Raw genomic sequence first — 144,179 nt, 5'->3', positions numbered from 1 at the left:
ACTCTTAGCAGTCACCTCCACTCCCTCACTTTTCTCATGGCAGATCTCAAGCAACCGGAAAAAAAAGACGAAGTCATGGGTTTGTTCATCTCAAAGACTGGGGAACATGGACATGGATTCGATCGGATTCATTCCATGTTTCTTCATATACTTTGCATAATATAATATCAATGTAAATTGGCAAGCATGATTCAAGGCACTGATGTGGTAGAATCGTATATGGATGTTTCCTTAACAAGTTTAAGGTTAAATCTTTGTCACAAAATATTAGTGTAGATATTCAACTTTCCACAAACATTTTGTAAGTTGTTGCAATAGATCTTAGACAAATGACTGCTAAAATTGTTGTTGGTAAACCAAGAAGCAATCTCAAACAAAAACTAGCTGATTTGAACAAACTTTCTTGATTAAAGTAGGATCAATGGGTATATAAACCCAACCAACAGATGCAACGTTTCAATTAAACTTCATAACTTTTAACAATAATAATAGTCTAACTTAGACATATACTTGGTAGATACCATTATACTTTTGAAAATTCATAAAACATACTAAGCGTAGTAGCATACCTTCTATTAATGATACATAGATGATTGACCCCTTACTAAGTTTAAATATAAATAATTTTGTCCGACAATGTCTAGGAAAACAGTGTACCAATAACATCACCAACGTCTCCAATAGATTGAACGACATCTCCAACAACATGGTTTGCATGGTCGTTGTGTGCATAATCATTCTCTGAATCTTGGTTATCTGCGTCATGGTTGTCATCAACGTTAGCTGCACCTGATCTTGACATCACTTCAACAATCACCGTAAGTGTGACCACGAATGCATAATCTACATATGGATTAATTTTCACCATAAATTTGTCCTTTACATTCTCTGGTGGATCCATCTTATGCATCTACAATTTAAGAGCATATGTACTCAATAGTTTTAGTTTGTGATAACATATTCATTGCGTATTTTATTAGCTTTATATATATGAGCTTCATTACAGGACTCTTAATTTATTAAAGAACTTTAAAAAACTCCTAGTAACTAAGATTTTTGTATGTTAACATTATCTGAGTGTACTTTTATCATTTATATATATATATATATGTTTACGATTACAGTTATAACAATTAGTTTTACACATATCTATGTTTTTACACATGTAAATTTATTATTAAATAAATTTTCACAGATGTGTGAACTTGTGATTTATATATGTAATAAATAATTTATTTGAAAAATGCGATAAACTACTCTCAAATAATGTTAATATATATAAAAAAATTAAAAAAATGTTTGTTGTTAAGAGTTCTCAAAGTTCTTAACGTTATTAAGGTTCTAAAATGAAACCGAGAGAGAGAGAGAGAGAGAGAGAGTCGCCCAAAATTACTTTAGAAAAGTATAAACTGAATTAAAAGTACTTGTGCTATTATTGTTGAATCTCCAGTAGATATAGTACAACTTCTGTTTGGCCAGCTTCCTGTGATCTTGAAATCGCACGAATCGGTGCTACTAGTTTTTTTTCCCAGGAACACGTTAACATTCGTCTTCGACTGTATGATTTTTGCTGTTTTTGTGACAAAAATCATCTCTGAATCAGCATGACTGTTACCCCTAAATGCTTTCCATCCACTATGTGCACTTAAGATCTATAGATCAATGTTAAATATATCATCTATGATTCAGACTGAACTATAAAGTTGTGAAATAAAGTGTCAAAACAAAGGAACAAATTTGTAATCACCTTTTCATGGAGCGTAACTATGGGTATGTTATCAGCATCAACTATAACACGCTGATCATGGAAGCTTGTGCTGTGTCGTTTTTAAACATGATTTTATGATTAATACCTGTGATCAAATGATGTCCACTTGAATTCCTAACAAATATAACTTCTAATGGATACGGTGCTATAAACTGTGATCCTATCACAGAAATTGGATTAGGTGAAGGCGGGTAACTTGGTTGTGCCATCATCAACACTTGCACTAATTGTCGTTCGACGTTTGGATAAGTTTATGGCAGATGAATTTGGAAGTTTGTTGATGTTGAAGTTGTTTGGACGATTTCCAGGATCGGGTCTGACTTAGTAAGGACGTCAACCTCTAGGATTTAAAAATATTTCTTGAAAGAGACTTTAATTTCTTTTATCATGTTGATTATATTAGAAAATGAATTACATTTTTGTCTTATAATATCTATTGCTTATTTGATGTCATAGTGGGGTACCTCATGTATTTTCAATGGGTGTATCTTTTGTTGCAAGATAACGTTTAGAAAACCACACTTTTATTTATGTATGTATTAATTTATTTGCGACATGGTTTATGCCTTGGCCTGCTCCCAAGTCCCATCTACAACCGGAGATCCTAGGCTTGTGGGAGGGCTTGGTAACGTTTTAGAATATGCTTAATAAGTTGGAATATTATTAATCTGGATGTAGGTACCTGGAATTGATCTAACAAGTTTTTGAATCAATCTTACTTGTAAGTTAGCGGAAATCACTCACAAGCACCGAAATCTCGGATCTTGTTTTCGGTTTGTTATTACCCAAAATGGAAAGGAAAATTGGGGTAGAAAGAGAGTTGGTATAAAGTATATAAGTGTTTTAACAAAAGGTTATCTCTAGCATGTGCATGCCTCACCTTATATAGGTGAAGGCATATCATGCTAGGCTTCTATTATTACTAGCCCAATGGGCTTTCTTTACAGGCCTCGGACCCAAATATACAAACGAAACTGGAAAGCTACTAAATTACAACGATAACAACATGAAATAATATAAAAAACTACAACACAAAACAGGCCCCTACAATTTCCCTCTAGTCTTTACTATTATTTCCTTAGCTTCCGCCTTCAATCGGTCTCGTAGTCAAAGGGAGAATCATAATCAGACAGTTGATTCTGAACAAGATAATGAACAAACTTGTTGAACTTCTCAAATATCATATTGGTGTCATCCCTTCGAACACCTTCAACTGTGGATAAAGGAGAATTGTATAGCTTCCACAAGTCCTCCTTGCTTAAAACGGCCAACTCGTGCTCATCAAAGAATCTAAACGAGTGCATGGTCTCACAGTAATAACCACTTCTCCCGTGTTGTTATCAAACTCCCAGTCAACAAAACATAAAGCATGCTGGGAGTGAACAGCTCACCATGGAATATCGGCTCCCCATGATCCTTGGCATCTTATATCTCCAAGCCTTTCTTCTTTTGTCAATATCAGGATCAACTTCAGTAGGGTGGAGATACGATCTACCCTTGTTGACTTTAAAATTGGGGTAGTCGTCCTTCCATTCCCTTCCCAAGAACCGCTTGAAATAACCTTGAAATTTCTTCTCACCAGCTCCATCACCTACAATTCTTCGAAAATAGTTCTTGTCTAGTTGAGACAATGAGTGCACGTCATTGTAGTGTAAGTAGGTGAGATCCCCGTTAGCATGCCTAGTAGCCCATCTTTTGCTATCATTGTGCCACTTGCTATAAAGGATGGGAGAATCACTATGGTATGGATAATTCTCCATTTGAGGCTAGCGGTCCGACCAATGCTGTAACACTTCCTTTTTCTCTTATTTGGCATTTTGGCCTTTGAGCCGGGAGAGTCACCACGACAACTGGATCTTGAACTGTTTCATCATCAGCACGAACCATAGTGTCCGGGTTCGGGGAGTAGTTTATTCCATCATCATCATCAACAACTTCTTCTACCGGAGACAAGGTACTTGCACATTGATCAACGTTAAAAAGAGACGAGTAGTCCTTTTCCAATGCCGCATCTGTGTCTCTTATTTTCTTTGCAGGATCGGTAGAGAATTGATCATCATGTGGAGCGGTTTTTTTTCCTTCTCCTCTTCCACCACCAACACCAGCACCAGCAATAACATCCCCCTTTCCACCATTATTACTGTCATCATCATCACGCGACTCATCAAAATTGTTATGAGGACAATCCGCATCTTCTTCCTATCATCCTCCTCATCTGATTCCTCTTCCTCCTCATCACTCTCCTATTCCTCCTCGTCACTAGTGGAGGTTTCCAACTGCCGGAGTAACTACTAGAATGGTTTCAGTCTAACACACTTTTACCAAAATTAGTTCCATATGTGGCTGCATCACCACCAGTAACGGCAACACCAGCACCACTACCACCAGCTCCAACATGGCTTGTACCAACACCAACACCAGCTTCAGCCATGACTGACTAAACTCTCTTCCTTCTTTTCTTGTCCTCGCCACTTACCCAACCTCCAACGACATTATCTAGTCAAGCCTTTAGATTATCAACATCATTATCTATTAGCTTCCAAATCTCATAGGCGGAGAGGTATTTGCAGGCTAGATCTTGGTTGATATTGATTTTCACTTCATTCAGGCGACTCTGCTCCTCCAATATTGCTCTCAAAGCATCCAAATATGACCTTATCTCAGCATTTTTGCCGATCAAGGCCCAAATGTTTCTGGAAGAGCCTAGCTCAGATTCTAAGAAGATAATCCAAGCCTCCAACCATTCATTATGAAGCATCAACCTATTAGCTTTAGTCTCCAAATAATTCCTCAAACGTGTTGCAAGATTTAAGGAGGACGGTAAGTCATTCTCATGGAAAGAAACCCTTGATTCTAACCTCTACACTTCATCATGATATTCAGCATCAGTCAACGACTGATTGTTCAATGAAGTTTGTTGACCATCTATCCATCTTTGGAGTGTCTCCATAATCTGACTTTCAATGAGCAATGAGAGCCTAATACATCTCTCTTTCATGCTCCTACTGAGCAACTCTTTCATCCAATGTCGCCTTTTCCTTCTCATCATTCACGGTCTTCTTTTTGTGACTCTCACAAACTCAATCTATCAACAATTCTAGTTTAGCCCGCTTTTTATTGGATTCTTAAAGAACCTGAATCCTATCGAGGATAGGATCCATGTACACTGGAGTCATCTTAAACTTTTCATTGGATAAGGGAGTGGCACCTATTAATGAAGATTTGGTGATTGTGGGATGTGTGATGGATAGGGTTGGTTGGGTTGATGTTTGTGTAGGCATTGTTATGGTATGGGTATGGAAGGATATGGTCATGACTAATGGCAGGCTTAGGGGTTCGGTTGAGACTTGGGTTGCAGGTTGGGTAGTGCTAAGGATGGTAACGGGTAAAGTAGTGGGTGAGGAAGTGAAGGTGGATGTTCCGAAAGATGCATCCCTAAGAGGTGAGGTGAAGGTAGGAGATGTAAAAGGATAGGTGTTTTGTGGTGGTGAAAGGGTTTGATGGATGGGTAAAGTATGGGTTTTGTGGTGGTGAAGGTAGGAGATGTAAAAGGATAGGTACGACATTATCTAGTCAAGCCTTTAAATTATCAACATCATTATCTATTAGCTTCCAAATCTCATAGGCGGAGAGGTATTTGCAGGCTAGATCTTGGTTGATATTGATTTTCACTTCATTCAGGCGACTCTGCTCCTCAAATATTGCTCTCAAAGCATCCAAATCTGACCTTATCTCAGCATTTTTGCCGATCAAGGCCCAAATGTTTCTGGAAGAGCCTAGCTCAGATTCTAAGAAGATAATCCAAGCCTCCAACCATTCATTATGAAGCATCAACCTATTAGCTTTAGTCTCCAAATAATTCCTCAAACGTGTTGCAAGATTTAAGGAGGACGGTAAGTCATTCTCATGGAAAGAAACCCTTGATTCTAACCTCTACACTTCATCATGATATTCAGCATTAGTCAACGACTGATTGTTCAATGAAGTTTGTTGACCATCTATCCATCTTTGGAGTGTCTCCATAATCTGACTTTCAATGAGCAATGAGAGCCTAATACATCTCTCTTTCATGCTCCTACTGAGCAACTCTTTCATCCAATGTCGCCTTTTCCTTCTCATCATTCACGGTCTTCTTTTTGTGACTCTCACAAACTCAATCTATCAACAATTCTAGTTTAGCCCGCTTTTTATTGGATTCTTAAAGAACCTGAATCCTATCGAGGATAGGATCCATGTACACTGGAGTCATCTTAAACTTTTCATTGGATAAGGGAGTGGCACCTATTAATGAAGATTTGGTGATTGTGGGATGTGTGATGGATAGGGTTGGTTGGGTTGATGTTTGTGTAGGCATTGTTATGGTATGGGTATGGAAGGATATGGTCATGACTAATGGCAGGCTTAGGGGTTCGGTTGAGATTTGGGTTGCAGGTTGGGTAGTGCTAAGGATGGTAACGGGTAAAGTAGTGGGTGAGGAAGTGAAGGTGGATGTTCCGAAAGATGCATCCCTAAGAGGTGAGGTGAAGGTAGGAGATGTAAAAGGATAGGTGTTTTGTGGTGGTGAAAGGGTTTGATGGATGGGTAAAGTATGGGTTTTGTGGTGGTGAAGGTAGGAGATGTAAAAGGATAGGTACGGCATTATCTAATCAAGCCTTTAAATTATCAACATCATTATCTATTAGCTTCCAAATCTCATAGGCGGAGAGGTATTTGCAGGCTAGATCTTGGTTGATATTGATTTTCACTTCATTCAGGCGACTCTGCTCCTCAAATATTGCTCTCAAAGCATCCAAATCTGACCTTATCTCAGCATTTTTGCCGATCAAGGCCCAAATGTTTCTGGAAGAGCCTAGCTCAGATTCTAAGAAGATAATCCAAGCCTCCAACCATTCATTATGAAGCATCAACCTATTAGCTTTAGTCTCCAAATAATTCCTCAAACGTGTTGCAAGATTTAAGGAGGACGGTAAGTCATTCTCATGGAAAGAAACCCTTGATTCTAACCTCTACACTTCATCATGATATTCAGCATCAGTCAACGACTGATTGTTCAATGAAGTTTGTTGACCATCTATCCATCTTTGGAGTGTCTCCATAATCTGACTTTCAATGAGCAATGAGAGCCTAATACATCTCTCTTTCATGCTCCTACTGAGCAACTCTTTCATCCAATGTCGCCTTTTCCTTCTCATCATTCACGGTCTTCTTTTTGTGACTCTCACAAACTCAATCTATCAACAATTCTAGTTTAGCCCGCTTTTTATTGGATTCTTAAAGAACCTGAATCCTATCGAGGATAGGATCCATGTACACTGGAGTCATCTTAAACTTTTCATTGGATAAGGGAGTGGCACCTATTAATGAAGATTTGGTGATTGTGGGATGTGTGATGGATAGGGTTGGTTGGGTTGATGTTTGTGTAGGCATTGTTATGGTATGGGTATGGAAGGATATGGTCATGACTAATGGCAGGCTTAGGGGTTCGGTTGAGCTTTGGGTTGCAGGTTGGGTAGTGCTAAGGATGGTAACGGGTAAAGTAGTGGGTGAGGAAGTGAAGGTGGATGTTCCGAAAGATGCATCCCTAAGAGGTGAGGTGAAGGTAGGAGATGTAAAAGGATAGGTGTTTTGTGGTGGTGAAAGGGTTTGATGGATGGGTAAAGTATGGGTTGGTTCGGCTTCGGGTTGGTCAAGTTGGGAGATATGTGAGTCTAGGTTTGGTAGGTATAGGCCTTGGATAGGTTGGTTACGTTGTGAGGAAGAGAGGTTATTGGTGAGTCGCGTAGTTTTCTAGGGGTATGTTTCCGTTTGGGTTTGTGCCTTGGAACATGTATTTGTGTTTCCTGTAAGGCGGCTACTGTACGAGATAGGGTAGTGGGTGAGGCTTGGTGTGGGTCTGGTTGTGTGGTTTGTGGTGGAGGTGTTTGTGTGGTGACTTGTGTCACAGATGGAAAGATTATCTTTACAATTGGTACCTTTGGCGAAGCGGGCTTCTTTGAGTCCCCAATATTCCTTAATCTCTTGAGCGGCTGCTCGGGTCTTCCTCCTCTTCCGTTTGTTGGGAAGAGCCACCAACAGAAGGCTTGCTAGGATCCTTCCTCTTATTGTTGTTCCTTTTCTTCACCTTCTTTCAGTCTCAACCTCGGAATCATTTTCAGTAGCCTCATCATTAGTCTCCTGCTCGTCCCCACTATCATCAGCATCATCACTGCCCCCTTCTTGAACATCTTCATCATCAAGTCCGATTTCAGCAAACAAACCGAACTTGGTACCAGGAACTTCTCCTTGATATTTATATCGTCCACAGTTTGGAGGATCCAACATGGCTTTGAACACCGTTTGCTTCACCATCTTAGCATGGTGAGGCTCGGTAGGAGGCAGCTCCTCCTCATCATCATCAAACCTGATCGGGTACATAGGCCTTGGAATATCAAGCATCAGATTAATTAGAAGCAATTGAAAAAATCGTGGATTCATCATCCATGGATTGTTGGTTAAGGCGTTGGCGTGAATGCATAAAAATAAGTGTCTTGAATAGTTGAACTTAATTTAAATTTGTGAGACAAGGCTTAATCCGACCCAATCTGTCCTCAATTTATCAAATCCACCTTTCTGCTTAGACAGACAATTGGTTGTAATATGTAATAGAAACTTCTAGTATGGTGGCAAATGCCTCTTCCAGTGTGGAAAACAAGTAGTAAATGTGTCGGTTTTAAGAAAAACCTAAATTTTATTATTGATTTTAGGATATTACATGATTAATATATAATCTAAATAATAATTAAACCTTTCTAAAAAAACTGAGATAAAAACGGGCTGGGAGTGGTTCAACCACGCGCCCTCAACAACCAAGCAGTCCACATACAAGCACAAACCAACTGAGCCAGATGGTCCTTTAATTTAACATCGATACAGAAACAATATAAACATAGACAGACTCAACCCTCATAAACCCTAGCAATGTCGATCGGCCGTATTGTTAATCAAGCAACCGATTAACCATAGGGGTTTTGCACGGCTCATGACTACGAACACAACGGTATATCATATTACCTTAATCGAAGATGATACGATGGTTAATTATGCCCGTACAGGTCGACGGTGATAGGTGACGAACATGGTATATAACAGCTACTATAAATTCAATTGAATTGAGGGTTAAGGACGACGAGGTGTACGTATCTGCAAGACTAATTGATTATATATATATATATATATATATATATATGTTTATATGCATTTTGATCTAGGGTTAAGGTCGGTTCAAGATAAAATAATTTACAGATTCGTTTTGATCTCATTAGCATAATTGTGAGGTCGGTTAAGTCGTAAATAGTAAGTATAACGCAGCATTGATTCAAATTCCAAGTTAATAACGAAATTTATGGTTCAAGGCATTCCAAATTATAATGGGTTTTGATAAACGGGTATGGATAATTTGGGTTAACGGGTTGAGTGTTAAGGAAAATGGGTTAAAGGGTTATAAGAACCTGAAATTGCTGTTTAGTCTCTAGACTAAGAGGTGGAAACACTATTGGGTAAAAGTTTAGTGTAGAGTTAATTTTTGGTAAAATATGAAAGTTTTTTAAATATGTTTTATATTATTAGTTAAATAACAAAGTGATAGTTTAATTAGCTCGATAAAACGATAAAATTTTCTGAACTTCGAAATGGGTTGAGTTTTTGATAACAGATATGGACTTTAAAAAGTTTGAGTTGTTACACTCTATATCAAAATGTTTCTCTCTCCCTTTTTGTTTTCATCTTCTCAAAGGTAACAATCAGTAAAACTTTTCGTCTATCAGCGAGTACATTGGGGGCTTCGATTTAATAGACGAACGATTCTTAGAGACAGAGAAACGAGGTTGTTGTTGTTGCCATGTTGTTGCCGGCAGCTTTATGGCCGTCTATGGCTGCGGCGGACGGCGACGGTGACAATCCATATAGAGAAAGTCTCTCTCTTCAAACCGTCCGGTAGTCACATTCGGTTTCGGATGTAAGACGGTGATGATTTTGGTGCCCTAATTGACGGCGGTAGTGGTCTATTGTGGTTTTGGACCTTCGCCTTTTCTATGTGGTTGTGTTGTGTTGTTTATGTGTTGCCGGTTTCATTTTGGAAACACTAGGCGGTGGCTATGGTGGTGGTACACGACACTCCTGTTGACTGTTATTCTGTGACGGTTGTGTATTTTCTACTCTCTATGTTTATTCTCCTGTATATTTAAGTCTTCTTTTGTGTTGACACGTGATGTTTATGTTCCAAAGGCCACATTAGTGTTTGCATTTTGTTTATTGCTTCTTGAACTTTAGTGCATGTCAACTGTTTGATAAAATGCTTGATTTCGAGCAATTTCCGGTGGTTTTGTTACACTTTGAATATGTACTAATCCACCTTTACAGAAAGCATATTTCTTTATTTCTTGCAAAAACAGTCTATGTTTGTTGGCTACACCAGCCAGGCAGCCACCAACTGAACGATACAAACAAGGTTGTTGTCTTGCTGTTGACATATATATATATGACGAATGAACTAGAAAAAACAATACTAATGATAACCCTCCCCCGGGCGACATAACATTTGCCCAAAACCCAAATTTCTGAACAACATGAAATTTGAAGAACAAGAACATATACGATTCACCACATGACGAATCAAATACAAAAAATAGACAAAAAAAACTCTACTCCAAGCCAATAATGGAACTCAACAACAAAAGCGAGTTGAATAACAACTAGATTTAGAACCTCTCTATGGCTCTTTATGGATCAAAACAAACAAGAGAAATGAAGAAAAGAACAAAAAACTAAAACAAACTAAACAATACTAACAAAAAAAATATTATCTCAAAATCAAACTTCTATTACTTTTGATCTTCAACTAATGGCAATCTTCGATTCAATATGACTCATAGATCATACAATAAATCACAACTAAAAGATCTGATACGAACACAGATTATTATCTTAATGAGCTAAACATTATCTCTCAACTAAAACACACCAACAATACAAACTGAAACCCAGATCAATGAACAAGATGTGAGAGAATCAAGAGAATTAAACCAGTATTAATATTATTTTGGATTATTTTTCCTTCTATTCTAAAGAAAACCTAGATTTCAAGAAACATTAACAAGAGAAGAAAAATTAAACATCTTTTCATATTAGAGCTTGCTTATCAAAAACATCACTATACATACTAATCTTCAATGAAACGAAATGACGGTTCATGAATTTCAAGAAAAAAGCTACCTGGTTGAGAGTTGGGAAGGATCGCAGATGAGAAAGGTTGTTGATTGAGTAGCAGCACCGTGGTAATTGATTGAGAAGGAGAGAGACGGTTGTTAGGTTGAGGGCTGAAGATGAGTAAGGAAGGAAGGAAGGAAGGTTAGGGTTATTTTGGTCCCAAATTCTCATTCAGATTCTTTTCTCATCTGACCGAATAAGAGGTGAAAGGAATCATTCAGAGGTTGTGTTTAAATCAAACAAACACGCTGAAGTCTGGGCGATTCAGATATCACCTCTGATTGAGACCATTCAGACTTAAAACAAACAGGGCTAAGGGGCTGTTTGGCAAACCACTTAATTGGGTCATTCAGATGTTATCATCTGATTCGCTCAGATTTAAAGGCTGTTCAGACTGTTTGGTTCGTTTTAAAAAAACATCTGAATGAAATTCTAAACCTCTTATTCAGTAAGTGATAAAATAGAGCTGAATGAGATCTGAATGACACAAGGACCATAACCCTACAGTTCCTTCTCCTTCTACCCTTCTAATCCAAACAACGCCTCCGTCTTTCTAACCACAAGGGTCGTGAATCTGCTACCCTGCTACCCAGAAAATCATCCTTCTTCAGCCCTTCAAACACATCTACCTTGGTACTCGGCTACTTTGATTTCCAATATTTATGAACCGTAAATCTGTACTCTGCTACTCTTCTACTTTGATTTCCAAAATTTATGAACTGTGAATCTGCTACTCTGCTACTTTGATTTCCAAAATTGATTAACCGTTTGGTTCATTCTTTGTTCTGCCATATGTTATGCTTGTATAATGTTTGTGTATTTTAGATTATATCAGATTAATATCCTTGTATATTGGTTTGTGTGTTTTTAGATTATAGAATGGATTAATCAGATTAATATTAATATGATATGTTAGAAATTAGGGGTTCAATTCTATTTTTCATCTCATGAAATAAAGTGGGATTAGCCATGTATATTGTGTTTGTGTTTATATTAATGGGTCGGTTTAGTTTCGCGATTTGTTTTTATAGATTTTTTGGTGGGTTGGTTTCAAGTTTTTAAACCGTGTACCCGAGTGTTACTCGGGTATGTGTCAAGAAATTTAGACCCACACTTTGGTTCCGGTTACTAACGGTTCTAACCGAACTGTTACTAACGGTTTGGTTTGGTTCGGTTCCAGTTTTTTCCGTCTATTCCAATAAAAAAATAATCCAAATTTCATAAAAGACCAATTTAAAAAATAGTGTTGCTGATAAGTTATTAAAAAATATGGTATTTGAATAAGTAAAGTTGTTAAAAAATTTGAGAATTTAACAAGTTGTTAAACACATGTTTTTAATGTCCAGATAAGTTGTTAAAAAGTAACAAAACAATCAAAATTCAAACTCTCAAATTTGTAGGAAAACAAACTGCAGTGCTAAATTGCTAATGTCATAATACTTTAAGAAATGCAGAAAGCAAAACTAAAGTGTTGTGCAATTGGGCTTAGCCAATTTTTTTATTCACTGGATGTATATATTTCATATGTGCATACAATTTTAAATTTAATTAGGTCTAACAATATATATATGTGTATATATAATAACAAACAAGAATATAATCAAATTTGTTCTTTTTTCTTTCTTTCTTTTCAATTGTTTAAAGAAATGACAGAAAAAAATATTAGGACTAATTGGAAGCAAGAGTGTGTTGTCAAAACATTTCTTGAAGCATGTCTTCATGAAATAACACTCAGTGGACTTTAAGGAACTAGCCTTAAGCCAAAATCATGGAAGAATGTAGCGGAGAAACTGAAAACGGAACACAATTTCATTGTGGATCAAAAACAAATGAAGAACCACTATGATTATTTAAAATCAAGATTCGTAGCTTGGTCAAAGCTAAAAAACAAAACCGGCAACGTCTATAATCCCGTAACAAACACTTTTAACTTGCCGGAAGAAGAATGGCAAATTGAGATAAAGGTATTTCTTTATCTAAAAAGCTATTATTAATATAATTCAATAATCTTATAGTATTTTATAATATTTTTTCACAGTTAAACAAAGTAGTAGGATCTTTGAGAAGTACGTCACTTCCCTTCCCCGAGATTTGTGTTCAATTGTTTGAGGGCTCTACTTCAAATGGGTTTGATAGTTGGGGGCCATCTTCTACACTTCCTCGTCCTTCCGAGGAAGTTTCTAACCATAATTTAAATGATCTTGAGGATTTCGAATGCACTCAAATGGACCCCCCAACTCAAGATTTTAGTGAGGAGTCATCCGGACGATCTAGGGGGAAACGCAAAGTTAAGGAAACATTTAATTCAAAGCTAATAGAAGTTGGGGACCATATTACCAAGATGGCAAAGATTTTGATTGAAAAACACAATCTTTCTAATGACATGGATGCATGTATGGAGAAGTTGGGGGCATTGGGATGGGGAGAACTTGATGCCAAATATCAAACGGCGCTTTTGCTTTTTGGTGAAAGTGGTGATTTGAGGAAAGTGTGGTTGCGACTTCCGCCACACGTTTGTGAGATATGGGTTAAGAACGCGGGGGCAAAGTATGGATTGTGTTGAGTTAATGTGCCATGGATAGGACTTTTGTGGATCTTATGTTATGTAGGGTGTCTTTATTTTTATATTATGTTATGTAGGATTTGAAATGGTTTATGTGGATGTTATGTTATGGATTTGAAATGGTTTATGTGGATGTTATGTTATGGATTATTTGAATATTATCTTATTGAACTTTTTTTTTTCAAATGTTGGTAATTTTTATGATAGGTACCTTATGGATTCGGATGATGAGATTATAGTGTTCATTTTTCTTTGTTGGCATTGGCTAGGGTTAGCCTCAAGAAGAATTGAAAGGATAAAAGACTTGAATTCGGCATTGACTGGTTATGAATACACGCAAGAATTGTTGCATGGATCTTCTACACAATGTTGTGAGATGATGCGTCTTTCACGTGATGCATTTGTACTATTGTGCAATCATTTTAAGCAAAGAAATTGGTTGCAAAGTAGTAGGTTGATAAGTTTAGAAGAAAAGGTGGCTATGTTTTTAATTGTTATAGGACACAATGAACGTTTTCGAGTGGTTAGACGAAGGTTTCAACACTCAACAGAAACGATTCATAGGTGTTTTCATGAGGTCCTAAAAGCAATGATGAAATTCGCAAGAGAAGTTATAATTCCAACATCTTCTAATACAATCGTAAATACCTCAGACCGACATAGAAAGTTAAAACAAATATTTCCTGGAGCGATAGGTGCGTTAGATGGAACCCTTATACATGCGGTCGTGCCTGTTGATCAACAAACTCGTTATAGGGGAAGAGGAAAAGGTGAATGTTTTCAAAATGTCTTAGCAATTTGTGATTTTGATATGATATTCACATTTGTATGGGCCGGATGGGAGGGCATTGCACATGATTCACGAGTTTTAAAAAAAGTTGCATTTAACCCAAATTCCGGCTTTCCTTTCCCCCCCCCCCACCAGGTTATTAATTTTAATTATTCTTCAACTTTTATTATTAAATACATTATATACTTTTTGTAATAGTTTTATATTAACGTTTACAGATAAATACTACCTTTGTGACGCTGCATACACCAACACTCGTGGATTTATGACTCCCTACCGTAATACGAGGTACTGGTTAGCCGATTTTCGACGACAACGAGCGTTAACTAAGGAAGAAAGATTCAATCATGCTCACGCACAACTCAGAAATGTTATCGAGCGCTCCTATGGTGTTTTGAAGGCTAGATTCCCAATCCTAAAGCAAATGGCTCCATTTTCTTTTCCAATACAAAGAGACATAGTGATTGCTTGTTTCGCTGTCCACAATTTTAAAGAAATGCAATATTCATGATCAATTATTTATGGACTACGATGAGAACACTATCTTTTCTGAAATACAAGGTGGGGAAGGTGATGGTCAGTTCGTTCACGACATAGAATGGGGTTCACCAAGCGTTGAGTATATGACTACTTTGCGTGATGAGATAGCTACTCAACTAATTTCTAATGAATAAAATTCACATTGCACGCAAAGCATTAATTTTTATTTGAATTTTAGTATGTTTTAATGGACTCTAATTTGGATTTTCTATGATGTTACGTATTTTTTTATGATTATTCATCAATCAGAGTTCTAACCAAACAAATATATTTCATTCAGCACGAAATAGATCATAGGGGTAAAATAGTCATTCTGCATAGTTATTCAGACATCCAACCAAACAACAGTTTGTTGGTTCAGCACTTGCTGATTCAGAGTCTCTTAATCATTCAGATATCTTAATGGTTCAGCACTTAATGGTTCAGCAGTTGCCAAACAGCCCCTAAATTGTTTACAATATGGAATTTATTATTTAAAAACTTTTACCCATTTCTTGGTCTTCCCAAATCATAAACCCTAGGTTTTGATACCCCTTTAATTAGTTTTTATTGATTGAATGAGTTAGGGGTTTGATTTAACAGAAGCAAATGACAAAAAAACATATAACAACTACCAAAAATTATGATGGATTAAGGGAGAACGATGTCTAGGCTCACGGCTTCAAACTTGAATTTGCTATGGGTGTTTGACGGCTTCGTAAGTAGCAATTGATTTAGGGTTTAAGGTCAAGATGTTGTGAAGAGTATGTGGTAAGGTTTAATTGTGTTATGGCTTGGTATTTATAGCCTACTAGGGACGAGGACAACTGTGGTTTCAATGGTTGTCAATTTGCTGTCAATTGATTAATATTTGCTACAATTAGAGTGTCGGTAGCGCGTGTTTAGGATCAAGAATGATTTGGTAATAATCAATTTTGTTGATTTAGGCTTGATTGTTGGATTAAAAATGGATATGGAAGGTGGGGATTGATGGTACGGTGGGGAAGAGGAGAAGAAGGGAAAGATTTTGGTCGAATTGCAACTTGGCCCTTGCACTTAGGTTAGAGGGTGTACAAGAGGGTTAAAGTTAGTTAAGGGGTATATTACGTAATATCCACATTGTTAATTACTAATTTAATATAAAAGCTCACATAAATTATGAGTTAAAAAAAATAGATGGACTGATTAAATGCCAGATTTATTAGACGAAATATCTGTTCACAAACCGGGTTAGGTAAAGATTAGAAAAATCAAAAATTCACAATGTTACATCATTAGACATCGTTGCTGCTAAAAACCTGGCTGATCGTAACGATCAACGATCACCAAGGCTCACATCCGTGGATCGCAACAACGAAACCGATGGTAGAGCCAAACCCATCAGCAATTACTATAGGTGGCAAATGGATTGGGTTGGGTCGAAACGGGTCATGGGTCGGAACGGGTTAGGGTTGAAACGGGTCACTTAAAAAAAGGGTTGTTTAGGGTCAACAGGTTAAGGTTAGAACGGGTCAAGGTTGGAACGGGTCAAAACGGGTTTCGAGTCAGTTTTTTAGGACCAACGAATCAGCGCGTTTCCAGCACGTTACAGCTCGTTTTAACAGCAAAAGCTCGTTTAAGTGATTTTTCAGTTCCTTTCAGCACGTAACAGCTCGTTTAAGCGATTTTTCAGTTCGTTTCAGCACGTAACAGCTCGTTTAAGCGATTTTTCAGTTCGTTTCAGCACGTAACAGCTCATTTAAGCTATTTTTCAGTTCGTTTCAACGCGTAACAGCTCGTGTAAGCGATTTTTCAGTTCGTTTCAGCGCGTAACAGCTCGTTTAAGCGATTTTTCAGTTCGTTTCGGCGCGTAACAGCTCGTTTAAGCAATTTTTCAGTTCATTTCAGCGCGTTACAGCTCGTTTAAGCGATTTTCAGTTCGTTTCAGCGCGTAACAGCTCGTTTAAGCGATTTTTCAGTTCGTTTCAGCGTGTAACAGCTCGTTTAAGCGATTTTTCAGTTTATTTCAGCGCGTAACAGCTCGTTTAAGCAATTTTTTCAGATCGTTTCAGCACGTAACAGAATGTTTAAGCGATTTTTTAGTTCGTTTCAGCACGTAACAGCTCGTTTAAGCGGTTTTTCAGTTCGTTTCAGCATGTAACATCTCGTTTAAGCGATTTTTCAGTTCGTTTCAGCACTTAACAGCTCGTTAAGCGATTTTTCAGTTCGTTTCAGCACCTAACAGCTTGTTTATGCGATTTTTCAGTTAGTTTAAACACTTAACAGCTTGCTTAAGCGATTTTTCAGTTTGTTTAAGCACTTAACAGCTTGTTTCAACATGTTTTTGTTTCGTTTTCGTCGACTTTTCAGTTTCGGTTAATTTGTCAATTTTTTTCTTGAACGAGGACAATGGACGAAACGTTTTAGTTTTTTTACATTTTTCGTTTTTGTTATATTTTTTGAGTTATGATTTTTTTATTAATTTTTTTGAACTTTTTTTTGAGGGTTTTTATTAAGATCAAAATCCCTCAAAAAAAAATTAAAAAAAAACAATAAAAAAATCATAACTCAAAATATAAATGAATAACGAAAAAAGTAAAAAAACTAAAATATTTTCGGCGTTATCCTCTTTCGTCAAAAAAAAAAAACTGACAAATTAACCGAAACCGAAATGTCGACGAAAACGAATCAAAAACCAAAATCGAACCGTCCAGTGCGAAAACTCGCAAGAAACCGAAACCCAACCCGTCCAATGATAAAACTCGTGTCGGCACGAAACTTGATCCGAGCCGAAACCTAAACTGATACCGTTCCAATCTAAAACCCGTTTCATCCCAAACATGTCACTTTTCCTTAAGACACTAACCCATATCGACCCATATAGTTAAATTTGTCAACCCAATTTGACCCGAAAATAAGAATGTTAAATTTCAAGTGACCCATTTTGACTCATTTAATTAAAACCTATGACCCAAATCAACCCATTTGAATTTTAAAACAACCCAAATTGACCCATTTGGAATGGTTTGAGTCAAGATTGCCACCCCTAGCAATTACAATCAAAATCGAAGGGTTCAAACCAGAAAACCTACAAATCAGCCGAGGTATGATAAAGAACCAACAACAAGAGTTGTTCCGTTTGCGATGGGTTACATGACACACGAGATTGCCCAAAGAAGTCCAAGTTAACAACACTAATAAAAACCAAATAAGAACCCGACGAAACTGAAGAAGTTAGTTTAAGGGCAATGAAACTACAATTGTTAAACACCTTAATCGCTCAGCAAGACATGCCATAAAACTCGACACTAGTCAAGGGCAAACGAAAGGACTTCGCTTCGTCAACATAGAAATCAAAGGGCAGAAAATAAAGGTGCTAGTTGACACTGGGAAAAGTCATAATTTCGTAACTCCTGACATGGCCATGAGGCTCGGCTTAAGAATACCTCACAAGAAGCATGGATTAAGCCCGCATCCGGTGATGCCCAACCGATCGAAGGAATAGCTTGGGGCGTAAGGACCAAGATCGGTGCGTGCACCGGCAAAATACACCTCTCGGTGACACCAATAGACGATTATGATATCATACTTGGGATGGAGTTCTTTAGACAAACAGGGGCTGCCATTGCACCAAGCATGAATATTCTCTGCATAATCAATAGAGATGAAGTATACATGGCAACCATGGAATCCGGAAAAACAAAACAAGAAAAGACTATATCCGCTATAAGACTTAGGACAAAGACTTGCAACGAGGACGTTGCAAAATCAGAGGGAGAATGTCACACACCGCCAAATTTACAGCTCGTTTCACGAACTTTTCGGGTCATTCCCTAAGGGTTCAGGGCTGTCCAAATTATAGACAATCTGCTAGAACTTTTGGGGTTGTTCAGAAGTCCCTAAAACAGCCCGTAAACACCTCGGGACAGCCTAGAAGGGTTGCAAATTTCAGCTACAAAAGCTGCTGCCAAATCTGCCAAGAAGAAACTTCTAGGTTGCAAGCTGCCAAAAGCTGATCAAGGGCAGCATATGTTGCTGCTGCTAAGAACTCTCTAGATCAGCCTACAAAGTGACTGGGTATTGATAGATATTTTGCTAGACTTCTCTAGATAATTAGTATGATATTTTGTATGGAAGTTACTAGATAAAGATTAGTCTAGAACATGATCAAAGTAGCATAAATAGAGGTGATGGGCATTTATTTGCAATCACCCAAGCTCTTGTACTCAAAGCACTTGTAACCTACCTTTCTAGCAATATAAACTCTTTTCTTGTATACTTGTGTTCAAGTATTATGAGGGCCGGCTCAATGTTTTTGGAGACCTAAAGCCTAATAAATTGTTGGGGCCTTTTTCAAAAGTGACTTGAGATAAACCCTCCTCCTTTACCCGGGCTTGAGACCGGCAATAATAAAATAAAAAACTTATAGTCGGTGGGGTTAAAGAAAAATTAGTTATTATTATTATTATTATTGTGTATAAATAAATTTAAACAAAACTTACTTTTCTTGCTTTACTTGATGCAAATTGTTTAATCAAATATTCATAATCAAGTTCTTCAAAAAAAAATCTTTTTCAATGGACAAAATAGCTAAATCGTTTAATCTTTCTTGCGACATCGTAGATCTAAGTAATTCTTAATTAGTTTTAATTTCGAAAAGCTACGTTCGGCTGAAGCAACAGATGAAGAATATAATACAAGTAATTACTTATTACCTAAATACTAAAATATAATTTAATCCTTAAAGGCACAAAGCAATTAAAGCAAGCAAAGAATGACGCAGAGTACTAACCTAATACTTAGAAAAATGCCAGAATTGGCACTCACCGGCCAAAGATCAACCACAAAGTCACCTGACTTGCCAATTGTGACCAGATACTTGAACAACACAAGCAAGATGAAGCAGCCATGTTGAAAAAAACAACAAAGCAATTGAAAACACGATCGGCGATCAAAATTGAAAAGGATTGAAGAACTGAATACGGTAGCAATTGAAGAATGAAGATTACCATAATATATGAAGCCCCATCTGATTGGAGCGTTTGATCTTGGAAAGATGCAATCGACGATTCAGTTTCTGAATTAAAGACGTAGCCGACGTTGTTAATGATTCCTCTTATTTTGTTAACCCTAGATAAAATAATAATATCATTATTTATTTAACATAAACGAAGATGCAGGAATAAAAAAAACATAACTAATATAAGTTTTTTTTAAAAAATGGGGGCCCAAAAATAGTGGAGGCTTCAAGCTAGGGCTTGGGCTCCATTAACTGTCCAGCCGGCTCTGGCTCTGGCTCTGGCTCTGAGTACTACAAGCATCACCCACTTGTTCAAACACAATCACCATTATTTTGACAAAGTTCTAAGGCCGCACGCGAGTCAAAAAGATAACTCCATGACAAAAGGCTAGCTTTAACCTATGTGATTAACCGTAAAATTTTCAAACAAGTTCGTTTTACCTGTTCAGAAAATTGCTTCGAAATAATCGAATTAAAAGTCACACTTATAGGTACCTTGAACTAGCGGAACCAGTGGGGAGCAACTGAACTTTCACTCGCCTGCAGCGATGGTGCAACTCTGACAACGTTGCCTCTGCTGCAAGTATTAACGGCGGTGGCGGGTGGTCGTTTCACGGCAGAGGTTGAACCCAGTCGAGTTCTTGGTGGCGGCATAGCAGCAAGACGGTGCTGGTGGTCTTCGAACGGAGACGACACGAGTGGTTTCCGGCAAGGGCAGGGGGTGATTATAAACGATAGGAAGAAATAGAGACTTAAAAATGATGTAAAATAAATCCAATGGATTAATTTTAGTATTATTATTATTAGATTTACGGGTGAAAGACAATTTTGCCCTTTGTTTTAACGGTCAAACTTACGGAAAACCAAAAGTGAAAAAAAAGATCACTACATGGCCTATATATGCGAAAATGACACCACGGGATTGCAATTTGTGTTTTGGGTTTCATCATCGGGACCATAATTGCAATTAACTTAATAAAAACAGTAACAAGGGGGTCATTAAAAGCTAGTTATTACATATATAAGAGATTCATCTAGGATCACGAACCTAGGCATGTAAAGCTCACACTTGAGCTTATATTTTTGGTAGCCTCTTAACAGTCATTAAGAGGCTACCTCTTAATAGTTCATAACCCCTTAATAGTTAAGAGGTAAAATTAAGTTTGAATGGTTAAGAGGCTACCTCTTAATGGTTACCTCTTAACCATTCAAACTTAAGGCTATCTCTTAATCATTTATGAGGTTATGAACCATTAAGAGGTAGCCTCTTAATGATTGATTGATTGTTAAAAGGTTACCAAACAATCCCTAAATGATGAACAGGTCTAAAATAGAGTCAGCTCGTTTACACACTCGTGGATGCTGGGTTTTTCATTAAACATTGTAGCAAAGTGATGAAAACCCAAGGGTAAAATTTGTGTTTGTGTAAAAATAGAAGCCCCAAACTAAAGTTACACACTTACTTAGGGTGTGTTTGGGATTTCTTATTTTCCTCTCCTTATAACTTATGATGTTTGAATAAGTACTTTTTGTGTTAACAAAGTGTTTAGGAACACATAAGGCTTTTTTTATTTCTCCTTATCAACTAAGCCAAAATAAGGGTTTTCAATAAGTTGGAGTTTGCTAACTTATCTCCTTATAGGATTAGAATACCCATTACACCCTTCCAAGTTCCATTCCCCCATTGCTAAATTATATCCCTTTTGGTCATTTAAATCAATAAGTTAAACCAAACTAAAAAAATAACTTATTGTCTTATGTTAATCCAAACATTTTTTTTTTTTTGAAAACTCTTTATTAAAAAGCCGTAAGAACTTTTTAACTTATCACAAAAAAGGCATTTTTAGCTTAAATAAATTTAAGGAATCCCAAACACCCCCTTAGAGCATTCTCATTCCATACACCATCTCTATCCCTATAATTTAACTAAAAACACACTTTTCTCTAATATTTGATTATCTTCTAAAAACCTTCCACATCCAATTCTCTATATTTATCCCTATATTATTTTTTTATTAATTCTTTCTCTTTCTTCTACATACAATCACAACTACTACCTATTTTATCTTATTATATTAACAATAAACAACCCAAATTGAAATATTCATTTGCATAATGTAAGATAAAATAATTATAAATGTGACCCATAAGGACTCAAATTAATAATAAACAAGGTTTTATACCCCGCACGTTGCGACGCACGGGCATGTTTGGTTATCTAGCTTCGATTAGAATGGATAACAATATTACATACAACAAAGCAAGTAAATCATTTTTCAACACTGCTTTAATTTCTTTGCTTAATTTCATCCACCCATTTGCCTTTTTCCTATACTCGTTTTCTATATGCTCCTTTTCCAACCAATGCAGCCTCGAACACTTGCTTCACTCTATGCATTTTGCTTCTTAAATCTAGCTTCTGACTCATTATTGACCCAAACCTATGTTTAAATGTTTCAACCCGGTTTTGGATGGTTACCACCACAACTAACTCTTTTTCAAAATAGAAAGTTTACCTTCTTCCAGTTTCAATATGCAAAAATTGAGATAAAAGAGGCACACATTCCTTTCTTCACCTGCCAATAAAAAGAAAAAGTGAAACACAAAGGAAATCTAAGTAAAATGGATAAATTGGTACTTTGATTTCACATAATTTAAACAGAATAGTATATGTATTTCCAGGGAACTCAATATCATACATTTGAATGTCAAGAACTAATTGATAAGACCATAAAACAAACACTGATTGAAACTTGTGAGCGAATATTTATGAACATCCGCTTATGACCTGCAAAACAAACGACAAATAAAAAAAAGTTGAAATGCAACAAACACATAAGGTGGTGGATGAAGAAATTATTACTAAAACAACATTTGACATCTCCAATTCCGATCCCATCATTCACATATCAATTAATATAATCAATAATTGTGTAAGACTAATACAAATTCAACTTGCACCACATATTCATTAAGAGGATAGTGCAAGCAGGGGAACACTCTAATCCATTGAATACGTTAATGTTATTCGGTTAGAATGGGTTACCGTACCGAATGTCACATGTTCATGAGTCATGACCTGCAACCCCTTTGTGTTCCTACCAAATAACACAGGTCATAATAATTAAACATGTGTATGTGCTCGTCTGATCCCAGTCAAAGTCATTCAAAAACTAGTGCAGGAGAGGGCAAACAACAACCAAAAAAACCACATGAACACAACTTTAACTACACCATAAAAAAAACCAACTACATAATTTATACATCTAATCACAATTTTAAAGAAACTAAGATAATAAAATAACAATGCAAACACAATGACAAAACATGACTATTTCAGCTTCTAAGCAAGTACCCAACATGAACTCGCATACAATATCATACCTTTCCATCCTTGTAATATCCATTTCCCATCTTTATCAAACACGAAACCTTTATGCTACCTGGCCCGTTTAGAAATCTTTATAAACAAGGCACCACAATAAATGACCCATAACCCAAAATAAAAAAATATGCAGATCCAAGAAAAATTTGATGTTGTGCATATTTTGTAGACTCTTACATAGATCTTAAGATACCTTTTAAAACATAACGAAATTGAGAGATAAAGAGAGAAAAGTACCTTTTGCAGGTTGTATCGATGAACACAATTGCTTCGATTTGAACAATAACTCTTTGATTTTGGTGCTTCAAAGGGAATGAAGACAGTAGAGAGGGCCGGTGATTTTCTTCAAAGGGAATCAATTGCCTTCTATTTGCTTCGATTTCTTCTATTTGCTTAAAGATGGTAGATGAACCCTAGAAATATGAGCGGGAAAGAAATGAGAGGGCGGGTGAAAGTACTGACTTTGTTGAGATGGGGTGCTACAGTAGCTTTTTATATATGAAGAGTTACTGTAGCATATTTCCATATTTTAGAGTTGGGGTATAAAGATAGGGAAGGGGATGAAGAGAATTATTGGCTGATTTTTCTAAATTTTAAGGATAGGGGGCATTTTAATGGAGGGAATGAGAATGCTCTTACTCGTTACTAGATGCTGTTGATTCATTTTGTGGTCACCGGCGACGGAAGCAAATACTGAACTGACTCCAGGTATCATCGGTTTTCATTTCAGCTTATTATATTAGTTTAAGAAACACTTGGATTTGTGTAGCTTGTTAATTAATGTCCGTTTGACTCTGTTGATGCTGAATTCGTTTAATTTTGTATAATTAATTACAATTATTACTCGAACATTGAATCTAAAAGTGTTTCTTATCAGATGTCATACAGGGGAATTGAAAGTCACAATATGTATGCTACACTAGACATTCCTACAAATTCAAGACACAAGCTTTTCATCTCAATGATCAAGGGCTTGGACTATCTCTGCCAATTCACCCATCTATTCCTCTTGGGTTAATGAGTTCTGGGAAAACTCTAAAACCGACGTTGATCAAGAGGGTAGTCCTATAATCACTTCACATGTCGCTGGAAAGGATGTCAACATTACCGAAGAGGATATAAAAAGAGTGTTACGGATTAAAGACAGCCCTACTTCATTGACCTACAAGTTTAGGAAAGAGACGCTCGGTCCCCTGGTTACAAACATGGGATATGAAACACGACTCACGTCATTTGATAAGAAATTCATGCCACCGTATTGGAAGTACCTCTTCCACATTATCGCTCAAGGCTTGTCTAATTTGAAAGGTGGTTTCGACAGTCTAAGACTTGACATGGTGGACTAAAATTTTTCACGTTTCTTTTTCAACATCATGCATACTCATGCATTGTCTATCGACAACAAGTGGGCGTTATATCCGAGATTTGTTCAACTGTTGCTTGATAAGTTGTTTGATGTTGCCAAGCCCGTTCAAGAACCTAATGATGATAAAGATGTGCCCAAAGAACCACACCATGCCGGGTTAATCAAAAGGTCTGTGTTTGACTAATTACTGAATCCTGTTGGCAGAAGTTACAGGTATCAAAACAAAGGTGCCGTGGATAAAACTTGGGAGATTTGCTGAAAATGAACCTCCAAGTGACGAAGATGAGCCCGTAAATATTGTTGAACCGGTAGATGCTACTGAGACTGAAGCAGAAGTTCCTTTGCTTGAAACTGCTTCATCTGCCGGTGTCCCTGCCACTACAAGTTCTAAGAGGAAAACACCTCCTCCTGTCAGTGCTACCTCTACATTGGCAGGTGACGAGCCAATGCAACAACCGAAGAGAATAAGAAAAGTTGAGAGTCAACATGGTCTCCCTAATATAAAGTATAACACCAGGACACAGAAAATAACTCAAGTCACTCAAACGACCGATGATCTTCAACTGCTTCTCCCACCGATACCTCTTTACCCATCACCTGTCCTACCAAACCTCAGCCACCTCCACGTCCACCTCCTGCCTCCTCAAAATCTATGAAGCAACATGTTGTTGAGACGGAAGAAACGCAGGAGGGATATCCCTACCGACACCAGGAGCAAACAGTTTCCCACCAAACAAACTAAATCTCCACCACCACCTCCATTACCTACATTAGAATCCTCTAGCCTACACATCATCCCCACCACTCAACTTGTTCTATACCCTAATCCACTATCTGTTAGCATGCCTGTAAGATCCCCTGTCACTACAGATCCTCTGTTGAAAAGAATTGTCGCATTGGAAAAGGCTAACAGAAAAAGAATTGATAGAGATGCAAAGTTGGTTGAATTCATCAAGACTCATAAACAAAGAGTTGCAGAACTTGAAGCTGATGCAAAAACACAAAGACAAAAGGTTGCAGAACTTGAAGCTGAAGTCAAAATTTTACAACAACAGATAGTTGATCAGCAAATGAAAGCCATAAGTCTTGATAAGAAATCCATTAAGCAACATTCAGTTATTGAGACTCAACAAATGACTATCAGCAATCAACAGTTGACCATTGACATTCAGAAGACTGTGATTGATGATTTGAAGACAAATATTGAAAAACTTGAAAAGGCTAAACAAATTCAATACAAACTGATATCTGAAAGAAAATCTCAAGACTATAATGAATTCTTCTAGTAGTGAGGTGAGGGAAGGGAGTAAAGTGGTGTTTAATGTTGCTTATGTTGATAGGTTTTGAACTTTAATTATATAGATACTATTTACTAGGCCTATAAACGAATCGAACCAGTCTCCCTCCCTATTGATTCGAATTTTAGCTCACCGGTGATTGACGGACGGAAGCAAATAGTGAACGGAACTTCTTGATTCGAGGTATCGGTTTTCATTTCAGCTTAGTATAATTCGATTTGTATACTTTTGTTTAGGTTGTTAATTGTTACATCAGATCTAGGATTAAGAGCTATGTATATTTAGTTATACAATTACTCTTACTCGTCAAGTTCAAAGCTTTTCTTCAAATTACTTTACCTGAGAATCTGAGATTTAGGATTATAATCTTGAGTACCGTATAATTACAAATTTGACTACTGAGAGCAAATCTAGGGTTTAAGTTTGACTTTTCAGTCATATTTAGGGGCGGCAATTGTTTACACAAGCCGAACCTGACACGAAAAAAGACGGGTTTTGAGTCGACTAACATGACCCGTTTTAAAAAATGGATCGGGTTCGGGTTGACTACACAACCCGTTTTAAAAACGGACCGGGTTCGGGTTGACTAACATGACCCGTTTAAAAAACGGGTCATGTTCAGGTTGACACCTATAAAAACGGGTTGATTCGTTAACCTGTTTAACTATTTAAAAAAAACTTTTATAATTATATTTTTATTTGTTTTTTTTTCAATTTTTCTAAAGACACTTTTAATTTTCAATTCATTTTCAAGATGTTTAATAATTTTCGAAAATAAAATATTAATATCACTCATTTACTCTACCGACTCTAAATTATATCAATTTATTTATTTACTTTTTCCAAAACGGGTTAAACAGGTCGTGTTCGGGTCGACCCGTATTCATGTGTGTGCGGGTTACAATTGAAGTGTTTGACACGAATAATAATATGGGTCGGGTTCGGGTTGCACATTTCAACTTGTTAACCCGCCAACCAGCAACCCGTTAACCCGGCACGATTGACACCCCTAGTCTTATTTAGCCTAGAAATCAGAGTTCACTTCACATGGATAGATAGGTTAGACCAAATTATTTTAAAAAATAGTCACTTTTTAGCCTCTTAATTTTAAACAAATATCAAGTACAATTAGCCGGCACTTTTAGCACTTAAACCCATGAAAAGTGCAGTGTGTCTCACCTTGAGAGAGTGACACGTGTTCACTCGTAGACTAATTTAACCTACCAATCCACTTCATTAGCCCACACCAATGCACCACAGTTGTCAATAGTGAATAGCGGTCAATAGCAACAACTTACCTATATGCTACGTATCAATAGCGATGAAATAGTGGGCACTATTTGATGTTTAACGATAAGGTATTAGAAAAGGGGCTTTCATTCACAAAATTGAGTTTTTACGGTGGAACTGGTTGAGTTTGGTGCTGTTTAATTGATTTAATGCCTAAAAGTTTGGTTTTGATATTTCCAAAAAAACAAAAAAAAACTGGTTATCGCTATATCACACTATTGAGGTGCTATACATCAGATAGCAAGAATGTACCACTTCCCTATGAAGCACGCTATAGCAAGCGTTGTTCTTGCTATTAACAACTATGGCCCACACCGCCACGTAGGTTAGTATGAAAAATTAGCCTACCAAATAACACGTTGCCACATAGATTAAACAAAAAAATTCTTTCTTGCAGGGATTTTAGTCTTAGTTATGTCATGAATTGGAGTAACCAGGTTCCCTCTAAATGCAATATTAACGCTTGGAGATCGGAGATTGACAAAATCCCCACTAAGATGGCCCTAAAAAGGAGAAATACTGATATTCTTAGTCCCTTGTGCGTGTTCTGCAACGCAACAGATGAACTTTCTTATCATATTTACACCGGTTGTCCGGTGACCTTGAAGGTTTGGGACACTTTGATTTCTTGGTGCAAGACCACGTCCTCTTTGCTTTTTCGGTTAGAGACCTGCTTGAAAGTTACGACCATGTGGGGCTTAAGAACAAAGAGCTTGAAGCTTTCCAAGGTATTATTATCATTGCTTGTTGGTGAATTTGGAAGGCTCGGAACGTTATGATTTTTGAGGGGAAGGAGACGAAGATTGAAGATATTATTTGCGGCATTAGGTCTTTAACTTATGTGGAGGAATATGAAAGCCATGATTCAACTTATGAGCCGGGTAACATAAGTTATTACAGCGATGATAACAGACTTCACCTACGTGGAGGAGTCAGCTACCCACGACCAGTTGTTCGCAATGCGGAGTATCACAGCAATGCTGAGGTAGACTTCTCGAAGCCTTACCACCCAGCTGCATTTGCTGAAAAATCGAAATTCATTGCATGAATTGCAACAGCTCCGTTTTTGGTCAATGCGAAGATCCCAACATCTACTGGAAAATATGATGGGATGACTGATCCCAGTGACCATCTAATGAATTTTGTGGCTGTGGGAGGAGTCAGCGGTTGGACTCTTCCTTATTGGTGTCACATGTTCGCTTTAACATTCACTGGTGCAGCTCGTGAATGGTTTGAAAAGTTACCGGATGGACAAATAAAGTTGGGACGATTTTGTTGCTAAATTCTCCTAGCATTTCAGTCAATAGCGGAAGCATACCCGAGATCCGTCTGAAATATTAGACGTGGTTTGGTGGAACAATGAATCCATTGAGGACTTTATTACCCGCTTTAACAATGAAAGTCTCAATATCGGTGGCGTAAGCGAAGACATGTTGTGGAGAGCTTTCCGCAAGAATGTGAAAAGTGATGATTTAATTTGGACTTTGACTGGTAGAGACGGAATGCCGACGTCTTGGAATGATATCATGACCACGGCAAAATTGTTCGCAAGGACTCAGAAAACCTTGGCAAACAATGGTCAGAAACAAAACCTTAAGGTTGAGTTCCAGACCCCGTGACCGAACAAACAAGCGAAAGGGACGATTTGGTCAAGACTCCAACCGTCAACAGAACCACCAAAGCAATTCACTGCCAAATCTTTGATTGGTAACAAAAATAAACAGAATTCTTCAGCACGGTCCTCCAACAGTTGGACTCCATTATAAAAAACACCTTCAGAAATCCTCACTACTGAGAATGTGAATTTCAGGAAGCCCCAAATGCTTACAAGAAGATCTTTCCTTGATGCCAAGAAACACTGCTCATTCCACAATGACATAGGGCATAACACAAACGAGTGTGTGGCCTTGAAAAATGAAATCGAAGCAGCTGTGAAGTCTGGAAAACTGGAACATTTGGTCAAAGGTGCAAAACCAGGGACTGGTAAGGCTCCCACGCGAGATAACCAGGGCCCGTCCAAAAAGCAAGTCAAAGATTTGAACGTCCACATGATTCAGAGCGGACATAGGGTTGGAGGAAAGAGGAGAGAGCCCCTGGATAAGGAGTGGAAAAATGAACCGGTAATTTTTCCACGAGTTAAAGGCGGACCGTGCAATAAGAATCCTTTGATAATCATTGCCCTCTTTGGTCATTACCGATCACAGTATGTTTTCTTTGACACTGGTAGTACATCTGACAATATGTAAGGACAATGCTTTGAACAACTTGATAACAAAGATAAGGAGAGATTAAAACCTATTCATGCTCTTGTATCCAGATTTGGGGGTGAGGTGATGCACCCGCGAGGGGTTATATCTTTTCCAGTCACTCTTAGTGATGGAATTCATTCAAGAACCGAGGAAGTTGAGTTTTTGGTCCTACCAGCAATTTCCAAATATGAAATCTTTATGGGGAGAGAAGTAATTGGTGACTTTAACGCTCACCCGTCCACAGCTCACGGTGCGGTTGGAGTCCCAACCCGCACCAGTGTAGCATTTATTCATGTTAATCGACACTGCTTTGCAACAGAAAGTTCAAAGCCTAGCAAAGTTCCAAAGCAAACTCAGAGGACTGAACCAGAGAAGTGGGTATTGAACAAGAATTTCCCTGATCAGACAGTCGTGATCGGACCTGCTGTCTCAGAAATAGTGAGAACTTTCTTAAAGCAGTTGTTGACAAAGAACATGGATATCTTCGCTAGGCAACCCATGGACATGACTGGTGTCCCGTGGAGTATTGCGGAACACAAGTTGAGGGTAAACCCAATGTTTACACCAATTGTTAAGAAAAAACGGAAGATGGGCCCAGAACAGACGAAAGCTATGAATGAGCAAGTACAAGATCTTCTTCATGCTGGAATTATTTGAGAAATCAAATATCAAACTTGGGTAGCTAATCCGGTCATCGTTCTGTAAAGTAATGGAACGTGGGGGATGTGTATAGACTTCAAAGATTTGAACAAGGCATGTCCGAACGACTGTTACCCATTGCCGGAAATTGATCTCAAAGTAGACGTTGTAGCTCCGTTCAAGTTTAAATGCTTCCTCGACGCTTATAAAGGCTATCACCAAATCCGCATGGCGGAGGGTGATGAGGATAAGACCGCGTTTCGCACTGACCAGGGGACATTTTGCTATAAAATGATGCCCTTTGGATTGAAAAACGTGGGTGTCACCTATCAGCGGCTAATGGATCAAGCTTTCAAGAATTAGATAAGTCGAAACCTTGAAGTCTACATGGATGACTTGGTGAAAGAATTGAAGAAGATCAGATGTTGAGAGACATCGAAGAAACATTTGCCACTTTGAGAACTATAAACATGAAACTAAATCCAGCCAAATGTTCTTTTGGGATGGAAAAAGGAAAATTTCTCGCAGTAATTGTTACCGGTGCGGGTTTCAAGGCTAACCCGGATAAAATCCAAGCAGTAGCCCGCATGCCTTCTCCTTCTTTCCTCAAAGACGTTTAGACACTTAACGGTCGATTGGTTGCACTAAATCGATTTTTAGCAAATCATGCAGCCAAGTCTTATCCGTTCATCTCGACTTTAAGGAACTGTCTCAAAAAGGCACAATTCAGCTGGACCGCGGAAGCTGAACAAGCATTCCTGGAGGTCAAAAAGTGTTTAATGGAGCTACCTACTCTGATAGCACCTTATGCGGGAGAACTGCTGACCTTATACCTATCCGCGTCTGGGGCCGTACTACTGACGGATAGAAAAAACGTTCAAACTCCAATCTTCTATGTCAGTAGGACGTTGTCAGACCCGGAGACCAGATATTCAATGCTTGAAAAGCTAGTCTTAGCACTGGTTTATGCTGCTCGACGTCTCCGCATGTATTTTCAAGGTCATCCCATCAATGTGTTAACAGGATACAAGCTCAAGAACATACTGAGTAAACCAGAATTGTCTGGACGATTGGCAAAGTGGGCCATCGAGCTGGGTGAGCATGCGATCGAATATAAACCCAGACCAGCAATTAAGGGCCAAGTCTTAGCGAACTTTGTCACTGAAGTTCCGCAACACAAAGAAAAAGAATGTTTTGTGGAACAGCAACCCCAAACACCTCCTGAACAAGGGCAAATCTGGTCATTGTTTATGGATGGTGCTTCAAGTAGTAAAGGATCTGGTGCGGGCCTAAGGCTAGTTAACCCCGAGGGTCACGAATTTACTTGCGCTATCAAGTTAGACTTCAAAAGTACTAACAATGAAGTGGAGTATGAAGCCTTCCTGGAAGGACTAAGAATCGCTAAGAAACTTGGAGTGAAACACCTAGAAGCAAGGGTGAATTCCATGTTAATCGCGGGACAAAATAAATGGAACGTACAAAGCAAAGAACGACATGATGGCTTCATATTTATCGCAGATGAAAGATTTGATTCTTCAATTCTCTTCATGCAAAGTTATTCATATAAAGTGAAGCGAGAACAAATCAGCGGATGCCCTTAGCAAGTTGGCTTCCACTAATTTCGAGCACTTTGCTAAGGACATTCGCGTTAAGGTCCCGGATTGTCCATCTGTCCCACAGAATCAGGTTTGGTAATTCAAACAGGCGTTGAGTCTTGGATGACACCGGTCAAAGCTTATTTATCATCTGGAGCCCTCCCGACAGAGAAAGCCACGACCCGTAAAATAAAACATAAAGCCTTGAATTACCAAATGAATGATGGCGTTTTATACCGTCGATCCTTCCTGGGTCCACTTTTACGTTGTGTTGACGCGGAAGATGCGAACTACCTGATAAGGGAAGTCCACGAAGTCATTTGTGGCCTACCTGAAGGCCCATGGATGGTAGTCGCAAAGCTTATGAATGCTGGTTATTATTGGTCAGGGATGCATCTAGACGCCGTACAAGAGATCAGGAAATGTGATTCTTGCCAGCGTCATGCTGCCAACATATTGAGACCAAAGAACGAACTCGTACCAGTAACGTCCGCTTGGCCATTCTAGAAATGGGCCATTGACATTATGGGACCTTTCCCAGAAGCTCCTGGGCGAGTAAAGTTTTTAATTGTAGCCATTGATTACTTCACAAATGGGTGATGTGGTCTAAAATATACATATTATTATATAAATATTCCTCTCCTTGGTGGTTGTTCGTCATCATATGTTTAAGTCTAGGTTAAGTCGTCTTAAGTTTTATTAATTAGTTTTAATTGGTTAAATATAGTTATTAGTAAAATCCCCCTTAACAATAATAAATAAATAGTCGTGTCAATAGTTAAGTCTAAAGCTAGTTAACGTAATTTAAAGAGTATTGTGGGTTCGATATCCGGACTTAGTTGTACTAGAGTGGACCGGTTCACTTGCCGGTTAGTAGTTTTAGTTAAGTTAAGGGTCTAGAATTATTACTTAGTGTCTAGATTAGCTTATTTTTAGTTAATAATAATTAGACTACTTTTAGCACATCAAGTTTTTGGCGCCGTTGCCGGGGAGTCTTAACGATAGCGTTATTAGCTTTACTTGGACTTATTTGCTACATACGTGCTATTTGTTTTATTTTCGTTTGAGTCGTAGGAGTCTAAGTAGTTTTTATTTTTATTTTTATTTTTTTATAGTTTGTTTTGAGTCGTAGGAGTTAGGTTAATATAATTTAGTTTAATATCTTTTAATTAGTTTATTTTCTTTAATATATTTTTTTTATCTTACTACTATTTGGTGCTCGTGATCCTTTTCTGTTTAAGTTTATCTTTGCAGCGATTTTCATGGATTGTTACTACGGGGCCAGAGTTGAAGAAAATCCTTATAAATATCAAAGAGGTTTAAGCATATGGGAGTCAGAAATACAGGCAATTATGGACCACCTAGATAAAAACAGCTATCAGCCTAAATTCTGTGTGGTGTATGATAAGATGGGGAATATTATCGGTTGTAAAGACTCATCTGGTGCAATGATGGATCATATACCACATCCAGAAGAGATATTATACGATATTTTACGTGTCACCCATAGCGTTAATCCAAAAGCACCACTTTCAGATATCAAGGATGATTTTCGGTCGGGTCTAAAGTATTAATACAATTTTATGAGCCGACGATCAAGTTTGAGGATGTTGGGTTGCAGGATAAGACAGAGGAGCGTATTCCTGCTTAGGAAGACGAGTTTAGGGATGAATTTGGTGAAGATTTTGTGGGTTCAGCCGATGTGGATGAGAGTGATTTTAACCCCGAAAGAGATCTTGAGGAGCTTGAAGTTTTGTTATTCGGGGAGCTAGTTAAGAAACAACATGTCAAAGAGGAATCACAAGAGATATTTGAAGAATTGAAAAGTAAAGAATTGCATCTCGTTGTGAAAGAACATCCACGTTTACATGGTAAAGCAGATATGTTTTTAGAAATAGTTGTTCGTGGATCGCTAAGTAAATCAAGAGCCTCAAGAAGGAAGATATCTGGGATCAGGAATCAAAGTGTGTCGAATTGGTCATATTCTCAGAATTTTAATAATGGGTGGATCGAGCTGAATGCGTATTTTTGGGCCTACATGTGTTTGGAAATTAGTTTCTTCCCAACTAATTTTAAGAGGAGAGTGTTGAGGAGCACCGATGGGAAGAGGATCAAGGAGAAGCCTCCTGATTGAGGTTTTGGGACTAAGTCTGGCTGAAGACTTTTTGTAAACTTAGCGCTTCCCGGGAGGCAACCCCGGTACTATCTTTTTCTTTTAATTTTATTTTTATTTTGGTTTTACTTCTTTGCTCTGCCGGGTGTTTTTTTTCTCTTACTTACAGGTTGTTCCAAGGTTGCTTATGAGATAGTTGATGAGTTGTGGGTTTAAACAAGTGTGGGATGCCACTTGCTTCAGGATTGCTGCTTTTGTTCGTGAAAGATGACGTTATTTGAAGATAGTTTGTTGATCGCCTTGGAATTGGAGGGCGGGGAACACGACTCACGAGGCATATCATCAATTTACCAGGGGAGTCTGTTCCAATTCATTAATCTATTTTTATTTATTGCATAATTTTATTTGTAATTTCCTTTTTCTCACATTGAGGACAATGTGAAATTTAAGTGTGGAGATGGGGAATTAATCTTTTCGGCAAAAATAAAAATTTTTGAAAAAAAAACTAAAAAAAGAAAGGGTTAAAAAAAAGAGCATAAAAATTGAAAAACGTCCCAAAATTTAAATTTATTTTTTGCAAAAAAAAAAATGGAAGATGATAGTAGAATCGGAAATTGGTTTTTCAAACTATTAATAATATGAGATAATATAAATGAAAACGTACTAATCTTGGGACGCGCCGGTAGGCCCAACTAGTCTTGAAAGGTTTCCCACTGCATATTCTTAATAAACCTAATTAATTTGAGATATTTCGGGTTCTCATCCTGGGGGGGGACAGTGAAACTGAAATTCGATAGGCATAAGGAGTATTACCATAAGCTGATTACCCTAAGGTGGTGAGAATTGAATGCACTTTAAAATTAGCACGCCACTCGGTTTTATGAAAATAAATAATGAGTGGTGGCACCCAGTAATGTCCAATTTTATACGAGCTTTAGTCTTTAGTTATATATTTATAGGTTAAAGATGCCTAAGTGCACATAAAAAACTAAAAAAAGAAAAGAAAAAAAAGTTATGTTTTGAAAGTACAAAGTATTCCAAAAAGTTGGTCTGAAAAGCAAAAAAGTGAGAAAAGTTATGTATCGAAAAATGCCAAAGAAGCATTCTCAAAAATAGAAAAAGAGGCCAAAGTGCACATGCTAGACGAGACTGAGAGTTTACGTGTTACCAAGGGGATGGTGACTCTGAGGATACACTATTGGGGCTCGAAAGTTTTTAGTCGATAAATATTTTTTTTAGGGAATACATAGGACAAATTCCTGCTCGTACGACCTATTTGACTTATCATCCATAATTCCATCTAAGTGTATTTTCTTCTTACCATTAGGGGGTTTTTATCTTACGGTCATAGGTTGAACCAGTTTGCTTCAACCCAATTTTTAATTGTCTTTATTATGCTTGAGATGGGGTAGGTGGATCTTAACTCTAAAGGTGCGAGACCCATATGTTTTTAATATCATATGAACTTAAATGCTTAATTTGCGTGGGGCTTGATAGGCTGGTAGCTGGGCTTAAGTGGACAACAATATCGACAATCACGGTTTTTACGTTTAACTGACCTTTAAGATAATCTATATGTTTTTAACATCAGTTTTCCCTATTATGATTCCATTGCAAAATATATTTTTGAGGACGAAAAAGGTTTAAGTGTAGGGATATTTGATATGGTCTAAAATATACATATTATTATATAAATATTCCTTGCACTTTTGATTTGTTTTGAATTGGTTTTTATGGAATAATATTTCTTATTGGTTCAGAGTTGGATTTAAATAGTTTTAAGAGATAACAAGCTAAATGATGAATTTTTACTATTTTTGAGACTAACAAGTAACTCATGAAATGGAATTTATATATTATTGTTATTCATCTTATTAAGTTGAGGTGTTTAATTTAATAATGTTATTAATAAATAAGAACGAATATATGACAGAATGCAATTAAATGAGAATTAAATTGTTATTAAATGTTTGTGTATTTGGATGTTATATGTAGGAAACAACTTTGAATGCTACTTTGAAAAAATTGGACTTCAATGAATATTCTAAAAGACTTATGGTGAAAAAAAACTTGAACCGTGAACAACAAAAAGAAAATAATAAAATGACATGGGCCAAGTTTATTATCTTATTGGGTGGAAGCCCACGTGAAGTGAAGGGCCGGGAACGAATGACGGTTAAGTTGGACTATTAAGGCAAAGGTTTAATAATAAAAGAGTGGACACAGGCAGAAGTCAGAGTGGGGGTGATTGGAGCTGGGCAGCCGGGAACATAAGGGGATGAACGAAAAGAGGGCTGCCCTTTTTAACTTGGAGAAAAGACAAGAGGCCGTTGGTTCGAGCAGAGATCGTTTGGGTTCAACACCTACTCATCCAAATATCATTATTATTGGTTTGAATTTATTATTATCTTTATGAATTCATTATTTGAACCAATTTATTTTCTTTTGTTCTTGAGTATGGTTGTTGGCTAAACCCTTAGACCGCCCAGGCTTATGATGAACTTTTGTTGATTTTGGATTTTGGTTTGGATTTATTTTTCGTGTATGGATTTATGATTAAGTAAGAGGTTTATTGTTATTTAATTGATGCATATGTGTGCCTGGTTTTTGTTTGATGAATTTTATTATTCCACATTATCCTTGGTGATTGTATGTTATATAATAGGATATTGTTAGGCCATTTACTGTGTGTTCTTGACTAGTTTATGATTGATTTGCAATAAGATCATAGGAATAATATTATTAGTCAATCAAATAAAAGTATGCCACTAACCTTAAAAGCTGTAAGGTGATAGGTTATTGTTAGATCTTTGTTGATTAAGATTGCTAGATTTAGTTCTTCGTAAGGAGTCCGTCTAAGTTTGATTAATTAACGTTGTCTAGCGAGTCAAGTGAATTCTTTAAACTACCTTTGATTTCCACGCTGTAAGGTAGGATTTCTTATAGAGGTACTTGTCATAAAATAAATTAGCGACCGTAAGGGAGTCTAATTAATACCTGTAATTTAAATAGCTTATTAGGATTCCATATGTGTCTTCTTGAGAATGATCAAGGGTCCTGGTTAGTTTCCCATTAAGTGAATAGTTTAAGATCCTGGTTCCATAACTTAGCATTTTCTAACCATTTGATAATTGATGCATTAGGGATTCTAGCCTAGGTGGTTGTTCGTCATCATCTGTTTAAGTCTAGGTTAAGTCGTCTTAAGTTTTATTAATTAGTTTTAATTAGTTAAATATAGTTATTAGTAAAATCTCCCTTAATAATAATAAATAAATAGTCGTGTCAATAGTTAAGTCTAAGTTAGCTAGTTAACGTAATTTAAAGAGTCTTGTGGGTTCGATATCCGGACTTACTTAGCTGTACTAGAGTCGACCGGTTCACTTGCCGGTTAGTAGTTTTAGTTAAGTTAAGGGTCTAGAATTATTACTTAGTGTCTAGATTAGCTTATTTTTAGTTAATAATAATTAGACTACTTTTAGCACATCAATGGGTGGAAGCCAAACCAGTCGCATCTATTACGGCATCAAGTGTCAAGAAATTCCTTTGGGAATTCATTATCTGTAGGTTTGGGCTTCCGCAAGAACTAGTGAGTGACAATGGGACCCAGTTTGCGGACAGCGGACTACAAGAATGGTTGAAAGAACTTCAGATCATTCAAAATTTTACGTCTGTAGCCCATCCGTAAGCAAATGGTCAGGTTGAACGGACCAATAGAACAATCAAGGAAGGGATCAAAGCAAGTTTGGGAACTAAACGAATAGGCTGGGTTGACGAATTACCCCATGTACTTTGGGTCTTCCGCACCCAAAAGAATTCCAGTAATTCTGAGACTCCTTTCAGTTTAACCTACGGCACTGAGGCCATGATCCCGGCAGAAATCGGTATTCCATCCGCAATAGTTTTGATGATCGATGACAATGATCATGAGCTCCGGATGAATCTAAATCTCCTTGAGGTAAGGAGAGAATTGGCATCGATCCGCGAGCATACTTATTAACGTCAATTGCAGAAATATTATAACTCACGGGGTCCAAAAGTGTACATTTGATGCGGGAGACTTTGTCTTCCGCAATAACGAAGCTTTTGGCCAAGAACCTTTGGGCAAGTTGGCCCCAACATGGGAAGGTCCTTACAAAGTAAAACAAGTTTTATCAAAGGGAGCTTACAAGTTGGAAAAGTTGGACGGGACTGAGGTCACTAGAACTTGGAATGTGGCACAGTTAAAGAAATGCTACATATAACAAGTATTTTACTTTTCATTTTGGCATGCGCGCCTAATAGACTAGTAGAAGTCATGTAGTGTCCTCTTTTGTAATTTCATTCGGCTTATGCCTGATTTATAAAAGTTCTGTTGTTTCCACAATTTCAGCTTCGTGTAGTATGTATTTTCATTAGTATGTAACCCTTTATTGACAACAAAGAAGATCCTATAACCACTTATATTATGAAGCATAAGACAAAGTGTACCGTAAAAAACTTCTTATATATGTGCAAATGGGATTACAAAAAGATTACAAGGAAGATGAATCTACAAGGATCACAAGAAATATAAAATTACGTTGCTTCATCTTCTGCGTCTTCATCTTCCATATCCTCTTGATCATCGTTAGCAGTTGCAAGAAGATTCTCAGCTGCTCGACTCCGTCTTCCTTGTCCGAAAGTTCGACGATTTGGCTTTCAATAGAAAACTTCAAATTGTCAAACATCTTCGTCTTCTCGTTAATAATTGTGGTAGTGTCCTGGCCATGCAAGACGAAGTCTTCAGGAAGCCTACCTTCCTCAGCAAATTTATAGCCTTCCTGAAAACCCGTTTGACGGCCGGCTCGAGAAGACGCGTTCAAAAGTATGGCAAGGCAATTCCCAAGCTCATCGCCTTCCCGAATATGGGCAATAACCCGTCAAAACAATAAATATGAGCATTTGTTGTATTTATCTTAGAACCAATTCATGGAGTAAGAATTACCTGGGGAACACCTTCTGCCAGTAACCATTTTTTATCCGCCTTGGCTCGGACGAGTTCCATCTTGTGCCCAACACATTCCATGGCTTGATCCCTGTTTTTGGCACCAAGGGTGGCAAGGCGTTCTTCCTTGGCTTCGATTCAGCCTTCAGAGATTTTATCAGCTCGTCGCATTCATTCAGTTGTTGTTGTAACGCAATATTGGCTTCCCCAGTAACAAACCGACGAGCTTTCTCAGCCTCTAGCACTGTCTTGGCATCCGCCAATTGTAGCTCTGCAGTCTCAGTAGCCAGGCGACAGTCCCGGGCTTCATTAGTTGCCTCTAAGGCTTCTTTCTTCGCCTCTGACACCTTAATTTCTAAATCCTCACATTCCTCATTCATACCTAGCCAATCTCGACATAATTCTTGAGTGGTGGAGACAGTGTTGGGTAGGATGTAGGTATAGGAGTTTAATAATTCTTCGCGCGGACGCTTGCGCTGACGTTCCCTTTCCGTAGGAGGAAGACTTCCATGCAGATATTCCATACAGACATCCGCATCAGAAAAAGTTGAATCCTGACGTAAGGACCAACGCGGACGATGCATTGACGAGTCTTCCTCATGCAGAGGCGAAAACGCTTGTGGCCCGCGGCCAAAAACACTAACCCCTCCTTGTTCCCTAAAACGATGGAAAACTGGAAAGGTGAAGAAGTGGTGGGGTCCTCAGAGTTACCGTCCTTCTTACCTCCAGAAGGAGGAGTATCCACAATAGTGATGGGTCCTGAAACTGGTAGGTGGAGACGTTGGCGGTGTAACAGGAGGTGTCGACCCTGCGGACCGGTAGGGTCCTAAGAAGACTTCTCTAGAAATTCTGTAAAAAAGATACTTCTTGTTTAATAAGAGAATGGGAAACAATAATTACACCTACGAATGATGAAAATACCAGAAGAAGCATCCGCATATGCAAATTGTTGAAGGCGAGATGCCAGCTTCACCCTCTTGGGCTTCTTGGTAACGACAGGTTTGGTAAAGGACACCTTCCGCTTACCAGATGCCTTAGAGGCACCGGCTTCAATGGCTGCACGATCACCTTCATCAACAACATCGTCAGTGGAGTGATGTTCGTCTCCAGTGGTGACGTCAGTACATTCATCACCGGCCACCTGGCTGGTGGTTGTCTTTGGGTCTTGCTTACGGATCAGACCTACAGTCAAACATAGGGTATTAGTAGAATCAACTGATAACACTCCTTTACAGATTGATGACTCTTCGCTAGACGAAAGAAGTACAATCACCCCACTAGAAGTGGCAATAGTAATTGGTCGAGGTTGTAAAATGCCCTCACCTTTCAAAACAAATTCCTCACCTTTAGCATACATCGCCTCGGAAACCACAGGTTCCGGGTGGAGGGTGCGTCAACTGCACGACGCACCATCAGACCCTCCTCATGGTCTAGAAGCATACTAAAGACGAAGCCTTCACCTGTATCAACGACAGTAGAAGTCAGAACCTAGGAGGAATATTACAAACAAAAAATAGCAACAGACTTACTCTTGTTTGGTTTCTCATAGTATGGCTCCAAGTCAGGGAATGGCCATAGACGGCTCATCCTAGCACTCAACATCGCCCCCTCATGTATCAGGCGCATGTGAGTTGGCGTATTGGTCAACGTCGTGAACCACGAAAGGTCCACATGTGCGGCGACCGGGACCACCGGCATCTTGTCATCCGATTTACGATGGGTCATCGTAAATGGAATGACATCTTCCCGGATCCAGAAAAATTTTGGCTTCCACTCATGGAGGCTGCAGATCCATTCAGTACCAATAACCGCCTTCCCGGTTGTAGCCCAGCTATACCACCCGCCGCGGTAGGTCATCTTGTGAAAGACGACGAACATACCGACGGACGGTTCAAGATCGCAGGCTTGACCGCAAAATTCAAAATGTCGAATCCTCAACATCCCAAAGGGATGGATCTATGATAAGTGAACTCCATACGACGTCAAGATCGACTGAACGAATCTTGTCACCGGAGTCGGAAATTCCCTGAGGTGTAGTGATCCACGTACATGGCCATCTTTTTGGCCGGTGGGTTAGTTGCAACTGACCCAGCCACCGGATACTCAGGTTCCCACTCTGGTGCTAACCCATAAATGTTCTTTATATCTTCATAATCTTTCTACTTGAAGTTGAAGACGACCTCGTGAATAGAAGGAGCACTCTTTTTATTTCCTGCCATTTGAAAGAAACAAAACTGGGAAAACTAGAAAATAAGCTTTAGCAATTTTAAATCTCAAAGATCAGAGAGGAAAAGAAGAAGAATTGGAAGGAGATAATATTGAATCGAAACGGGAATATATATACACATCGCAATTAATGTGATTGTTTAAATGCCAGTGGAGAGAGGAAAATGACCCAATTGAAGACTGACACGTCGGGGGGGAAGACGAAAAAACAAAAGTAGACTGTCCAAAGGACGTTATATACGTCCTGTCAGTTGCACTGCGACGTTTCTCTTTCCGTCACGTCACTGCCTTCATTCCACTTGCAAATATTCCAAATTGGATAACTCGAAAATATCCCACAAGATATTATTTTAGGCAATAAGTGATCCATAGGAAGACAAATTTTTTTTTTCATTAATGACAAATATATTTACAAGATGAGGAAAGAAACTACAAGTTAAAATCTATTCTATGGGTCTGGTGCGGGCACATCTTTAGGAGGTGTAGGCGGAGTATCTTCTGCCCCTTCCCCAGGCATTCCTTCAATTTCTCCACGCCATCACTGGCTGCCGCAAATTCTGGGAGCATATTTTCCAAGGAGAATGATAAGTTGTCATACTCATTATGGCGCGCATTATACTCCTGGGCAACATTCCGCCCATGTAGCGGATGTTATTCAAATGGACGGTCGACTTGGGCATAACTCATTCCTTCATTAAAACCCAACACGCGGCCGGAATTAGAGGAAGCAGCAAGCAGGAAGGCAAGGCTATCCGTCAGTTGAGACCCTTCCTTGATATGTTTAATAACCTATCATAAAAGAAAAACGTATTAAACAATGGACAGAGAAAAACACAGTGACTAGCGGAAGACTGGGATAACGTACCGCATTAAGACCATGATCCAATAGCCATCGCCATTCCCCTTCCGCCCACTCCGCTCTTCCTTGAATTTCTGAAACCCGTCAGCTATCTTTTGTTTATCGTTAAAGTATTCAGCTGAACGGGCTTCCGCTTCATCACGGGCTTGCAGCAAAGAGCCATAAGCAGTCTGCATCTCAGCAGCATTTTTATCTTTAAGCTCAAACCACTCTTTCTACAGCTTTAATTATGCTTAAAGCTCTTCGATCTTGTCGCCTTGGCGGGTCACCTGGCTCTCTAACGCTGAATTGGCCTTGAGTGCCTTAACCAGGTCTTCTTTTTTCATTGAGTATCATCACGAGTAGCCTGAAGAAGAGTGTTTTGCCTCTTACATGCTTCCTCCCATTGACGAGCGGCAGCTGTGTGATGATCTTTCTCATTTCTGAGAGCGATCTCAGCATCGGATAGTTTCCATTTTGTGGTATTGGCTGCTGATCGATGCTCATCTGCTTCCTTTTTAGCCTTCGCGACGGATCGACTCGCTTCTCCCAACTTCCCACCCATCGTCCACTATTGATGCAAAATTTCCTGTCCACAAGCCAAAGTATTGGCTAAGGACGAGGAGTAGTCCATATGAATGTCGTGACGGGAGCGTCCGCACTGATGGATTCGCTCCGCGGGCGGCACACACTGATTGATGAATGATGCATAAATGCCTGGATCAGTGAAGTGAGAACCATTCACGATATCCCAGTTAGGAATAAACAAGTGAAATTCCTCCCCTGGGTTCGCCTCCCTGTAATAATATGAGCTGGATGCTTGAAGGCAAATGGGGATAGAGGAAGACTGTTGGGGAGCACCATGGGTCGACGTCCTGTCGACGTTCTTCGGAGGGCGTTGAAATTGAGAGCCCTCCCCTTCACCCATAGAGAAGGGTGAAGATGAGAAAGAAAACTGCGGAGGAGGTCGCGGCGGAGACTCATGTGTTTCGTTGACTCCCTCGTCCACAACTGGAACCAGTAGCTTCCCAATCCCGAAAAGGTAATCCAAGCAACTTTCATTTCCGGGCTTGAGTACTGGATCTTCTTGATTGAGCTCAGCAGGAGGAGTAGGTGGCCTATCCTCCTTCTCCTTCTCTGGAGGAGGAGATGGTTGTTTCTCAACTTCAGGTGTTGGGGATGGTAATTTGTCCGATACAGTATTTTCGACAACAAACTCAGACGATTCTACACAATAAAAATCACACATGAAAAACAATCAAAAAAAGTTAAAGTGCAAAGAAAGGTGTTAGTATTTACCAGCCATCTCCTTCATATGTCAGCAAGACTGACTAGTTTCTTCGAACGATGTGTCCGTTGCTTCTTGGTTGCTGGACCTCCCTCAGTATACGCTGAACTAGCACCCGCATCACTTGCCCGCAGGGCTTCAAAATTTCTCTTCCGCTCCAATTCTGCCAACAGATGCGAGACAGATGAAATTTCAGAAGCATCATCAGAGCTTTCTTCTTCTTGGGTTGCAGAATCGTCACTCGAGGACAGAATGACAATTATCCCATCAGAAGTAAGGGCATTATGCGGATGAGGGTTTAAGGTGTACGCACCTGTCTGGAATATCGCTTCCGAGGTGGCGGGCTTAGTAGGTACCTGGGTAGCAAAGAGAAATCGATTCCGCATCCTTTCCAGGACGGGCGTCTCATTCACTTCACGAATACGTTTCCCCGTGCAACCCCTATTTTCAAAAAGGGCGTTCAACATAGGCCCTTCACCTAAATAACACACAAGAAAGTTAGTTGAAATAACTTATAGAGAAAAACAGATGAAGAAAAAGGGAAACGTGACTTATGTTCGTTCACTCCCATGATCACAGGCTCTAAGTCAGGTTATGGCCATAGACGGCTCATTCCCGCCCATACCAGGAAGAACCCGCATCGGAGATGGTTCCGAAACTAGAACGCGGAACCATTCCTGCTTCTCATGAGAAGCTGTAACAACTTTCGAAAGCGCCTCATAAGTTGGACGACGGATCATGGTGTTCGGAACCATGTCCTCTGAAATCCAAAAGAACTTGTGGTGCCAGTCTTTAGAACCTCCCTCAGGCACGATGCCAATGGTCGTGTCCTCTATAGGATAGCACTTAAACCATCCGCCACGGTTGGCAATCCGGTAAAACACCATGAATCGGTCAATCCGGGGCAACATCCCCTTCGCCATACATAAAAATTCGAAGTGTCGAATTTGCATTAGATCAAGAGGATGCAATTAGGATAAATGGATCCCATAAGCACTTAAAATCTTCATCAGAAACTTCGTTATAGGGAATCGAAGGATCGCATAGATAAAGTAGTCGAAGTATACAACCATCTAACCGGCAGGAGGCATACTCGCCACAGATCTAGTAATAGGGAACTCCGGACCCCATTCCGATGGGATACCATAAATACGAAGTAACGTTTCATATTCAGAGATATCCCATTTAATTTCTGCAGTATCAATGGTCAAAGCCACAGAACCTGCAATTCCAGCCATCGAATCGGCGTTGAATGGAAAACAACGAGCAATTGTGACGAAAATCGAGAAATCGACTATAAAAGTTAAAGGAAAACAGAGAAAATCGAAATATCGAAGATGAATAAACTTCAAAAGAATGATAAACCCCGCTATTTATACCCATCGCAATTAATGTGATGGGATACGAATAGTGGAAAGAGAAAATCGTCGCCCACTCAGCAGACGCCACGTCACGAGGGAAATTTGAAAAAGAGAAAAAGGTGCACAGTCGGGTACAGTGACAGCCGGCATAAACGTCCCATCACTTGCTCACGTGCCTGCGAGTGGTCAACTTGTACTTTTTCATGATTATCCACAGTTCCAACAGAAGATATTTCTACTAACTTGCAAAATTGAAAAACCCCCAAATGTCTTAAGTCCAAAATTTCACCTGCATAAAAACTTCACGCGATAGAAACACTGGAATTGGGGGGGGGGGGCTTATAGAGATAGGGTACCAAAAAGACCCAAATACCCTTAAGTACCACCCGCGGGTCAACGGGAAGCTCCCTTCAAGTCACCCGCGGGACATATGGATTAACTTGCATAAACCTTTAAAGAAAGATCATTCCCATATCATGCGGAAGCATACAGGCACCCTCATACGTCATCCGCGTAATAGCACATCTACCCGCCAAAGTGACCGGGAGGCAATGCCAACAGGACAGCTGTAATTAACTAATTACCTTCTAGAAGAACTACCACGAATGTTACTTGGTGAATACGTGACACATTAACCAATTAAGGGAGGACACCTGGCCAGGTTGTTATAACCGTGCACATGGCCAGGGATTGATTCGTCCTATCATATACTAACACGTGTCCAGGTTGTTATATCCATGCACATGCAATGTATAGCTCAACCTATCATATGGATACACGCGTCCAGACGGTTACGGGAGCATCTTTTAGAAAGGGGCTGCTGGCCCAATCATATTCCCACATCCTCCAGCTATAAATACCCTCTCGATCCTCATGAGGTATCCATTCACTCCCCACTATCTACTATAAATATTCAAGTACTTTCTCTACATCAGAACTGTACTTATTCTCACGCCAGAGGGTGGTTATGCAAAGACCCCCCTCCTGTCCTTCCCGTAACGAGCTCACGGTGTCTGTTTTGCAGGTTCCGGTCACTGGACTTTGGGAAGTTGTGCTCATATCGTAGTTGGTTGTTATCCGTATCCTACCATGTAGACTCATTGGATCTAGGACCCGTCAAGGGGATCCATGTTTCTTCAGTTACCTTTGGTTTAAACATAGATCTATATGCAAATCGATTAGTTGGACTGATTGGTGTGAATTTTCTTTGATGTAATTGTTTCCCCTTGTTTTTTCTTGGCTGTCACAGTTCGGAAAAGAAAAAAAAAACAAATAACACGCTACTTAGCCTACGCTTTTGGAAAAGCGTGGGCTAAATATCTAAATTAGCCTACGCATTTTTTCAATAAATGGTCTAATATGTTCGGTCAGTTGAAAACTCAGGACATAAATTTGAAAGGTTTATAATTCATTTTAGTTATTCTTTGTTTTAGTTTATCTGTTTTGACTTAATGGAAGCAATGTAGGTGAGTGATGCTCCCAGAAAACCTAGAATTCTACTTGCTGCAAGCGGAAGTTTGGCTGCCATAAAATTTGGGAACCTGTGCAAGTGTTTTACAGATTGGGCAGATATCAAAGCGGTTGTAACACAAGCGGCTCTACATTTTATTTATAGAGAAACATTACCAAAAGATGTGATTCTTTATACAGATAAGCATGAATGGTCAGCTTGCTCAAACATCGGAGATATTGTTCTTCAAGCTTCGCCAATGGGCCGATATAATGGTTATTGCACCGTTGTCAGAAAATACACTCCGCAAGGTAATATATAGTTTGAGTTGCAACTTTTATCCTTTTTTCTAAAGGTAGCATGTTCGTGTTCGTTCGTTTAAGGTTAAGTAAACAGACAATCGAACACAAACATTTAAACGAATGAGATTTTTTTGTGTGTGTCCGTGTTTGTTTATGTTTGGTCGTTAGCAGTAGAAAACTATAAACAAATGGTTCATGAACGTAAACGAACAAACCTGAACATAGATGAATGATTATAACTAAGCTAAAGCTATTTAAAAGTAATGTAATAACAATGTGTTGGGCCTATAAAATTATTAAAACTAGACCAAATTGTGATGGGCCAATAAATTTGGAAAGAATATATTAAGGAACGTAAATGAACGAACTTAAACAAACGTAAACTAACGAACATAAACGACTTAAATGAACGAACGTACGCGAAAGCTCATGGACATAGATGAAATGAGCTAGACATGTATTCATGCTCATTCATTGAAGAAGATAAACATATTTATTTATTTTTTGTTCATGTTTATTCGTTTACTGAAATTTACGAACTTTTCACTGAAAGGTTCACAAACTGGAATGTTTGGTTCGTAGACAGGCCAGGCAGGTTGGGTAACAGGTTGTTTTTGTTACGGGTTGGGTTAAACAGTATATCTGTTTATGTTAGTTTATTTACGTTTTTTTAAGTTCGTTCTTTTATGTTCTTTAATATATTCAATATTTTCATTTAATTTGGCTCATTACAACATAGTCTAGTTTTAATAACTTTAGGCCCATGAAGAAACACGGATCTAATCCCTTAAGGGCCTAGATCCAATGAGTCCATAGGGTACGGGTCGAATAATTACCAAATAACGATATAAGCCCAATCTCCCAAGTCCAATGACACAAACCTGCAAAACAACCACCGTGAGCTCGTTACGAGAAGGGCAAGAGGGGGGGTCTTCCCGTAAACACCCTCCGACGTGAGAATAAGTACAATTCCAGCAAAGAGAAAGTATTTAAAGTAGATAGTTAGGAGTGAATATGTATACCTCATGGAGATCATGGAGTATTTATAGCCGAATGATGTGGGAATATAATTGGCCCAGCTGTCCATTTCTAGAAGATGCTCTCGTAACCGTCTAGACACGTGTCCTCATGTGATAGGTTGAGCTATATGGCCCATGTTCATGGTTGTAATAACCTGGTTACGTGTACATACGTGATAGGACGAGATTAACCTGGTCTTGTGCATGGTTATAACAACCTGGCTAGTTGTCTTTCTTCTATTGGCTGAAGGGTCGCGTGCTTTCAAAGAAAGGATCTTGGTAAATCTCTAGAAGAAAATTTGTTAATTACAGCTGCCCTATGACATTGCCATCTGGCCATCCCTGCGGGTGCAACCTGCGAATGACTTCTGAGGGTGTCTAGATCCTCTCGCATATAGTCTCTAGGATATATTATTGTTCTTTCTTTGTCTTGAGTTATGCGGGTGATTTATATGTCCCGCGGGTGACATTTGACGGGGTCCCCTCTTACCCGCGGGTGGTACTTAAGGGTATTTGCGTCTTTTTGGTACCTTACCTCTATAAGTCCCCCCCGAGTCCATTGTTTCTTCCGTGTGAAATTTTTATGCGGGTGAAATATTGGACTTAAGATATTTTTGGGGATTTTTGAATTGTTGAAGTTTGGTGGAGATATTTTTGGGTGCTGAAGTGGGTAACCACGAAAGAAGGATGATTTGACAGCTTGCAGACGCGGGAACAGACGACGTGACATTTATGCCGGCTATTACTGTACCCGACTATTCACCTTTTTCGCTTTTTCGGTTTTCCCGCGTGACATGGCGTTTTCTGAGTGGACCATCTCTTTCTCTCTCCACTGTTTGCATCCCATCGCATTTATTGCGATGAGTATAAATAGGAGTAGTTATCCCTCCTTTGAAGTTTTATTGCCTTTGATTTCTTGTTTCCTTCTGAATTTCCTTTCGATTAAGATTCCTTACTTTCACAATTGCTCGTTGTTTTCCTTTCTCATTACCAATAATGGATGGTGAAAAGAAGACGTCGTCATCTTCTCCCAAAATTGATACCGTTGTGGTTAGTTGGAAGATGTTAGACTACGAGAAAGTTATCCATACTTACGGAATTCCGGCAGAATGGGGATCGAAATTCCCTGCCTCTAGGTCTATTGCGAGTAAACCTCCTACCGGTAAGATGGTCATCTACGCCGACTTCTTTTCTCACAAGAATCTTAGGTGTTCGATAACCAAGATTCTGGGAAATCTACTTACAGGCTATGGGATTCATCTCTCCCAGGTGCATCCCTTTGGGCTCATGCGGATTCGTCATTTCGAATTTGTATGTAAGGCGAACGGTTTGGTGCCCAAAATTGGCCGATTTGCGGTCTTCTACCGGATGCACTACCGCGGAGGATGGTTTAATTGTTCCTCCATTGCCAAGAGGATTTTTGGCACCGAGCCTCCGCGTAGCGTATACGAATGGAGAACGAAGTTTTTCTTGATCAAGGAGGATGTGGTGCCAATAACGATGGTTCGTCGTGCAGTGAAAGAGAAGGCCACTGAGTTGCCTGTTGCATCTCATGAGGATCGGGATTGGTTCAAGACTTTGATGAAGACGCCCAAACCGATGCGGGCCATTCTGGAAGAAGCCTTAGTGTGGGCGATTATGAGCCGTTTGTGGCCATACCCGAAACTAGAACCTTTTTCCCAGAATGTCGACGAGAGTAAGTCTTCTGATCCTCCGAGTTTCTTACACACATTTATTTATAATGCTTGTTTTAATCGTTGTAATGTATGTTTTAGGTGAAGGGTCAGTGCTTCATGCTCTTTTCGACGATATGGGTTGTCCTCAAAAGCGCATCCGCGATGCAAAGGACTTACCTATTTTGGACAAAACTCGGGATCACTTTCTCTTTCCCACCAAAACTCGTGCGGAACCCGAGGTTTCAGAGGCAATCTTCCATATAGGTGCGTACCATCTACACCCTCGTCCTCTAAATGCTATAACCTCCGATGGGGTGATTGTAATTCTATCTTTGAGTGACGAATCATCATCCTTCGAGGAACAATCATCTCTCGGGGAACAATATTCTGATGATACCTCTGATGTTTCATCTGTCGCGCATGCACCGGCAGAGCTGGAGCGGAAGATGAAGCAACGGTCCTCCAAGGCAGGTGACGCGAGATCAAGCCACGCGGATGTTGAGGAGGGACCAGCCAAAAAGAAGCACCGGGTTCACCGCCCATAGAAATCAAAGATCAGTCTCGCTGATCGTGTGAAGGAGCTCTCCAGTAAGTTCCCGTGGAAACTTTATACTTAGTTTTATATGTTTTTTTTTAAACTGAACTTTCTCCTTTGGTTTTTTGTAGAGCCAAGTGGAGCTTCTGGTGAAGGTATATCTTCACAGAAACCACCATCTCCACCACCGGAGACCGAGAAGCCGCCATCTCCACCACCAGAGACCGAGAAGCCACCATCTCCACCACCAGAGACCGAGAAAGCACCATCTCCTCCGCCAGATATGGAGAAACCACCATTACCTCCACCAACAATCGTCATATCCGATGACGTGTCCGGTTCCAAAGGGGAGGAGCCCGTTCAAGGCACCGATAAACTGGTGGCGCACGGTGCGTCACATCAATCTCTGCTTCCGCTGCCACCACCTTCTTTCCACTTCTCCTTCTCTTCCTCATCGCCCCCGGTCGGTGGTGGGGAAGCTTCCCACTCCCGATCTTCAAGCTTCGATTATTACGGAGTGGTGAATCCGGGGGAGGATGATCATTTGTACATCTCGCGATGGACTCTTTTGCAGGGATCTCTTCACGGATCCAGACACTTTTGCTGATTTCATCAGCCAATTTGTTCTGCCGACGTAACAAGCTTATCAACATGGTTGCTCTCGCCACGATCTCCATGTGGACTTCAATATCGTCCTGGCCACATTGTGGCCAGTGGACAAGAGATCTTGCGAGAGTGGCACTCATTGGGAGAGAAGTGGGGGGAGATGTCCCAGACCACTGATAAGGCCAAAAAAGCCGTCGAAGACCAGCGTTTAAGAGCTAACACCACTGAGTGGAAGCTCAAAGGCGCTGGGATTGCCCTCCAGGCGGAGAAGGGTAGGCACACTGCTGCTGCCCGCCAATGGGAAGAGGAGTGCAAAAACAAAATGATGTCCTCAAGTGTGCCCGGGATGAGGCGCAGAAAATAGGAGAAGATTTGGCCAAGGCACTTGAGGCCAACACCGCTTTAGAAGCCCAAGTGACACGCCAAGGTGTCATCATCCAGTGCCATGAGAAAGAGTCGAAGCTGCGGAAAGAGCAGGTGGAGGTTATGGGGCAAGGGGCCGTGGATCTGAGGACTGCGTATGATGCCCTCCTGAAAGCTCATTGATAAAATAGAATCCTGGGTTGCATACAGTGATTCGATTGATGATGAAAAAAGAGAATTATTTGTTCAGTTCTCCACCTTAACGACAGAAAAAAGGATTGATCAAATTTTATTGAGTCTGACTCATAGTGATCATTTATCAAAGAATGACTCTGGTTATCAAATGATTGAACAACCGCGTAACAATAATGACATTTGTCGATATGCCACCGCCTGCTTACTCAGATCATCATAGATTATTAATGCGTGCATTCCATTATCGCGGAAATATTCCCCTATGGCACAGCCAGAATATGGAGCCAGAAATTCAGAAGCTCATGCGGCCAAATACTTAGAAGATGATTTGATGATGGCCGACGGGTACCGCGAGCTTCAGGAGAAAACCAAGCGGACAGAGGAAGAGCGACAATGGCTCTTGTATGAGGGCCTTGCCTTGGTAATTATTTCTTGTTTTCATGTTTCGTCTTTTTGGTTTTACCCATTAACCCTTTTACTGACGCGCACAATTGTCTTCGTCGTTACAGGTTATCAAGCACATCAAGGAAGGGCCCTAGCTTACGGATAGCCTGGCTATCTTACTCAACACTTCATCCCAATCCGGTCATTTGGTTGGCTTAAGGGAGGGAATGGAGTATGCGCAAGCTAACCGCTCTATGGAGGAGCACCCGCTGCATGGGCTTGACGTCGCTAAGGAGTATGAAATATGCCTGAACGAGTATGACAATATGTCATTTCATCTTCAGGCCATGCTTCCTGAATTTGCGGCAGTGGGGGATGGTGTCCACGGTTTAAAGGAGTATATGAAGGTAACATCCAAAGAGACGCCATCCACTCCTCCTTCCTCTCCTAAGCCAAATACTCCATCCTCCAAGACTCAAGATCCCGAGTACACATTTGCCCCCGCTTCATAGACTAGTTGAAAATATTTTGTAACTTGTTTTGATTTTGTAATTTCCTTTGATATTAATATAAGAAGTTTCATCCTTTACACTTTGTCTTATGCATAATATAAGTGTTAGATTCTTAGGATCTTTTTAATTGTCAATAAAGGATTACGTGAAATTTACTCTAAGGCCATGCGGGTCCCTTCTTGCACACAGTTCAGAAACTTTTTTCTTTAAGGACACGTGGGTCCCTTCTGGCACGCAGGCCGGGAAATTTTATTTCCTTAAGGACACACAGGTCCTTCCTGACACGTAAGCTAGGGACTTTTTATACAAGAAGTACACATATGTTTTATCAAGTATTTTAATAAGAAAGGCACACAGACCAGTTTATAATACAAGTAATGACATAAGATGTTTTTACTAACTATCAGGCCATGCAGGCCAAACAGAAAAGTAATTAATAAAAGTCTTGTTCAATGTAGCTTCTCTTTAGTTGTGCAATGTTCCATGTTCTAGGGATTTTTGTCCCGTCTAGTTTCTCCAACTTGTATCCGCCCTTTGATAATACTTGTTTTATCTAGTAAGGACCTTCTCAAGTTGGGGCTAATTTACCCGGAAGTTACTGACTAGATTCTTTGTTGTTGCGGAATACAAAGTCTCCCGCATCAAAAGTGCATTTTTGAACCCGCGAGTCATAATATTTTTGCAACTGACGTTTATGATTATGCTCGCGGATAAGGGCTAACTCTCTCCTTTCTTCGAGAAGATCTAAGTTCATCTGCAGCTCTTTTTCATTATCATTGTTCATCAATATTCATGCGGATGGAACTCCAATTTCAGCTGGGATCATGGCCTCGGTACCATAAGTCAGACTAAACGGCGTCTAGGAATAGCTTGACTTTTTCTGAGGGCGAAAAGCCCAAAGTACATGGGGCAATTAATCTACCCATTCTGTTCGTTTAGTTCCTAACCGTGCTTTGATCCCATATTTAATTGATCTATTAGCTCTTTCAACTTGACCGTTGGCTTGCGGGTGGGCTACGTAAGTAAATACTTGAGTAACCTGAAGTTCTTTCAGCCACGCGTGTAGCCCACTATCCGCGAACTGAGTTCCATTATCACTGATTAGCTCTTGCGGAAGGCCAAGACGGCAGATTTTGAACTCCCACAAAAATTTCTTAATGCTTGATGCAGTGATGGAAGCAACCGGCTTGGATTCTACCCAATTAGTAAAATAATCAATTTCCATGATAAAAAATTTGACACGTCCCCGGGGCTTCTGGGAATGGGCTCATGACATCAATTTCCAACTTCTGGAACGGCCATGCGGATGTTACCGACACTAACTCGTATTTTGGGCGTAGGGTATTGGGGCATGGCGCTGGCATGAATCACATTTCCTGATTTCTTGCACTGCATCCATGTGCATCCCTGGCCAGTAATATATACCCCGCGTTCATGATTTTGGCCGCAACCATTCTTGGACACGCATGAAAACCACAGATACCCTCATGTATTTCCCTAATAAGATAGTTTGCATCCTTGGCGTCCACACATCTCAAAAGTGGGCCGAGGAAGGATCTGCGGTACAGGAATCCATCCTATACTTGGTAATTTAAGGCTTTGTGTCTGATTTTACGGGCCGCAAATTTTTCTTCCGGGAGAACTCCTGATGTTAGATAAGCCATAATCGGTGTCATCCAGGATTCAACACCGGTTTGTATGACTAATACTTGATGCTGCAGAACAGACGGGTGATCGAGTACTTCTATACAGATGTCTTTTGCAAAAATGTTCGAAGTTTGTCAAATCTAGTTTGCTAAGAGCATCTGCTGACTTGTTTCACTTCGTTTGATGTGGATAACTTTGCAAGATGAAAATTGAAGAATCAGGTCCTTTGCTTGCGAGAGGTATGAAGCCATCACATCATTTTTTGCCTCGTAAGTCCCATTAATCTGTCATGCGATCAACATTGAGTCTACCCATGCTTCCAAGTGTCTCACCCCATGTTTTTTGGCTATCCGCAGGCCTGCTAAGAAAGCCTCATATTCTGCCTCGTTGTTGGTATTTTTAAAGTCCAATTTTATGGAATACGTAAATTCTTGACCTTCGGGTTAACCAACCTGAGGCCTGCGCTTGATCCTTCATTCCTTGAAGCTCCGTCCGTGAACAGTGACCAAACATGGTCTCGCTCAGGAGGTGTCGAAGGTGGCTGTTCAATCAAGCATTCTTCTTCTTTGCTCTGCGGGACTTCTGTAACAAAGTCCGCCGGCACTTGTGTCACACCCCGAACTACGACGCGAATGTCGGGGCGTGAACTGATTGTCACAGCTCTCAAGGTTACTATCATGCACATTATAAGTCTCAATATCTATTTAATAATTTCAAATTAAACAAATACTCATTACAATATCCCAAAAATAAATAAGACATCAAACAAATATACATCAAACAAATATAAAATTATAATTAATATTGTCTCGTTAATATTTTCTTCTAGAATACATCCTTAAGTGATCTTCTAATTACTTCACATCACACGAATACATGCATATGCGTTGAAAATAAAGTAGTTTTGTCAACAAAAGGTTGCGTGAGCAACACACCAGTTTAAATGTACATATAGTGTATATAAAAAAATAAGGAATTGCAACAAGTCATGTGGGAATAACAAATTAGCCAAATGAGAAAGTATAACCGAGATGTCGAGAAGCACAAAGGCTATAACGACTGATGTATGATCATACTAGACTGAGACTATGTAGGACCTCTTCGAATGCGGAAGCATATAAGCAAATAAGCACATAAACAAGTAAGGTATAAGTTGTTAACACATAAGACAATAGTTGCAGTTTTGAGTATAAGTATATATATAAGAAATATAATTTACGCATATGTCCCCAAAACGTGGAAAACGAGTAAAAAAAGAGGGAATGTGGTACTAATAATATTAATACATGATCGGATGAACGAAATATAAATGAGGATGATGAGAGCAAAGTAAACCCCTTCGAGATATACCGTCATGGATTCCTAATAATATTAATATGAATTAACTAATAATATGACAACACGTTTAATGAATTGAGATTTTGATGCGAATTGAATTATGTTGTAATTAGAATATTATTGACTCGAACGATTGATTTTCATAGTGATTATTATCGTAAAGATTAATATTATAAATTCTCATTTATTTATTTATATCATTATTTTTAATATTTATAAAATCACCCTTGTCTACTTGATATGATTTATATATATAATACAATTTATAAATTAATAATTAAATAACTACTTTTAAAATTATATAAACTCATAATTATCCGAATAAATAAAATACATATACATAAGTTTTAAATAAATAATTATATTATGTTTTAATACACATAATAATATTAAATAAATATTTATCTTAAATCTTTAACTAAATTTAATGGTAAAGATATAGTTAACACGTTTATCACGTTTACTATGCTATTGATTAAAACAAATATTACCTATATAATAATGATAAAGTTTGTAAAAACACTCAACGACAAGAAAATGTGAATTTAAAGTGTCGAATTTTAATAAGGTTTATTTAAAACAATATATACTTACAATACATATATATATATATATATATATATATATATATATATATGTATGTATACATATATATATATATAACACTTAACGAGATTAATTGACAAAAACATGAATTAACAATAGCCGGTTAGTACCATTTATTTTATATCAAATATTAACAATATAATAATATAAATCATCAAAACCAAATAAAACCAAAAAGAGCAAAAAGATGGAGCTGGCCAGACTCGAACCCGAGTCTAGTGGCAGGCTCCCATGAACAAACACACGCACCAAACAATCCAACTGCGCTGGGGTTGGGTGATGTTTAAAGAATGAAAACAAAATTTTAAAACCATCTGCAGATCCAACTCAACTCAAATCAAAACCCTAGATTCCTCAAACGCTTAATATGTGATGTATTAGCTTAATTAAAGTTAGGGTTAATGACAGTGGATCAAAAACGAAGTAGTTATATGTATTAATTACCAGTTGAGATTATCAATTGATGATGAACACAGAAGCATCCCAGCCACGGCAAACGCGACGGAGAACGGCGGCAGTAGACAATGGCAACGCGATTTGACCTAGGGGTTTTACTGGCGCTAGAATGAAGATTGTATCTGTAGATTTAATTAAATTATAGTGTTGGTTATGATACTTAATTGTAAATGAGTTGAGACGGCCCAAATAAAGGATCAATACGTAACATATATTAATCTCCTTTCCAAATTCATTATGTCGGCAGGTTCGATTAACGCAAGAAGATAAAAATTCATTATTTAATTCCTAATATACGACGATAATTGTGGTGCAAACAAGCTAAACGGGTCTTGGGTTAGGGTTTGGATATGGGTTGGAAGATGGGTAAATACACATAAATTGCAGATCCTGCCTTGAGGTTATTAAGTGGATACATATAGAGGTTAAAGCTTAGTTTGGAGTGGAAAATGTACAAAGTTCAAAATTAAAGAATATAGATAATATATCTATTTACATAATATAATATTTTAATGATTAATTTACCGAAAAAGACAACTGTCCGAGTATTAGACATTAATAATTTAAAAGAAAGGATCTTAGTTGTTACAGTCTCCCCTAATTTAGGGAATTTCGTATCGAAATTAAAGGATACTATAACAAAACCAGTAAATTTTGAGGAAAGAAATAATTAAAATAAAAGTTAAAAATTTATCATAACACAGAACTTTGAATAGTTAGAACAACGCTCCAACTGAAAATCCGATAAGGACACTTATATATAGGATGTACCATCAGCGTATCCACCATGTCCTTATCATCTCTACATTTGTACCGTTACCCCCAACTACTTTCTATTTTATATTATGACACACAATTTGCACGCATTATGATTTCCATGCGAGGACTTCGATAATTATGTAGGCCTCCATAAGTTAGATCGCCGGATGGTCCACATAACTCGTGCCATCGTGTGGGTTACAAAACATTTGAAAGTATGATTTTTTTTCAGAGAAAACAAGAATCTTAATATGTTTTGACTATAAACAGGAGATAGTCACTGTGTAAAATAATTCCAGAAAAATGAATTGAAGTTTTGAGCTATTTTAAATAAAATATTAAAATTTCTAAAACATCTTTTGATAAAATTTGTAAATCTTGGAAGTTTGAAAAGGAAATGATTCCTTAGAGTTGAGAGTGAAACGAGTTGGGATAAATGAGGACAAGAGATAAACCAGGAGTACAATATTATAGGAAGTTGTCTTTTGAGAAGATAGATTTTATTTCATGATTATAATCACTTAAAATTGATAAGCTATTAATATTAAAATTGTTTAAATCCAAAAATCGAATAAAGATTTGTTATAATGAACGATTGGGAAAAATAAAATGTGTGTAGATAAAAATGACAAAAACATCTTCTTTGATAAACTTAGTTATGATTGATTTGATTTTTTATTTGAAACAACTTGATTAATTGGGTCCATAAAAATTTAGATAATTGAAGTTGATTGAATTGAGATATTTCGATTAGGTTGCAAAGTAGGGTTTAATAAAATGAGTTTGGGAATTTTGAGTTCGATGAGCATGATTGAATTGAGAACACACATGGCGTAGGTGATTAGGTTTTCCATAGTTGTAGCAAATAAGGTAGCAGGGTTTAAAATTTGAGCAAATGTCGTAGCATAGGTTTTTGAATTAGACGGCATAAACCGTTGCGGAACGTCTTGTGGTACGAGGCAAGTTATTACATTGGGTATAAAGCGATATGACGATTGAATTGAATAGTGATAGTGGCAAGTGAAGCATAATGGGTGAATTTTGACGTAAAGTTTCTTGTTTGAGACGCTATGATTTGTTGGGATTAATTGTTAACTTGATTGACAACATATAGTTGATGTTTTAGGGTTGCGTTCTGTTGTCGTTACAAGAATGAGTAGGGGGTAAATGAATTGAATTTATTAGCGAAGAAGTTAATGAACAAGATTGAATTGATTGTATTTATGCTTTGGAAATTGAGTTTATATTTAGAGTAGATAGTTGGGAGTGAATATGTATACCTCATGGAGTATTTATAGCCGAAGGATGTGGGAATATATTTGGCCAATAGTCCCTTTCTAGAAGATGCTCTCGTAACCGCCTAGACACGTGTCCTGATGTGATAGGTTGAGCTATACGGCCCATGTGCATGGTTGTAACAGCCTGGATACGTGTCCATACGTGATAGGACGAGATAAACCTGTCCATGTGCATGGTTATAACAACCTGGCCAGTTGTCCTTCTATTGTTTTAAGGGTCACGTGCTTTCCAAAAAAGGATATTGGTAAATCTTTTAGAAGAAAATTGGTTAATTACAGCCGCCCTATGACATTGCCATCTGGCCATCCCTGCGGGTGCAAACAGTACCCTGCGGATGACTTCTGAGGGTGTCTAGATCCCCCCACATATAGTTTCTAGGATATATTGTTGTTCTTTCTTTGTCTTGAGTTATACGGGTGATTTATATGTCCCGCGGGTGATACTTAAGGGTATTTGGGTCTTTTTGGTACCCTACCTCTATAGCCCAAAACATTGTTCTTCACATTACTTTTAACTGGTTTTACACAGATATGCTTGTTCGGGTAAAGTTAATCAACCAAACATGAACATGCTTTGTTCAGGTTTGTTCACTTCGTTTGCAAGCCTAATCAAAATGGGCTGACCTGTAAATACGTTTATATTCTGTATTGATTGTTAAAAAGTTTTTATGCATTCTAACACATTTTTGGATTTTAGCCCATTTGGGCCCATTTAACAGCATGAACTAAATAAGCTCATTTGATATGGTGATCCATATTGCAGGTGGACTATGTGACAACTTGTTGACAAGTATACTTCGAGCATCGGATTATGAAAAACCGATGTTTGTGGCCCCTGCTATGAACACCTATATGTGGACCAATCCTTTTTACTGAAAGGCATCTTATGACCGTTGATGAACTTGGAATTACTCTTATACCCCCGGTGGCGAAAAGGCTTGCTTGTGTGACTAAGGGAATGGTGCAATGGCTGAGCCTTAACTTATTCACTCTACTGTAAGACTCTTCATGGAACCTTCACTTGTAAATTAGTGAATTATGTGAGTTGATAGTTGATATGGAATCAATAAATAGTGAATTTTCTTTACTTATTAATGTTTTACCTGAGATAAAAACTAAAATGCATTATTTTATATGTTAAATTAAAGTTTCTCTACATAGAAAATCAGATTTAAAAAGAAATAAATGTAAAATATTCGGATTCTCATGTTTTCTCATCAACATTTCTGGTTTTAATAATCTGTTTGCGCCGTTGTCATCTAGTGGCGAATATGTGGGTGAAAGTGGGCTTGAATTTGCCGGTTGTTTTTAACAAAAAAAAAAAAAAAAAGTTATGGGCTTTAAACCCTTAAAATATGGGCCCATTTTGTGCTTCTACCTTGGCCTACTTTTTTATAAATAAGGTTTCAGACGAGAGAAAATTAGAGGCAATCAGTTTCCTTTTTGTAAGCCGCCATTGGTCCTTCTTTCTTCCTTATATCCTTTTCAAATTCAACTCCATCACCAGATAGAAGACCGCTAATTATGCGGGCAGGCTAGTTGATTGGTTCCAACTCTCAAATCGGTTCGTATTACCTTATTTCTAAGACTTGGATTACAATAACTCCTAAATTGATATTGTTTTATGTAGTTTTCAAACCCTAGTCTAGAAAGTGAAAAATATTTCGGCCATTTCACATGAATTATGATCAATCTATGCTATTTTATGATATTAAGGTTATGTGTCATTTCCGGTAGCGAAGGTGGTAGAAAATTTTAGTATGAAATCATAACTCATAAAAGAAACAAATTATTTAATATTGTGTGCAATAAAGTTTCATCCATTTCAGGAAGATGATCTGTGCTTGTTTCTTCTGGTACTTAAAATGGAAAACAATAAAATATATTTAAACTTTAACTTGTAAAATCATCATCAATCATGGGTTGATAATAATTTGGACGGATTCATTGTTGAGACGGAGGGCGTAGGCACCCCCGTCAAATATGTTGTTTCTTTTACAAATTTTTAATATATGCTCAAAGACCAAGTGCCCAATCCATAATTTTTTTAATGCACCCAACCCAACTTTTTGAGCCCAAGTTTAATTTTGATTTGAAAAAATAGCAATTAAGTTGTTATTGAATTAAGTGTTGAAAAAGAAGCACTTGCAAGTGTTATGAATGCACCTGTTTGGGGTATGCAAGAAACTGAAAAACCGATCTGAAACCGAAAAATTTGAAATATCCAAATCGAAAGAACATAACTGAAACAAAAACCGATGGTTTGGTTTTATATTTTTGTAAAAACCGAATATACAAATATACGTAGTTTATTTAATGTAACCTTTATGGCCAACCCATTTTGATTTGACCCAACTCGTTTTGGTTTGTCGCGTTTTTAGTTTGACTTGGCCCATTCTTGGTTTAATAAATAAGCGGATTATTTCCAAATGAGCTATGGGTGCAAAAACTCATCAAAATCGACCCCGTGTATTTGTTAAAAACTTAATTTGTGTACGTGTATGTATGTGTGTATATGTATATGTATGTATGTAATATGTTGTGTTTATTTGTTCTAATATGAGTTCTAATATGACAGGTGGTGGTGTGGACTAACCCTTAAACTTCATCTGTGGGCCATGGCCTTTGATTTCTTTATAAACTTCGAATCCACAACACTGATGACGTTTTTCTAGGCTTTAAATTGCTGGTAAATGTTTTAAGTTTACCTGATAGCTGGTCTTGTTTGATTACACTAACACCTTAATCTTTTGTTGTAGCCAAATTTGTGAATGTGAGCTTAACCTTAGACAGTTCAGCATCATTGCTTCGATGAGATGGCACGTGCTTCACAAATTTCGAAAACAATGACTGTCACGAACACATTTCAAAGAACGTGTGTTCTTTGCTTTATGCATGCTCTTGAGGTTGAGCAACACCTCTGATCTGTTGGTGGAGTTTGTATGCTCTTCTATATCAAGGTATAATTTTATTATTGCCAACAGGTCGGTTAGACCCATAAAATGCTTTCTCCAAAATTTTAATTTTTACACGTTTAATTAGCATGTTGAATATGATTTGGTAGGATTTATACACTCAATTTACATTTCGTGTTACTTTAAAAAAAATTATTATTTAGTATATTAACTATTATTAGTAATATATATATATATATATATATGTAGGGTTCGGATCAAATACAAATGAAATTAACGTACTAAACGTGAGAATCAAGTAGAGTAATTACTCTACTTGATTCTCACGTTTAGTACGTTAATTTCATTTGTACATTAATCTTCCTTTATATATGTATGGTTATACTTTTTATCTTTTCTAAAAATAATTTTTTAAGCCAAGAGTCTTAGAGGGAACAACATGTTTTTCTCCTAGGATAAGTGAAAAGTTTGCCCTTATCCCATACCCTCCAAACCCTACCAATTCGTAGGGATTTTACCAGATACATTTACTTGTTTACACATTAATTAGAGGTTAAAACATAACCAGATTCAATCGATAACTAGATCAAACTTTATCCTTTAGTCAAGCATATGTCTTAATTGTCATATTTCTTGAATTAGCACATAAATGTACACTATTTGCAGATTATCCTGAGATTAATGATGCAGCAAGAGCAATGGGGAAAGAATTTGAAACTTGTAATGATATGTGGACTAGTCTTGAATATAGAGATTACTAAACAAGATAATAGGATGATACAATGGGATTTGGATGACGAAGAATAACCAAGATTTGGCGGCTCAGTATAATCTGGCATGAATTCCTTAAATATATTAATCTAGATGTAGGATATTTGTATTATTATTGTTATTATATTGTATATTAGGTTTATGATAAGTAGAATAATAAGAGCGATTATCTACACCGACTCAAACAACACTTGTATATAGGGGTGTGTGGTGCAGTTAAGTGCGGTTTTTGACTGAAACCGAACAAAAAACCAAACTTTCGGTTTTATGATTTTTTAAAACCATTCTGTTTCGGTTTTTTCGGTTTTTGGGTTCGGTTCGGTTTGAATGCGGTTTTTTCGGTTTTACTAGTAGAGCCAAAACTTTTTGGGCAAAAAACACTTGACCCAAGAAACATGCCATTTTTTTTCTTTAAACTAATGATTAGTAGAAAATTGAATATTTGGACCTAAAGTATTAAAAGATAATAAAAGACATATTTAAAATTAAAATTAAAAATCAAAACTGAAAGTACCTATTATTGGTTTTTAATCATACTTGAAAACCAAAAATATTTGTATTAACAATATGTTAAAATTAAACAAATATTCATCTGTAGATTTTGTTTTAATGATTATGGTTAAGATGTTATGGTTATTTCGGTTCGGTTAGGTTTTTTCGGTTCTTAAAAAAATACAAAACCGAACCAAAACCAATATTTCGGTTTTTGCTAAAGTTGAAAACTAGAAGTTGAGGCTGTATTAAAATAAGAAAAGAATCATAATCCAATCCAACCTAGGACACCTACCTTTTAAAGTGCTTATGGAAAGGGTGTAAAATGACGTTTAACTAATTTGGGCTCAAGTTGAACTTATTATGGTGTGCACATTTAGGAACGACCTTATGTATGTGCTGAGGATGAGTGTGGTCAAAAGTTCAGGTTTGCGTCCAAGTTTAACTGTCGCAGTCGCAAGAGCGGCATGTTAAGAAATTGTTTTGTAAAAGGATGTAAAAAAGAGGGACTTTTAGTCTTTTAGTTTGAACGATGGTTATCATGACAAGGTTGTATGGTACGCTTTTTTCCAATGTTTTCATAACCGGACCGGATAGCGAACCGGTCGGGCAACCGATTCACCGGTTCAACCAGTCGAACCGGTTAGACCGGTCCGAACGAATTTGGCTTAAGAAATGATAGAAAAACAAATTTTTCAAAAAAAAATATTTTTTTTAATAGGAAAACCGGTTCAGCCGGTCCGGTTTTCTGTTCGGACCGGCCGGTTTTTTGGATATCGAGCGAGCAGCATAGAACCGGACCGGTTGGTGGACCGATTCCCGGTCGGACTGGTACGACCGGCCGGTCCGGTTCGGTTTTAACAACATTGCTTTTCTCTGGTAGCGAAGTGAGGAAGGGGAACAAAGTGTTGTTTAATGTTTCTTTTAGTCTTTTAATGTTTATTGTGGCTTTAATTACATAGATACTATTTACAGATCATCCGTAGATTAATGTGCAGCAAGAGTTATAGGGAAACAACTGAGAATTTCTGATGATATGTGGACAATATATTACTAAACAAATTAATATGAAGATACAATGGTGTACAGGTAGGGTCTCAAACCCACCTATTAATAAAGTATATGCTTCCGCAAGCGAAACAGACAAGTGTTGGGTACATATCGCGGTGCTGAAATACATACCATCAGGCGCCAAACATTCCTGGTGTCATGGGAAGTAGCGTGCCAAAGATCTCCCGAGGTATGGTGCAAAAATGAGATATCCTCATAGAAAAGGACACCTATCCAGTTTGAAATTGACAACACACAATCAATAGTACTACATAGTACGAGACGTCAACGTCGGTCGGCCATATTGCCCTCCAACTCCGTTGACACACGTGCAAGCCTCCTGATTGGTGGATTCTCTGGCATGGCAGGTGGCCACGCCTTCTCTCCCCCATCCGACTATAAATATCCCACTACCTCCAACGATAAAAAGATCTGGACTCTTGCATAAGAATACTCTCTAGTATTGCGCGGAGCTTATTATTTACATACCCCCTCCATCTCCTTCACGTAACGAGCTCACGATGTTCTATTTTGTAGGTGTAACTACTCTTTTACGCCAGATAATACCAAACCTCTCGTGTGAGTCACTTAATCATAACCCCATGGACTAAGTCATTAGGCCTACCGGTGATTTGGTGTTTCTCATTAGCACAATCCGTGCATTTTGCTAGAACTAGCCATTTCTAAATACCCCTTTCATTTTCTTGGCTAAAATGAGTGGAAAAACACCTATTAACCCTCAAGCATCAATCGCCCAACAAAGGGGGATCCTGGCCCATATACAGTGATGATGAACACGGAGAACATCATTAATGCGTCCAACCCTCTATCGCACTTCATGATAACAGCTAGCACCAGATTCCGACAGAACTAGCAATCTCAAACCCCACTACCACCCAATGTTATGGCATGGTGGGAAGCGGAGCAAGAGAAACTCATGGCGAAAATGTAAGAAAATATTCAACCACCGTTCCACCCAGAAACCTATTCGGCAGAGCGTCAAGCAGAAACATGGCGGACGAAGAAGACGAATACGAGTCAGCTCCTCATAGGCGCAGAGCGGGGGAATCGCCTTACGTCAAAACTCAACAATGTGGCCATACCAGAAGCCAAGTGGGGATCAGCACAAAGTGCAGCGCTCGCGACACATGGTCTTCTCATAGAGGAATGATCATGATTATGAGGAAATCCGAGAAGGCAAGACCCCCAAGGTGCACCAAACAAAAAACTTATCAAGTATCACCCCGACGCGATGGATTTTTCCAAGCCTTACAGGGTGGCGGCCTCAGCAGGAAAATACAAGTTCGTCAAACGGATCACGGAAGCCGGACTTCCAGAGAATCTAAAAATAATGCCGACAATAGGAAAGTACGATGGTTTATTTGACCCAAATACCACTTACAAACCTACATCGTTGCGGGTATGGTCTCGAGATGGACAATGCCACTATGGTGTGAGATGTTCACTATGACGTTCGTAGGCGCAGCCAGAGCGTGGTTCGAGCGCCTACCAAAAGGGCAAATCACCAATTGGGATAACTTGGCTAGCAAGTTCATGCAACACTTTAGTCAACAACGATGTCACATCAGCGACTCGACAAACATTCTTAATGTAACTTGTCGTGACAATGAAACATTGGAAGATTTCATCACCCGCTTCAACAAATAAGCACTTAACATAAGCGGACTGGGGGGAGGAACTTATGCGTGCAGCCTTCCGACATAATGTGCGGTGAGATGACCTCATTCGTACCCTGATGTGCGAAAATATATATATAAATATTAAACACAAGTCGCAACTAAGCTTTAAAAACCAAATAATCTATCCTAGTTCACACAAACGGCAAGTGTACCGATCGCGTATATCACGGATAAGGAAAGTCCGGATATCGAACTCGAAGACACGTGAAAACGTTTTTAATTACTAAACTCTAACCAAGACTCCCCAAAATATTATTTAAATGATTTTTTAATATTTAAAATTGATTAAACTACTTAACTTAATTAAATGAAAACTTTTAACAAAACTTTGAAAACTTTGACTGCAGTGATAAAAACGTCTACCTAGGAATGAATCATGTTGATAGAAATAACAAGACAATGGATTGAAAATATTCACGACACCGGTTATAAAAGATGACACAACTAAAACTTGTTTAAGAAAGTCAAATTACCTCTCAGTCTCTCTAACAAACTCTAACTTATTTTAGTTGATTTTAAAGAACAAACCGGAAAAACAATTATTAACGTGTTCAAATGCCAACTCTCCTCTCGGTCTCACTGACACACTAACCTAATGGAAACGAATACTACGCAACCAAGGATAGAGGAACAATTTAACCTAACCCAAATTAAACCAACTAATTGCACATAAACACTAAAACTTGACAAGACAAAAACCCGCTCTCGCGCGGTCTTACTTCTAACAAGTAAAAGCTACGAGACAATATTACTTCTTATCATCTCTCGGTCTCAAAGAAGGTGTATTTTAACTGATTTTCGATGATTATATTACCCACTTATCCCTACGGTTGTACTTCCCGCAAATAAACCCGAAACACCAAGTTAAGAGTTTAACAAGCAATCAATTAATCAAAACCAATTCAATTAACTAATGCAAGAGGATTAAGTAATAACAAATAAAACACAGCCATCACACACAATCTAATTTATGGTTTAGTTAAACTTTACATCAATAATTTAAGTCTTGAACATTAACAATCCATTAAACAAGTTAAAACCACTCAACAATCATCTATCCTAGGTAGAACAAACAAGTTTAGCTACTCATTAATTTTGGACAGCCATGCATACTTAAGAAAAACACCATAAACATCATCATAAACATAATTAAATTCATTCAAGATCCAAACAATATCAATCACAAGACAAACTATCAATCAATTGCAAAACAATTCAAAACAAAAGATCAAATCAACAAAGTTAGGGTTCTTGAAAAGTAAATAAAGTTTATGAATGTTTTACTAAGTATTATGGCTGAGATCTTTGCTTGTTTAAGTTCCCTAGTAGCTGCCCCGATGTTCCTCTTTGATTTCCAGCCGCCAACACCTCAGCCGCCACCTTCTTTCTTTTTTTTTTCTTTCTTTCTTGCCGGCGGCAGATTCCGATCGGAATCCTTAAGGTTTTAGGGTTCTTTTGTGTATTTCTGGATTATGGACTAGATAATGGCTGGAAACTTTGATAATTAACTTCAAATAATATTATACAAGGCCTCTAAGATGTGGGCTTGGGTTGGGCCTTGACTTGTAAGTTTAAAAGTTGACCAATTAAGCCCCTAGAATCTTCCAAATTGCCTCTTTTTTCACCATCTTTTATAAGCCTATAAATAAATATTCAATTTTGTAAAATCAAGCATAAACAAACCAATAAACTTAATAACTAAACTAAAAACAATTAAAACATGATAAAAATGATACGGAAAGTCAATGTGTTTTACAACACATCAAACATCCCCACACTTAAGTCTTTTTCGTCCCTGAAAAAGTCTAATGCAGTTGGATCAGAATCGAAAAATCAAAGTTAAATCAAACATATAGGTTATATTTTTAAGCTCAGAAAAACGCAAAAACCGTGATCATTGATATTGTTGTCCACCTAAACCCATGTCTTAATCTTTACCGGGACAAATAAGATCCGACAATAATATTACTTAGTGGTTTACACAATTAAGACCCGCTTATTTTCTGCTTTTACCGGACCAGACCATCCCAACTTGACTTAAACCTCAAAGTTAGCAGAATTAAAACTTTGTTGCTCAATATTTATGAATAGTTAAGACGATCAAGGGTATTGTTTATCCACCTAAGCTTAAGCATCAAAGTCTACCAAGCAGCCATTAGATATGATTAAGGTTCAATTATTTATAGCCAGTGCTCCCCACAACATGACATACCCCCGTTATCAAGCAATACCCCAAATCCATAACCATAGGTGAGTATGCAAAATTTTATCTGTCGGGCTTACATGTAGCATGTCCCTTGTGGTCCGTTTCTTAATGGTAATGAGACGCGAGCAAGGGGACCCCACATGACTAACAGCGTGGATGATCAAGTCTGTAGTGTATTTGCACTTTCGTACTTTTTGTGATCATGTTTATAGACTTATAAGGGTTTTGCTCTTTGGCTTTATTTTAAATATCCACAACCCCACTTAGGAATTGTGAATACCCAGCTAAATAGATTGCATACAGACCCATGGTCTCCGGACCCGAAGTATCCCATCAATACAGGATTTAAGGTTATAAAACCATACGCCGATAAGGTGTAAAACACTAAACTAGCATTTTAAGATTTATATCACAGGCTACACGGCATAGTCTAACGTTAAACCTACCCAAGCATCATATGATAACGTATTCAGATTTTTAAAAACTCATGATATTTCCACTTTTTCATACCAAAATTTGAGGCTGGAGTATGGCCCGACCTTTCATTGCTTATTTTCCACGGACAAAACGCTTTACCCACAAAAGATTTCCGTTTAACCGTTTTATCAAATTTGCCCTTTCATTTTCAAGGCTGAGCCTACCGACACATCCCAAGTTAAGTGCTTTTTCTTTAATTTATCTCATATTATTAGTAGTTTGAAAAACCGATTTCCGAATAAAATCATCATATCCGACTTTAACGCAAAAGAAACTAAAAACAAGGGACATTTTTATTATTATTATTTTTTTCTTTTTTTTAACAAGTCAACGTACGAAAACGAAAAACAAGTGAAAACCTTTTATTTTTTTTAAAAATTTTTTAAATTTTTTTTAATTTTTTTTTCTACAACTAAGTAAAATAAATTCCCATCCCCACACTTAGAACGAAATCGTCCTCGATGAGAACAAGGAAAAGAAATAAAACAAAAATAAAACGTAAAGCATAAACTTAAAACTTGAAAGAACAGAAATTAAAATAGAGAACGGGTTACTCCCCTGGTTTAGATGCAAATTCTTCATCAGCTGTATATGACTCAAACGAACGACCGTATAGCATTTCACTCGCGGCCGCAACCTCGGGTGAACCAGTTCCAAAACGCCATCAGAGCTACCATGCGCTTAATAATACCTGTAACAACTCAAACTCGCTCGCATGTAGCGGCGTACAAAACAGAAAACAAAAACATAAGAAATAAACATATTTTTGTGTTTTTGAATTTTTTAATTTTTTTTAATTTTTATTAAATATTTATTTTTTTATTTATTTTTTTTGTATTTTTAATTTTTAAATAACAAAAATAAAAGAAACGAAACTCTAAATCTCGGGCTGCCTCCAGAGAGCGCTTAGTTTAACGGGTCCTTAGCCTGACCCCATATCTCAATTTCAATCAGGTGGCTTCTCCTTTATCCGTTTCCCACTCGACCCGTTTCGTTTTATTTGTCTACTATTAGTTGGGAAAAACTTACCAGAAAAATTTAAAGAAATTTTGAAAAACTGAAACGGGTCAGACCACCAAGACTTATACTTACCCGGATCAAACTTTATACGAGTCGTGTAATGAAGGAGGATGTCATCTTTGCTGTGTGTCAACTTTTTATTTTGTTTCGTATGTCGTATCCTCACTTTCAAGTTCGTTTGATCCAAGTATACACGTTCCCTCTTCTGTGATGTCTCCCTGAAAATTAATCTTCCTATTCCTTCAATGTCACCTCTCGGGTCAAATTGCGTATCATCTACTTCTATAGAGGTATCCTCCACAAGCTCTTCATGACAACCCTCGATATCCAAGATAACCACATTCGCCTTCTTGACCTTCGTCAAAGTAGATGCAATGATAGCCGGCAGCTTCCTCTCTTCATCTAAAAACGCATGCTCAAGGTGGGCAGGCAAATCCTTAATCTATAAAGAAGAAGGAGGAATCTCGACCGAAGGTCGGTCCATCGGATCGTCTCGTACGATCTTAGCAGACACGCCAGATTCAGGGGTATGCGACTCGGTGTCGTCATCTAAGGACTGATTAGTTATGGCAACCATCTCAGTCTCTCTTAGGGGTTCGATAAGTGTTTGACTCAGAGGTGGAACATATACCGAGTCATTCACAATAGCATGCAATACATCGTCCATTATCGCCTCCAATTCCGGGGTGGGCTCTAATATATTTCCCAATGAATCCCTATACCCTAAGAAGTTCCCCATCAGATCATATGCGAAACGGTATGGAGGTTCTACCCAAAGTGATTCGAAGTTAGCCTTTTGTGCCTCGGTTTCTATCCTCCTTCGCTCATAAGCATCATGTACCCAGTGATCTCCGCCACACACTTTGCACCATGGCGTTCCAACGTGTCGTCCGAACATATTTCCTTTAAAGAACACTCGAAAGTAAAAGGATCACGGGCACCAGATAAAAATAGAACTAAATACTTAAAATAAAATTAAACTAAAACTTAACTAATTAAAATAACTAATCTAATCTAAATATACGAAAATACAATAGGCAAATCCTAACTAGGGTCGTTCTCAATACGCCTCTAACCGTGTCCCCGGCAACGGCGCCAAAAACTTGATGTGCGAAAAAATATATATAAATATTAAACACAAGTTGCAACTAAGCTTTAAAAACCAAACAATCTATCCTAGTTCACACAAACGGCAAGTGTACCGATCGCGTATCGCACAGATAAGGAAAGTCCGGATATCGAAATCGAAGACACGTGAAAACATTTTTAATTACTAAACTCTAACCAAGACTCACCAAAATATTATTTAAATGATTTTTTAATATTTAAAATTGATTAAACTACTTAACTTAATTAAATGAAAACTTTTAACAAAACTTTGAAAACTTTGACTGCAGTGATAAAAACGTCTACCTAGGAATGAATCATGTTGATAGAAATAACAAGACAATGGATTGAAAATATTCACGACACCGGTTATAAAAGATGACACAACTAAAACTTGTTTAAGAAAGTCAAATTACCTCTCAGTCTCTCTAACAAACTCTAACTTATTTTAGTTGATTTTAAAGAACAAACCGGAAAAACAATTATTAACGTGTTCAAATGCCGACTCTCCTCTCGGTCTCACCGACACACTAACCTAATGGAAACGAACACTACGCAACCAAGGATAGAGGAACAATTTAACCTAACCCAAATTAAACCAACTAATTGCACATAAACACTCAAACTTGACAAGACAAAAACCCGCTCTCGCGCGGTCTTACTTCTAACAAGTAAAAGCTACGAGACAATATTACTTCTTATCACCTCTCGGTCTCAAAGAAGGTGTATTTTAACTGATTTTAGATGATTATATTACCCACTTATCCCTACGGTTGTACTTCCCGCAAATAAACCCGAAACACCAAGTTAAGAGTTTAACAAGCAATCAATTAATCAAAACCAATTCAATTAACTAATGCAAGAGGATTATAAGTAATAACAAATAAAACACAGCCATCACACACAATCTAATTTATGGTTTAGTTAAACTTTAAATCAATAATTTAAGTCTTGAACATTAACAATCCATTAAACAAGTTAAAACCACTCAACAATCATCTATCCTAGGTAGAACAAACAAGTTTAGCTACTCATTAATTTTGGACAGCCATGCATACTTAAGAAAAACACCATAAACATCATCATAAACATAATTAAATTCATTCAAGATCCAAACAATATCAATCACAAGACAAACTATCAATCAATTGCAAAACAATTCAAAACAAAAGATCAAATCAACAAAGTTAGGGTTCTTGAAAAGTAAATAAAGTTTATGAATGTTTTACTAAGTATTATGGCTGAGATCTTTGCTTATTTAAGGTCCCTAGTAGCTGCCCCGATGTTCCTCTTTGATTTCCAGCCGCCAACACCTCAGCCACCACCTTCTTTCTTTTTTTTTTCTTTCTTTCTTGCCGGCGGCAGATTCCGATCGGAATCCTTAGGGTTTTAGGGTTCTTTTGTGTATTTCGGGATTATGGACTAGATAATGGCTGGAAACTTTGATAATTAACTTCAAATAATATTATACAAGGCCTCTAAGATGTGGGCTTGGGTTGGGCCTTGACTTGTAAGTTTAAAAGTTGACCAATTAAGCCCCTTGAATATTCCAAATTGCCTCTTTTTTCACCATCTTTTATAAGCCTACAAATAAATATTCAATTTTGTAAAATCAAGCATAAACAAACCAATAAACTTAATAACTAAACTAAAATCAATTAAAACATGATAAAAATGATACGGAAAGTCAATGTGTTTTACAACACATCATACCCTCACTTGACATATTGGTATGTCGCAACGACGCGCAAAACGACATTAATCGGGCCCGCCAGGGCAAGAAGGTCGGATCTGTTTGGTCAAGAATTAACCAAGACTCTACTCCCCAGACTCCCATCCGCTGGTGGGACAGAAAGGTAAGAAAAAGGCGTAACCACAACAGTACCAAAGATTGACATCACTTACCAAAAGTCCTTTGGAAATCATGCTCTCGAAAGGCATTGAGTTTAGAAAACCACAACCTATCAAGCAAAGAGCGAACACGGACATGACCAGGTACTGCGATTACAACAACCAGCATGGCCATACAATCGATCAGTGTTCCAACCTTAAGGACGCTATCGAGGGGTATGTCAAGAATGGGAAACTCGAGCACCTGGTCAAAAACATCTATGGTGGAGGAAAAGAAACACCGGACATGAAAACGGGAGATCAGGGAAGAAGATCAAATATCTCCACGTTAACATGATCCAAGGAGGCCCTAGAGGCAAGAAGTGGCAAGAGGCAGAACACGCTACATGGTAAGAAGAGCAAATCATCTTTCCAAAGGTTAAAGTTGGCGCCAACAAAAGGGCACCACTAGTCATCATCGTCGTCTTTGGCCACTATAGAACCTCACGTTGCTTTGTTGATGTTGGCGCAACATTCAACGTCATGTATTGACAATGCTTCGATATGTTGGAAGACGAGGATAAGCGTCGCCTCGTACCAGTGAACGTATCACAGGATTCAACCGAATTATTGGACATCGCTAGGCCAGCTCACTTTTACTGTCACACTTAGCGAAGGTAAACATTAAAGAACGAGGAATGTAGACTTTCTCGTTAAGGATGGTGAAACAGTTCCACGGGCGGAGCTGGAAAAGTGGGTACTCAACGGGAAATTCCCAAAGCAAACTCTCACAATTGGACTTACACTTTCCGGTCCCACCCGCATGGCACTGAAAATGATCATCATCAATCATAATGATGTGTTAGCTTCGACACCCACTGACATGAAGGGAGTATCAAGGTCCAAAGCGGAGCACCAGCTGAAGGCCAACGTGGCATTCACGATGTTTATACAAAAGCGGAGAAAGACGGGACCTGTTCAGGCGAAGGCTTGCAACGAGCAAGTCCATGAAATGTTGGATGCGGAAATTATCCATGTCATCCTCAATCAGACATGGGTTGCCAACCATTTCATGGTACCAAAGGCAAATGGTCATTGATGCATGTGCATAGACTTCAAAGATCTAAACAAGACATGCTCAAAAGACTGTTACCACCTCCCGGAAATAGGCTTGAAAGTGGATGCACTGGTACCATTCCGCTACAAGTGTTTCCAAGATGCATAAAAGGGGTATCACCATATCCACATGGCCACCGCGAACCAAGATAAGACAGCATTCTGCACCAAAACCGGCACATTTTGTTACAAAATGTCGTCGTTCGGCCTGAAAAACGCAGGATATACTTACCAACGCTTGATGGATGTTTGTTCCTCTTAATTAACACTTAACTATAAACATATCACAGATCTGATGTATACGGTTAATGCTAAACTCGGATCCAGCTCATTATCATGATTGATTATATGTTGTATGTGTATATATTATCAGTATTATATATAAAGTTAATATTATAGGTATGAAGATTGAGAGAGAGATCGGACAAGGGTTTCGTTAATTAACTCTCAAAAACTTAACTTAATTGTGAACAGGGTTCAGATATAAATAGAAGATGGACCTGGTTCGTTAACATCCCCTAACGAACTAGATCCACTTCGTCACATACATTAAACAAAATAAACTTTAACGAATCACCCCCTGATTCGTTAAACATCCTTAACGAATCAGGAGGGACTTAACTTAGATCTAGTTCGCTAAACATCCTTAGCGAACTAGACTCATACATTAACAAACTATAAGATAAATTAATTTTTTATTACATTAAACAAAACGACAAATACGTTAACGATAAATACAAAGACTTAAGACGCAAAATCGTGCACTAACAGACACCCCCTCGTCTTGAGCTCTTTGTCTTTGACCTTCACTTGAAATGCTTGGACTGCCAGTCTCTGTAGCTATGAATCCCGTTTTCATAACAAACACACACAACGCGTTGGAATTGCATAGCCAGATCATAGTCTTCATCACGCTCAATCAGAATCTTGTTCTTGTGCAGCACGTCATTGTCGGTCTCAATTAGATTAACCAACCACATCGGATCGATAATCTTGATAAGCTCAGTCTTCTGTCCTTTACCCAGCACAATGACGGCCACGCCAGTACGATTGTTATAGTACCAGCGGTCGAACGAAAGATGCATATGTTGGTGCATCGTATTCACCGGCACCCGCTTCATCATCTTCGGCGACTTTACCTTAAGAACAAGCTTTCTACAGCCAGTCCTTGGATCAATTTCATCAATATGTTTACGTGTAGGGACCTGGGGCTTGAAGAACTTGAAACCATGATTGACCTCGAACAGTAAGTGTTGATGAAACCACTCACCTGTCCGGTCACCACCACGATTGATAAACGGATGACATGCAAGGGTACGAACATCCCAACGCGGTAGGGTAAGAACGTCCATTATCTTCTCGTAATACTGGATTCCCTTCTCATATTTAACGATACATACCTTAAGATCAGAATCATATAGCCAGGAGACAATATCACCATGAACCTTTGATACGGTCTTGAAAGAAGTCACTTGGTTTACTTTGACCCAGGCTGCAACTTCATCTTTTCGTTCTTGATCGACATACCGATATGCCTTGATAATCTTATTCACCTTTTTATAGCTGAACCACTTAGCAATATCGACATAGGTTATGACTTCAAGTGATTTACATACTACATCAGCTGCCTTTTTACCCTTAGAAGCCTTTACCAAATCATCCTCAGCAGCTTTAAACGTTTGCTCATCGAATACTGGAGCACCTTGATCAACATTTGTGTGTTGAAACAGGTTAGGATACTCTTCAGCAGTGACGTCTTCTACCTCAATTTCCCCATCTTCATAAATAAAATTCGTACTCATTTGAATAGACAAATCATTTATTATGCCTTCCTCATTCACCACCTCAACGTCAGGCTCTGTCTCTAACACGGTTAACTGTTCATCATTCAACCCTAGCAGTATGGAAATCTGCTCTCGTGTTAGAGACCTTTCATTGAACTCACCAACCTCAATCTCATCCCTGTTCACCACACTCCTAACCATTCCCGATCCATCCACAAATATGACGGTATTGGCTTCAATCATTTCAATCGGTTTGGCAGCTGTATAGTCATGATAAACAATAATCTGTTTACCCGAGTCATCACCACCACTTGTACCTGCACCAGAAGATGAGACGTGCGCTTGTTTAGGCTCACCTCCTGCACCAGACTCGTCAGGATCTTGGTCATCATTCTTGAGTTTCTTCAATGCATCATCTTTACACGTTAATTGCAAAATTAGATCCTCCTGTTCTTTGAGTTTCACCCCCTGAGACTCAACAATCGCACAAAGCTCCTTAGTTTCTTTCTGACAGAATGAAACATAATTCATCAGCCTTCTTTGATTCTCCATTAGGCGTTCCTGATTCAGGCGGTCAGCAGACATCTGATTCTCATACAAGTGTAGTAAATTCAATAGCATGTCTGTCTGACGATTTTGTGGCATGTTGTACAAGGATGGATGAACAGGTTGGATTGGTCCCTGAAAGCCTTGTAATTCTCATGAATGAGACATCACTAGGTGGAGGAGGCCTCATGGACGGTGTTAGAGGAACAGTGGACAGTGTAGCAGAAGGCATTGGTATTTCAGCTAGTGCCATCTGTGGAATCATACCAAGCTGCTCCTGAGGGACCATCGTAGTTGTCAATGTAAGCGCCGTAGTGCTAGTAGTAGGCGGCACAACCAGGTGATGAGACATGGTTTGACGAGGCGGTGGAACACCAATAATCACACCAGCTCCAGCAGATACACGTCTTTTGGCTGGAACTTCAGAAGCTGGTGCTTTCCCTTTTCTTTTTCTTTCACGTTGAGCTGTGATTGTAGCAGCTAACGCGTCATCAACTGCAGCTTGTTGCTCTTGAAGAGCTGCATCACCTGCACCACCATTACCACCATCTCCATCATCATTACCATCATCATCGTTCTCACCTTCTCCTCCCTCACGCTCGGAATCCGAGTCATCGTGGCTCCAGCGTTCATTGGGAGGACATACATAATTAGGGTTAATGATATGACCAATCATACGTTTGTCCCGTGGCCTCTCCTTACGATAGATCGTCATTCTACGCACAGTGTCAGCCTTCATGTGTTCTAGATCAAGAACATTGTCCACTACCGTTCGATCAATCACCAAGTTTGGTATAAGGTCTTGAATTATCAATTGTAGGAATCCGGGATACATCAAGAACTTCTTCTTCTGAGCTGTTTGCTGAACTTGTTCTTTCAAATGATCGAAAACCATTTCTGAGTAGTTGAATGGTTTATTTATAATAAGAGCCACAAAATCCGATTTCAAGCTTATACGGCATTCATCAAATCCACCTTTACGACCACCCATGAAATGAATCATTATGTGTAAAAGATACTTATAAGGTGGGCACAGGCCGTTCTTGTTAAGCATAGACTCTTAGACATCTCTACCATAACGTAAACGTGTAAATAAACTCCTTATCAAACTCACTTGGGTTATTATAATTGTCCCCAAACCGAAGCACCCTCCTAATCACTTCAACATCCACAGTTATAGGAGTTTGATTTATTGTGGCTCGAATGTGATTCTCGGCGTCAACAAACTTAGCAGTATTCCAGAACTGCCTAATAATACTCAGAAAAACAGTTGGTCGAGCAGTTATAGCATAATGGATCACTGAACGTCGTAAAAATGCCAATATATCCCCAAACATAGCTACGTCAGCAACATCTGAATCAACATAAGCACATATGTTGTGCTTTGTATCATAGGATAGTAACTGTACTTCAGCCTGTTCTTGAGGTTGCTCTTGTGGTGGCTGTTCTTGTTCTTGGAGAGCAACAGGTGGGTCTTGATCCATCTGATCGGCCATTTCACTAAATAAATATAAACGAGTATAAGTAATGTGAAGGTTTAATATACAGTTAGTACTTATATATATTTTATATGTCATGTGTAATCGATGTATCGACGCGTTTAGACCTTTTGAAATAATTTATTAATTACAATATTTGGTGAACTTAATTAAATAAGTAATTGTAAAATGTCATTCGTTATTAAAAACAATATGATTCGTTATAGAAATGTAACGAATTGACTGATTCGCTATCAAGTAAATAATTTAACGAAGAAGACACAACGAATTATCTATTAATAATAACGAACTAAATTCTAATTCGTTCCAAATTGACGAATCCACAATTAATTCGTTGAGAGAGTGAGTCGCTGATCTAATTCGTGTGCTTCCTTAACGAATTGGACACGAATCAGTTCCAATTCGCTAAGTTAAACGAGTGGTCAAATTTAAACTTAGTCTTTGACTCTCATAGTCAAAGTCGAAATTATATTAAGAACAATGAAAGTCAACAATATGAATCCAGTATCAATTAATCCATAATCATCGTTGAATAACCGAATCAACAGGCGTATCGATCTCGGAAACACAATACGAAGCATACGGTGTTGAAATTGAGGTTCAACACCATGAAATAAGTTAGGTTAATCGGAGTTTTAACCGAGCATAAACACCCGAAACCATAAACACTCAATTAACTTGGCAAACAATAATCAAACACCGATTAAAGTCCACCAGGGGTCTCGGAATTACATTCCGATCACAATGATGTCAAAATAGATTAAATTAACACAATATAACATAGGTTAAGCAGAGTTTTAAAACCCGTAAAACCCTTATTACAAAATTACATAAATAATCTATCAGTACAGTGTCATTTTTTTGACGAAAATCACAAAGAAGTGATAATTTATACCTTAGCAAACACAATGGTATATTCAAAAGTTCGAATTTTGAAGGTCGAAAAATCAGAGAAAGTTTGAACAGGGTGTCTTTAGGTATAAGGAAGATGAATGAATAGTGAAGGACGGTTCGTTTCATACATGTCCTTTATACCCTGTCTTGACACGCTTCCCAATGTACGAATTGGCCTAATTTGTGTGAGATTTGAAATAACGAATTGGCTGATTCGTTATCTAAACTGAGCACATGGGATAGCGAATTAGCCATGATTAGTGGCTTGATTCGTTAAATATGTATAACGAACTAGAATTGTTTCGTTACAGAGTGCGAAAGCAAATTAGATGAGCGAACTAGACTGTAGTTCGTTAGAGAACAATCTAATTTGTTATCCATAATTAACGAATTATAGTTTATTTAATTTTAACTTGAATAATTAAATAAATAAATGAATTAAATAAATTAATAAAATAAAATAAATGTTTAACCAATTAACTTACACGAGTTACCGAGGTCGTTTATCTCGATAAACAAATAATTTAGAAGATTTTACGTTTATTTAACATATCCCTTAAATAATATGTAAAAAAGAAAAAAAAATGAAAAGGTAAAATATTTTTGGTATTTTGTAAAAAAAAATTAAAGAATGTATTTACAGAAATATCCGAAATAGAAAATAAACAATCTTTTTGTGTTTTTCTATGATTTTTCAAAAGCAGTACATATTTTTTTGTTTTTGTTGAGTTTGAGCAGAGAATCATATTGACCAAAATGCCCTTCCATCACATTTTTATATTTCAGCTATATTATGACATGCGTTAAGTCGGTCATTGATATTGTTGTCCACTTAAATCTTATAACAAACCTTCGAGCATTTTTTGTGATATGATTTTAAGGTTCAATTAGCGCACATAATATCAGAAACTATCAGCCCCTAATCTCGGTTCAAGCTTAATTTGATTTTTACCAAAGCACCCCAACTTGACTTAAACCATTATAGTGTTTATCAAAATTTTGAATACCAATTGAGAATTTTATAAATTTTGAGCAATGCATCAAGTTTCCTTTACTGTGAGTGAGTATGCACGAGTCCATCTGTCGGCTTACATACATTGTATCCCCTTGGGTTCGTTTTTTATTGGTATTGAGACGCGCGCAAGGGAGAAACAATTGTATGACTAACATCGGAGTTTGATCAAGTCAGTAATTTGGATTGTATGAAGTACAACGGTGGTCATGTTTAATGACTTTGGGTTTGCTCTAAAAGCGAGTGAAATATTCATGCATATGAATACCCAGATGATTAAGCCGCATAAAGACTCACAGTTTCCAGAATCCTAACGCTTGTTATTTGTTTTATTATACTTTTGGGAGATCAACAACTATAAGGCTTGAGTATGACCGGTTATTACATTTATGCCATCCTCACCGAAACTTTTGCTAGAGACTAACACCTCTTTCAATTTGGCTTTTCTTTAAGTTTATATCACATATTTTACTCTAACAGCTTGTTTAATACCTATCAATGCACCAATGATTAAGCACTCAGTCTTTTAAGCTTATTTCTTTCTGGATTTGGGGTCAAATCATCAATGTACTATCATATTCTCTTTTTGCTTCAAAAACTCAAAATTTTGAGCATAAACAAAAATTTAATTGCCCCAGTTAATTTAAGTTCATAAATTAATGGCTATCCTATCCATCTACAAGTAGATAACAGGACCAATACATGCACGCATGCTTCACAAACTTAAATAACTGACATAATTTTCAGCTAAAAATAAAATAGATAGCTTAACGAACACCCCAAATACGTTCCATTATCAAGTAAATGGCTATCCCGAAGATTTACAAGAAATTATCAGGACCATACATATACAAGTATATGTCTTTCAAATAGAAGTAAATGATATAATTTTCAGCGAACGTAAGCAAAAATCTTTTTGGTTTTTCTCTTTACAAAACTAAAATCACAATCTTTTTGTCTTTTCGGATTTTTCTTCATATACAGAAAATTCACATTCTTTTTGACTTTTTCAAAAATTTTCTGTACAAACTGAAAACACAATCTTTTTGATTTTTCAAATTTTAAGATGTTTTTGGTTTTTCAAATTAAGTTCAAGAAATTAAGAAAGATCATAGTATTACTTTTTTTTTGATTTTTCAAAATTTTTCTAATGTTTTTGGGTTTTATCTATACAAACGAAACGCATAATATTTTTGTATTTTCTAAGATTCGCCCCCTTAAAACCTAAAAACAAAAATAAAATGATAAACCAAAATTAACATAAAAGACAGATAGTCATCATTGTTTCAGGATATCAGCAAGGGTCTTCAATCCTGTTTGATCCCGTGTCAATAACAATTAAAACTAACAGATCTCAGATATGTGAATATACTATTAATACGTTTTCGGATCTAGCTCATAATTAACGTTGATTCAGTGTTATAAATATGTGTATATATTATCAATAGGTTAGTAGTATTGTATGTATAATATTAAGGTGAAGATTGAGAAAATCTGGACAGCAAAACTTCCCAAAACTTTTCTTAAAAGTGAACAGTAGTTCACTATATATAGAAGGTGATCTGGTTCGCTAACATCCCCTAGCGAACCAGCTTCCCATTCGTTACATAAATAACCTTAGCGAAACACCCCCTGATTCGTTAACATCCCCTAACGAATCAGGAGGGAATACATTACTTGGCTAGTTCGCTAACATCCCCTAGCGAACTAGCCTTTAACTTAGCGAACTAGATAATAATAAACATTAATTAATAAACAAAAACGTTAACGATAAATACAAAGACTCTAGACGCAAAACCGTGCACTAACAAATCCATTTAAACCAAGCAAAAATTTAAAACGTGTTTTATCAAAGGATTTGGTAAATAGATCGGCTTTATGAAAATCGGTATGTACTTTCTCAAGATCAATTAATTTCTTTTCATAACAATCCCATATAAAATGATATCGAATTTCGATATGTTTTGTTTTTGAATGTTGTATGGGATTTTTGGTGATACTAATTGCAGCAGAATTATCAATCAAGATGGGAGTAGTAAGAAAATTCAAACCGTAGTCTCGAAGATGTTGTTGTATCCACAAAACCTGGGAACAGCAACTCGAGGCTGCAACATACTCAGCTTCGGCGGTTGAAGTGGAGACCGTTGTCTGCTTCTTACACTGCCAGGAAACAAGCCGGCTTCCTAAGAATTGGCATCCTGCTGTGGTAGACTTGAAATTGATCTTGCATCCCCCATAGTCTGAGTCTGAATAAGTGGTAAGATCAAAATTATCATCCTTGGGGTACCATAACCCGATGTCAGGATTTCCCCATAGATATTGCAGAATACGCTTGACCGCTGCCAGGGGTGTCACTCGGGGACTAGCTTGGTACCTAGCACATAAACAAACAGTAAATATTATGTCGGGTCGAGAAGCAGTTAGATACATTAAAGAACCAATCATAGCTCGATAGAGGGTTGGATCAACGATATCCTCCAATTCATCCGGTGATAAATTGTGACCCACGGGAAGAGATTTTTCCGGCAGTAATCTTGAATCGGCTCAAGACGTCGTTCACATATTTTGTCTGATGAATGAAGATTCCTTTCGCAGACTGATGAAACTGCAACCCTAAAAAGAAATTCATCTCTCCCATTGAACTCATCTCGAACTTGGTTTGCATTGATTTCTCGAACTCCTTACACAACGTGTCGTTTGTTGACCCAAAGATTATGTCATCAACATAAATATGAATGAGGAGAAGATCATCACCAATAATCTTATAAAACAAAGTGCAGTCGACAGTTCCATGTTTAAAACCATTATCCGTCAGATGGTCGGCGAGCGTGCCATACCAAGCTCTCGGGGCTTGATGTAGACCATATAATGCCTTGTTTAATCGGTAAACACGGTCAGGATAATCAGGATTTTCAAAATATGGAGGCTGTAAGACGAACACTTTCTCATGAAGTTCAGCATTGAGAAAAGCACTCTTGACATCCATTTGATATACTTTAATGTTCTTGTAAGCGGCATATGCCAGAAAGATTCGAATCGACTCTAATATTGCAACTGGAGCATATACTTCAGTGTAATCAATACCCTCTTGCTGATGAAAACCTTGCACTACTAATCGTGCCTTGTTTCTCACAATTACCCCATGATCGTCTTTCTTACATTTGTATACCCACTTAGTCGGAATCTCCTTCTTGACTCTAGCAGGTTTGTCGATAAGATCCCAAACACCTAAACGTGCAAATTGTTGTAATTATTCTTGCATAGCTTCTACCCAAGAAGGATCTTGAAGTGCCACACGAGGAGTCGTTGGCTCAACTTGAGATAGAAAACAAGTGAATTTAGAAAGATTTACAATTCCAGGCGAGTGTAAATCAGCATAAGCACTTAAGACATTATTTTCACTTGAGGAAGCAACTTGACGACGTGTTTGAACTCCCGCGTCAAGTTCTCCAATAATGTTTTCTTGTGGATGGTAATTGTGAATCCTGAGAGTAGGATTCTCAGAAACAACAACATTTTCAAATAAATTAGTGTAATGTTCACCCAATTCATGAAATGAAACATCACTATCAAGTTCAATAACTTGATCTTCAACTGCATTATCATCTGATGAAGTAGAAGCATTATCACAATGAACAGGAAACACATTATCAGGTTCTTCAGTTGGAGCATCAATTGGAACTTCAACATCATTAGAACTTGCAAACCTTGGAATTTCCAAGTGTTCTTCAAAATAAGCACGAACTAAATCTTCATCTGGATAATCAGTCGTTGGAGTAAATGAATTAAATAAGCCATTATAGTCTAACATCCAGTCAGGACCTTTTCCTTGAGGAGGAGTAGTGTACTTTTGACAGTCCACATGGTACCATTCTTCAACACAACCAGACGTGAAATTAAACACTCGTTTCTTAGGTGACGCATACCCCAAGAAATAACCTTCAATGGCTTTTTCATCAAACTTTCCCACATCCCTTTTTAACATCGTACATGGACACCCAAATGGTTCCAGATACTTTAAATTAGGTTTCTGATTATTCAACAAATCATAACTGGTCTTCTTGAATCTCTTAACAGTCAGAACACTATTGAGTGTATAACTAGCAGTATTCACCGCCTCATTCCAATACTAGACTGGAAGCTTTGAATCAGCAAGCATCGTTCTAGCAGCTTCAATCAACGTTTTATTCTTTCTTTCAACTACACCGTTCTGTTGTGGTACATATGGGGCACTGTATTCTAGATGAATTCCCTTTTGTAACAAAAGAAATCCAATACAGTATTTTTAAATTCAGTACCATTGTCACTTTGAATTCTTCTCACTTTCTGTTTGTATAGTGATTCGATCTTAGTGATTAAATTTTGAACAAGAACTGGTGTTTGATCTTTTGAACTCATAAACAAGACCCATGAGTATCGTGAATAATCATCAGTAACTACCAGGCAATACCAATCTCCAGAAATACTCGCACGATTCACTGGACCGAATAAATACATATTAAGTCGTTCAAGAGGAGTATCAATGGAATTTAATAGCTTAGATGGATGTGACTTCTTATTCTGTTTGCCCTTCTTGCAAGCAACAAAGTGATCAGATATCTTAAAATTCTTCAACGAGACGCACTCAACTAAGTCATTAGCCATGAGATAGTTCATCTTTCGAACAAGTATGTGACCCATTCTATGATGCCATAGAATATAATCTTTCTCAGTTGCTTTCAAGACAAAACACGTTTCGATCGATGTTGATACTTTAGAACTAATATTCAAGAGATAAATATCATTTGATCGAGGTGATCGCATGACAACCATGTCCTCGGGAATCACATAACCCGGTTTTAAAATCAGACATTCTTTATCTGTAAATACTGTAGTGTATTGCTTATTGCAGATTTGCGACACACTCAATAAATTATGATCCACTTTATCACAATAGTTAACCTTCTCAAAAGTAATATGCCCATTCGAAACATCACCTTCTTGTGTAATCGTATCCCCCAGAATTCCCAGCAAACGCCACATAACCCCCTTGAATATTTCTTACATTTGTTAAGAGGTCGAGATTTCCAGTAAAATGACGAGAACATCCACTATCCATAATCCAGTTTTCACCAGAAATGGTCTTGGATGTACCCTACACACAAATGAAAATGATTGGTTCAAAAAGGCAGCCCAGGCCTCAGTCTTGGGAACCTTTTGGTTTTCTTGAGAAAAGTTAAACTTAGTTGCATTCAAAGGTTGTTCAGCAACTTGAGAGTAAGTTACAGGTTTCTTAGACTTTCATCTTAAATACGCAGCTTGAACTACATTTGAATTAACATTTTTGCATAACGGTTCAGTTGGAATAAACTTAGGTTTAACAGAAACAAGAGTTTCATTCATATGAACAACTTTTCGAGGATGCACGTTAGAGAACATAATATGAGTATCATCAGCATACGACACAGGTCGTTTCAGTATTTCTTTTACCAAAGAAACCGGCTTGGAATGGTCCTTGATAAAAGGATGAAGATTCTGATAGTTCTTCTGGCCACAATTTCTTACTACATGACCTTATTGACCGCAAAGGAAACAACTTCGCATGTCAAAATGATGATGTTGAGAATTTGTCAGAACATGTGACACAGATGATGAATGGTGACTCACATTTTTAGTCATGCTCTTAGCAAAATCATCAGATAATTCAGATTTCTTTTTCAAGTAAAAATCCAAGTTAGAACAGTTTGAAAAACTTTTCAACGTATCTGTCTCAGTTGACTTCACAAATTGAACTTTCTTAGCTTGTTTTAAAACTTTCTTTGATTTAGTCAATGGATCAGATGGGGCTGATGTTTTTGCTTGAGCATATCGACGTTCAAGATCTTGAATTTTGGAAGTTTCATTTTGAAAAACACTTTCAATAAGTTCTGGTTTAATGATACTTATTGGAATGTCTTTTTCTGTGAACATCGTGTCTATCCCCTTTAACTTAAATACTCTACCTGTAGATGGCTTGGAAACTGTTGGATTTATGAAACGCAACAAATCCTCATCAGAAATTTTGGGTTTTTCTGGTTTCTTAGCCCTTACTGGTTTGACATTAACATGAGCATCTTGTTTTATCTTGGTTGTGTGCGAACCATACACAGCCTCCTCAAATTCATGAGGTTCACAAAGTATGTGATTAGAACTTGGAATGTTCTTATTCTTGTGTATGATTTCAGGTTCGAACACATCTTCAATGATAACTTTGTCAACATTTTCAACAAAGACTTTGTTACTTTGAACATGAGGTTTCTGAATTGAAGGTTGGGTTTTAACATTTTTAGTAGTAACTGGTTTTGCTTTTTCTAAAATCACAGGTTCTTTAACGATAACATCTTCCTCAGTAGGAGCAAAAGGATTAATTTTATAATCATTGTGAAACGGTGGAGGAATTTCAACAAAACCTATACCTTTCTTTGAATCTTTTTGTTTTCCAGAAACTTCAATAATTTCATTCAACAGAAATGAAGAATTTCAAAATTTACCCAATTTGTTCTTCAACTCAAGAACCTCATTCTCAAGTTCGGTTATTTTTTAACGATGTTTCAAGATTTCTTGAAACTTTTGGTCATTAATAGTCATCTTCACAGATAACTCAGCTTTGAGATCATGGTTACTTGTTGTCAATGCTTCAATCTTTTCACGAGATCTCATTTGAGATTCGAGAGATTGTCGATAAGTATCTTTTAGTGAAGCAATTTCTCTGACTAAATTATCATTGTGATTCTTTAAAGATTCTAACTTAGGTTTGTTAGATTCACAATCAACACAAATTACTTTAACCGATGTAGCAGAAATAGAATGACTAACCTCATTGATCTTAGCCATGCACGCAAAGACAGTTGTAGGCTTGTCACAAGAGTCATCATAATCAGATCCAGAATCATTATCAGAAGACACCTCACTTCCACTAGCATCATGAAAATCTTGAGTCAGCCCAAACAAAGCCAAATTAGCTTGATTATCATTACACAGTAGTCGTTGTGACCAATCATTTCCATCAGCTAACATTGCTTGTGACCCAGAACTTTATGGTTTCTTCTCAGCATCATTACCTCGTGGTGTTGAAGAATTTTGATTTTGACCACGAGGACCAGTATACTCCTTTTTCGGTTTGTCACATTCTTTTGCAAAATGCCCGAATTCTTGACAATTGTAACATTTCACCTTTAACTTGTCAAATCCCAATTCTTGTTTAAGGCAGGAAGATCTTTTCCAGTCCTTTGCATAAATCTTTTCACCTTACGAACAATCATTGCCATGTTCCACTTTAAATCCATGATTTCTAAGTCGTCTGGATCAATCTGATCATAATCTTCATCAGTCAGATCACTAGTGGCAATCTTGCTACTTACCAATTTTCATAAGAAGTCATGAAAGCTGATAAAAAGGCAAAGTTTTGTTCAGCTTCTTTCATGTTGACATTCGGAGGTGATGAGTATTGATTTGTAGTGGATGAACTTCCTGAACCAACAGAAATGTTTGGTGATCCAGAGTTACCAACAGTATAAAAACATGCTCTTGGATCACTATAGATGGTTGTTTCATTTTCTTTTGCATTTTGAGTAAGAAATGCAGTAATCGGTGAAATGGTTGAGCTTAGAGGCATACTACCACCATAGAAAGCAGGATCTTAACTTTCCTTGGATGATTTTTGACACTTGAGATCATATTCACGAGCATCAATCTTTTGTAAAAACTCACTTGCAGTCAAGTCTTCATTGAAATAACTGTTTTCTTTTAATACCATTAGAAAAGTAGAGTACGAACTTGGTAGTGCACTTTTAATAGTATCAATCTTATCAACCTCATAAACCTCCAATTTCAATTTATCCATCTCTGCAATCAAGTGATTAAATCTTGTCGTTATTTCTTCAACCGTCTCACCTTTGCGTAAGTTAAAGTTTCTGAATTGAAACTTAAGCATAACCTTTTTGCTTTCAGCAGTGTTTCCCATACTTCTCTTTTGGATATGTTGAAACAAAGAGGCACAAATTTTTATACTACCCACATGGTGAAAGATATTCTCAGTTAAAGCCATAGTTAAAGTAGAATAAGCTTTTGTTTCTATCTCTAATGCTTTCTTCTCTTCCTGTGAGTATTGAGATATAGCTTTAGGTCTGAAGCCTATGGTTTCATCCCCAATCATAGGAACGGTATAAACTTCATCTAAACAAAATGAGCAGTCGAGATGAACTGATCCTAGATGAGCACGAAACCGTGGTTCCCACTTGGTAAAATCACTGAACTTCATCAAACGTGGACATTTCGAATGTGAACCTATCTCGGTATCAAGTTGCAACATTTGTTGCATTAACATATTCTGTGAGGCTAGTGCATACATACCAGCCATTTTTGACAAGTTTCAAAAATTTAAGGGTTAAATGTAACGAACTGTGAACAGTTGTAGCGAACTGTGAACAGTAAATTAACGAATCAAATCTTAACGAAGTTAAGATTGATCAGGAAGCGAATTGGAATTGATGTTTACCAAATTAAGAAACGAATCAGATTGTTAACGAACAAGTCCAACTAACGAATTGACTAAACGAATCACTAATGATGAGCTTAGCGAATTAGAAAGTTTTCTGTAACGAATCTCTAAGATAAACTTAGCGAATAAGATAACGAATCAGCTACAGTTGATAGCGAATCAACCTATAGAGAATCAGGTTGTTACAACCGTTTGTAACAAACTCTGACACCTAATGCCACGTGGCAAAGGTTGTTATAACACAGATTCCAAGATAGACACGTGTCACACGAACCAGTTGATACGAATCAAAAGATGAAACTAACTAGTTGACGAATCACTAGGAATTTATAACGAATTGACTAGATCAGTTAACGAATCAATGTGAATCAGATGACGAATCAACATAAATTTGATAACGAATCATAATCATGTTCAAATCTTCAAAGAGAATTTCCAGATTTTCTAGAAATGATGAACAATATCCCAGAAACTCAGATTTGTAATACTTTCTCAATTCGTAATCAAATTGCACAAATAAACTAACAAACTACTCGCAAACCAATCGCGAATCTAAATCAACAATACTCGTAACCCAATTCACAAACAACCATAACCAACTGACCAAAAAACCATTCTCTGCTTTTCGTCCAACTCAGATTCAAACCAAAACAATCCAAAACCAAATCAATATCCAATTCCAACTCACACTAGCCTTTCAATACCTTAAACGACCTCAAATCCAAACCATTCATTCCATAATTCAACCAATTATCCTCAAATCGATCCAAATTAAATCAAACAGAACATTCACAATACGTAATACCAATTAACAGTCTAATAACCCAAACTAACAATCAAATCAAGCGTAATTGAGCCCCGAAAGCTCTGATACCACTTGTTTGTTCCTCTTAATTAACACTTAACAATAAACAGTTCACAGATCTGATGTATACGGTTAATGCTAAACTCGGATCTAGCTCATTATCACGATTGATTATATGTTGTATGTGTATATATTATTAGTATTATATATATAAAGTTAATATTATAGGTATGAAGATTGAGAGAGAGATCAGACAAGGGTTTCGTTAATTAACTCTCAAAAACTTAACTTAATTGTGAACAGTGTTCACATATAAATAGAAGATGGACCTAGTTCGTTAGCATCCCCTAACGAACTAGATCCACTTCGTTACATACATTAAATAAAATAAACTTTAACGAATCACCCCCTGATTCATTAAACATCCTTAACGAATCAGGAGGGACTTAACTTAGATCTAGTTCGCTAAACATCCTTAGCGAACTAGACTCATACATTAACGAACTATAAGATAAATTAATTGTTTATTACATTAAACAAAAAGACAAATACGTTAACGATAAATACAAAGACTCAAGACGCAAAACCGTGCACTAACAATGGATCAGGAGTTTCAAGGTCAATTGGGAGAAATTTAGAAGTATATATGGACGACTTAGTCATCAAAACAGCGGAGGAATCTTTTTTATTAATAGGCATCAAAGAAACCTTCAAAACACTCCGAAGGATCAGCATGAAGCTCATCCCGGGAAAATGCTCCTTTGGAATGGAAGAAGGTAAATTTCTTGGCGTAATTGTTACCAAGGATGGGCTCAAAGACAATCCAGAGAAGGTAGGGGCCATCTTTAAAATGCCATCCACGCCATAATTAAGCTGGTGCAAACACTAAACGGATGACCACTTACGCTAAACAGATTCCTAGTTAACCATGCCGACAAGTCATTCTCGTTCGTGTCTACCCTCTACAACTGTCTCAAGAAAATGCAGTTCCGTTGGACACCAGAAGTAGAAGCTACTTTCCAATAAATCAAATCCCGCTTGGCCGAACTACTAACAATGACCGCACACTTACCGAAGGAGCCGCTAACATTGTACCTCTCCGCATCAGACAGGGCGGTCAGCGATGTACTCATGGTAGATGGAGAGAAAGTCCAAACTTCTATCTACTATGTCAGTCGCACACTCACTGACGCGGAAAACAGATACTCCACTTTGGAGAAATTGGTCCTCCCATTAGTCCAAGCCTTGCGCCGCCTGCGCAGATACTTTCAAGGTCACCCAATTAATATAATCACCAACTATAAGTTATACAATGTGTTGTGCAAGCCAGGACTCTCAGGAAGGCTTGTAAAATGGGCTATAGAATAGGAGAACATGCGATAGAATATAAGCCTAGACCCGCAATCAAAGGACAGGTCCTGGCTGATTTCATCATGGAAGTACCAGCAACACGGGAAGAGGCTTGTTGCAGGGAATTAGAACCTCCCACGGCACAAGAAAAGGATGATGTTTGTTAGTTCTATATGGATGGAGCTACAAATGATGTGTTGGACTAAGGCTCGTTGATCCAGAAGGCCATGAATTCATTTATGTTGTTCACCTTGACTTCAAAAGCACGAATAACGAGGCAGAATGTGAAGTCTTTTTGGCCGGCCTCAGGATCGCGTGGAAATTAGGCGCCAGACATTTGGAAGCCTATGTGGACTCCATGCTAGTAGCAAATCAAATCGACGGGTTGTGTGAAGCTAAAGACGAGAAAATGGCTTTATACTTAACCTAAGATAAGGCCCTTATACAATGCTTCACAACATAAAAAGTTATCCCCATCAAGCGCAGTGAAAATAAACAAGCAGATGCACTTAGCAAACTAGTGTTTGTAAGTTTTGAACTTCGTCAAAATATCTCCGCGTGGAGATTCTCAACACCCCTTCCGTTCCTATCAGAGAAGTTTGTGTCATTACCATGGACAGCGCATCCTGGATGACACCGATTGTTAACTTCTTGCTCGCCGGTATTCTACCGAAAAGAAAGAGGAGACTAGGAAGAAACGCCATAAAGCGTTAACTTACCAAATGAAAGATGATGTTTCATACAGGCGATCCTACCTACGTCCATTCCTCCGATGTGTAGATCCGCAAGATGCCAATTACATGTTAAGGTAAATTCATGAGTGCATCTACGGGATACACACAGGCCCATGCATGGTGGTGGCAAAAAAAATGAATGTGAGGTAACACAGGTCGGGCATGCATGTAGACACGGAAAAGTAGATTTGTAAATGCGACGCGTGCCAATGCCACATGCCAAATACCCTCGCCCAAAGAATAATATGATACCATTCACCGCCGTGTAGCCATTTTAGAAATGGGATATTGACATCACAGGTCCATTTCCATAAACACCAGGACTAGTCAAAATTTTGTTAGTCTCCATCGATTACTTCCCCAAATGGATAGAAACTAATCCATTGGCCACTATAAATGCCGCTAGTGTGAAAAAGTTCATTTAGGAGTTCATCATTTGTCGCTTCGGCTTGCCCTTAAACATTGTCTGTGATAACGAAACGCAGTTCGCAGACCAGGGCATCAAAGCCTAGCTCGCAGAGTTGGAAATTTCTCAGACATTCACTTCTGTGGCGCATCCACAAGGCAATGGGGAATTTGAGCGTGCCAACCACAGCATCGTCGATGGAATAAGAAGATTAAACATCTATAGATCCGGTTGGATAGACCAAATTGCTCATGTACTTTGGGCCACTCGGGTGCAAAGGAAGACAAGTAATGCATAAACGCCATTTAGTCTAATTATGGCATGGAAGTGAGGATCCCAACGTAAATAGGTTTAACTTCTCCCCCCGTCTTGGTAGCGGAAGAGAATAACGACGAGCAACGGCGCATAGACTTAATGCTACTAGAAGAACGAAGAGAGTTAGCTGCAATGTGCAAGCACAATTACAAACGCCAACTACAAAAACATTACAACGTCAAACTCAAAATATGTGACTTCAATGCAGCAGATTACGTCCTTCGTAACAACGAGGCATCTAACGCACAAGCGCCTGGAAAGTTATCACCAAACTGGGAAGGACCTTATCAAATTGACAAAGTCCTTGGAAAAGGCGCAAATGCATTAATTAAACTCGATGGCACGCTGGTTCCAGGAACTTGGAACACAGCGCATCTACGAAGGTGTTATATGTAAATCGAATTCATTATTGTGTATATACGGGCCTAGGGCCATAAAGTTATTAATGAAGACGATAATCCGCAGCTGACAGTGTGATTTGGTGATGCAGAGTGTACAAATAAATCAAAAAGAAAATGATGGACACATGTTTAAACAAAAAGTCTTTCATTCCATATACAAAAACATTTACAAAAAGTGGATATCAACAACAGCTAGATAAATACATATATTTACATAAGTCCTACACTAGGTAGGAACACATCTACTCTTGGTAGGGAAAAGCCTCGTAGTCAACTTTCTCTTCTGATTCCCCCGTCGCCGGATCCTGACCCGCAACACTACTATCGCCAACCGCAGAAGTTCCCGCCCTTGAAGTCTCCAGCAATTCTCTTAACTTCTGCATGCCATCTTCTTCTTTCGTGCACTGAGCGAAGGCAGATAAGACAGGGAAAGTCAAGGCATCATACTCTGCCTCAGCAGCCTGATACTCCGCGTCAACATCGATATCATGAAGAGCATAGAGTTCCAGAGGAATGTGATCATTTACATGTGTATGTGCCTCCTATAACCCCGCCTTGTGACCACCTGCTGGGTTGCCGTCACAAGGTTCCCAACGCTCTTCGTATTGGCATCATCGGTTACGATGCATTGGGCAACCTACATAACAAACCAAAGTTAGGAGGAGCATATTGGTCGAGAGAAAAAGGGTGAAGAAATTTACCTTGTGGGTAGCATACTTCAATAGCCCGTTGTTGGCAAGAGCGGTACCCTGAGCAGTTTGTGTCTCGATAATTTTCCCGCGAGCCGCGATTGCGTCATCTAGCTTTCCAGCATCCGCCTACCGGACCATCGACTCTGCCTCTAGTTCCTCAACCCACTTGCGCAGGTCATCGTCCTCTTTCTCATGTTTGGTGGCGGCCTCCTTAGCTGCCAGAGTTCTAGCACGTCTATCTACAAGATCTTCATTGGACTTCTTGCACGAAGCCTGAAACTCCTTATAGCGCTCAGCGCGCTCTCGGAAACATTCCTCCAAACTCGCCTCTGATTTCGTTTGAATTTCTTGAGCAGCACCCAGGGCATGGCAGTGCTCTGTCGCTTCAAGGCACGCCTTCCAGGCGGCCTCCTCACCATTCTTCACAGCAAGCCCCATCCCAAATGAGCTCCGCCAAACTAGAGAGACCCCGGACGGTATTATGGACGACGTCAAAATACAAACCGTTGTGGGGTTGGTACTTGCGAGCAGCACGTTCCCCATGCTGGAACGCGTGCCCCAAAATCTCGGCGCAGACAACTGGATATTCAAAATCGGTGCCGCTAGTGATGTTCTATCGGGGAAAAGACGCGTGATCCAATTTGATGGAATCGCGGGGGTTTATGCTCAATGACACCGCACCGGTGCTGGCACCTACACTTCTACTCCTAATGTCAAATAATTTGCCGGTCACAATTGCCCCAAATTCAAAAGGAGGCCGTTGGACAATCTCATCTCCAATAAGGACAAGAGCCCTAGACGAAGAGGTCTCGGACAACTTCCAGAAATCGTTGAAGGAAATAGGGCCAGAAGCCTTATCCACTGATTTCTCAACTGGAACTTCAAGCGACTTAGGTGCTGTTTGTTTTTACAGAGGTAAAATGTCTGCAGTCTGCGGACCACATCTGCATGCATCTGTAGCAGAAGAGGTGGACCAAACCTCTGCAGTCTGCAAGAAGAAGAGTGTTTGTTTTTTAACGTCTGCAAACTGCTAAAACTTTCAATATATAACTTTATTTCAAAAATACAAATTATGCAGCAACAATTAAAAATACATAAATCCAATTTTAATACCAAAAAAAAATACAAATTATCCAGCAATGATTAAAAATACTAACAATATCAAAATACATAATCCAAGATTAACATGTATGAGAATCATTAGGCCTTTACAAACAATCAATAAAAAAGTTCTAGCATTAATCTCATAATAAAATTGTCAAGTTCCATCAGTGTAACCCTTGTCGAGTCTTGCCAAATCTAAATAAACAAACAAATAAATACAAGTTAGAATAACCCGAACAACCCAATATAACCCAAACTAATGCAAACAAAAATTAAACAACATAACGCAAACTATCTCAAACCAACCTGAACTAAGACAGACAGGTACAATTTAATAAAAACAAGACATACATATTACAAATAGATAACATGCACTTAACAAATAAAGAACCAAAGTGACATCTTCAAAAACAAAATGACAACTCACTCAGGCATTTAATCAAACACCTTACATGCGTCTGAAAAACAACATAGAAACCGAACAACACTATAGAACTTGTAGAATAAAAATGACAGTCACAAACAAAAACTTCTAACCTATTTACAATAGTTTGCAAACCAAAACTAACAAAACGATACCGAGGAAAAATTAAACTATAACAAATTAAACTATCACTATAGAAATTACAACAAAGTTAAGCACAAAATGAAACATATAGTGAATATATGTGTGGTAAGAAAGTTCAAAATTAATATATATATATATATATATATATATATATATATATATATATATATATATATATATATATATATTACCTTGATTTCCGGCGAAGAACAGCGTGGGAGGCGGGGTTACGTAGGAAGGGCGGAGCAGCGGTGGATGGACGGAAGTGCAGGAGGAAAGGGGCGGAGGAGCGGCGGAGCAAGGTGGTGGCGGCCGAATTGGTGGTGGGCAGGGGCTGACGGGATTTGAGGGTTAAAGAAGGAGGTGTATAGGTTTTAAGTTTGAGAGAGGCAGAGAGATGAGGGAAATAAAAGTTGAGAAGAGGTTTGAACATATGAGAAGTAGGTGTTCCATGACTTCTAGAAATAGAGGACGCGCAGACCTTTTTTTATGAAAGTTCTTCCGAAAAACAAACGCACTGCAGACCATAACGTCTGCGCGTGGTCTGCGCGGTGCAGACAAAAGAGGTCATGAATAGCTTTTGAGAAAAAACAAACACCCCCTTAGCCAAGGCCGCCATCATAGGTTGGGATGTTTCCATCGTAGTCTCTACCTCAGGTCGGTCAACTGCTTCCACCGTCACGGGATCTGTTGTCCCCCTGCTCTAGGCCTCTGACGAGTTAACCACTACCGTTGTCAAAAGCGAAGTCATCGAATGAAACTCAGGTTGGGCCTCGGACAAGCCGCCCACACTCCTCTTCATTGGCAAAGAAACTTGCGCATCAATGATAGTCTATGTGACGTCCTTCGGCGTAGTCTCTTCAAATTGTTTCTTTTTTTCAGACGCGCCCTTGCGCAACACAAATATCAGAAAAAATGAAGGAAGAAATAAGTCAAACCAAAACATGGAAATCAAAAAAAATTCCTGGAGATTTAATCATACCACTTAACTTAACGAACTCGCCAAATCGAGGTTTCATAAATAAAGGAACCTCTTCCTCTTATTCATTATCATCTTCCGTCGAGGCTTCATCGTGTGGAATAGTGAGCACCCACGGCGGACCCAAACGATGAACTTTGAGACACCTTGGTGTCGACAATAGTCCCAAGTTGAGAGACTGAAGGCAACATGGTATCCCCAATAGTTCCTGAGCTGGCGGTTGGGAGTAAAATAGTATCCACAACGGTTCTAGTCTTATTTGGAACCGTGGTGGAGGAAGTACGCGGTGATCCAAGAGGCATTTCTGAGATGATGACGTCGTCATCGTCATCTTCCTACAACGGCCTATTCTTGGCGCCCTTCGAGGAGAAAGGCATATTTCCACTGCCGTCTTGTGATTCCTTAGCCCCGTTGAGGGGAAGACGCACAATATGAGACTTTTTACCTGCAAAATAAAGGAAACGTGTCACCATGAGTTGAAAGAATATGATAACATATTAAATTCATAATAGAACGCAAAACTCACCCTCTCTTGGGTTAGCAAAAATGGGAGGTGGCGGCGGACGCGGTGGTAATGCATGGGCCGTAGGAAGGGAAAAACAAAGTTATTAGTTGTCTTGGTCAGGATCGGCTCCTCTCGCGGATCCAACACCCGCCGGAGAAGGGTCTTCGTAACTACAGGTGCCGGCTGTAACAAAAGCAGCACGTCCTCCACCTCTGCAAGGAAAAACATTTACATCAGCAAAGCCAAAAACCAAAAATAAAATTCAAAAATGTAAATAAAAATACATTGCCCGCCATTCTTGATAATGGGCACCTTAATCGCATCCTCCAGATGCGACTCCTCCCAAAGAGCACCACCGCACATTCAGGATAAATGCGGATCGGGGACAAGCTATCCATCAAAGTGTTACCGGTCCTTACCAAAATATGAAACTGGTCTGGGCTCAGGAAAATCCTTGCCTTCCGCAAAATGCATCACATGGGGAATGACACGTGTAGTGATGTAGAAAAAGAGACTCTTACACTCATGAAGGCTCTTGGGTGCATCAAGATTGATCGTCGTGGCTCCCAACCGAGTGTAAAGGTTGTACCAACTCTGGGAGTTCTGCCACTGGTAGAATGCTACCAACTTGTCAACTGAAGGGATTAACCCAAACAGTGACAAGTAAACTCGAAATTGTGAAGGCGTGCCATGCTTAGTGGATGCACCGGGGTTAGGTGTAACCTAAATGCATCAGAGTCCTCCAGCAGGAACTAGGTAATCGGCAAACGAAAGTTGCCAAGCATGAAATACTCCTTGTAAACGCCAATCTTGCCAGTAGGGGCATCCAACACCGTCTTGACCGAAGCCGCTAAATCGGCTCAAAACATCGGGTTGATCCAGTAGTCCGCGACTACCTCGTCGAAATCAGAATGGGCCATCCGACAACCTATGAACTCCATCAGCGGTTGCTTCTTACCCTTGAGAAGATCTCGCCATAAAATGGAAGAAAGAAAAACAAAAGGGATTTCAGGTAAATACTCACCGAAAAAGAGGAGTATTAGCTGGAAATCTCTATGAGGAATAATGAAGTTGTGAAATAATAGGAAATATTGGGAGCTCAACACCTCCTTTTATACCCATTGCAAGTAATGTGGCGGGGAAAGACCGAGGCAGACAAGATGGACGAGCCAATCAAAACACGTTACGCACGATACACAAATTATCAGGTGTGTTACAGCTGGGTGCGTCATCAGGGTTCTCACCTGCGTACCTGACACATACGGAAAATCTTCCTGCGAAACGTAACCGCCTTCAACACGTCCATATCACGCGCCCTTATTTTGACAGTCATTAATTTCCAGTTTTCCTGCCAAAGCCACGTGGCACTCCACATGCAACCATGAACCTTATCAAATAAGCACAACAGTGGTCCGCCTAAGAAATGTTTCCAATAACCTTCTGCCAATAGAGGCTTCCGCCAGAGGAAGGTTTCCAATAACCTTCCGCCAATAAAGGATTCCACCTAAGGAAGTTTTCTGGTAACCTTCCGCCATTAAAGACTTGCGCCTAAGGAAGGTTTCCAATAACCTTCCGCCAATAAAGGGCTTCCATCTAAGGAAGGTTTTCTATAACCTTCCACTGATAAAAGCTTCCTCAAGCGAAAGATTTTCAATAATCCCCCACAAAAATATTTCCGTGCAATGAAGGTTTTCAACAACTCCCGAGGGGTTCAATAGCGGGAGATACCTTCTCTAAACTGCCACCAACACTCCATAAGTCCATAATCCATCTCAACAATATCACTCGAGAGCAACAATGGACCGGGGAGACTTAGGTAGGATCCCAAACCCACATATTATTCAAGTATATGCTTCCATGGGCGATACAGACAAGTGTCGGGTACACATCGCGGTGCTGAAATACATACCATCATGCGTCAAACATTCACTGACGTCTCGGAAAGTAGCGCGCCAAAGATCTCCCCAAGGTATGGTTCAAAAAGGAGATATCCTCATAAAAAAGGACACCCAACCAGTAGGGAATTGACAACATACAATCATGGTACTACATATTATGAGATGTCAATGTCGGTCGGCTATATTGGCCACCAACTTTCCCGACACACGTCCAAGCCTCATGATTGGTGGATTCTCGGGCATGGCAGGTGGCGTAATGAAGGTTTTCAACAACTCCCGCAGGGAAACAATAGCGGGGAAGACCTTCTCAAAACTGCCACTAACACTCCATCAGTCCATAATCCCTCTCAACACTATCACTCGAGAGCAACAACGGACTGAGGAGACTTGTAGAGGTAGGGTCCCAAACCCACTTATTAATCAAGTATATGCTTCCGCGGGCGAAACAGACAAGCGTCGGGTACACTTCGCGGTGCTTAAATGCCTACCATCATGCGCAAGACACTCCCTGACGTCTCGGGAAGTAGCGCGCCAAAGATCTCTCGAGGTATGGTGCAAAAAGGAGATATCCTCATAGAAAGGACACCCATCCAATAGGGAATTGACAACACACAATCAATAGTACTACATAGTACGAGGCATCAATGCCGGCCAGCCATATTACCCACCAAATCCCTTGACGCACGTGTGACGTGAGGTCAAAGACTCACTCAAAAATAAACCGATTACAACTATTAGATAGCGGTAAGCGGGTATCGAACACAGGAAGTTTGTGGAAATTGTGTTACCAAGTAGTTGTGTAATTTATCTAAATTAAACTAAATACAAAAAGTAAATTCAAAGATTTGATTGTTTGGTTTTGATAACAAAAAGAACTAAGCAATAAACGAGTTTTAACCAATATGTGAAAATATGTCTTCCCTCGGTTTCAGGTTTCCATGAATGTTATGGTTAATGTTTAACTGAGATGAACAATAGGTAAAGTTCGTGTTTATGTAAACGAATGTGATAAATGAAGATCAAGTACTTGGATTATACAACGCAAGGTGATCAATCAAAAACCAATTAGTTTATCCAACCCTAAAATATGCCCTCAAGCAACACCTCAACACAAACTCTTTATTATTTTCAACTTGTATCCACCGATCTTACCACAAATCCGGTTCAGTTACGGTCCCAAGTCATACCCTATTCCCTTATTTATATCGGGTTCACTAGTTCACTTGACTTTCCATTTAAACCGAAGATTTCTAACCAAACCTAACATGCTTTTGGTTTTTTACCTATACATAACACATTTACACAATAACCTTTTTATTGGTGATCATCCATACATTTCATATTTAATCAATTCTCCTCGCATACGCTTGTACAATCATCAAATCTCCACCTATATAAATGCTTATTGACATGAATACAAATCAAGAGGTCTTAAAACGGGTTGTAATGGGGCCAAGTGTAAGGGTATGGAAGGGAATATTGAAAGTAGCTCAAGCGACCAGATCTGACTTATTACAAACAATCTAAGAAAAATAAAAATAAAATAAACAACTATAAACATCACGAACTTCTCTTTTTCTTTTCTTTCTTTTTTTTTCTTTTCTCTTTTTTTCAATATATAATACTTTGAACATTGTATACATAAACATTGTAATTCTAATACAAACTTTTTTTTGAACTAATATAATACTTGAACATTACATACTAGCATGATAAACATAATGCTTCACATCTCTAACTGATGAATACTAAAACAATTACATAGAAACCTATTAAGTCGGATCGTTTCGCAAAATAACACCGGGGTTGATCAAATAAAAGAATAGGCCCAATAAGGTTTTCTAAAGGAACCAACCCCCCGCCCCTCACATAACCATCCTCATATGTATAATGTATGAGGACCCAACCCCCCAAAACCCACACTCTCGCTCATCCAGACGAGGCTTAACCTAAGTGCCTCTATCACTTTTGCACTCATGCCAAGTTAAGATCTCGAAGTGCACTAATTGTACAAGTTCTATCAGAGAATATCAAGCGTCTCACCAAACAATACTTTCTCAATTCTCAAGTCTAAAAGAACGTGTTATGCAAGTTAGTACACCGAAAGCATGCTAACCTTGGTTAGAAAACTACATAATCTCCTTTTTTTAAAAAAAAAAACTAGGCACATGTTATTTAGGGAATTGTGACCATGAAAAGGGACCAAAACTTTACCCCGCCATCTTACCACTTTCCAATTCTTTTAAACACATTTTTTTTTTCATTTTTCTATTTTTCTGATTTTTTTTAATTTTTTCTGATTTTTTTTCTGATTTTTAAAACAAACAAAATTTTTCCTCATCCCCACACTTGGGATACATTGTCCCCAATGTACGGATTTTGAGAGACAAAAGAAACAAACTACTTCAAAATAAAACACAACCCTCCTTTCAACACAACCCTTTAATACTTAATCAAAAGTATTTAGCCCACCACCCATCCACCCAAACAAAATAAAAAAACACAAAAATAACTTATACAAAACTATACAAAATGATGTTCACCTAGTAACACGAGATTCCCTCAGAAGAAGGGCGGTCGGGGCGGCCCGAAAATGGACGTCATCACATCATTGAACTCACCAAATCCAAATGCATCTTGACCATCACTACCTTGCTCACCTCCTTGTTGTTGCGAGGTGCCTTGACTTGAACCTTGATTGGGATCCACCAACCTGGAATGATGCAATGGTGGTGTAGGGTATGAGACACTACCATCATACGGTGGCAAAGTGGTGTAATCCACATATGGCGGGTCGGCCACAACCGGCTGTCCCGCATGCCACGCGTCATGTATCCGTCGCTGACGATCTTCAAGGTATTGGCTGTTCATTTTATCCTCAAAGGCATATGCATGGGTGCGGTTCCACAACTCTTGTCGATCATAATTCTGCTTTAATGCCCTTTCCATGCTCGCACCCATGAAGGTTTGTTGATAAAAAATGGTTTGGGAATATTCAGGCCAATTCCCAAACGTGGGCGGTCTTTGTCTTTCTACCACCTCTTGCATTGTTCCTTGATAAGCCCAACTCGAATCATACGGCCTTCGTGCATAGTCAAATGCACTTCCCACATAACCCGATTGCATTCCCGGTTGACTTCCATCCCCACTCGGTCCCCCTTGATCCACATTCATATGAATTACATTTGGATCATCATGATATGCCTCATCACCACTCATCTCATCTTCACTTTCCTGGTCATCCTCTTCACCCGCATCTAATGGTCTTGCTTCTTCCTTCAAAACTCTCCATCTCCTTCCGTCACTCTTCAACTTGTGGTACCGTTCGGAAGTTGAATATACCCAACCGGACCCCAAATGTGAAATGTCAAATGGCTTAAATTTCTTATAAGAACCCCTATCACCCACTCGAATAGCACCATATTTCTTCAACAATGCCGTTATTAATCGACAATGCGGTATGATCTTCCGGTCTACACTATTTCGGCTTATCCATACGTTATTCATTACCAAAAATCGATATGAAATAAGTGGTGAGCCATGTAGCAACGTGTATAATATTGGAACTTCGGGATATCGTACCTCGATCCTATCACCCCGACGCGGGATGACGTTATTGATGCTTATCGTTAACATCAATTTTGCTTCCATCTTCAATTTTTTCGGTACAATTTCCCGGCGTATGTCCCGGGCAAAAACAAATCATCCAACATTGTGTTCCACATCGGGTGCTTCTCGGGTGAAAAATACAAATCGTCCAAATCCGGGAACCTATACTAGTTATGCGGTTTACTATCGAATTTTGCCACCTGTCTCAAACTGTCAAACGACATTTCCACTTGAAACCATTCACAGTACCAATTAACTTGTGCTTTGATGGATGGTTACCCGTAACCTGTCATAAGGTAGACATCCATTCTTGTATTTCTGAATCGAACAGGTTAGTTGATTCCATGTCATAACACTTCAGAGCTGCTTCCCAACCCAACTCTCTAAATTTAGCGGTAACCCCAAATGGACCAAATTCCACTTCTCTAACTTCTTTTTCGCACATAAACGCATCAGTTCGCTGTCTCGTCTCAACGCGTTCATTTGATCATGAAGAGCTCCGCTTGCCATTCTTGAGGTTGATCTGCCAACGACCCTGATCTCCAAATTGGCTTTTCCCTTATTTGATCCTCTTCCTCCTCACTTTCCGGGTCATCCCTTTGAAGAATTAACCTTCTTCTTTTCAGTTGGTCAGTCGAGTTACTTGAAGACCCAACCGGTTCCTTTCCTTTTCTACCCATTCTTGTTGTTGTAGAGGATGAAGATGAACAAGCTTCAAAATACACAACAAACCCAAAAAATTTCGGACTCGGTTGTCCAAAATCGTCAATCCAAACGAAAGATTCTCACAAATACAATGGTATAATTGAAACCCTTGTGAGATTCTAGCCAATTTAGACCCAAAAATGACTTGATTTAGTTGAGAGATGAGAAAGTTATGGTAGATTGAAGAGTTAGGGTTTTGAAGGTTTTGAAGGTGAAGAAGATGATGTTGGTGGAATGAATGGTGAAAAAGACTCACTCAAAAATAAACGTGAGGTCGAAGACTCACTCAAAAATAAACTGATTACAACTATTAGATAGCGGTAAGCGGGTATCGAACACAGGAAGTTTGTGGAAATTGTGTTACCAAGTAGTTGTGTAATTTATCTAAATTAAACTAAATGAAAAAAGTAAATTCAAAGATTTGATTGTTTGGTTTTGATAACAAAAAGAACTAAGCAATAAACGAGTTTTAACCAATATGCGAAAATATGCCTTCCCTCGGTTTCAGGTTTCCATGAATGTTATGGTTAATGTTTAACTGAGATGAACAATAGGTAAAGTTCGTGTTTATGTAAACGAATGCGATAAATGAAGATCAAGTACTTGGATTATACAACGCAAGGTGATCAATCAAAAACCAATTAGTTTATCCAACCCTAAATCCCTCCCGATAAATCTCGATTACTTAAAGAACCAAGAACTGACGGTTTAGATCACAAAATCGATAAACTAATAATCTATCAATCAATACATCAACACCATAATAATTTAATCAATATAATCAAACTAATATCTCAGAAATTTCATAAACATTCAACCAAACAAACATAAGAAACCTTATAATCCGAGGGAAAACACAAAGGAATTTAGCCACATATGTTTCGGTTTATCATCCCTTCTATTATAGTTTGCATAAGAATCAAAATTGAGTTTCTAATGATTACCACACTTGATATTGAATTGATTGTCTCTCCAAATCGCCCATAGGTTGCCTCTAGATTAAAAGTAATGATAATAATATCAATACCCGTCCAAAATACACAAAATATGGCGGTTACAAAACTGCAGCGTCGCGTCCACCGTAAGCTACGGTGGCCACCGTAGTTTACGGTGTCTTCCAAATGTCCAACGGTAGCCCAAAACTGTTGTACGGTGGTTTTTATTTAGGATCCCACCGTAACGTACGGTGGCTACTTTAAGCTCCGGTGGACTTTAACATGGCTTCCTTGTTTTCGTCATAACTTCTTCATTCCACGTCCGTTTTCGCCCCCGTTTTCGCCCACGTTCTTGTAATTCCATCTTCTATCTTCTCATACCTGTCATTATACGAGTGAACGTAGATATCTAATTCAACAAGATAAACCGATTAAATGCATCAATATTAATGAACTTAAGCTACTTAAGGGTTATCCCATGGACCACCCGTCACATTCCCACACTTACTCGTTGCTTGCCCTCAAGCAACACCTCAACACAAACTCTTTATTATTTTCAACTTGTATCCACCGATCTTACCACAAATCCGGTTCAGTTACGGTCCCAAGTCATACCCTATTCCCTTATTTATATCGGGTGCACTAGTTCACTTGACTTTCCATTTAAACCGAAGATTTCTAACCAAACCTAACATGCTTTCGGTTTTTTACCTATACATAACACATTTACACAATAACCTTTTTATTGGTGATCATCCATACATTTCATATTTAATCAATTTTCCTCACATGCGCTTATACAATCATCAAATCTCCACCTATATAAATGCTTATTGACATGAATACAAATCAAGAGGTCTTAAAACGGGTTGTAATGGGGCCAAGTGTAAGGGTATGGAAGGGAATATTGAAAGTAGCTCAAGCGACCCGATCCGACTTATTACAAACAATCTAAGAAAAATAAAAATAAAATAATCAACTATAAACATCACGAACTTCTCTTTTTCTTTTCTTTCTTTTTTTTCTTTTCTCTTTTTTTTTTAACTTACAAAAACCAACAATAATAAAAAACTTATTTACCAAATTAAGATATAAATAAAAATTACCCCCTACCCCCATGAAAAACCGGAGTTGTCCTCAACACGGTATAAAAATCACAAGGACTTCCCCACACTTGATTTGGACAACTCGAAAGCGAAGATGGTAATAATTTTTTTTAAAACCAAATTTAAATAAAAAATAAATTAACCTAAACTAAAATTTACAACATACCTTGGCCTTTTTAATTCATTTCCTCATCCGGTGAGCGTAACAAATAACTCACCCGGTCCACATCGAGCATATTGATGTCCTTTCCTTCCAAGTAAGGTTTAAGTCTTTGACCGAATCCGGTGGTTGTAAAATGGGAGCTTCCACCAACTGTTCCTTCAAAACATTAAATACTTGCACACACTCATTAGTAAAATCAAAAGGAGCATCTTTTAATAATAAATTACATAAAGGTTTTGTGATAACACTAATGCCTTTAATAAATCTTCTATAAAAACCCGCATGCCCCAAAAATGACCTTACCCCTTTAATGTTTTTAGGTGGAGGTAAAGATGATATTACCCGAACCTTTGCCTTATCCACTTCCATTCCCCTTTCCGAAATCACGTGACCCAACACGATACCCTCTTGCACCATGAAGTGACTTTTCTCCCAACTTAAAACTAAATTTGTCTCAACGCACATTTTTAAAACTTTTTCTAATTCATTGAGGCAATTTTCATAAGTTGGCCCAAAAATGGAAAACTCATCCATAAATACCTCGAGTGATTCCCCGACCATATCCGAAAAAATACTCATCATACAACGTTGGAATGTGGCCGGGGTATTACACAAACCGAATGGCATTCGCCGAAAAGCAAAAGTGCCATACTAACAGGTGAAAGTGGTCTTGTGTTGGTCATCCGGGTGAATGGCAATTTGGTTATAACCCGAGTACCCATCAAAAAAATAGTAATACTTTTGACCCGACAATTTTTCAATAATTTGGTCAATAAAAGGTAATGGAAAATGATCTTTAGATGTAGCGTCATTTAATTTACGATAATCAATGCAAACTCACCACCCGGTTACCGGTCGGGTGGCAATTTGTTCACCGCTTTCATCTTTAATTACCTGTATACCTGCTTTTTTCGGTACCACCTGTGTAGGACTTACCCATGCGCTATCCGAGATTTGGATAGATGATTCCTGCCTCCAACCACTTTATTACCTCTTTCTTCACAACTTCTCTCAAATTGGGATTCAACCTTCTTTGAGTCTCTCGAGTTGGTTTTGCCTCCTCGTCAGTGATGATTTTTTGCATAACTATAGATGGACTAATGCCTTTTAAATCGGCAATTGTCCATCCTATGGCCGCTTTATTCGTCTTCAACACCTTCAACAATTGTTGTTCTTGGGACTCCTCCAAATTAGATGCAATAATGACCGGTAATGTGTCATTATCCCCCAAAAACGCATACTTCAAGTGGCTTGGTAAATCCTTCAATTCCAACTTTGGTGGACTTTCCAATGACGGTTTTGTACCCGAATCAATCACAGCTGGCAGACTTTCAATTTGATGAGTCCATGGTGGTCGTCCTTCTTTAATCGCCAACACGTCTTGATTTTCTCTTCCATCCTCAATGCACAAAGATGTACCTGTTCAGAAAAATCACAAACACATGCTTCCAAAGCATCGTCCTCATAATCGTGCGGTTCACACGTGTCAACAATATCTGCCATGAAACACTCAACACCACATAAAGAATTAGATCCGTTAGTGAACACATTTAATCTTATTTTTCTATTTCCAAAAGCCATATCAACCGTGCCCGATCGACAGCCAATAATAGCATGAACGGTGTTGAAAAACGGTCGAGCCAATATGACATTTTGTTGTTGGGTCGAATCAACCGATGAGTAGTCTAAGACCAAAAAGTCAACCGAATAGTAAAATTCTTCAACTTTTACTATCACATCCCGCACAATTCCTCGGGGGAGTTTATGGGACAAATCGGCTAACACAACCGTTGTCTCAACTCGTTTTAAAGGACCAAAATCATATTGGTCGTATAAACCCCCCGGAAGAATACTTACCCCGGCCCCAAGATCTAGTAACGCCTTAGACATTTGAAAATCACCTACTTGAATGTTAATTAAGGGCGTTCCCGGATCTTGAAGCTTAGGAGGAAGATCTCCTTTTAAAAGAGCACTCACCCGCTCAGTTAAATTCACTCATAGAGGCACTTTTTGTTGCCTCTTTTGAGTGCACAATTTTTTCAAAAATTTTGCATAAGCGGGAACTTGCTTAATTGCCTCAAGTAGAGGTAAATTTACCTTTACTTGTTTAAAAACTTCCCACATCTCTTCTTTTTGAGGACCCCTTCTTGAAATTATATTTTTCTTACCAGGGTCAAGTAAAGACGAAGGAAATGGAACCACCTTTGGTTCTACTTCCTTATTTTCATCGTTTACACGTGAAGTTTGACCCGGATTTTTTAACGGTATTTCAAAAGTGACATGTTTAGTGGGTTTATTTGTTACTATTTCATCATCACTTCCCTTACCCGTAATATCCTCAACTTCCCCATCAACCACACCCGGTGATAAATCTTTTTTATATTCTTTACCACTTCTTAAAACACTAACGTGATTAATAGGAACATTACGAGAAGAGTTATGAGAAGGATTTACCTTTGTGTCGCTTGGAAATTGACTTTTATTTTTCTTCAACTCGGACACTTCAGTTGCGAGTTGACCCATTTGTGTAGTCAAAGATTGGATGGCCTTATCTCTCACTTCATCCTTTTGCATTCTAACCTCATCAAGTTGATTTCTTCGTTGCATGTCTTGTTGCATCAACTTCAACATGTCCATAACCTCATTTCCACTCGATGAACTTTGACCCGTTGACCCGCTTTGACCGCCACCCCCTTGACCTTGAAATCCTTGATTATTTCCGCCATGATAATTACCTTGGTTATTATATTGTTGGCGAGGGACATAATTGCTTTGATTTCCTTGAAAATTCAGGTTAGATTGAGTGGTCGGATTTCCATAACAAAAATTTGGGTGATTTCTTAACCCGGGGTGGTAGGTGTTGGAGTTCATGTTGTAATTTCTACCACCTCCCCCTTGAAGTGCATTCACCTCTTACACCGGTGCTTGACCTACCGTACATACCTCCGTTGCATGACCCAACTCATTACAATTTGTACAAACATTGATGACTTGATTAGTGGTTTGTACATTTCCTTCTTCCACGGCTTGCACTTGCGGTCTACCAATCGCCGGTCTCGCTCTTCTACCGGTTTGAGCCTTTCTCTTTGAAGTAACCGCCATTTGTTCCAAATACGCCCAGTCGTCTTGTTCATAATTGGTACCAAATGTACCATTAGTGATCGACCGCAAATTCCGTTCATCCTCCATACTCAAACCCTCGTGAAACGCATTCAACAACTCCCATAAAGCAATACCGTGATGAGGACAATTCTTTATCATCATATTGAATCTCTCAAATGCTTCATGAAACATTTCCCCCGATTGTTGTTAGAAGGTTCTCAAACTTCTTCTCGCATCATTGGTCTTTTGGGCCGTATAAAATTCTTCTAAAAATCTTTGTTGCATTTCGGCCCAAGTATAAACAGACACGGAAGGCAAAGTGTAAAACCATCTCTTTGCCTTGTCTTCTAATGAAAACTGAAACCAAACCAACTTCACATCATCCGATGTAAAACCTTGACCCCCAATTGTGTTGCAAATGGAGTCATATGCCTCCAAGTGGAAGTAAGGTTTGCTAGACCTTTATACTTCGGAAGACTTTGAAGGGAATCGGTTCTTACTTCAAATGTCCTCCCTTGATTATTGAGAGGGATAACCACCGAAGATGGATTATTAGTAATTATGGGTCGGAAATGGGCTTCAATCCCCCTTACCATCTCTCTTGCATGCCTTCTTGGTACCCCCATTGGTACTCTTGGTTGACCCATTTGCCTATAAACGGGCCTTGGCTGCACAAACTGTTGTTAAAACTGTGGTTGGGGCATTTGGGGTTGGAATTGTTGGTCTTGAGGTTGCCCTTGCGGTTGTTGAACAATCGGTGGTTGTTGAACTTGATTAACAACAACCGGTGGTTGTTGTAGAGCCAAACCCACTTATTAATTAAGAATATGCTTCCGCGGGCGAAACAGACAAGCGTCGGGTACATTTCGCGGTGCTTAAATGCCTACCATCATGCGCAAGTGTAGGTTCCCCGGACGGATCACACGAGATATCCCGATATACACAGGTGCGGAATCCCTGTGTAGATCGTTACGGACGTAGAACACAAGCTCACAAACACACGAACACGATACGAACAAAACCACGTTATATTAATAACTCGAACCGTGTTACTTACAGACTCTCGACCTCACGTCAATAGACTCACTGAATTACACGTAAACTGAACTACTCGATCGACCAAAACTCTAACTCGTAAACAGTAAGCCGTACACTATTTAAATACACGACAACTTCGCCTCAGGCGAAGTTGTCTATAACTTCGCTCGTTCAACAAGTTCGCCTAGGCGAACTTGTCAACAACTTCGCTTTTACAAACAAATACACAAACAATATTACAGACTCGATTACAGACATTAGACATATGAACTACTGACATCTATGCACCAACAGACTCCCCCTTGGCAGTAGCTTCATATCTTGATCTTTCAGCATCTGTCTCGTAATCCTGTATCTTCACGCGTGCACTCCTTCTCTAACACACACCGTCACAACTCGTTGATACTTTCTTGCTTCATCCTTCCAAGCAGGAATATAAAAGATCTGTTTCTCGTTGAGCATCTTCAGATCAGCTTGCGATAAGTTTACAAGATGCATCGGATCGTAAACTCTAAGGATCTCTTGTTCATCCTCATCTTCCATCACGGCTTCAGCAGTCTGGCAATCAACGTACCACCATTTTAGATTCTTCAACACATCTTGAGGCATAGTCTTCATTGGAACCTCCTTGATGCATCGGATCGGTTTGTACTTCATCACCATCCATGGCTTGCCATCTGCTCTCAATCCCCTTTCTGTATCCTCCACGAGCTTTCCCTTCTGTGGCTTTAATAGTTCAAACTTCTTTTCTTTTATGCTTTCTTTCCACACAATCTTCTCAATCACTCCCGCCATATTGTTGTCACTTCTATTTATCAGGCCCAACCTGGCCAAATCTTTCACCTCACATTCCGGAAACGTATTGAGAGATCTCAACATTCTTTTGAAGTATTGAATACCACCATAACGCTTCACCACAAACAACTTTATCTGTTCATCATATATCCAACAGATAATTCCCTTCTTCGACACAGCATAGCCTTTGATGTTATAACTCTTCTTGAACATGGCTGGAACAGCAGGCTTCTTGGTCTTAATAAACCAATGAGCACAGCCTTCCTTCCACCTAGGCTGCTCCTCCCACTCAGTCTCATCCATCTCAGCACCCATGTCGGCTTTCTCAACATCAGGGATCTCGTGTTCAACTCCTTCTTCTACTATCTCCCCCTCTTCTATCCCATCTTCAATCACAATCTGCTCACCGATCTTCTCAATCACATCACTCGGCAGCACATCTTCATCAAACAACACATCATCGCTGAACATGTCATCGTCCAGCTCCTTCAGCGCATCAATCACGTCATCCTCAACTAACACCACATCATCACCACCAGCCGCGTCGGTAGACTCCCCCTCAGCTGTGGAAGTACCAAGAGCTTGAGAAGTTCTTGGCAGCTCACCACCTGCATCTTTCGATGCATTGGGATCATCGTCTCGGTCGTTTCTCTTCTTCGTTCTGAGCTCGCCGCCCTTACAGCTCATCTCCCCCTGAGATGCCAAGAACTCCTTCAAGGCATCTATAACTTTCCCATGCTCAACCAGGAGGGATGCCTGTAGTTGATTTGCTTCCACTAGGCTTTGAATAGTCTTAGATTGCTCTGCCACGATCCGCTCTAGTGAAGCTATTCTCTCTGAGTCTGAAGTAGGCGAAGGCGAGACACCAGAAGCAGGCGTAACCGCAGGTGGTATCATACCTGATAACCCTGCAGCAGTGACGACCGTTGACTCTACAAATCGTGCAGCTACCACCTACTGAGTAAGCTTTGGAGGCGGTAGAGACACGATCTCCGGAGTCGACGTCTGGATAGCAGTGATGGATGGAGTGCCAGCAGCTGATGTAGCCACCACGGGAACATCCGCAGCGCTTGTACTTGTAACCTGTACAGAAGAAGGAACAATGGACATACCAGACAGTGCGGCCGGAGCAAAACATACAGTCCTTGAAGTCTCTCCAGCTCCCATGCCAGCACCTGTCCTCTCCCGTCTTGATCTTCTTATCAGCTTATGTATATCTTCTTCCTCCTCTGACTCATCATCATCCTCCGTTCTCTTTCTCTTCCCTATCGTTCTCTCTCGAGACACCATCAACCGTCTCCCCTCATTCATAATCTCATCCAAATCGGAGTCAGCCATCGACGTAGCTGCTCTAGTCATACTCACACCCAAACCTTGTGCAGCCGAGACCTGCACCTCTTCAACGTGATCCATATCAAAATAACCTTGACCTCCAAAAACAGCGTCAAGATCAATATCCTCTGCAGTAGACACAACAGGCACAGCAAGAGCAGGAACAGCTTGAGTTGCTCTTGCCTGTCGCGGTTGAGGATCTCTGAACTCGTCCCCACCAGCAGGAACATACTCTGGGTTAATTAAAAACCCAAACAGTGGAGTATGCCTGGGACGACGTTCAGGGTTGCTCCTCGCACTCGACGTGCGGCATTGAGCAAAGATACGTTTGCTCACAGATTCCACGTATCTTATCGGGCGTCTCTGAGGTAGAGTCGGAGCGACATGGTTCAATATCATCTGGATGAACCGTGGGTACATAATGAACCGCTCCCGAGACATCGCCCTCCTCTGCCTATCAATCTCGTAGAAGACCATTTGACTGAAGCTATAACGTTTGTTATAGGTCAGTGCAGTCATTGCAGACTGCATGGTCGCACCCATACCATCCGTGCCCGCCTTCCTCCCAGACATGCAAACTATCATAATGTGCATGAGGAAGCGCCACTGATCTAGAAGGAAACCCTTCCTCCTCTGGGTATCACCTAATGGACCAGAGTAGCCCATTCAGAGAAACGCTCCATCACGAAAGGGAGCTACGAACTCTGTAGGGTCATCCCTAGTCTCTTCACCAAACCTTAATGCCACCCGGATCTGTTCAGAATTGAACTGAACTTGTTGATTGTTCACCGTCGCTCTCATGACCGGGGGCTCAACCCGACAGTCGTATTCGACCGTCTGCCAGAAGTCTTCGATATTCGGTAGAGATATCGGCAGAGTGTTGGTGATGGCATGAAAAATCCTCGAGCGTAGGAGGAAAGTTATGATCTCGCGGTAGTCGTCCACCCCGCTCGCCTCCGGGTCAAGTGTAATGTACATATTGTGACCCGGGAAGAATTGACGTTGGTTATCACCATCGTCTCCTCCTGCACCTCCAGCACCAGCTACCGCAGCCATATCTGCACCAAACTAACCAAGTTAGAACGACACAAAGACATAGCACAAGTTCGCTTTGTTACCATGAGCGAAGTTGTGATAAACTCTGTATAGGCGAAGTTAAAGTTGAGGCGAAGTTGGGAACAACTTCGCTTCAGCTTTAAGTTCGTCTAATTAATATTAAGTAAAAATGATCTAGGCGAAGTTAATGTTAACTTCGCCTCATCACAACATCGCCTCAGGCGAATTTAAGTTCGGGCGAAGTTACGGATAACTTCGCCTCAGGCGAACTTAAGCTTCGGGCGAAGTTACGGATAACTTCGCCTCAGGCGAACTTAAGCTTCAGGCGAAGTTGCTGATAACTTCGCCTAAACCCTAACTTCGCCTGAATCTGAATCGGCGACAGTTAGGAATTATGGAACAACGTGCAGTTGATGATTCGGCTAGTTTAGACGATTAAGAACTCTTAAACACAAGTTTTAAGAACATGTTGACGATCAATATGTTTATTAACACGTTAAAACACAAGTTATGAAAATCGGTTTCAAAACCGATGGTCCGAGGGTTCGAAACCGGTCGAAACAAACATTTTGACGCTTGAATGAACATTGAGTATGTGATATAATGGTATTTCGAACCTTGAATCGGTGTGAAAATCGGGAATAAATAACACGTAATCGGTTGTGAGAACAAGTTCGCCGGAAAAGATGTTCGCTGATATAACGAACAGTTTGACTGTTGATAATCCTTATATATGGGCGGAGTTATTCAGGCGAAGTTACGGATAACTTCGCCTAGGCGAAGTTAACCACAACTTCGCCTGTTCAACAACATCGCCTATATATTTACAAAATTTAACCTTATAAATTTAACATTTTTCCAATTAAGTTATAAAACTTTCCTTTAAGAAATAAATAACATGATCAATTCTAAGTAACCAGTTAAAAAATCATAAAACTGTCTAAGTACAAAAACTTAAAAAAATTTAAAGTATAAGGGATCAAATTTCAGTCTCGATAGGGACTGCTACGTTTTAGAAAAGATCCGAACAGGAATCATACTAACTACGTGACTGTCACATAGATCCGTGTTTAGCTGTGTTATGACATATAGAGACAGGTTGTAAGCAGGTATAACTTAAAGTGGTTTTCATCGTTTCTGTGATACGAGTTAGGTTCGATTAAGCCTCAAAATTTAAGTGGGCAACAACTCAGAAATGTTGATGCCTCCTATATATCCTCAAAGCGTATTTGGCTTTCCCCAAGTCACCCCGAATTGACTTCGACCCATAGTGTCTGATTAAACATGTAAGTACTCTTCTTCTGGTTTCCGTTCTTCTTCTTACTCTAAGATTGAGAAGTCTTGATATTTTGTCATCTCTAAAATGTTTCAATAACTCCAAATATTTTATTTTATTTTATTATTATTTTTTTTTTTAAATAAACATAGAATTCAAAGTAGAAATTAACTGCATGTCCCGAATCTGGATCACTGCAGTATCTTGAAATGCTATCTTCACGGGAATCAGAACACACATGGGCTCGTGTATGACTGGGTAATCGCTTTTCTGCCTATCATTCGGAAAGATATATATGAAGACACGCAAAACTCTTAAGGAGTTTCCACGTAAAATCAAGTAAAATTAGTTTGTATCACATTTACTTTTACGCACCATAAAAGTTACCATGACATACAATAACTGTCCTAAAGCCTTTTAAGCCTAATAACTTCACTAGCTAAGCACACAGAATTAGAATACTATCATTTTCCAAGGTTGGATCAATTTTTCGTTTAACATAGCTAACGAACTTCTTACGAAGTAACAGACTTGAAAAATAATTTCATTTCCCATTTTTCTTTCAAAATTTAAACATTATTCGCCACGACCAAAACAAAGTCTTCAGGTAAACGGCTATCCCGAAGATCCAATGGATCAGCTGGACCGACCACATACTAGTATGTGTCCTTCTAACTAAGTATTATCGACTTATTTTAAGCGAAAGAATGAAAAACTCATCATAAACCACCCCGGTCACTATCAGTAATCTGGTTAATGGCTATCCTCAAAATCTACAAGTAGAAAATGAGGACCAAAACATATCCGAAGACATGTCCTTCAAACTAATGTAACCGACATATTTTTAAGCGATTAGTGACGTTTTTTTTTTTTTTTTTTAAATATCACAAGAAAAGCATGGTTACTCGGGATTGATCATCCCATTCAGTTCAATAAGGTTTTGAAATCTGGATTTGTCAAACGCTTTAGTGTATAAATCAGCAAAATTATCAAGCGTATCCACCTTTTCAAGAATTATCAGTTTCTTCTCAGCACAATCCCGTATGAAATGATGACGTATGTCAATGTGTTTAGTTTTACTATGTTTCACGGGATTGTTAGTTACTGAGATAGCAGCTGTGTTATCAATGCAAATAGGAGTAAGTAAGAAATTCAGACCATAGTCGCGCAACTGTTGTTGTATCCAAAGAACCTGAGAGCAGCAGTTGGATGCTGCCATGTATTCTGCCTCACAGGTTGAAATTGCGACTGAAGTCTGCTTCTTGCATTGCCACGACACCAATCTGCCACCAAGAAACTGACATCCTCCAGTTGTTGACTTCCGACTCTGATTGCACCCTCCATAATCAGAGTCTGTGTAAGCGACCAGCTCCAAGTCTCCTCCTCTCGGGTACCACAACCCCAGCTTCGGCTTGCCCTTGAGATACCGCGGTATCCTCTTTGCACCTTTCAAATGAGATTCTTTTGGATTTGCCTGAAAACGTGCACAAAGACAAACAGCAAACATTATATCAGGCCTAGATGCAGTTAAGTACATTAAAGAACCTATTATTGCCCGATATTGAGTTGGGTCCACATCTGCATCACCGTCTACTTCAGCACCCAATTTGTGATTGACGCAGATTGGAGTATCATATGGAGAACTGTCCTCCATCTTGAAGCGCTTGAGCACATCATGAACATACTTCGTCTGATGAATGAACATCCCATCCTTCTTCTGATCAACCTGCAATCCTAGAAAGAAAGTTAGTTCACCCATAGCACTCATTTCAAACCTTTTCTTCATGACGGCTTCAAACTCCTGACACATGGAGACTTTTGATGCAGCAAATATAATGTCATCCACGTAGACTTGTACCAGCAGGAAGTCGCTTCCATCTCTTTTGAAGAACAACGTGCTATCAATTTTCCCTCTTTCAAAACCATTCTCTAGCAAGTAATCCGATAAAGTTGCATACCAGGCACGAGGTGCCTGATGTAATCCATACAACGCCTTGCTCAACCTGTACACGTGATCTGGATAGTCTGGGTCAGGAAAACCCGGAGGTTGCTCAACATACACAACCTCATCAACTTTCCCATTCAAAAACGCACTCTTCACATCTAGCTGAAACACCTTCATCTTTTCATAAGCAGCAAACGCCAAAAACAATCTTATGGCTTCCAACCTGGCGACAGGAGCGAACACTTCGTTATAATCAATCCCCTCTTGTTGATTAAAACCTTTCACGACAAGCCTCGCCTTGTTTCTTATAATGATCCCCTTATCATCTCTCTTGCACTTGAACACCCATTTTGTGCCTATCGCATGCACATTCTTTGGTTTTTCAACCAAAGTCCAAACTTCCATCTTCTCGAATTGAGCCAACTCTTCTTGCATGGCTTCGACCCACGAGCTGTCCTTTAAAGCCATTTGATAATTCTTCGGTTCAATCTGGCTTATAAAGCAGGTATACAGGCATTCATCGATTATTCCTGTCTCCTTAATGCTTGTATAAACACAGGTATGTTCATTCAAGCTACTTCTCGTTTGTACACCTGAGGACACATCACCAATCACATTATCCAGAGGGTGATCTTTATGAATTCTCGTGGTCGGAACAGAACCGACATGCAAATTATCTTCCAAATTAGAAGAGATCTCATCAATGGTTGTTTCATGCTGAGAGTGAAAAGGATTGATAAATTCTTCTTCAGTTGAGGCAGCAGGGGTACCAATAGTGTTTGATGAGGAAGGTTGACACTTATCAATCAGCTGTCTTTGCAATAGATTTTCTTCCTCATCGAGTATCATCTTCGTCGCAGCTCTTTCTTCTTCTTCAGAAATCTCCAAATCCGGTACGTTAAACGACTTAAAAAGCTTAACATAGTCGAAAAGCTCAGCAGGTCCATTGCTGGGTTTTGGTGGTTGGTAACTTGTGATGTCAGTGTTACACACCACCTCCACCTTGCAGGTCGAAGTATTGAAGACACGTCTGTTGGGAGTACCAATAACATAACCGACTAAGATTCCTTCATCGGCTACTTCGCCAAATTTAGAGTTTGTCTTCAAGATCGAACAAGGGGACCCGAATGGTTCAAGACCACTCAAGTTGGGCTTCCTTCCATGCATAAGCTCGTAACATGTTTTACCAAGTATCTTAACGGTTAACACTCTATTCAGAACATAGCAGGCTGTAGCAACTGCTTCAGCCCAGAACATCACAGGAAGCTTCGAATCTGCCAGCATAGTCCTGGCTCCTTCAATTAAAGTTCGGTTCTTCCTTTCAGCCACTCCATTCTGTTGCGGAGTATACGGAGCGCTGTATTGATATTCAATTCCTTTCTGAAGACAGAAGATCTCCATTTCAAAATTCTTGAACTCCGTCCCATTGTCACTTCTGATGAACTTTACTGTTTTACTCATGACGTTCTCAACTTTGGTAATCAAATTCTTCACCATTTGAGCCGTCTCATCTTTCGATTTCAGAAAATATACCGACGAATATCGCGAGTAGTCATCAGTGATCACCAAGCAGTAAGAAGTACCTCCTAGACTTTTTACATTCACTGGACCGAAGAGATCCATGTGAAGCAGTTCTAGAGTACTGGCAATAGAGTTGACCTTCTTGGTGAGATGGGATTTCTTGTGTTGCTTTCCCTTCTTGCATGCTATACATTTGTCTTCAAAGTTAAAACTTTTCAAGGGAACGCCCATCACAAGCCCATTTTTGACAATGTGGTTCATCTTTCGAAGATGAATGTGCCCCATCCTCCTGTGCCATAGTTCGGATTCCGATTCGCTTGCTTTCGTCATTAAACATGATTCTCCCATGGCCATTTCAGTAGACCTCATCTCCATCACATAAGTATTTGTATCACGTGGAGCTGTCATCACTATCCACTCGTCTGGTATCTGAAAACCAGGCTTCAACACGATCGCCTCATTCTTCGTGAAATGAACAGTATACTCCTTATCACAAATCTGCGACACACTCAGCAGATTGTGCTTCAATTCTTCTACAAAGTTCACATTTTCAAGTGTCATTTTCCCATTGGACACCGTTCCTTTTCCAGTAATTCTTCCTCCACTTTCACCAGCAAAACTAACTCTCGCTCCTTGAACATATTTTAAGTCGTGTAACAAATATTTGTTACCCGTCATGTGCCGGGAACAGCCGCTATCTACAATCCAAAGACTGTGGGCAGCCCTGTTCAACTGTTCCTGCACAATAAAGCAAAGGATTAGAATCTAGGGACCCAAGACCAATTGGTCTTGGATCTATACATCCCGTACTTCTGCTTTCCAAAGTTAGCATTTGGATAATTCCTGTCAGTCCTATTAGGAAATCTCCTTGGAAATTGAGTGTGAGGCCTTCCAAACCTATGTGTATTGAAAGTATTATATCTAGCAGTTTGATTATTAGCATTGTAAAACTGAGGTTTGTTTCTTTGAAAACCTGAATTAGTTACATTATGAAACTTTGAAGTGTTTTCATTTTTAACAGTATTAAAATTACCATTAGACTTATGCTCAGTTTTAATAGGCCTCACGCCTCTGAATTTCGGCGTCAGAGGACAATCTGCAACAAGATGTCCTAACTTATTACACCTAAAACAACACCTATACTCCATTTTCTTTTCAAATGTTGTTTTGGATGTAGAGGCTGTGTTACCGGCCGTTCGTCTCACATAAGGTGGGACGTACGGGTTGAGTGGAGTATTCTTTTTAGAAGTTTTATCTTTTTCTCCACCAGTGGGTAACACTACCTTCTCTTTTGTCTTACCTGATTCGGACAACTTATCCGAATTCGATGAGACTGGATTCGTAACAGAAATTTTCACACTTGAAATAGGCGAACTCGTTTCGCCACTACTAACACTTGGTTCTTTACTCGTAACCTTGATTGGAATTGTCTGAGGAACTTCAAAATCAACAGATTTCTGAACACTAGGGTTAAAAGTGTAATTGTGGTTATAAGGTGGTGGAACCTCGTGATAACCAATTCCTCCTCTCTTTGTAGAGGTACCTTGATCACTAACAAGGTGATCAAGAATAGCTGAGGAATTTCTGAACTGTTCTAGTTTTCGGTTCAGTTCCACCACTTTCACCTGGTGGTCAGCAATCTGCTTTTCTCGTTCAGCAATCAGTTTAGTCTTTTCTTCTAAAACCTCATAACTTAGATCAATTACTTCAATTTTTTCAGCAAGTTTTGTTTTTAAGCTTTTAACATCTTTTTCACATGCTTTTATTTTAACTTTGTAACTGTTTTCTCTTGCTTTCATAAAGTGATGATCTTCTTTAAGAGTTTAAAATTCAGCATCTAAACGAACATACTGATTAGTTATGGTAGCAAGTTGCTCAGACAAATTCTCACATTTAGTACAAAAAGATTTAGAACTTACCTCGGAGAGTTGATCATTGTTATCTGCCATGAAAGCTTTTTCCTTACCAGTAGCTTTCTCTTCTCCGGTAGTCTTCTCACGTTCTTCATTCTCAACCTTAGCCATATTTGCCTGCTCACTAGTTTCATTTGAATGCAGGTTCCAGTTGTATTCACCTGCTTCTCTGGACAGCATGGCATTGACTTCTTTAGTACTCCCAGTGTGTTGTGCAGACCAGCCCTGACCACGTTCAACTCGCTCGTTTCTGCAATCTTTGGCAAAGTGCCCGTTTTGTTGATAGTTATAGCACCTCACCTTAGACTTGTCGAACCCTGGCCTGCCACCAACAAACTTTCTCCCCGTCTTTCTCATAAACTTCTTCACTCTCCTCACTATCATGGCCATCTGCCATTGTAAATCCATTTCCTCCAGATCATCAGCATCGATCTGGTCATAGTCTTCATCCAGCATCGCTGGATCAACCACCTTTCCTTGAATATAGTTTTCGTATGAAGCAATAAACGAAGCATAGAGGCCGAACTGCTCTTCAGCAGATTTGACACTCATTGGCATCTTAGATTAATTATTGCTTGAGGAACTTGAAGGTCCACTACTCTTGCTTGCTGTTTGTTGAGTACCACTTGATCCACCCGCAACAAAGCAAACATCCCCATTTGAGTTTACTGACACATGCCCCTCCTGTGAAGAATTTGCACCCGATTCACCTTTCGAGTAGTAGGCGGCAGAGTCAGTCTTTGAACTTGTATTGGAGTTTACTTTAGCACCGTACATGCCTGGATCTTGAACCTGATCCATAGATGTTTCTTTTCTTACCATATTAAGCTCAAAAGTTCTGAGCTTGTTGACAGCGGTTTCAAGATCATAAGTAGGGAAGTCCTTGTCTTCCCTCATTAGTACAGTATACATCTCCCATTTTGGTGGGAGAGCATCGAGAAGTTTTTCCACAATCTCTTCTTCTCGGTAGGAAATGGAGTAGTTACTCAGTTCAGTCATTAGATGATAATATCGAGTGATAATATCATCAAGAGATTCGTTCTTCAAGTACTTAAAGACTGAAAATTGAGTCTTGAGCAACTTTATCTTTGAAGCCCGAATACCTACATTTCCTTCAAATCTGCTCTCAAGAGCTTCCCAAAGCTCTCTAGCTGATGTATACTTTCTGAATGTATGAAGGTTCTCCTGTGGAAGAGCCATTGTGATTGCAGCATGAGCCTTGCTTTCGGCTTCATACATCTTCTTCTCCTCCTCTTCCATTTTACTGTATTTCTTGATTTGGTCTCGACCCTCATACTCCATGATTGGTGGAATATATCCATCTTGGATGCATACCCACATTTTCGCATCCTGGTACTTAACGTATTGTATGAACCGATCCTTCCACGCGACAAAATCGGTTCCCTTCAGCAACCTTGGGGCCTTTGTAGCTGACCCCGCTTCAACTTCCATCTTTACAAGCTCCGAAATGTTGATCGACGACATTCTTCTTGAAGACTAAGAAACCCGAAAAAATTCTGAATAGGCGAAGTTAAAATAATTTCCTCTGAACAGTACTGTAGGCGAAGTTAAGGATAACTTCGCTTAAGTAATAACTTCGCTGGATCCTTCTTAAATTCGCGTGACTGGGCGAAGTTAAGAATAACTTCGCTTAGGGTAAGCGAACTTAGAGAGTAGGCGAACTTGATTAGAACTTCGCTGAGCTAGGCGAACTTGATGAGAACTTCGCTGAGTTAGGCGAAGTTGAGGAGGTAGGCAAAGTTGTGAATAACTTCGCTTCTCCTTATATCTTCGCTGAAACCCTACGTATCCTGACGGCAACTTCGCCTGATGAACAGCAACTTCGCCTGACGAACTTAAACTTTCTGCAGATCTGAAAAACGGATTTTAACGACGATTTTGACGGTTTAAATGCTTAAACACACTGGTAGGAGGCTAGAATGAGCAAAAACACCAAAAACTCGTCCCGGTAATACCCGAAATGGAACAAATTCTACACCCGCGTGAATATCCCGAACCACACAATCGAGCAAAAGCTCTGATACCAATTGTAGGTTCCCTGGACGGATCACACGAGATATCCCGATATACACAGGTGCGGAATCCCTGTGTAGATCGTTACGGACGTAGAACACAAGCTCACAAACACACGAACACGATATGAACAAAACCACGTTATATTAATAACTCGAACCGTGTTACTTACAGACTCTCGACCTCACGTCAATAGACTCACTGAATTACACGTAAACTGAACTACTCGATCGACCAAAACTCTAACTCGTAAACAGTAAGCCGTACACTATTTAAATACACGACAACTTCGCCTCAGGCGAAGTTGTCTATAACTTCGCTCGTTCAACAAGTTCGCCTAGGCGAACTTGTCAACAACTTCGCTTGGTTAACAAGTTCGCCTAAGCGAACTTGTCAACAACTTCGCTTTTACAAACAAATACACAAACAATATTACAGACTCGATTACAGACATTAGACATATGAACTACTGACATCTATGCACCACTCCCTGACGTCTCGGGAAGTAGCGCGCCAAAGATCTCTCGAGGTATGGTGCAAAAAGGAGATATCCTCATAGAAAGGACACCCATCCAGTAGGGAATTAACAACACACAATCAATAGTACTACATAGTACGAGGCATCAATGCCGGCCAGCCATATTACCCACCAAATCCCTTGACGCACGTGTGACGTGAGGTCGAAGACTCACACAAAAATAAACCGATTACACCTATTAGATAGCGGTAAGCGGGTATCGAACACAGAGAGTTTGTGGAAATTGTGTTACCAAGTAGTTGTGTAATTTATCTAAATTAAACTAAATGCAAAAAGTAAATTCAAAGATTTGATTTTTTTGGTTTTGATAACAAAAAGAACTAAGCAATAAACGAGTTTTAACCAATATGCGAAAATATGACTTCCCTCGGTTTCAGGTTTCCATAAATGTTATGGTTAATGTTTAACTGAGATGAACAATAGGTAAAGTTCATGTTTATGTAAACGAATGCGATAAATGAAGATCAAGTACTTGGATTATACAACGCAAGGTGATCAATAAAGAACCAATTAGTTTATCCAACCCTAAATCCCTCCCGATAAATCTCGATTACTTAAAGAACCAAGAACTGACGGTTTAGAACACAAAATCGATAAACTAATAATCTATCAATCAATACATCAACACCATAATAATTTAATAAATATAATCAAACTAATATCTAAGAAATTTCATAAACATTCAACCAAACAAACATAAGAAACCTTATAATCCGAGGGAAAACACAAAGGAATTTAGCCACATATGTTTCGATTTATCATCCCTTCTATTATAGTTTGCATAAGAATCAAAATTGAGTTTCTAATGATTACCACACTTGATATTGATTGATTGTTTCTCCAAATCGCCCTTAGGTTGCCTCTAGATGAAAAGTAATGATAATAATATCAAAGGCCGTCCAAAATACACAAAATATGGCGGTTACAAAACTGCAGCGTCGCGTCCACCGTAAGCTACGGTGGCCACCGTAGTTTACGGTGTCTTCCAAATGTCCAACGGTAGCCCAAAACTGTTGTACGGTGGTTTTTATTTAGGATCCCACCGTAACGTACGGTGGCTACCTTAAGCTCCGGTGGACTTTAACATGGCTTTCTTGTTTTCGTCATAACTTCTTCATTCCACGTCCGTTTTCGCCCCCGTTTTCGCCCACGTTCTCGTAATTCCATCTTCTATCTTCTCATACTTGTCATTATACGAGTGAACGTAGATATCTAATTCAACAAGATAAACCGATTAAATGCATCAATATTAATGAACTTAAGCCACTTAATGGTTGTCCCATGGACCACCCGTCAACGTGCAAGCCTCCCGATTGGTGGATTCCCTGGCATGGCAGGTGGCCACACCTTCTCTCTCTCCCCATCCGGCTATAAATACCCCAGTACCTCAAACAGTAAAAGAATCTATACTCTTGCATTTTATCTCTAGTATTTCGCGGAGCTTATTATTTACTTATACTCATACACACATATTGATTCTCATGCCATAGACTGGTTGTGAAAAGACCCCCCCCCCCCCCCCCCCTCCATCTCTTTCTCGTAACGAGCTCATGGTGTTTGGTTTTATAGGTGGCTCTTTTCTTTTACGTGGGATAATACCAAACCTCTCGTGTGAGATACTTAATCATAACCCCATGGACAAAGTCATTAGGCCTAGGGGTGATTTCGTGTTACTTAAAATGGGTTTTGGATGATGAATATTTTCTATAGTGCAAGAATTGGTAGCTCACTAGCTCTCCATTCTGTTAAAGACAAATGCCTTATAATGATGTTATGTATAATCCATTTAGACAAAATTTTCCATCCAATAACCAGATGACATGTTAACAAATATCATTGTGGTGGGTAGATCGTGTGGGAAAATATGGATGTCTAATCCTTTAATAGAAGTAAGAGATGATAACCAACAAGAAGCTCATGAAATAGTTATTTTCCGTCCTAAGCTGAATGTGAAACATGAAAAATATTTGGTAGTTGAAGTAAACGTCAGTACTGTAAAGGGTTAAGTTTTCCAAAGTGGAGGCACGACCACAATGACTATTGCCTTCGTATTTGCCACTAAACAATAGTATGGCCGTATAGAGCTTCAAAGGATTAGTAATGCTAGAAATGTTGTTGTCAAGAAAACAATAGAATCAGACAAAAATTCTGAAGATAAATGTAATGCTAGAAATGTTAATAATTTTTCAAAGTCGAGCAGACTCGTTAATCAAATAATGTATACATACAACTGTTTTGTATATATCCTACTGTTATATTTTATATATAAAATATTGTTTATTAATTATAATAGTTAAACTATAACTTTATGTATATTGATAGTTATTAATATATTTGTCATATACAATAAATATATTATATATAACTTTATGTATATAGCATTTTTTTTAAGTTTGTATTGGCTCTAATTCAATTAAGGATATTAATGGGCCGCTTATCATAAATGAAATTATCACGTGGTGGAAAAGGAAGAAAAAACATGGTCTGTAATTGAAAGTTGATTTTGGAAAGGCAAATGATCATTTTAGTTTGAAATTTTTGGATAGTGTGATGGATAACATGGGCTTTCCAATGTTGGGAGAAAATGGATTTAAGGGGTGGTCCCTAAGCTCGGTTGTTCATTTCGGTAAACGGGTCATCTATGTTTGAGTTTAAATATTCAAGAAGCATCAGGCAAGGGGATTCGATCTCTCCAATCCTTTTTATTATGACAATGGAAGCTTTAGCGGTGTTGTTCAAGAACGGGTGTAAAATGGAGTTTTTCATGGCTTCCAAACACCTAACGAAGGTCCACTCTTATTTCATCTTTTGTTCACTGATGATGCGCTTATTGTGAGAGATTGGTCGGTTTATAATGTTAAATCAATAGACAAATTGTTTAGGGTTTTTAAACTTCTTTCGGGGCTTAATAGAAATTTGAGTAAATCCATTTTGTTTGGGGTGAAAGTTAATTATCAAGAGGTTAAGGATACGGCGGATATCATTCATTGCAAGGTGGGGGAATTCCTGTTTGTGTATCTCGGAATAAAAGTGGGAGCAAATATGAACAAAATTAATAATTGGCAGCAGATTGTGGAAATTTTTGACATAAGAGTACATTGTGGAAAGCTCATACGCACTCAATGGGTGGTTGTTTAACGGTGATCAAGTCGGTGTTAAAATGTCTACCAATTTACTATTGCTCTTTATACAAAGTGTCGGTCAAGGTGATAGAAACTTTAGAAGCTAAACGAAGGAAGTTTCTTTGGGGAGAAATGAGGATAAATCGAAATCATGTTGGGTTGCTTGGAATAGAGTTACTTCGGCATTGTCTCCAATCATCAACCACTCGTCCAATCATGTTGGGTTGCTTGGATTAGAGTTACTTCGGCGCTATTCGTTTTTGGTTGGACGAGTGGTTGATGATTGGAGACAGTTCGAAAAATCTGATTCCCAGCGTTGTCTTCGTTAGAATCAAGCAAGTCATGTGGTGTGGAAGACAAGTGTGCTGTTAATGAAGGGATTTACACAATGAATTGGAAGCAAAAAAGGCAACCTGATAGTCATAGAGTTGTATCTGAACTGATGGAATTTCTCGAACTACTATGATGTTTAAAATTTAAAGATGGTGTAGACAATTGGGTGTGGGAGGGGGGCAACTTGTGATAATGTGATACAAAGAAATATTCTTTTAAGCCCGGAGATATGTAGTAATTGCTTGGCGGCAGGAGAGTCGGTGAATCATTTGTTTTTGTCATGTTGCATTGCAGCCGTGGTGTGGAACAGAATAAGAAGTTGGTGTAATTAGCAGTCGGTCGATGGTAATGAGATACACGATATTTTGGAGGCGATTAAACAGGTTCCAGAGGTAGGTCACAAAAGAAATGGTTGCTAGATTGATATATATTGGGATAGTCGGAAATGGTTGCCTATGTGATTGGAGTTTGTTCCCTTGTTGTCTTCTCGGTAGGAAGGGTTCGGGCTTTGTTTTAAATAGAAAGTTGTTGTTCTAGAATAAATAAAATTTACAATTCAAGGGTAGGTGTTGTCATTTGGTGAAACTACAAGCCCCGTAAAGAAAAGAAAAAAGTCAAAAAGATTGTTTTCATTTTAATTCTCACTCTCTTCCTCCGTATTGATTCAATTTTCAGCTCGCCGGCGACGGCGAATACTGACGGCCGGAAACAAATGCTGAACGGAACTTATTGATTCATTCCAGGTATCCTCGGTTTTCATTTCAGCTTATTATATTAGTTTAACACAAACACTTGGATTTGTCAAATCTAGGGTTTAATTTGTTCAGTAAGTGGTCTAATTTGTTCAATTAGATATGACAAACTCAATTTGAACTGTTTATAATCCAATTTAGTTATGCTTTGTTTTAGTTTAACTGTTTTGACTTAATGGAGGCAATGCAAGTGAGTGATGCTCCTAGAAAACCTAGAATTCTACTTGCTGCAAGTGGAAGTGTGGCTGCCATAAAATTTGGGAACCTGTGCAAGTGTTTTACAGATTGGGCCGATGTCAAAGCGGTTGCAACACAAGCGGCTCTACATTTTATTGATAGAGCAACACTGCCAAAAGATCTGATTCTTTATACAGATGAACATGAGTGGTCGACTTGGTCTAAGATTGGAGATACTGTGCTTCACATTGAGCTTCGCCAATGGGCTGATATTATGGTTATTGCACCGTTGTCAGCAAACACACTTGGCAAGGTAATATGTAGTTGGAGTTGCAACTTTTACGCTTTTTTTCTTAAGGTAGCATTTAAATGATTGAACACAAACATTTAAGCAAACGGGATTTTCTTGTAAGTGTTCGTGTTTGTTTATGTTTGGTTGTTAACAGTATAAACAAATAGTTCACAAACGTAAATGAACGAACATACCTGAACATGGATGAAAATTTATAACTGCGCTAAAGCCATTTAAAAGTAATGTTAATAGCAATGTGTTGGGGGCTATAAAATTATTAAAACTAGACCAAATTGTAATGGGCCGATAAAATTTCGAAAGAATAGATTAAGGAACGAAAACGAACGAGCGTAAACAAACGTAAGCTAACGAACATAAAGTAATTAACTGAACGAACATAAGCGAACGCTCACGAACATAAATGAAATGAACAAGACATGTGTTCATGCTCGCTTTTTTAAGTATATAAACAAACTTTTTTTGTTCATGTTCGTTCATTTACTAGATAAACGAACTTTTTGCTGAGCGGTTCATTAAATGTTTGTTGCCTACACAGGCGTAGGCACGTTTAGTAGCGGGTTGTTTTTATTACGGGTCGGATTGAACAGTAACTTTGTTTATGTTAGTTCATTATGTTCATTAATTTTACATTTGTTTTTGTTCGTTCGTTTACATTCGCTAATATATTCATTTAATTTGGCTCATTATAACATAGTCCTGTTCTAATAACGTTTGGGCCCAAAAGATTGTTCTTTACAATACGTTTAACTGGTTTTAACACATATATGTTTTTTCGGGTAAAGTTAATCAAACAAGCACGAACATGTTCTGTTCAGGTTCGTTCACTTCGTTTACAAGCCTAATCAAAATGGGTAGACCTGGGCTGACCTGTAAACGCGTTTATATTCTTTATTGATGTTGTTTTTATGCATTTAAACACGTTTTCGGGATATAGCCCATTTAACAACGTGATCTAAATAAGCTCATTTGAAATGGTGATCCAGATTGCAGGTGGACTATGTGACAACTTGTTGACAAGTATAATTCGAGCATGGGATTATGAAAAACCAATATTTGTGGCCCCTGCTATGAACACGCATATGTGGACCAATCCTTTTACTGAAAGGCATCTTATGACCATTGATGAACTTGGAATTACTCTTATACCCCCAGTGGCGAAAAGGCTTGCTTGTGGGGACTATGGGACTGGTGCAATGGCTGAGCCTTCACTTATTCACTCTACTGTAAGACTATTCATGGAGTCCCGACAAAATGCAAGTGGCGGTAGAACACAATGAGTTTGGTGTCAGTTTATGTATGTTGAAATGAATTAAATGGCTTTATTCTAATCCTTGTTTAAGGATCTAGGTTGTGTTCTTTAAAGATTTGAATATATTGATGTTCGAACTTCAAAGTATTTGTAGAGTAGGCCTTAAAACATGTGATTGATAATCAATAGTTTTAAAATTATCAGTTTGGTTTGAATCAAAATAGACTCAGGCTGAATTTTAAAAAAAAATTATCAAAATGGTTCGCCTCACCTGCCATATTCCTTTTTATGATTAGGGCTGGAACCGAACAAAGCCTTGTCCATGGCTTCATGTTTGTTAGTTTTGCTTTTACCAAACAAACCGACCGTTCACAAACACATAACCGAACGAAATTTCTTGTTCATGTTCATTTATTGAGTAAATAAGTGTGTCTGTGTCTTTTAATTTTATAAAGAAGCATAAACAAGCAAATACAAACAGCATATGCATATATTATCTTGAAATATAAAATAAGCATCCAATTGCAAATGTAATTATGCTGTAATTGAACCGATCTCCCCTCGGCCAACACCATGGTTACATGCATTTCACACTCAGGACAACTCTTCTCTTATTTCAGTATGTATTTCATAAGTGATAAGTTCCCTTGGGTAGAGTACAAGTAGTTTTGTTTTTAAATCTTTTAAACAATTAGCTATTTATACAACCATATATCAATTTGGTATATATACAAATCTTATAATACATTTACATTACGAAACTTTTGTTTATCATAAATACTTAAAGCGGATCCAATTATATTGATATAACTTTTATTTTATCCTTTTATTAAAAACATTCTGCTAACAAACATAAGTAAACGACGTAAACAAACATACCACTGGAAGTTCGCCAACACAATTGAACGAACAAGGCCTTTCTTCGTGTTTGTGCATTTAATTAATCGAACAGAATACCTTTCTTTGGGATGAATTGACCACTTGCCATAGGTTTAAAATTCCAGGAAACTTAGTTTATAACAACTTAAGTGGTACAGAAAACTTATACATTAAAATGTATACAAAAACTATTTATATCAGAATTTTGAGTGCGTGATGCTAGAAACCTGTGCTCTTTAAAAGCCTTTCAACCTCTGACCCATTCATCCCAACGAACCAAAGCAGCCCATTTACTTATAAAGGTCGGTACCAAAAAGGAGGAAAATTTGAAGTACAAGAACAAAGGTCGGTACCAAAAAGGAGGAAAATTTGAAGTACAAGTATAAAGGTCTGTACCAAAGCAGCCCATTTACGAACCAAAGCAACTATGGGAAATTGAGCCAAAGAGAAAAATTTAACCAATACAAAGAAAAAAAACCATTTATACGTTCTTACTACTAAAAAGACAAGCATGTGTAAAAAAACAAGCCAGAATACGAGTTTTTACGTACACATAAATATATTTAAATTCTTTATTCTAACCCTAGCCATTACGTGTTGTACCTCAGCTTAATTATCCTTGGGAATATCTTTCTTTGGTAGCTCCTTGGGCTTTGCCTTCTCTACTTCCGTATATAAAACAAGTTTGACCAAGCTCGGTTAAGATGAAACATTGAAACTATGGTAACATATGAACAAAGTAGGATAAAACGGCTTAATGCTTTTCTATTTTATAACAAAAGTAGACATGATTGAATATTCCATCCAATTATATTCAAATTACATGCAAGCATCTTGGAGTGATATGAGACTACAGGTTTTCAATGGGACACTAGTATCCTACCATTTTACCAATTTGTATAATTTCTTATCCTCCATCAATATATTATACCTGCCTAAATGACTTTTTATTTATTTCAAATGACTACAGAAAACTGTTTTGCAGCACACCATTACACCATGATCATGTTGTACGGTTGAAATACTGAATCGCCCAAAACCTAGTTCGCAGATTCCCACAACACACTAGTACCTTATGAATTAGGTGCATTTTGAATCAATAATGTGAAATTTGTGTTAATCAGATATCCGGCAATCATGCTACTGGAATCATCCATTAATAGAAAATGTTCAAGGATGTAGACAAAGCATCATGAGATCAACTTCTACAGTTGTACGTAAGTTGTTCCATCTGGTAAAATAGACCAAGGATCTTCAAAGTCATGATTAAGTAGTAACTCAAATTTGGAGCCCTAACTTTTTATATATCATTGTATCATCTAAACTAGCAGAGATAGATGTCTCCATAACTAGCAGAATGTAACTCCTAACTTTCTACAAACTGAATCATAATTGCTTAATTTCTAGGGCAAATAGCATGTATCATATATGAATTTAAACACCTATGAACATACGAATCAAGCAACGAATTATATGCGAACGGAAAACATACTCTGCAGCAGATGCAGATTGATGTCTCCATAACGTGTGAAGAATATCAATAAACGCCACTGCAAATATTACTCCCAGGATCAAGTACTTAATTTCTACAGCAAATAGGTATGAAACTATAAATAAAAAAAGAAATGCTCAAAACTAGTAATAATCATATGCTATGTCTCCATAATGTGTAAAACTCACTTTTAATCTGAAACCCTAGCTTTCTACAAAGTGAATCCTAAAGCGTGAAACAGAATAAGAATTGGTTAATGTGTAGGGCAAATAGGATGTGTTATATATGAATTTAAGCAACGAATACTAGAAAGTAAAAACGTACTTAGCAGCGGATGCAGATTCTTCTTCGAGCCAGTGACGTTGCGTTTGAATATGGAAGCAGACTGTTTCGCATCGCTCCTCATAAGAAGAATCACTGCGCTAACTCCGGCCACGGTCAGTATCAAATTCGTTAACGCCATCGGACTGAGTGGTGGCAATGCGACGGTGTTAGAGAGTAGACACCACCAGGGCTTAAAACAAAACCAATAATAACAATTGACCACTTCAACTATATGTGTTTTACAGTTTTGCCACTGTTGTTGTTGAATTAAATTGAAGGGCCAAATTAGATACTTTAATCTTAAGACTCGTTTGACGAATAATACTAAGAGCATTCTCATTTCATTCACCATTTTTTACCCTATAATTTAATTAAAATTCATACTTTTTAAAATTTAATACTCATTTTAAAAAATTTCCCACAACCCATCCACCACTTTTATCCTTATCTTACTCACAAACAACTATTTTATTATATATCTCGATTTTATACACTTTCAAAAATTTAAAGAATGGTGAATACTAACTTTTTATATATAAAGAGTTGGTGTATCAATTTTCATAATTTAGGGTTGGGGTAAACAAATGGTGGATAGGATGGAGTTATATTTTAACATAGTTTTTTAAAATTTAAAGATTGAGGAGAAGATGATGGATGGGATGAGAATGCTCTAACACCATCTCGTGTTGAGCTTAAGCTTGACACGGCACCAGCTTAATTTGAAATCACTCCCTTACTCTTAAGTTGTTCGAATGAGACATGCTGATGGTAAAGTGGTGTACTCCTCAACCAAGTGGTGGGTTCCAAGTTCCAACCTTGTGGAGTGCATGCGTGGTGAAGGAATAGAGTCGATGTAGAATAATGAGAGTGGTCTTTCCCCTCTCAAAAAGGTATAATTTGTCAATTATGGATGTCTGAGATTAAGGTTTGTATCTTAAATTAGGGATATTGGTTTTAAATACTCTAAAATTTGACCTGTTGGTAGATAACACTCCCAACTTACGAAATGTTTCCCAACACTCCTAACTTTTAACATATTTTCTTCTGGCACTACTGGAGTAACGAGACAGTAACTCCGTTAGTGTTTGGGGTAAGAAATGTCATTTTTCAAAGTTCAAGGGATAAAACCAACATTTGGTTTATTATATTTTACACCATCATCTCCACCCAACCACCACCCATCTTCCCTGCCGACAACCACCACAGCCATAAGTCACCCCTCTTATTTGGTGCTTGCAATCGAGTTGGTAAAAAAACGATACAAGAAACACTTCGAATTGAACTTAGCCCACCAATCGTTTTCAAATTCGTCATTAATGTGAAATTGTTCTTCTTCCTCTTCTTCTCTATTCGTTTCAAGAACGACGCCGATTATAACGAGAGTTTGTTGCGAAAACGAACGCCTTGGCGGTTTATTCTCTTCGTGAATGTTGAACAACAACGAGAGAGTGTTACGCCCTCTAATGTCACACGATTTCCGTTGCGGCTCGTAACCACCAATGGAAAAAGCTAATAATCCTTCGACTTTCGCAGCAAAGAACGACTTCGTACGGCGGAGCTCCGGGAAGAACGAATTTAAACTTCTCGTTACTTGTTCCCGACTCGCCAATGCTTTTTTTTTTTGTTCACTTCCGAAAAGGATGATGATGCTCGGAAAATCGAGTTAAGTGTGCTGGCTGTGGCGGTGGGGTAGAATCGATTCAGAATGTTTCATAAATGGTTTTTTACCGGCTCGATTGCAAACACAAAAGAAGAGGGGTGATTGATGGCCGTCAGTGGTGGAGGTGGTTGGTGGTTGTCAGTGGCGGTGGTGGTTGGTGGCTGTCGGCAGGTAAGATGTGCGGTGGTTGGGTGGAGAGGATGGTGAATATATAATAAACCAAATTTTGATTTCGTCCCTTATACTTTGAAAAATGACACTTTTTACCCCCAAACACTAACAAAATTACTGTCTCGTTACTCCGAGAGTGCCAGAAGAAAATATGTTAAAAGTTAGGAGTGTTAGGAAACATTTCGAAAGTTGGAAGTACTATCTACCAATGGGTCAAAGTTGGGATTATTTAAAACCAATATCCCTTTAAATTATTATTGAATATTTTGAACATTGTAATTGCAAATACAAACTTTTTATGATAGTTTTCCAAACATTGTTTATGTTTTTTAGAGACAACACGAGATTCGAGTTTTTAATTTGAAAACACACCGATATTTGCGGCGCAGCTTGTTGCCCGTTTGCCTGCCACTTTATTGTAATCGTTTTATAGTAAATTATATAAAATAGCTGCAGAATTGAAAGCTTAAAAAAAAAATTTGAATATGTATAATGTATTAGAGCTACTAATAAGTGCAAACAAGTCAAAAATGTTATAAATTTAACTCCAACTTCATCAAGTTTGAAACATATAACACTGATATAATATATATAAAGCTTGACTGGGATCCGTATTGGTCTTTCTTTTTAATCAATACGTATGTGTTCATATTGTATAATAGTGTATACAATATGTAATATGTTAAAACTTGATGTGTGTTTTTTTGAAAAAGAATCTACAAAAAATCTGATTGTATTTACGTTGATGTATGATTTCCTATTTACATGCTATATCTATTTGACATCTTTATATTTCTTGGTTCAAAAGACTTGCATTGGTCTTCTAAGAATGTCCCTGGGCTTCAGCCCCAGGTCCCCTCTTCTAACGAGTTTACTCTGTGCCAAACATGCAAAAAAAACGACTCAAATATCGGTGTACCAATAACCCAATAAGCGATGCCTACCTGGGACCATGAACAATAACTAGTGTTATGATTTCTTTCATATCTAACACTACTCGAGGAGCCACGAACCTCTACCTGTGTTACAGTTCATCGTATCAACATGTCAGCAATCATTTAAGTCCACACCGAGTCCTAAACCGGGAATTTGGAAGATAGGCCATCAACAAACCTGGTAATAACTTAATACAGCATTTAAAGTACACAGGTTACCTTCATCTCTATCCCATTTTGAAATATGAAAGAAAGCTACACAATTCTTTGCACAAATACGTACCGACAACACATGCTTAAAACATATACTCATAAATGCCATATTTTCGTATTTTAAGTGATTTTTGGTCTAATGGATGTGGCATTTGCAAAATGGCTTGAAAACTGTTACTTGAACTCTTAAATGTAACTTTTGTAATCATATCATACAACTTAATATAGCTTCCATTCCTGCAAATCTATCTAATTTCCTGAATCTTTCTAAAAAACAAATTCAAACAAAAAACTGGTTGAATACAAATACTTCTTATAAAACCGCATTTTATGTAAAAACTTCTTATACAAGGTACTTCACCATATACGGGCCTTCAAGCTCGTAACCCAACTTCCTATAATAATGTCGTGTCCCGACACCCGAAATAACAGCTAATTTCGTAGACCTGTGCTCCCTACTAGCAATCCGCTCGGCTTCCTCCATAAGCAGAGTCCCATACCCCTACAATATCCAACACCAAAGTTGATCAAAACAAAAAACGTTTCAGGTCAACCCAACCCAACCCAACCCACATTGACCATAACCTATTACCCAACCCATAAAGAGTACCTGATGTTGCAGTTTATCAGCATCACGCCCATGTACTGGAACAGCGGTTCCATAAACATGGAGTTCGCGAACGATCGAGCATCTTCCAACAAGTTCTGGGCAAGTGACGTTTTTGCCACATTTTCTCAGACGCAGTAATCCAACAAGAATATCCTGTTCTCATTAAAATTAAAAGTAAGGTTTAAAAAACAAATTAATTATAGTGAAACCAAAATATAAAATTAATTCAAGTTTACCTGTCTCGTGTCTTCATAGGATAGAAAAGTTTCCCATCCTTGATTTGCAGTATAATCGCGCCGTACAAGCTGGACCTCATCTGGCCTAATCTTGTGATGAATATCCTAAATATAATATAACAGAGACGGGTTATGTGAGGATTTAACCATTGTAGATAAACCGAGCAATTTCGACACTTTACTTTTCAATGGGTCTACTTGGGTTGTGTTATTATATATCTCTTATGGGTCAGATAAAATAACCAAAATGAAAAATGGGTGATAGATCAAACAGGCATAATATGGCCAAATTGTATTTTAAGGTAAAAGATTTCCTAGATCCTAGATCTTCTATATTCAAAATAATAGATTACTACTTGATAATATGAATTAGTAAATATTTGACACCAATTATATATGTAAAAAACACTATTATTAAAACATTAAAAATCATTTCAACTTTTCAACTCGTACAGACAAAATATTCAGTTTGACACATTACCCAACCCTCCTAATCATTTCTAACAAAAATTACATTATTACTAAAGCATCGTAATTTATTGATCAATTCTGAAACCAATTAATTTCATAAAATACAAATAGCTAAACAAAAGTATTTCAAGTACGGAAAACCATCCATTTTGAATGAAAAATGTTAATAAATGGCAAAGTCGAGCCCTTTAACTTTAATAATCACAATCGTGAACAATTATTTACATAAAATTTTGGCTAGAAAGTGATTTAGGCCAACCCGACCCATATTGCCCATACAAAAAAAACACCGTTTTTACACAAAGGGATACATCTAGTTCAGTTTGTTTGCAAGTAGCAGATTATAATTTAATTTATAAAATGGCAATGTTCGGTTACGTATCATAAAAAAAATCAAAATTGCTTACTTGAATTCCAGCTTCACGTGTACGCACATCCCTGCATTTTTAAACCTAAATCATCCATACGTGCTAAAGCAAGTTCACGAAGATTCCCTTTTTCAACACCGGAAGTAACTAAAGGCATCGGGATATCCCTTTGAACCCTGTAAACACGGGTCCATGGAGGCACCATGGCTAGAATCCGAGCCACAATGTCAACAAGCTGCTCTGGAGGATAATTTCTATACCTGATATACAAAAAAAAATACGTAATTTGGGGCGAATGACATACAGAATTACAGACTATTGGTGCTGATGCCATGTTTAAATTATAGAGGTGAACAAAAATCAGACCTCACAAACAAAACTAAATAACAGCACTGGTACCATCTATATTCGATCGGATTATCCGGTATAAAGTTTATGAAAAAAATTATTCTGGGTTCGACATAATTTCAAAAATCCGTTTACTGGTTAGGATCCATCCTGAACCAAACTGTTTTATCTTAGAAAAAAATTCGAACATGAAGGTGTTAAGCCTAACCTTGTCATAAGTCTAATAGTACAGAGGCATTTTGGTTATTATGGATTTGGTTAATTAGTTAATCACTTGAGTTTGCTAAGAGTTTTATTTGGGTTTTATTCGTTTGTCTATGTTTATGTTAATCTAACGAGTATGTATAACCATGGATTAGTTAAATTTATCTATTTGTTAGAATTTTAGCCCAATTAGGATCGTGTTACTTGTTCATCATAATTGTTAAGCACTTAAGCTATATTCAGGGTCATCATGTAATGGGTTTGGGACTTTGGGCATGCTTTATATTTCCAAGTTATCAATAATAAAAGACTCAAACGAGTTCATTCATAGTGCATTTTGTCTTCTTAATTATCTATAACAATGTATATCTATACTCTTCAGACTACTCCCTCTGTTCCAAATTACTGTCCACATTTCATTTCTATTACTGTTAATGTATCATTTCTTTAGGGGCTTCTCTTCACCATATTTTTGGTCACGCGATTATGTTATTCTCTTATTAGTGTTGTTATGAACAACACTTGAGCTAGAAGCAATATCTAAAGCTATAATCCCCCTTGTACCCATTTCTATATATACACACACACATATATATATATATATATAGAAAAGGGTTATATATATAGAAAAGGGTTCAAATAAAAAACAATTGTTTTGTGAGAAGTGTGAGAAGACTTTAAAATAAAATACACCACCCAAATAGGACACTATACCATGTAAATAAGAAACTATACAACTTTTAGAAACTACCAATCTCAACCACTAGATCCTAGATCTAAGGGTCTACATCTATTCTTATGTTTCTCACAAAACTATTGTTTTTTAACGTTAACCCTACCCTATATATATATATATATATATATATATATATATATATATATATATATATATATATATATATTTCATTTGGTGGGATTCCACTGGGTGTTATTGGCAATAATAATATCCCTCCAAAGAAATAATTCAAATTATTTCAAATCCACAATCTGTAACTTATGATCCTATTTTTGAATAAGTTTATTTAGTCTTTAATGTAGCTGATTTGTAGCTTGTAAATGATTTCATTTTCTTGTACTTATACCCTTCTATTGTTAATATCAAAATCATCTTTGATTGATCTTTTCATATGAATTTATTTGAGAGAAGAAAGGATTTTAGTTCATCATACCAAGCACGAGAAGCTTGACGAAGACCATAAATGGCTTTATGTAGTTTGCAAACGTGATTTGGAAATGATGGCTTAACAAATCCGGGAGGTTGGGAAATGTAGAAGGGATGGGTGAGTGTTCCTTGTAAAAAAGCATTATTGATATCTAATTGGCGTAGGCACCAATTATGGGAAGCGGCTAGGGAAAGGATAAGACGGAGCGAAGCCGGTTTAACAACCGGACTAAAGGTTTCCTTGTAGTTGCAACAAGACGTGCTTTAAGGCGATCAACAGACCCATCAGGTTTGAATTTGGTGCGGGAAACCCATTTGCAACCAATTATATTAGGCACGGAATCTGGAGAAACAAGAGACCAAGTATTATTACGAAGAAGGGCATCATGTTCGTCTTTCATGGCTTTGCGCCATTGAGGTTGTTTTAGTGCTTGAGTGATGGTTGTAGGTTTTGGAAAGGGTTGAGAAAGAATAAAAAAGATAAATTGAGTTTGGACTTCTTGTTTTTCTAGTGGGTTTAGGGAATAGGTTTGTCTATAGTTTGAGAGTTTGTTTGAGTGGTGATGGGCGTAGAGGTGGGTGGTGGTGGTTGGGACTGGTTGATTTGGGCCTGATCATGTTGAGTGGTGTTGGGTTGAGTCGGTTGTAATGGGTTGGTTTGATGCTGATCAGGTTGTGTAGAAGAGTTGGTGTTAGATGGTTGGACCTGTTGGTATTTAGAGAAGGCATGTTGTGTGGGATTATTGTGTTGGGTGGATTTGCGTATGTAAGTTTTGATGGGAGGAGTTGTGGTGTCGATGGTTGAAGGAGAATGAGGTGATGGGTGAGAAGTGGGGAGTAGTTGTATATGAAGCCAAGAATCAGGTATTGGAGATGGTTGTGTCAGTTTGGGTTAGAGTAGTGTATGGGAATTCGGTTTCAACAAAGTATACACGTCGGGAAGTATATATTTTGTTGGTTAGAGGATTAAGGAGATGGTAAGCACTTTGAGAGGAAGAATAACCAATGAAGATGCAAGGAATGGATCTTGTGTGAAGTTTGTGTGGTGAATATGGTCGTAACCAAGGGTAGGCTAGACATCCAAATATTTTTAGTTTGTCATAGTCGGGAATTTTTTTAAATAGGCAATAATAAGAAGAGTTATTTTTTTAGTGTATGGGTAGGGAGACGATTTATGAGATAGATGGAGGTAGCGATAGCAAAGGGCCAAAATTTTAATGGGATTTTGGCATGAGAGAGTAAGGCAAGACCCGTATCGACTATATGACGATGGCGCCTTTCGGCATAGCCAATATGTTCGGGTGTGTGAGGTGGAGATGTTAAGTGAGAAATGCCACAAGAAGCAAGATGAGAAGCAAATTTGATGTATTCTCCTCCATTGTCGGAGAATAGTTTAATTTTTAATTGAAATTAGTTTTCAACAAGACGTTGAAATCTAATGAAAGTGGTGAGAGAGTCGGATTTGTGCTTTAATAGATAAATCCAAATATATTTAGAAAAATGATCTACAAATAAAATATAGTATTTAAAGCCGTCAAAAGATGTTATGGGTGATGTCCAAACATCAAAAAAAATCAATTGTAATGGTTGGGTAGATGAAAAAGATGAAACATGGAATGAAAGCTTGTGACTTTTATTAATGCAACAAGCATTGCAATTGTTTTTTGAGTTTTTAATAGAAGACACAGTGGAAGCTAAAAATGGTAAAACTTAAGAATGTGGATGTCCAAGACGATGATGCCATTGCCATAAAGTGGACTTATTTTTTTGGATATGAAAAAACAGATGGTGGTGATATAGAACGAAACTCATAGATACCACGGGTAGCCGTTCCCAAGAGTAAAATTTGATTGGAGCGGGAGTCCTTGATAAGAAAATTGGAAAAAAAATTGAAATAATATGTTAGAAAAAATTACAAATTTTGTCCTTTTGAATTACATAGATTATGAAAATGGGTCCTTTATTAAAAATAGTTTCACTCTTTGTCCTTTATTTGAATGTTTGCCATGGATTTTGTCCTTTAAACTAACATCCGTTAACTTACCCCGTTAAACAGCCCCATGTATGGGCATAATCGTCTTTTTGCTGCCCCCTTTTCTTTCCTCCTCACCAAGGCTGAAAGCCTGGACACCTACCACAAATTATTCTTTTGAAAAAATCCACAGCAACCTTCACAAATGAGGAAGCTCTACAACACAATAAAGGAAACATACACCCATAACCACCACCGCCACCGCAACCGACCGCCTATCTCTGCTACCATTAGCCATCGCCACCCTTGCCGCCTCCTTATCACCGGAGGACAAAGAAGTTTTAGCTTACCTTCTCTCGTGCTCCTTAACCACCACCAACAACTCCGGTGTTAAAAGCTTCAACGGCGTTAAAGGCTTCTCCGGCCACCCTCCGAGCTTCTCCATCTTAGCTTACCTTTTCATGACGTCACTCTCCTTTCTGCCTCACCAGGCCGCCGTGCGTAGACTCCTCACGGACACCATGTTTCATCTCTGAATTAGCCAGTACACTGTTCTCTCGCTACTGATTCAACAAAACCTAGATCTGATTCTGAAATTAAACGGAACGACGGTGTTCGCCATCGCCGTCAACGATGGCGGAGTGTTCGGTGACGGCCATAGCGTTTGTGCCTAATTTTAGGTTTCACGTTGTTCCGGACCGGAGACTTACCGGATTAGAATTGATTAAGCTGCCGACGATGTCAGCCGGGTGAGAAGCTGGTTGCGACGGTGGGCGGAGGCGGAGGTCCGTTGACGCCGATGCGGATTAATAATGTTAGGGTTACGAGCTTGAAGATTGTGTGTAACAATGGGATTGCTTGAATATTGGGTCACTCTTTTTTGAAGTTTGAAGTTTAACAGGTGAGGATTGTTGGGTTATGAAGGCCTTTGGGCCGGTTTTATTAGGAGGCCCAGTTTTGGTTCTTAATTATGTTTAACCCTAATATTGTTTATTATATATAATCCCATCATGTAATTGTAATCTTTGTTCTGAGCTAATAAGAAAACCTAGTTGCAGCCCGTGGACGTAGGTCCCCTCGCGGGGACCGAACCACGTTAAATTCTTGTGTCGTTTATATTTTCGTTTATGCGTGTTTATCGTTGTGCATGTGTGTGCTGTTTCGCTTCCGCGCGCCGCTTTGTTTCTAACAAGTGGCATCAGAGCTTTGGCTTGTTGGACACACGGTTCGTTGCACTGGTAACGATTTCGCAGAAGGTTTTGGTTCGAATCTGTTTTTTGGTGATTAGGGTTGGGTAGGTCCGTCACCGTGAATAACTCTTGGAGATCGCAGGGTTAATTTCTGGTTCGTGTTCATCAGTGATCGACAGTCAAGATTGGTGGCTGTCAGGCTGAGTTAGGGTTTTGATTTGGATCTGGTTAGTGATTCGGTTTCATGTTCCCTCGGTTAATCGCTGCTGAGATATCTTGATTTATTCTTTTGTTCAATCGATGGTCTGAGTTCAAATCGAAGTCATCGGCGAAGTAGATGGTCAGCGCGATCTGTGTGTGCCAGTATTTTATGGGGTCGGCTGATTATGCTGGCCAGAGATTGCGATGGGAGACCATGGCCGATGTTTCTGTTTCTTGTCTTGACCTGAATGATGTTTTGCTAGATATTGATGAAAATATGAGAAAGACAAACAAGGGTTTTTCTTTGTTTTTTTTCTTGTTCACGTGAAGGAGATAATTCTCCTTGGGGCTGGTTACTTTCTCATTGGGTATTGAAAAGGGTGACTAAAGTTTTTTTTGTTTAAATCAATATTTGGTCAGTTTTGGTTTTCTACTTCTCTAACTTTTGAGCTGCCATTTTTGTTATTTGGAAGCAAGTTGTGATTAAGTTTTTTTTTGCGAAAAACTTGGAATTCACTGAAACTTGCAGAAAGAGTTAGGATTTTGTGTTTCAAGTTCGGGGTTTGACTATTTATTATCAACTGTAAATTAGGGAACCGGGTTTTGTAAAGACCATTTAGGTTCGGGTTCAGATTTGTTTGCAAGAGATTAGTCCTGAGGTAACTTTATATAGTTTATTTACAGTTAGTTGATTTATCGGTTATTGCAAGAGCAAATCGGTTTATTTGGCAGTGTTATGTTGAACAATCGTCAAGTTTAGGCCCGTGCCCTTGTTGTGTCTGTTCACTGTTTTCGATTTGTTCTCGTTTGTTATTGTTATAACTGAAGACGAGGTGGTTATGATCGGAATGTTGACGGTTATGGATTTTGGTTGATTGGTTTGTCATGTGAACTTGGATATAGTACTGGTGATGGATAAACTTGGAGAAAATGGAACCAGCGGGTGTGCTGGTGACGGCATAAGTGAAAAAAAAAATGAGGTTAGTGGCAAGTCATGTAAACTATTGCTCGTTTGGATGATCTTTCGGTTAGGGTTTGAGTTAACTGATCGTGTGTACGGTCATAGAACCCTTGGTACCACTTGATTTCATGAAAGTTCTACTGTTGTTATAGCTGTTTGCCTGTTAGCTGGTTCGAAACTGTGATTATTACTTCTTGTTCGTTTGGAATTACTGCAAATTTATAAGCCGTTTCTTTCACTCATATAACTATCTGGTTTCCTTCATCAACCCCCGAATAATGAATAAAAAAACGAAAAGATATATTCAACTCATGACACTTCCTTCCTAGAAAGAAAAGAAATAGCGGGAAATTTATGTCTTAACGAATCACACGTAGAGATATTGATAACACACATAGAGTTAATGGTATTTCATAACTAATTGATTGAGCAGCAGCCCGTAGACCACCTAAAAAAGAATATTTATTATTTGAGCCATATCCTGACATAAGAAGGCCGACAGGAGCAATACTTGAAATAGCAATCCATAAAAAAACACCAATACTGAGATCGGCTAGAACAAGGTGATAACCAAAAGGAATTACTAAATAACTTAATAAAATTGATATGACTGCTATAGATGGTCCAATACTAAATAAACGAGTATCTCCTCTAGATGGAAGAAGATTCTCTTTGAAAAGTAATTTGGTACCATCTGCTAGAGCTTGAAGAATTCCCAAAGGTCCCGCGTATTCAGGACCAATACGTTGTTGTATACCTGCGGATATCTCTCTCTCTAACCAAACAATTACTAGTACACCTATTGTAATTCCTAATACAGGAGTAAAAATAGGGATAAGCACCCATATGATCCCATAGACCTCTTTTAAGGATTCCAATCTAGAAAAAGAATTGATAGCTTGTAATTCTGTTGTATCAATTATCATTTTAACGATCAACTTCTCCCATAATGATATCTATACTACCTAGTATCGTCATAATATCAGCCAATTTCATTCTTTTAACTAACTGAGGAAGAATTTGCAAATTAATAAACCCCGGCGGTCGAATTTTATATCGCCAAGGAAAAAACACCCTTATCTCCTATCAGAAAAATTCCCAATTCTCCCTTTGGTGCTTCGATTCTCGCATAAAGTTCTTGCTTCGACAATTCAAAAGTCGGAGAAGGTTTTTTACTAATGAATCGATAGTCAAACTCATTCCATACAGTATCTTTTACTCTATCAAAACGGCGGATTTCTAAATTTTCATAGGGCCCTCCCGGAATTCCTTCTAGGGCCTGTTGAATAATTTTGATGGATTCTGTCATTTCACTGATTCGTACTAAATAACGAGCTAATGAATCCCCCTCTTTTTGCCATTGGACTTCCAAATCAAATTCATCGTAACACTCATAATGATCAACTTTACGAAGATCCCATTTTATTCCGGAAGCTCGTAGCATTGGTCCCGACAAACCCCAATTGATTGCTTCCTCTCCACCAATAATGCCCACTCCCTCAACCCGTTCTAAAAAAATGGGATTCCGTGTAATAAGCTTTTGATATTCAGCAATTCCTGTTAAAAAATAATCGCAAAAATCCAAACATTTATCTATCCAGCCATGAGGTAAATCAGCAGCGACTCCACCAATACGAAAAAAATTGTGCATCATTCGCATACCGGTGGCAGCTTCGAATAGGTCATATATCAATTCTCTTTCGCGAAAAATATAGAAGAAAGGAGTCTGTGCCCCAATATCTGCCATAAAAGGGCCAAGCCATAACAAATGCGAAGCTATACGACTTAACTCCAACATAATGACTCTGATATAACTGGCCCTTTTAGGGACTTTAATATTGCCTAATTGCTCTGGCGCATTTACAGTTATTGCTTCTGTGAACATAGTAGCTAAATAATCCCAACGTGTTACATAAGGCAAATATTGTATAATTGTTCGATTTTTCCGCAATTTTTTCCATACCTCTGTGTAAATAACCCAATATTGGTTCACAGTCAATAACATCTTCACCATCTAGAGTAACAATGAGTCGAAGAACACCATGCATTGATGGGTGGTGAGGTCCCATATTTACTATCATGAGGTCTTTTCTTGTAGATGGTACAGTCATAGGTTTTTCCTGATTCATTCTTCCATGAATTGCTGAAAGCGAAAAGAAGTTCATCAAACTTTAAGCGAAGAATTCAAATGAACTCTTCAATTTCTTCAAATTAACGACTTTTTCTCTCTCGAATATCCAACCGCCCTATTAATTCTTTATAACGCGCTCTATTTTGTTTTGACAAATAAGCCAGCAACCGTTGACGTTTTCCCCAAAATTTTCCGCAGACCTCTCTGAGATAAATAGTCTTTTTTGTGCAATTCCAAATGTGAAGTAAGTCTCCGTATCTTATTGGTGAAACTTACTACTTGAAATTCAACAGATCCTCTGTTTTCTTTGTTTTCTTCTTGTTCTTTCAAAAGAATTGAAATAAATGAATTTTTTACCATAAAATAATTTGATACTCCCCTTTTTGCAGATATTGATTTTATTGATCAGTAATAATAATGTCATAAAATTTTCATGTAGTATACACAACAATCATAATTTCTTTATATTCATTTTATCAATTAACATTAACCTATTTTTGAGTTCATTTGCCTAGTGATACAAAAAGACGATACCAAATAGTTTATCTTTTTATTTATTTATAGCTTGAATTGATACGCCATTTCCTTATTATTTATCCTAATAGGACAGTACATGTGTGCATCGGGTTACTTGCATATAACATGGATATTTACAGATCACGGACAGCAGAAAAAATGAAAAAAGATGATTGATAGAACAACAGAATATATAGGAAACTCAAAATTTTCTATTATGGATACATATATATCCTTAACATACTAAAGCGGCTCCCATTATTGGTGTCAAACCAATAGCGATTCATACAAGCTAAATCCTCTAATCGATAATTAGGCCAAAAAAAGAACTTTAATTTAATTAATTCATTTTTTTTTATGTCAAAATTTTCACTTTCATCCAAAAATTGACTCCAGTTTTTTATCTTGTTCTCCTTGCAAAATAATTGATTTCTATGCACATTATTTTGATTCTTTAAATTGAAAGAAATTAGAATTCTCAATTCTCTACGACGTCTAGACGATAAAATTTTTTCAGGAACAAGCAAATTAGAATTCTTTTTGTCTCTATTTAGAGTTTTTCTTTTATGTCTTGGAATGGATTCATCAAAATGATTCTTAGCAACATTTTGGGGGTTTCGGTATCTTTGATTACTTTGGTGCTTACTTTTATGAACCAATGAAATACCTATGATTTGATACATAAAAAACTGTCCATCATTTTTTACAGATAGACGGGCAGGTTCCATAATCAAAATTCCCTTTTTCGTTAATTGTGTAAGATTTAAACGTCTCCTCATTATATCCAGATTCATTTCTTTCCTTTGAATATAGGATATAGTAATATTTCTTACATTTATGAGGCTAACCAGGAGACCGTATATCTGGATATTATTCATCATTTTTGATTCAATTGATTCAAACGTCCAGTCCATCTTAATTGCAAAGGAAAATCTCCTTTAAATAATATGTTTAGTTTTTCAATTGATTCTAAAAAAGATTCTTCAATATTGTTTTGATTCTTTAATTCAAAATATTGTTTTGAATTGGATGGGCTAAAATTTAAAAAATCCTCACCCTCCTCTTGCCTTCCCTTTCTATTTTGATTTTCACTAAAATTTGGATTTCTATTCAAATTAAAAAGAAGTAAGTTGCTTGGGATAAACCAAGGTTTCTCTTTATATTTATGATAAAGTATCACAAGCTCTGGAAAGAAAAAAATTTTCGGATTTGATATGAGGCGATTTAAGATTAATAATTTTTCATTCATTCCCATCCAATCAAAAAAAGACCTTTTTGTAATTGATTTCGGAATTTGAATCGATCGGAAGATAAAAAAGACCATTATTATGAATTTTATCCCCTATTTTGTTTTGGTCCTTATTAGGTTCAACCTGAATATTTTTATTCAATTTCCAACCCAAATATTTTCTATCTTTATTTTTTTCCATATATATATAATTGCTTTTTCCTAGATAATTCTTGATAGGAATATTTTTGAGTATGTTAACAATTTTTTCTTTCTTTCTGGTGGAATTTTCTTGCTTCTTATTTGTTTCTAATGATGATCTATAAATATAGGCCTTCTTTTTAGTTTCAGAATCAATATATTTATATGATAAACGATCATATCTATAGTTTTTTTGAAAATTATCTTCTTTATTTGGTAATAAATAGACTTTCGAGTTTTTTTTTTTTTTGTAATCAAATAATGGGTCTTTTTCATAGGAATACCATTTGTTTAGATCCTTATTTTGAGACGTCTGGCATTTCTTTTTTCCATTTCGCCCTTTTTGTGGGACTAATCTAGACCATGTAATCTGAGATAAATCGTATTGATAATGACCTCTTAACCAGTTTTTCCAGGGATTCATTCCATAATTTGGAAGTTGATTATGTGTTACTTCGGAATCAAATATTCCTTGTCTTCCAAAAAAATCCTTTATTTCATTCTTAAGAAAAAAAGACGGTCCATTATACTGAAGAATAGATCTGAACTTATTGAAGTGAATAACCTGGGTTTGTGATAATTTGAAAAATACATATTTTTGTGACAAGTAAGATAAATCAAAAAAAATATGTGACTTCCCCTTACTATTTCTAAGATTATCAAAAGCCTTTTTTATATTGATAGTCGAAATAAAGTCCATTTTATTTTTTTTTTTTTTTCTTTTCTTGATTTGTTTCGTTATTGTCAATGTATTTCTTAATAATTTTTTTTGTTGATTCCATAAAAAGTTGTAGAGCGATTCTGCGCATATTAATGATACATAGAAAGATATCTATGTATATCTTTTCAAAGAAAAATTGAATTAATAATTCAATATTTTTTATTTTGAATATTTTCCAAATTTTTGGCGGTGATTTTCCATTATTCTTTTTTTTTTTTTTCGTTATTTCTATTTGATTTATGATTGTGTTTCTTTTATCAATTCTATGTTTCATTTCTTCTTCTGCCTGTGAATAATTTGTGAAACCTGTAGATCGATTTTGACTAAGTGATTCATGAATTATCGGATTGCTTATTATAAAATCCTTTTCTATTTCAGTTTCATTTGATTTGTATATTTCTCGCGGTATAAATAATGGAATTTTCTTTCCTTTTAAAAGTTCTTTTAGTATTTGTTTTACAAATACTAATGCTTTTTCTTCTTTTTTTTTTATTTTTTTTAAAGCTCTTCGAACTCTAAAATTAAATTTTCTTATTTTGACTTTATAGTCTATATCTTTCAAAATTGGTTCAAAAAAGGAAGGTGTTTTTCGCGGAGGACCAAAAGGATATTCCGTTTCCATTCCAAAAACTGTTAAA

At 38.3% G+C, this 144,179-nt stretch overlaps 1 protein-coding gene and 2 pseudogenes across 3 annotated transcripts; 1 reads left to right on the top strand and 2 right to left on the bottom strand.

Moving 5' to 3' along the window:
- Positions 1-362: 362 nt before the first annotated feature.
- Positions 363-2,382, bottom strand: LOC143616027 (protein LURP-one-related 15-like; annotated as a pseudogene). The gene is made up of 3 exons (XR_013150588.1): positions 1,748-2,382; positions 1,425-1,652; positions 363-910 (listed from the first exon to the last, which is right to left on the bottom strand). The product of XR_013150588.1 is annotated as a protein LURP-one-related 15-like (transcript).
- A 23,696-nt stretch (positions 2,383-26,078) lies between these two features.
- On the top strand, positions 26,079-125,550 carry LOC143616028 (phosphopantothenoylcysteine decarboxylase HAL3a-like). Its single transcript, XM_077088995.1, has 3 exons — positions 26,079-26,114; positions 123,766-124,098; positions 125,082-125,550. The coding sequence occupies exons 2-3, from the start codon at positions 123,784-123,786 to the stop codon at positions 125,373-125,375; spliced, it is 609 nt and encodes a 202-aa protein (XP_076945110.1). The 5' UTR covers positions 26,079-26,114; positions 123,766-123,783; the 3' UTR covers positions 125,376-125,550.
- Positions 125,551-131,170: 5,620 nt separating this feature from the next.
- LOC143616026 (elongator complex protein 3-like) lies at positions 131,171-133,268 on the bottom strand (annotated as a pseudogene). Its single transcript, XR_013150587.1, has 4 exons — positions 132,746-133,268; positions 131,868-131,972; positions 131,632-131,784; positions 131,171-131,523 (listed from the first exon to the last, which is right to left on the bottom strand). The product of XR_013150587.1 is annotated as an elongator complex protein 3-like (transcript).
- Between the last annotated feature and the right edge of the window lie 10,911 nt (positions 133,269-144,179).

The sequence above is a fragment of the Bidens hawaiensis genome, unplaced genomic scaffold, assembly GCF_021521415.1.
Source record: "Bidens hawaiensis isolate Kalapana, Puna unplaced genomic scaffold, B.hawaiensis_p1.1 tig00045375_1, whole genome shotgun sequence".
Lineage (NCBI taxonomy): Eukaryota > Viridiplantae > Streptophyta > Magnoliopsida > Asterales > Asteraceae > Bidens > Bidens hawaiensis.
Note: the sequence above shows the minus strand (reverse complement) of the source record. Positions and strands in the feature narration are given on the sequence as shown.

Bases quoted from the DNA above. Each gene is read 5' to 3' on its own strand.
- LOC143616028 (XM_077088995.1), top strand. From the start codon at position 123,784: ATGGAGGCAATGCAAGTGAGTGATGCTCCTAGAAAACCTAGAATTCTA. The intron at 124,099-125,081 runs GTAATATGTAGT...ATGGTGATCCAG, and splicing joins CAGCAAACACACTTGGCAAG to ATTGCAGGTGGACTATGTGA.